Source organism: Pelophylax lessonae, assembly GCF_965119305.1.
Source record: "Pelophylax lessonae genome assembly, chromosome: 4".
NCBI lineage: Eukaryota > Metazoa > Chordata > Amphibia > Anura > Ranidae > Pelophylax > Pelophylax lessonae.
Window position 1 is genome coordinate 609,233,670 of NC_138771.1, and position 144,179 is coordinate 609,377,848.

General features: G+C 45.2%; 1 protein-coding gene across 1 annotated transcript; it reads right to left on the minus strand.

The window, feature by feature from the left end:
* Positions 1-53,040: 53,040 nt before the first annotated feature.
* Positions 53,041-93,629, minus strand: ZSWIM4 (zinc finger SWIM-type containing 4). The gene is made up of 14 exons (XM_082256209.1): positions 93,297-93,629; positions 78,805-79,006; positions 68,953-69,300; positions 65,516-65,664; positions 63,953-64,103; positions 62,282-62,458; positions 60,399-60,722; positions 58,588-58,725; positions 58,169-58,429; positions 56,708-56,843; positions 56,308-56,462; positions 55,905-56,068; positions 54,689-54,770; positions 53,041-54,592 (listed from the first exon to the last, which is right to left on the minus strand). Exons 1-14 carry the CDS (start codon positions 93,408-93,410, stop codon positions 53,715-53,717), a joined length of 3,279 nt encoding a protein of 1,092 aa, XP_082112335.1. The 5' UTR covers positions 93,411-93,629; the 3' UTR covers positions 53,041-53,714.
* Between the last annotated feature and the right edge of the window lie 50,550 nt (positions 93,630-144,179).

The following is a 144,179-nucleotide window of genomic DNA, read 5'->3' on the forward strand; positions in this document are numbered from 1 at the left end:
GGCATTTTTGGGGAGTTTTTCTGCTCTAGGATCAGCTCTCAAAACGCCCAACAAGACAAATCCTATTCATTTCAATGGCCCCTGTTCACATCTGAGTGTTTTGACGCTGTTTACAAAACGCCCAACGCTCAAAAAAGTACATGAGCTTCTTTTTGGGCAGATTACAGGCGTTTTCCATTGGTATCTATTCAATCAAAAAACGCCTGCACAAAAAACGCCTGTAAATCGCGGTAAAAATCGCGGTAAAATCGCGGTTTAAAAACGCGCAAAAACGCTACGCTCAGGTGTGAATGTAGTCTAAATGAATTGCTGATCCCCTCTCCCCTAAATGAATGGTTGATCTCAGGGCTGGCCTAAGACAATGTGCTGCTTGGGTCCAAGAACAAAATGCTGCCCCCCCCCCCAAAAAAAAAATAAAAAAATAAAAAAAAGCACGCCCACCAAAAGGCTACCCCCATCCATTATTTTATATTAATATAAAATGTAGAAAATATTATATATACTGTTATCTTCTTCCAAAACTCACCAGGGGACCGGTCCATCAAACACCCACTGTCTGTCCTCAGTCCTCCTCAATCCTGTGTCTGCCGCAGACACCGCCCTAGAAGATCCAACCTGCCCTGCGTGAGATGGGGTGCGCTGATGTCTGACGTCATTGCGCACATCACAATCACGCGAGGGACGTTCCCCGGAGGAGACGCTCATACTCATCAGTTTGCACTACGGGCCGCAGTATGAGATGGGGAAATGCCGCTCATAACGCGCTGCAAACTGACACACAGAACTGCTGAAAAAATCTCTTGGGAGTCAATTTGCCGCCTCTCTCCAAGTTGGACCCAGCGGGACCCATGATAGGGCCGCCCCCTGATTGATCCCTCTCCCCCACAATTGATCAGCCAGGTGTTATCTACACTTATACACCCCACACTACAATGCTTATATATATATAATTCTACAATAGAGATACAGATAAATCTCTGGCCCCCATAGACACATCATGTAATGTGCAGAGCTCAGTGAGTGCAGGTGATCCCTGCCTGCCCAAAAATAGCCTCCCCCCTCCTTCTCCTCCTGCCCTGTCTGAGCGGAGGGCGGCGTCTAGTCCAGTATATACGGTAGAGGTTCCCTCCCTGTGCTGCATTACGGGAGTAGTGATGACGCAGATGTCAGCTTATAAAGGGGTTTCCCCATGTCTGGGAGTACAGGGAGAGGAGCCGAGCACCGGGGAGGACACGGCTGGCTGTACGGAGGGTGAGCGCCCATCATTGCCGGTCAGTGTCCTGATAAGTATACATTGTATTCTGTGTGATCTCTACAGGATGTCCTGATGGATACATTGTAACCAGTCATCCTTCCAGCGCTGAGCCTTCCCTCCACCAATCACAGCTCTCCTTCCATCAGTGATCAGCAGGGTGAGTGGTGAAAGGTGACTGCTGATTGGATGCTTTGCTGTAGAAAGCTGGTGTCGTTGCTGTATTTCTATATTTTTACTGCACCTCAAGACTTGTGAAATAAGGACTGTCTGTGTTGCTTTTCTAGCCAATCAGATGTTGGTGTTGGAGGAAAATGATGGGCAGAGACTTGACAGTTTGGTGAAAGGTGGCTGTAGGTGTATTCGCTCATGGAAGATGAGGGTAATAGGTCCCAATTGCACTGTAGCATGGACAGTAGTTAATTTTCACTACAGACAGTTCTTATTTCAGACAAGCTATAAGGTAGGTATACTGGATCTTTGGAGGAGGAGGGGGGTTTAGACATTGAACTGGATCTTGTAACTACAGAGAGTTCTTATTTAAGATGTGACAGATGCTGTAATCGTGTTCTCTGCTCAGCCAGGGGTGGGTATACCATGCAGCTGCACAGGGGCCCTGTGGGACTTGTTGGGGGCCCATTTATACTTGTGGGTCTGGGAGGGGTTCTGTAGATCTGTCAGTCATTTATAGAGTGAACATGTGCTTTTTACTTGGCTGGTGGTTGATTGGGTCAGAGGCAACAATTGGCCTTACACAGGGGCATCTTGGTCACTTTGGTTGCCTCTGTATAAAATTATAATTAATAATAATAATAATATTATTAGCTGGTAATGGATTGGGTCAGGGGCAACAATTGGCCTTACACAAGGGCCTCTTGGTGACTTTGGTCGCCTATGTATAAATTCTTTAATAATAATACATAGGCAACCAAGACCCAATCAACTACCAGATAATATTATTATTATCATCATTATCTGGTAGTTGATTGGGTCTTGGTTGCCTATTTATTATTATTATTATTATTATTATTATTATTATAATATTTATACATAGGCAACCAAGACCCAATCAACTACCAGATAATGATGATAATAATAATGTCTTGGTTGCCTATTTATTATTATTATTATTATTATTATTATTATTATTATTATTATTATTACTATTTATTATTATTATTATTAATACATTTATACATAGGCAACCAAGACCCAATCAACTACATGATGATGATGATGATGATGATGATGATGATGATATTATTTATTATTATTATCTTATCATCATCATCATCATCATCATCTGGTAGTTGATTGGGTCTTGGTTGCCTATGTATAAATTCTATAATAATAATATTATTATTATTATAGAATTTATACATAGGCAACCAAGACCCAATCAACTACCAGATGATGATGATGATGATAAGATAATAATAATAATAAATAATATCATCATCATCATCATCATGTAGTTGATTGGGTCTTGGTTGCCTATGTATAAATTTATTATTAATAATAATAATAATAATAATAATAATAATAATATCTGGTAGTTGATTGGGTTTTGGTTGCCTATGTATAAATTTATTATTATTATTATTATTATTATTATTATTATTATTATTATTATTAATAAATTTATACATAGGCAACCAAAACCCAATCAACTACCAGATATTATAATAATTATTATTATTATTATTATTATTATTATTATTATTATTATTAAAGAATTTATACATAGGCGACCAAAGTCACCAAGAGGCCCTTGTGTAAGGCCAATTGTTGCCCCCGACCCAATCCATTACCAGCTATTATTATTATTATTATTATTCTTCCTATTCAGGATTTATGTTGCCAACAGTTTACGCAGTGCTTTACAATATAAAAGGGTTACAATACAAGAGTTAAGAGGGCCCTGCTCAGAAGAGCTTACAATCTAATAGATCATGGCTCTAGCTGGGTGTGCTGAGACTTGTGGTTCTGCACCAGCATGCTTAGTGTGAGTAAAATGCGCTCCTTGTGTTCCACATTGCCGGTGTTGTAAAGCGTCAGCTCTGGCTGGGTTTGAAGTTCTGCACCAATGCGGTCTGGTTTTGAAATCTGATCCTTCCTCCCATTGGCAGATGCAGACTTCCATGTAAAGATTATTTTTTTTTATTTTTTTGGATGGTTTGGCGGCTGGATTGCGTGGGCACACCCGGGCGACTGAGGTCTATAGGTAGCACTGATTTTTGTGTCTCTTGCTGGCTGCTGGTGAGTCAGTTTTTCCAATGAGCCCCAGTATTCGTCTGTTCGCCAACTCCGACCGCATGGTGATGGCGGTGCATGCTGTCTGATTTATTTCTGGAATTGAAATACTTCACGACTAGTTAAGATTATGTAGACCAAGTCGTGTGTGTCTTGCAAAAATACTGAGATTTGCTTAACATAAGGAAACTATTTTAATGTTTATAAATAACTAGAACTATAAAATAACTTCTAAAAGTTTATAAATTAATGAATTAAAAAAAAAAAAAAAAAAAAAGTGAAATGTTTTTTTGTTGTTTTAATTTACAAATTTAAAAAAAAAAAAAAATTCAGCGTGGGTGTTTTGTTTTTTATAAAAAAAAAAAAAAAAAAAACTTTAATTTGCCTGCACTAAATGATGCAATAAATCAGTTGCACAATATGACCTATATCCACATAAATAATGAAACTTGTGTCTAGAGTCTACAGTATGGTTTCAGTAATCTTCTGTACATGCAAATTTTCCACTGGTGAAGGATTATTTTATTTGTTTTTAGAGTCCCTCCCAACACATTTTTTTAACGGCACTGAAAATCTTGGTGTTTAATCATCCATTGACTGTAGAGGGACAGGTGTGCGCTCGGCTCGGGTCCTTGGCAGTGTTTCATGCGACACTGAACATTGTTTGGACAGTATGTTGCATGGACGCATTTTTCTTATCTGACAAGCTTTGTCCTTCCTTGCACTTTTCTCTTCCTGTTCAGATAGTCAATGAATGAATCCGCCCCTCCATTCACACTGCCAGAGGTGTGGGCAGATTCCAGCCATGTGTACGTGGGTGTGCCCAATTGTGAGATCAGGTGTCTGCAATGTGGAACAGAGGTATCGCTCGGATTGCAGCTTATACAACATGCTGTGTTAGTCAATGAACTTGGTGCATACTCTGTATTTTCTCAATTGGGGGACACGCAGGGCTGGACTGGGGATAAAAAATCAGCCCTGGAAATAATTTCATATCGGCCCAACAGCATAACGTCATTATTTTCGTGTTCATTTTAAAGCACGTTAGCAGAGTGTATGCTATATATTGATAAGACCGATATGAAAGCATTTAGGGCTTTAGAAGAGCAAATGCTGGTTAAAAGTGTGGACATGGTACAGGTGATGATCAGAGGCACTGCGGACACGGTACAGGAAGAGGCAGGGGCTGCGGACACGGTGCAGGAGGAGATGGGTCTGAGGCACTGCGGACACGGTACAGGAGGAGATGGGTCAGAGGCACTGCGGACACGGTACAGGAGGAGATGGGTCAGAGGCACTGCGGACACGGTACAGGAGGAGATGGGTCGGAGGCACTGCGGACACGGTACAGGAGGAGATGGGTCGGAGGCACTGCGGACACGGTACAGGAGGAGATGGGTCAGTGGCACTGCGGACACGGTACAGGAGCAGATGGGTCAGTGGCACTGCGGACACGGTACAGGAGCAGATGGGTCAGTGGCACTGTGGACACGGTACAGGAAGAGGCAGGGGCTGCGGACGTGGTACAGGAGGAGATGGGTCAGAGGGGCTGCGGACACAGTACAGAAGGAGATGGGTCCGAGGGGCTGCGGACACGGTACAGGAGGAGATGGGTCCGAGGGGCTGCGGACACGGTACAGGAGGAGATGGGTCCGAGGGGCTGCGGACACGGTACAGGAGGAGATGGGTCCGAGGGGCTGCGGACACGGTACAGGAGGAGATGGGTCCGAGGGGCTGCGGACACGGTACAGGAGGAGATGGGTCCGAGGGGCTGCGGACACGGTACAGGAGGAGATGGGTCCGAGGGGCTGCGGACACGGTACAGGAGGAGATGGGTCCGAGGGGCTGCGGACACGGTACAGGAGGAGATGGGTCCGAGGGGCTGCGGACACGGTACAGGAGGAGATGGGTCCGAGGGGCTGCGGACACGGTACAGGAGGAGATGGGTCCGAGGGGCTGCGGACACGGTACAGGAGGAGATGGGTCCGAGGGGCTGCGGACACGGTACAGGAGGAGATGGGTCAGAGGGGCTGCGGACACGGTACAGGAGGAGATGGGTCAGAAGGGCTGCGGACGCGGTACAGGAGGAGATGGGTCAGAAGGGCTGCGGACGCGGTACAGGAGGAGATGGGTCAGAGGGGCTGCGGACGCGGTACAGGAGGAGATGGGTCAGAGGGGCTGCGGACACGGTACAGGAGGAGATGGGTCAGAGGGGCTGCGGACACGGTACAGGAGATGTCAGAGGCTGCAGGGGTCTAACCGGGCTGTAATGAGCTGTGTGCCACCACTGGATGGAACTCTGCTGCTTCCTTACATTTAAAAATGGCACCGTTCTGCGCCATTGCGTCACTGCACAAGCGCCCGCATGCCCAAAAATAGTCGAGCGTGTACAGGTTTTCCCGAGCAGCAGCGGCATATGTGCAGTTGACATGTTGGCCTGGTCACAGCCTCTGGCCGTGCCGTCCAATCGGGAAATTTCCCGGTAGGCCAGTCTGGCCTTGGTGACCCAACTTTTTTATTTTCTTTAAATACGACACTTTGACTGCTTGTGTCCTGTAAATACTGAGCCTGTTCCACTACTCATGCTGAATGTGAGAGTTAAGTGGGAGGGTCTAACTCCAAATTGCGTAACCGGTGTTTGTAATAACATGGCAACACCCCAACGTCCGTTGGTTTTTTTTTTTCCTTGCAGCACCAGTGGTGAGAATTTGAAATATTAAACGCGCTTTCACGTTTCTCTTGCTTACTATGCATGGCCAATCATAACCTATTACATTTAATTTGTTTTTTTTATGTGGTTGGGATGAAGCCAGCGAGAACAGATGACCAACATTGTCCCCTATATCTAGAACTGAGGTTCTGGGTGGGTGGAGGGAGATTGGCGGGAAAATAACATTTTTATTGTATTCAAAAAACAATTAACTGCTAGATGGGAGGGAATGAATGCGCAATCTATTCCTCTTTGGTCTGCCCCCCCCCCCATAGCAAGTGCTTGCTATTGGAGCAGACATGCAGGCCCCACCCTGACCCGGCTCGGATTTGACTCATCGCAGCAGGAGTCAGTGGCTCTCAGCCAGGTCTGTGAGCAATGAGAACTGAAGCTGGGCACATCGTTGGATCGATACAGGACAAGGGTAAGTGTTTCAGGGGGGCTGCAGGGGTGCTGTTTAGGTGTTTTTTACCTTTAATGTAGCTGGTCTGGATCTACCCAATAGTGACCTTTTTTAGTAGTTCTCTATCATTTCTGGGTCACGTCCGATCCTAAATCGCTGTTTGGAACTGAAGGGCCTGTTCGCATGTGCACATTTTTACATTTTTTGAATGGGCCACAACACAAAGATGCTGCAGTGCGCAGATTGTTCACATCGGTGTGGTGCAAAGCAAGTGCTCTTTTCAAGAATATCATTCCGATCAGAATTTCAATTGGGGTAACACTTTGGGTCTGAATGGCCTAATGCTGGGTCAGACTAAGCACCTTGAGAAGGGGGGGTGTGGCGGTGAACAGGGACCCTACCAATCCTTAATCACATGTGCTAAAGGGTCCTACTGTTCCCTCTAGCTGCCTGTGGCTATACATATCAGCATTTTGTTTTCTAAATTGTTTGTCTGCTTTTACTGCCAAGAAACTAAATTCCAATCTATTGGAAATGGTACGGAACCGCAAGTCTTGTCCTGGTCCCACCCAACCTACCGCAGGTCTTGTCCTGGTCCCACCCAACCTACCGCAGGTCTTGTCCTGGTCCCACCCAACCTACCGCAGGTCTTGTCCTGGTCCCACCCAACCTACCGCAGGTCTTGTCCTAGTCCCAACCAACCTACCGCAGGTCTTGTCCTAGTCCCAACCAACCAACCTACCGCAGGTCTTGTCCTAGTCCCAACCAACCAACCTACCGCAGGTCTTGTCCTAGTCCCAACCAACCAACCTACCGCAGGTCTTGTCCTAGTCCCAACCAACCAACCTACCGCAGGTCTTGTCCTAGTCCCAACCAACCAACCTACCGCAGGTCTTGTCCTAGTCCCAACCAACCAACCTACCGCAGGTCTTGTCCTAGTCCCAACCAACCAACCTACCGCAGGTCTTGTCCTGGTCCCACCCAACCTACCGCAGGTCTTGTCCTAGTCCCACCCAACCTACCGCAGGTCTTGTCCTGGTCCCACCCTACCTTGCAGAAGTTTAGGTTGTAGGTCTTCCATTGTTGCGCTGCACCCCTCAATATGCTATACCTTGACTATAGTGGCTCAAAAATTCGACACACTAAATAGAATATTTCAGTTTTAACCCTCATTTAACTTGCAAATTCACCATTCCTAAGAATTTTCATCCTAGTCCCATCCGTTCCCTCGGAGTCGGAGATGTTGTTTATTGAAGGAGCTCCACATCTCGGCATGCTATAACAAGACCGTGATGTCTTGGCAACCAAATGGAATGCTGGGACTTGTAGTCCGTCTAATTAGCCTTGTTATGGGACCGTGCTCCACATTCTGTAATGACTCATGAGTCCTCTGCAGACACATCCTGTGATCTGGCTGGGTGTTTTGGCTCTGGTTGCATTTCCAGTATTTGGGCTCCAAATTCAAACCACTTCAAATTTTAATAGCGGTGACGTGTGCCCTGTAACTGCTCCCGCGCCACTCTGTCTGCCAGCAGGAAAGTTTTATAAGCCACAAAGCCTCCCCTGTTTTGTACGGGAAGTTTACTACTCCTAGATTGGTGGATTCTATATCATTTTTTTTTTTTTCCCTCCTTGTGCAAGCCTTGTTATACTGGAAAGTTCTAGTAAGAGGAGAAACCGGCACAAGTCTTTTTATTCTGTAAAAAGGCAACTGTCTGCAATTCAAAAAATAAAAAAAATTCTAATTCTTCTTTTGAATGATGGCTTGGGGGCCCAGCCAAAGAATTTTAGGTGGGGCACCAGACTAATCCCCTTTGCACTGCTCACTCCTTTCATCGACCTTTTCTTTTTTTTTTTTTTTTTTTGCCTACAGCAAGCGGAGTGCTTCTTTTATGAGCTTAGATGGTGGTTCCCAAATGTGGTGCTGAAGTCTTTCACGTTCCCTGCATTCAGCGTCTCTATAAAACTACAAGTTCTTATTCAAAGAATGTTTGCTTGTGTGCAACCTTAGAAATGATCGTCTATACCAGTGTGTTGAATGTCCACTTGTGGAATCTGTTGACCATTGGTCTTTTGCTAAAGGTGTAGTACAGGGGTCTTCAAACTACGGCCCTCCAGTTGTTCAGCAACTACAATTCCCATCATGCCTAGTCATGTCTGTGAATGTCAATTCCCATCATGTCTGTGAATGTCAGTTTTACAATGCCTCATGGGATGTGTAGTTCCGCATCGGCTGGAAGGACCGTAGTTTGAGGATCCCAGGTGGAGGACTTGTGACCATGAGATCTGCTCTGGCACAACCTGCAAGCAAGCCTCCATGATGCCTAAATATAAGGGGGCAGTGTGCCACTGGAGCACCCCCTTCCCTGGAGCACCCCCTGCACCGCAGAGTGGTAGGCAAACTTTCTCCCAGAGTTTGGTATCAGGGCAGGTTAAACATGGGCAGGGGTAAGCTGTCCACATTGAGACAGAATTGGAGGCAATCTCTAAAGTGGTTAGAACTCAAGGCAGCTGAAACGTCTCTAGGTTTGCTGTAATCCTGAAACAACTAATTGATTATGAAAATAGTCAACTATTAGAGCCCATTCACATTAGCGTGACTGACAGCCTGACAAGTCGCGGTCCATTGAGTAGTACAGGACCGGTTCTAATAGGAGCAACACAAGTCGCTCCGACTTAGAAAAAGGGTCCTGTACTACTTTGGGGCGACCTCGGAGCGACTTGCATAGACTTCCATTATGTGAAGTCCCTGCAAGTCGCGGTGCACGCTACTTCACAGGTCGCCCCCCGAAGTCGTGTCGCCTCGATGTGAATGGGCTCTTATACTAATTGATTAGTGGGCCTGCATACAGAATGCATTATTTGTTTACCTATCAGGAAATACAGTGCAACACATAGTACACCCTCCATACATGTCAGTAAGTGCCTGAGAACTTGTGAATGTGTGAGGAGCAATGCCCCATGGGACATTTAGTCCTGGGCAAGAAGTGAATGGTTCTAAAGGCAGAAATTATTTATTTTTTACCTTGCTATAGGGGCTCTCTATACTATACTTTGCAGCTCGCTAGAGAGGCTCTCTGAAGGCGGCAGGAGGAGCCAGAAGCATCGGTGGGGGACCCCAGAAGAGGAGAATCAGGACTGCTCTGTGCTCTGGTCATATTCCATGGGGGGGTGGGGGGGAGAATCCACGCTTTTTAGTACTACTTTAATATAGGATTTAGATCTCCCTTTCACCCTTCATATACCTTCATGTCTGACTCCTAGTTAAAATGCCCGTATGTAAAAAATATATATAAATATACATTTTGACTGTTTCAGTGCCGCTTCACACATATGCGATGTTTATGCAATGCCAATTCAGCCATACAGATTGTGTGGCTGAATTTGCATTGCATTCGGACCAAGTCACGTAGGACTTTTTTTTTTATTTTATTTTTTTTTTTTTATTTTTTTTTCGATTGCTTGCGATCTGATTCCTGTCGCACTGCATTATGCGAACTAATTTGGGGGTGTTAACTTTGTATTGTCCGCAGTGGATTCACAGGGTTCCAGCATCACACCAATGTGAACCAGCACTTACAGTGTAAAAAAAATGAACCCCTTATAGTAGCAATTATCTGCTTTTATGTACTATAAGGGTCCATGTACACGGGACGTTGTTAAAAGTCCCTTTGAATGCTGGAATTTTTAGGACGTTTGAAGCGTCCGTTCGGTCGCGTTTGTACCCGCGTTTAGCGGGCGTTTGCATTTAGAACCGTTCCTAGAGGTCTAAAAAATTATTCCCCTTTAAAATGGAAAAACGCGAACGCCAAACGCGGGTTATCACGTTCGGATGCGTTTGAAACGCCGGGAAACACACGTTAGAACGCAAATAATTGCGTTCTAAAAAAAGTCCCTGAACACAACTGCCCGCAAACGACCTGGTGTACATGGACAGATAAGATAAAATGTAAATGGGTTCAGGGGCTTCTAAAAAAAAAACGCCCAACTGCTCCTAAACGGCCATTTCCAGCGTCCCGTGTACATGGAGCCTAAGGGTCCATTCACAGTAGCGCGACTTGGTCGCCTGACAAGTCGCGGTTGGACGCTCGCCATTGAATAGTACAGGACCCGTTCTAATAGGAGCGACACAAGTCGCTCCCACTTAGAAAAAGGGTCCTGTACTACTTTGGGGCGACCTGGAGGCGACTTGCATTGACTTCATTTCTAAAGTCTGTGCAAGTCTCGCCAAGGTCACGGTGCACAGCGTGCACCGCGACTTCACAGGTCGCCCCACAAAGTCGTGTCGCGCCAGTCTGAATGGGCGCTAAAGGGCTAAGTTTATTTTATTTTTTTTTTTTTTTTTACCCCATTACAGGCGATCTAAAAAAAGCCAGCTGCTGCTACTAAATGTCTCAGGCCTGGTTCACGCCTATGCGTGGTTTTTTTTTATTTATTTATTTTTTTTTTTTTTTTGGTGCTTTTTGCAGAAATGCACTACAGTTCATTTATCATGGTGTCCTATGGGACACATGTGTTGGTTTTTATCTGCCCAACAACAAACAGACAAAAAAAGCATAAATGCACTGCAGAAATGGATCAAAACCAAACGCAGCTATTTTTTGGATGAGAATATTTATATGAAAAAATCTTTGTACATTCGCTGAATGAAAGCATGTCATTTGAAAATGTTGCTTGCTTTTAACACGTTTTTAAATGACTGTAATTTCTGAATGAAAACCACATATGCTGTCTGAAAATTCCTTTGACCAAGATGTTTTCTATTCTTCTCCTTCTAATTTTGCCATCACTGGTCAAACGAACGTTGATTTGACCCCACTGATTAAAATGAACATTGTTTTTGTACAGCCAGCAAAAGTGTGAGCAGGCGCAGGTAGCTTTTATCAAACCACCTGCCTATGGACAAGGGAGTCTGTTATAAATAAAAGATTACAGTTCTGTCTGAAAATCGTCAAAACAATTAAATTTTTTCTTTACATATTAACCAGCTCAGGCCCCGTTCACACTGGGGCGATCTGACTTCCCGGGGCGACCTCCAAGGTCGCGGTGCGAGCAGCGCGCCGCGACCGCGGAGCGGCCGGCATGGACTTCATAACATTGAAGTCTGACGGTCGCTCCGGGTCGCCCCAAAGAAGCTCCGGACCCTTTTTCTAAGTCGGAGCGACTTGTGTCGCTCCTGTTAGAACGTTCCGCAGCTTCTCTATGGAAGGCGACCTGTGAGGCGACCTGTGTGAACGGGGACTCATACACCACATTTGTGTGTGTTTTTAAAAAAAAAACCTTTTTATTGCTTTTCTAAGTGTAAATGTGAGACCTGAGGTCTTTGTGACCCTCAGATCTCACATTTACAAAGGACCTGTCATGCTTTTCTATTACAAGGGACATTTACATTTGTAATGGGAATGAAAGTGATCAAAATTTTTTTTTTTTTTTTTTTTTTTTTTTAGGGGACCGTGTAAAATAAGAAAATTTAGCTTGCAGAAGAAAACGCATATGCAAGTTGCGCCCACATATGTAAACAGTGTTCAAACCACACGCGGGGTATCGCTGCGATTGTTAGAGCGAGAGCTATAATTCTAGCTCTAGACCTCTAACTCTAAACTGGTAATGTAGAAATTTTTAAAGCGTCGCCTATGGAGATTTAAGTACCAATGTTTGTCGCCATTCTATGAGTGCAGAATTTTAATGTTGGGTATCCATTTACTCAGCCTAACATTATCTTTCACATTAAAGAAGGGAAATTGGGCAACTTAAGGTTTTCTCTTAATTCAAAATGTATTTTTTCTAAAATTGCGTTTGTAAAGACCGCTGCTCAAATACGGTAGTGACAAAGTATTGCAACAATCTCCATTTTTTATTCTCTAGGGTCTCTGCTAAAAAATGTTTGGGGGGGTGCTAAGTAATTTTCTATCAAACCTTCTTCTTTTTTTTTTTTTTTCTTGAAAATGTCAGAAATGGGCCTGGTCCTTAAGAGCCGGTTCACACTGAGGTGACACGACTCCTTACTACTTCGGGGGCGACTTGTGCAGTCCTGTGCACCACGACTTCACATAATGGAAGTCTATGCTAGTCGCTCCGAGGTCGCCCTGAAGTAGTACAGGACCCTTTCTCTAAGTCGGAGCAACTTGTGTCGCTCCTATTAGAACGGATCCTGTAGCGGTCAATGGACCGCAAGGGAGCGTGACTTGTCAGGCTGACAAGTCGCGCTAGTGTGAACCAACTCTTAGTGGTTAAGGTTGTTATCCAATTAATCAATTATGAAAATAATGGTTAGTTGCAGCCCTAGATTGCTGACCACCTTTATTGGGGAGAATAAGAGGGGCACCAACTTGCATGGAGGATATTGGGTCTGCAGAAAATATTTCTTCACTAGGTTTCTTGGCTTGTAAATTAAACCTGCACTTTGCCCATACTGCCAATTACAGGTTCCCTTCATCCTACACCACCTCAAACATGTTTGTTTGCATCACTTGTTGCGTATCTGCACCAGTGGGTCACACCTTGCAACTTTAGAATCAATAGAACTATTGCAGCAATCTGTCCATAACGATGGAAGGAATGACTGGTTCTATCAGAATTCAAACCTGGCTTTCAGCCTAAACCTAGAAGTGAAAAAGCAGGTGTTCAATGCATGTACTGTATGTTGGCCGTAAACTGGTGCAAAACCAAGAAGAGCTTCATGTGGTGGCTTCTGTGGTTCCTTCATGTCATGTTGCTATGACCGGTTTGGTTTACTTCTGGCCGTACAGAATTTGCTAAAGGCAAGGAGAATCTAGCTGATGGGAGTGCTCCTATTAGTGCCTGCCTGAACCAGTCCTGTTCTGTGGTCATAAATCTGGTTTGGAATCTGGTTTGGAAAGCTGAGTGTGGTTGAACTCAGCAGCTCATGGTAGACATGGCCACTCTTCATGTTTTGCTTTCCTGTAGAGTTTGGGACCCAGTGTGCAGAACTAAAGAGGAACTGAAATTCTCCATAAAACCCCCCCCCCTTTTTTTTTTTTTTTTTTTTTTTTTTTTTTTTTCTTTTCTTTCTTTCCCCTTTCGGTTGAGTGATCTACAGGCAATCTCTTTGGATGTGGTTGTGCATACCCACTATGGTGATATCATTGATTAGTGACAGTTCCTTGAATATTTGCTTGCTTCCTCCTCTAAAAAAGGACCTGCTCTGAGCAGTCATATTGCACAGAGCAGTCTCTTGCTGGTGTTCTCTGCTCCTTCTTACTAATGCCCCCATAGCAGTCAGTGCCCCTCAGCCAGGCAGTTGCTGGTGTAGAATGCAAGGATGGGCTTTTTAAAATAAGGCCTGAAGAATTGTATTGCTGATGAATGGTGTGACATGGTCGGGAATTCATGTAGAGTTTGGGCCTGTTCACAGCATTGGGTGCTTGTCATAACTCCGGTGTAGCTTAGTCCCAAAGCAAGACGAGACCATTTTTGTCTTGTTCACAATGTTTAGTACTTATTTTTTCTCTCACCGAGACGGTTTTGTGAGGACATGGATAATATGACCCGAAATTTAGGTCCGACTATTACCCTTTGCCAGTGAGAAAACTGATGATCAGCAAAGATTAGGTCCTAGCGGTGATTAATAAAAGGAAAATCATGAGTACATTGGCTAGCTGGCTCCTGGGATTGGTCCAGACATGGCATAGATAAAGCTTTGTGTTTTCTCAGAATATTCTTCCCATGAATGTTTTATGCTGATCGCATTGGGTTTTTTTTTTTTTCCGTGAACAAGGTTCAAGTGATTTGTTGCCTAATGAGCAGGCCTTTCTGAACAAAAGCTGTAGCAATACTGTAACAATAGCTAGGCGTCTACCCACTGTCACTGGATTTGGCCAGTTACTTAGCAGCATTGCACAACTTCTGCTTATCGTGTATCTTCTAATGTTTTTTATATATATATATATATATATATATATATATATATATATATATATATATATATATATATATATATATATATATATATATATATATATATATATATATATATATATATATATATATATATATATATATATATATATATATATATATATATATATATATATATATATACATACATATACATATACATCTTTTTTTTTCTTCTAGGTAAGGCTTAACTCAGTCTAATGGCTAATCACTCTGAAGTGTATGTAAAGGCTTTATGTGCCAACAGACTTGAATTTGTCCTTCCAGGCTAAAACTTCCAATGCAGGGGGGGGGGGGGGGCGGGTGGGCACGACACTGCTTTCTGTTCCAGACCTAGATGTGGAAGGGATACAGGGGTTTTCTCTCTCCCCCTCGAGCATGCTGATTGGACAGTAAGCGGCAGCAGCCTGAGGGGGTCCTTTGTGCCCACCTCCTGTCAATATGTTCATTGTTGGGAGTGAGCTCTGCTGTACATTGTAAAAACTACAATCAAATTTGGGTCCATGCAGTGATTGCATTAAAACAAACAAAAAAAGAGGTGAAGGCGCACACGACCTTCTTTCCTTAATGGGATTATTGCATTAGCAAACCTAGCCTATGGAGTGTCCAGGGATAAGTTGGGGCTTCTCTGAGCCTCCAGATGTTGTACGGCGCTGGGGAAGTCTCTGCACTTGGGGGCTCTCGGGTGGCTAGGAGGTTTCTTGCTGAAATTCCCCAGACTACTATGATCTGGTTGTCTACCTCTGTGTCCAAAGCCCATTTGGTTTTTGTTTGCCTTAGGGTAGCACCTGGGCAGTGTGAGCCGTCGCCTCCAAAAGTACAGAACTAAAACCGTGGACGTCGGCCTGCTCCAATTTGGTGCAGGATATCCTTTAATCCATTTTTCCATCAGAGCTTGTTTCTGACTTGCTACCCAAAGACAGTGGTCTCTGGTGATGAGGTATTTTAACGTGTGTGTGTGTGTCTCAAGGTTTAAATGCTTCTACTTAGTGTAGCCAGGAGCGGACTACAGTTACGACCCTACAGACTTATTCTCTGCTCTCTGACTGTCTCTGTGCTCCCCTAGTGTTGGTCTCGGGATTTTCATGCGTCCTACTCCTGAGACTGGAAGAGCATTGTGGGAACTCTAGTCTTCAGGATATTACTGAGCTGCTTATGGACTACACCTCCCAGTAGGCCATTCGTTCCAGGGGAGAATTGTGGTGGAGACTATAAGGGATCTGCTGACCAGGCCCACTCTTGCTTCCCAGGATCCACAGTGTGTGCATCAGTCTGCCGCAGAGAGGACTGCGGCCTACTGGACACCACCCAGTTGTCTGCAGACTCCGCCCAGGCGGGACAACTATTCTCTCTACGATGTGGACATCCCTGCAGCATCGCTGATCTTATCGGAGTCAGTGGAACTCACAATCAGCGGAACACAGCCATCTCAGTGTCTCAGCGTGGAGAGTTGCCTTTGCTTGTTTGAGGTTAGAAGAGGGACATCAGGATTGGTGAGAGCATCTGCTCAAAGTCCTGTTATCAATTGCTACAGCATCTATTGAACTCTGTATACAGACACACCCTACACTTTGATCAGTTTTATCATTAATCAGAGATCAGTTTTATCATTAATCAGAACCAGCTATCTAGCATTGCCGGTCTCACTGTGCTACAATTGGGCATCATTTTGGTCTTGGAGCTCCAACTCCCAGTGAAGATAATAGCAAGGCCTTGCATGCTGAACATTGCTATTATAGGGGATATACTACTGGTATCTAGATTACCTCTACCTCATCTCTCATTAGGATACAGGTAATATAGGCTGGCCTGGGGTTCCCCTTTTTAGTAGGAGTATTTCATATAGCATTTCATAGTGTTCTGAGAGATTCAGTCGCTCACTGTCTGGTGCTGTATATATTGGTGTTATTTGCTTGTTACCATAACTGGTTATTTACCTGTTCATAGTATTTCAAATGAGTCCTGTTGGTTTACCTAGGGCATTGTTGATTAATACCTCCTTTAAGCCTTCCTTTTGAGTAAAGTAAAACTAAAGCCCCGTACACACGTACCGATTGTCGGCCGCCGACCAATCGGCCGATTGTAGGCTTGTTAGTATGATGCTTCCGACAGCGCATTTTCGGCCGAACAGAATCTGTTGTGCAGACTTTAAAATATTTGTTGGCCGTCACCAGAATGGCCGACTGGGCATGCTCGGAAAAGAAAAAACACATGGAAAGTTAACCATCACATGACATCACTTCTGCAGTCGGCTGTTGTTGGCCGACAAAATTCGTGTGCAGTCTTTTGCAGTTTTCAACAGACACGACGGCCGATCGTTCGGCCGACGATCAGTACGTGTGTACGGGGCTTTAGAGTGTAATTTAAAGGTATACAAAACATGGGTTTTTTTTTTTTTTTGCTAATGGGGTGATCAGGGACCAATTGGCTTTCCATGTGTCCTGCTGGTCAGGACACATCCAGAGGCAAGTACAGTTTGGCCTGCTAAGGCTGTTATCGCCTCTTGGTGTTCTCAGACGGCAAACATCCTCCATGCAGATAAATGTTCATTTAGCTGTACTAAACAGTTTTGTGTAGGTGTATAATCTTAAAATGGACAATCTTATTGTGCTATGGTGATGGTATGTGAAGCAGCAGTTGTAGCTAGTACTTGTATTGCTTTAGGTCAGTTGATTCCCTGCATACTAGATAATACTTGGTAAACTGTACTGTTGCTATGAATATAGTTGTATATGTTTGACCTTGAAACTGGTCTTGTCCCACCTATGGCATTTCAACCAGGCTCCTGTGTGGTAATCTCTCCATGTTGCGCATGTTTGGTGATGAGTCTAACAAACCCTGGCCAGCCCAACCGAGAAGTACACCTTGACCTACACCATACATATTGTTGTATAAATTGGTACCAAACCACATGTCTGCATCCATTCCAATAAAATATCTTCAAAGCCCCCTTTGCTGAAAAGCCAAAGATCCTTCTTTTAGTCCCGGTTCACATTGGTGTGATGCTGCGTGTTCCCGCTTTGCATCCACAGCACAGGCAGTTCACACTGCCATGTGCGATACGCTGGGGGTGTCAATTCAAAGTTAACGACACCCCTAGATCATATCGCAGTGCAATCTAACAGTTCGCACAGCAATTGGATCTCACTAGTGTGAACCACCATGCGATCCGATTGTGCTGCAGACCAAAAAAAGTCCTGTGCATGTTTACTGCGATTGCGGTGCAAATTCAGCCATACAAACTGTATGGCTGAACTCACACCACTCAGACATTGCATGTGATTTTTAGGAGCAGTGCGCTGTGAATCGTTATATGCGATGTCCGAATGCATACGTGTGAACCGACACTTACTCATAAATTATTTATGCTTTTGAAGATTAGTAGGATTAGCCTGCAGGCATAATCTGTACATATTAAATTATTAATGGCTGTTATAGACCAGCATGAAAACTACATGACTCAGATCCTTCACAGGTTTAGGTGTAGTACACGTGGGGACATGGGTCAGCATGGTAATACTTCAACTGCAGCTATAAAAACATGGGGAGATATGTAAAGAATATGGAATGCAGCGAAAGGTAGAGTAACAACCTTTGTTTTATGCTGAAGACTCTTCTGCCTTGGTTTGGAAGGGTTCCTGTGAAGAGAGATCATGGAGCAGGCATTCTGGAAGCACTTGGTGCCACCCAAGTTGGCCTAAATCTCCTAATGGCATTCTTGTTTCTACCTGCGCTAGTTCTTGAGCATAGATGGCTCCTACACTTTCTCAAGTGATCCTGTCGGTTGTCTATTGCCAAAACGAGGCAATAGCCTTTCTATTTTGTTGGTCCATGTCTTGGAAGTATTCAAGTCAGCTGGGTCCAATGGACAGTGCATTGGGGCAGTCTAATGAAAACCTGGCCTGCCATCACACAAACATCCCAAGAATCAGGCTTGGTCAATTCTTGGTGCTATGCATGCACTTTGGGGTACCATTAAATTCTACAACAGCTGCTGTAAACTGGTTGCAGGCTTTTTCTGAAGTTCTTGTGAATTAATTTATGTTCATTCTTTCTCATTGGGTTTTAAAGGACAGAAATCTCCCTACCGGAGGATCTTTCCATAAAAGGGGTAACTCATTCTCTCTGGATGAAGTGTCCCCATGGGAAGACTTCCAAGCCTTTTCCTGTTCTGATGACAAATTTAAACTTTTGGATTTACCCTTTCCTTTACCCTTTCCTTTACCCTTTCCTTTACCCTTTCCTTTACCCTTTCCTTTACCCTTTCCTTTACCCTTTCCTTTACCCTTTCCTTTACCCTTTCCTTTACCCTTTCCTTTACCCTTTCCTTTACCCTTTCCTTTACCCTTTCCTTTACCCTTTCCTTTACCCTTTCCTTTACCCTTTCCTTTACCCTTTCCTTTACCCTTTCCTTTACCCTTTCCTTTACCCTTTTCTTTACCCTTTTCTTTACCCTTTTCTTTACCCTTTTCTTTACCCTTTTCTTTACCCTTTCCTTTACCCTTTTCTTTACCCTTTTCTTTACCCTTTCCTTTACCCTTTTCTTTACCCTTTTCTTTACCCTTTCCTTTACCCTTTCCTTTACCCCTGGTGACCTTTTTGGTTCTCAGGACAATTACATGTTACCTGAATAACCACCACCTTGAGCTGTGATAGATATTGCTCAACACATAAAGGCAATTTGCCCTATTTTGTTTTGCACCAAAGGTGCTGGGAAATGCATTGTTACAGTGTGTCGTGTCAAGTATATTCAAATAAAGTGCATCAGCTGGTATGAATGGGCCCCTTGAATTCACCTCCCTAATAGGGACATGGAAAAAATCCTGACAAAATGTGACGTGAGACTGTAGCACTACCTAGTTAAAAAAAATTAAAAAAAAACCTAATGAACCTTTTAATGCCTCTTCAAAGCTGCACACTTGTCCACCGCTCCCCTTTATTCAGCTGCAAGATACTCCATTACACTTGATGCAATTTTGGGTCCGGAGTTCCTGTCCCAACTCTTACATCAGACCTTGTCTGTAGCACTCTCCTCATTCTTTCATTCATTGTGTTGAGCTTACATTTATTGAATCATGAAAGGCGGCAATGAATCCATTTATTGTACAGTATAACATCTCTTCCACAGTTCAATGGTTTCTAATTCTTGCACAGAATGGGAGTTTTGATTTCTTTGTTCTATATTCTGTTTGAACCCATTCAAGATGCAAAGACTTTACATAATGCCTCCCATTATTGCATGGTTGTTGCAGATTTCTACCACAATGGATGACATGCCTGTGTGTATTTGTGATTTTTGTGCAAACTTTTATATGGCTGGTTAGTAATCTGTTCTTTCTCCCCCCACAGGTCTGCAGCTCTTCCCTCTCACTCTTCCTGAAGTATGGACTCTCTGTTGCCGACAGCTGGGGATTCCTGGAGATGGGATTTTATTGATAAGGCTATAAATCACATTGCCAGGGATTTCCAACTGCAAGCATCGCTATCTACAGATCAGAACTATGCCTAACCATGGAAACAGCTTCTCTTCTCACTTTGGACTTTTGGGCCGCTGACCCGGAACTGGTTTGCAAGTCAGAATTCCTGTGTTTCTAGGTTAATGTTCCAAAAAGTTATTCAGCCCGCAAGCTCTGAATGTCACAGGCAACTAGCATTTTCGGAGACTTGGCCGAGGTCAACAATGGTAGTCCCAATTTTTTTCCCTCTCTCAGAACAAGTCTGTTTGGCTAAACTTTGTAAGTATGTCTCGGTACTGAATGCATTTTTTATTTTTTAGCCATTTATCATTCTACAAAACCTTGTGGTATAATGTTGTCCCCTGCCAGATGAAAGCACAGCTGCAGAATGGTGGTGAAGTGTTGGAGGTGTAGGGCTTAGCTGCCTTGTGAACATTTAATATATAGGCATGTTCACAGTGGCTAAGTTCCGCATCTTTGCACGGTTTTCATGTTGGACCTGCTGGCTGCTGGTGCTGACTCCCGTGCCTACTGAGCTGATTTAGTGGTGCCTAATTCTTCACCTGGCTCAGTTCAGCAGGACAGGAGTTGGCGCCAAGATACGTCGCCAAGACACTTCATCAAAACTGCTATCTTAATTTGCACCTGACCACAAACTTTATAGATCCACCAACAAATATAATTATAATATGAGAGCCTGTCTGTTCAAATAGAAATTAAAAAAAAAAAGTTTTGGCAGCCACCTGGTTAGTACAATTTCTACACTTGCCAACCGACAAGTAATTCAAGAACTTGCCTAAACAATACATTCAATTATATCCACCAGGCAAACCCTCACACAAATAGTGATTGCGGCAGTAAAGTCCAATAGCAAGGGGTGTGGTCAGTGTGGCTTGGTGGATGTTCTATGAGACTATCTTATAGAAATGTTATGTTCACACCCATTTCTAATCCCAAACCTTGAATGTTGGGCTCATAATGTACAACGGAATGAGCTATGACCATAGTCACAACCTGTGCCCTTTAAATACAGCTGACAACTGATGTGTAGCAGATGCAGACAGAGCTCTGGGGAGGGGGGGGGGGGGGGGGGGAAGGAAGAGATGGATGGTGCATGCCATTAAAATGCACTAGGATGGTGAGAGCGTTTTTATATAGCATGTTTTATATTGTGTGCACCTAAATCGCACAACACATTTAAATAAAAGTCTTTGTGCAAACAAGTGTGACTGTATGTGTTTAATAAAATTGACTATACTCGAGGTGATCACGTGGGGATCTGATGAGGGATCATGCACAATGTTAGAAATGGAAATGAACCAGCCTGCAGCAACATTTATTATATAGTAGCAAGGGTAACTCCCTGACCCATTCCTGTAATTTTCTGCAGTCCAGGGATTTGGTTATTTTTAATCTCTTCCTAGAGTAAAATGAGCCAGACCAGCACTCGGAACTTGTGATGAGCCACTTGCCTTGAGTGGTTTACATAGCTTTGGTATTAAACCAAAGATGTAATATTGCTGCTTACCAGTCCTTAGATGTGGTGGCTGCATTCCTTTTTAAAAAAATTTGGCTTTTACATCCCCCCCCCCCGGTTTTACTTGATGTGTCCAGTAACACACCACCTACGGTGGTGTGCCCCTATTCTGGATGAAGGAACACAGGGGGGCACCTTTTGGACAGCAAAATTGGTGTAGCCAACACTCCCCTCTCCCTAGACCAGTGGTCTCCAAACTGTGCTCCTCTGCTTGCTTATATTTGGGCCCCCCACACCACCACTGCCAGCAACAGTGGGGGCATAGTTCTCACTGACACCAGCAAAGGGGTACTAGTCCTCTCACTGTCTCCAATGGTGGGGGGCACTAATTCTCTCTGGCTGACTCCAACAATGATGAGGCACTATTACAACCCCCCCCCCCCCCGAAATAGCAATGACAGGACATTGTTTATGCCCACTGGAAGCCAGGACATTTTCTACTCCCACTGGTCAGTCTGGCCCCATTTAAGTCTGAAGGACAGTAAATGGGACCCTGCCATAGACAGACCTTTTTAAATTCACTAAATGAAGCTGAAGTCCTGCTAACCCTTTAGGTTTTACCTTTTTGAAACCAAGGTTTTACAGAAAAAAAGCTGATCAGGTTAAACACCAGTTTGTTAACCTAAAACTGTCACATCTGCACTGGACAGCTACTTTCCTGTTGAGAAATAGACTTACTGGCAGGATCTCCAGGTGAAAAATAAAGCTGCCTAAACTAATGCAGTCTCCACATCGAAGAATTGGTAAGCAACAAGATAATGTTTGCTTTAGGGTTTAAATACCACTTTAAAAGATATGAACCAAATTTTTGCCATTCCTTAGATGTACAGTGATACCTCGGTTCACGAACAGAAAAGTTGATAAAAAAAATATGCTCTGGTTCACGAACTCCGCTTCGGTTCACGAACAGGAGCCATGGCCATTTTAATGCTATTTCCAGGCTGTCACATGGTCGTGACTTCCTGTAGGAAGATCATGGAGAGAAGAGACACAGAAAGAAGTATTGTGAAGACAGTTTGTTTGCTTTTTGGTGTGCTTTTTAGCACATACAGTACTGTATTGTACAGTTCACCCGTTTGAGTGCTTACTGGACTTTACTGTACTTTATACATTACAATACACATTAGTACAGTATAGTAATTTGTTTCATATTTTTGTGCTTCAAAAACCAAAAAAAAAAAGGTCAGAACCGATTAACTGGATTTACATTGAACCCTAAGGGGAAAATGTGCCTCGGTTCACGACCAATTCGGTTTGCGACCACAGTCAGTTCACGCATTAAGTTTGTGAACCGAGGTATCACTGTAGTTGCCACTTGCTTATGTGGTCTTCTCTCTGGCCAGCAGGTGGCGATCTGATCTTGCACATGAAAAGCATTACTACTTTCAAATGTTCATTAAGCCTGCAGCAATTGGGCTCATTCATACCAGCCCCGTTGGGCAGCCTTGCCCACTGTGATGACCTAAGCAAATTTTCAATTCATTCCCCATAGTTCTAGTTAACAGCAATGGGCTGTGCGGCATGGGGGATGTGTAGTGAGTTTTCACTGCCACGCATACATTTTAAAAGTCATCAAGATTTGATCATGTCAAACCATTAGTTAACATACGTCTGTCAACATTATGAGAAGGCTTGGATTGAAGCTACTATTCCCTGATTTCTGGACTGGAGTGATTTTTTTTTTTGGTAGTGACCGCCTCTGGCTTTACTGTCATGGGAGCTGTGCATAGCCTGGAATGGGGGGGGGGGGGGGGGGCAAAAGTGAGTACACCTCTTAGTGAAAATGTTTTAAAATTGGGCCCAATTTAGCCATTTTCAATCCCTGGTGTCATGTGACTCATTAGTGTTACAAGGTATCAGATGTGAATGGGGAGCAGGTGTGTTGAATTTGGTGTTATCGCTCTCTATCTCTCGCTCATACTGGTCACTGGAAGTTCAACATGGCAAAGAACTCTGAGGATCTGAAAAAAAGAATTGTTGCTCTACATAAAGATGGCCTGGGCTATAAGAAGATTGCCAAAACCCTGAAACTGAGCTGCAGCATGGTGGCCAAGACCATACAGAGGTTTAACAGGACAGGTTCCACTCAGAGCAGGCCGCACCATGATCAACCAAAGAAGTTGAGTGCATGTGCTCTGCATTATTTCCAGAGGTTGCCTTTGGAAAATAGAATTATGAATGCTGCCAGCATTGCTTCAGCGGTTGAAGGGGTGGGGGGGTCAGCCTGTCAGTGCTCAGACCATAGGCCACACACTGCATCAAATTGGTCTGCATGGCTGTCACTGGAAGGAAGCCTCTTAAGGTGATGCACAAGAGAGCCCACAAACAGTTTGCTGAAGAGAAGCAGACTAAGGATATGGATTACTGGAACCATGTCCTGTGCTCTGATGAGACCAAGGTAAACTTATTTGGTTCAGATGGTGTCAAGCATGGGTGGTGGCAACCAGGTGGGGAGTACAAAGACAAGTGTGTCTTGCCTACAGTCAAGCATGGTGGTGGGAGTATCATGGTCTGGGGCTGCATGAGTGCTTATGGCATTGGGGAGCTACAGTTCCTTGAGGGAACCATGAATGCCAACATGTACTGTGACATACTGAAGCAGAGCATGATCTTCCCCCTTCTGAGACTGGGCCGCAGGGCATTATTCCAACATAACTACCCCAAACACACCTCCAAGACGACCACTGGAAGAGCACAAGGTCTCTAACATCCTCCAGCTCTGTGATGTCATCATGGAGGAGTGGAAGAGGGCTCCAGTGGCAACCTGTGAAGCTCTGGTGAACTCCATGCCCAAGAGGGTTAAGGAAGCATTGGAAAATAATTGTGGCCACACAAAATATTGACACTTTAGACCCAATTTGGAAATTTTCACTTAGGGATGTACTCACTTTTGTAGCCAACTGTTCAGATGTTAATGGCTGTGTGTTGTTATTTTGAGGGGACAGCAAATTTACACTGTTATACAAGCTGTACACTCACTACTTTACATTGTAGCAAAGTGTCATTTCTTCAGTGTTGTCACATGAAAATATATAATAAAATATATACAAAAATGTGAGGGGTGTATTCACTATTGTGAGATGCTGTATATATACACTGCTCAAAAACATTGAAGGAACGCTTTTAAAAAACATCTCAATGGGGAAAGATATTATATGCTTGGATATCTATACGGATATGGACTGGGTAATGTGTTAGGAAACAAAGGATGCCACCTTTTGATGGAAATGAAAATTAAATGATCAACCTACAGAGGCCTGAATTCAAAGACACCCCCAAAATCAAAGTGAAAAAAATGATGCAGCAGGCTAGTCCGTTTGATAAAATTTAATTGCAGCAACCCAAAATGGTTCTTAGTAGTTTGTATGGCCCCCCACGTGCTTGTATGCATACATGACAATGTCGGGGCATGCTCCCAATGAGACGACAGATGGGGTCCTAGGGTTTTTCCTTCCAAATGTGGACCAGGGCCCCACTGAGCTCCTGAACAGACTGAGGTACAACCTGGCGGCATTGGATGGCCCCAAAACACAATGTCCCAGATGTGTTCTGTTGGATTTAGGTTGTGCGAATGTGGGGAGCCATTCAATGGTATCAATTCCTTCGTCCTCCAGGAACTGGCTGCATACTCTTGCCACATGAGGCCTGGCAATGTCGTGCACCAGGAGGAACCCAGGACCCCCTGCCAGAGCTGGTACAAGGATTTTTGACAACCTAGGCGAAACCCAATTTCGCCATCCCCCGTGACTCCACCCCCTTTGCCCTGCCCATGTATATGGTGGAGGTGGCGGGGTGGATATTTTCATTGCGCCTCTCTACCTAATTCTTCAGCCATGGTCTGCAGGCTTGCACCTGCACCTCTGGACCTGATCTGAAGACAAATAGTGGCGGCACCGGCCGTGGTCTGCAGGTATACGGACAGGCTAGGTTACTATAGGGGCGGGGCTAGAGTAGTAGATGGACAGGATAGAGCAGTATAGAGGCAGGCTAGGGTAGTAAATAGACAGGACTTAATCCCAGGCGAGAGGCTGCAATGCAGGCAAAGGCCTACTACCCACGTGTGTCAGTCATGGGGCAGTGAGGAGAGGGGAGGTCTCATGAAGCACACACTCCCAGCTATGAAGTGCCCACTGCAGGCGGTGCGGGGTTGGGGCTCGCAGGTGTGTGTTTAGGGGTAGGGGAGGCTGGTACCTGTACATGCGTCACTGGGGATCCTCTGCGGCAGGTCATCAGCTGTCACCGACACCACTCTTTCAGCTGCCATTACCTGGGATGCTGGGAATCTACATAGGCAGAGCTCTGTTCTGTCTTTCTCCTCGCTGATCAGTGGTTGCCAGCGGACATCCATTGGCTGGCACCCACTGATTGGCTTGTGCTGTGACTAATCACAGAACAAGCAGCGGCGCTCCCTACCCAGAAGAGCAGCCACAAACCTAGGCACCTTCCTGTTGAGACGAGAAACCAACAGGACCACCTCAGGAGTTCCCTACCAGAGACACAACTGATGAAGCACCTCCGGAGGAAATGTCCAGTAAATCGATCGGTAGTCTGGATTCTTCCAGAGTCCAGACCCCCTGAGCACAATCCGTGCCACCCCTCTTGGACAGGGTGGCATCTGTAGTGACCACCCTCCAGTACAGGGGAAGGAGGATCTTTTAACCACTTGCCGACCGCCGCACGACTATCTACGTCGGCGGTCAGCCCCTCACAGGCAAAGTGACGTAGGGCTACGTCACTAGCTTGTGAGGGTCTAGGGAGCGAGCGCGCGCCCCCGGAGGCGCGCTCCCGCTCCCGAGTGGTCACGGACCCCCCCGCGCGTGTGACCGGCGGACCCGATCGCCGCCGGCCACTCTGCGATCGGCGGGGGAGAGGGAGAAAGTCAGGCAGCTTGTGTAAACAAGCTGCCTGTCATTCTCCTCGCTGTATGAGAGCTGATCACATGGATCTACTATGTAGATCCGTTGATCACTCTGCATACAGCTGAAGCCCCAGCCAATCACAGTTAGAATCACGCCCCTAGGGACACACACAGCCCCTCCCTCTCAAATAAAGTTAACCCCTTCACTACCAGTGTATTTTTACAGTAACAGTGCATATGTATAGCACTGATTACTGTAGAAATGTCACTGGTAACCCCAAAAGTGTCAGAAATGTCAGTCAAGGGTCCGATCTGTCCGCCGCAATGTCGCAGTACCGCAAAAAAAATCGCAGATCGCCGCCATTACGCGTTAAAAAAAAAAACAACAAAAATGACAAAAATATTTCCCTTTGTTAGTAAACGCAATAACTTTTGCGCAAACCAATCAAAATACGCTTTTTGCGATTTTTTTTACCAAACATAGGTAGCATAAAACAAATTGGCCGAAAATTTTAAAAAATTTTGATTTTTACATTTTTTTTTGGGGGAATTTCATATAAAAAAAAGGGAAAAATATTGCTATTTTTGCAAAATGGACGCTCTTTTTTTGTTTATAGCGCGTGATCAAAAAATCGCACAGGTGATCAAATACCGCCAAAAGAAAGCTCTGTTTGTGGGAAAAAAAGGACGCCAAATTCGTTTAGGTACAGCGTCGCACGACCGCGCAATTCTCCGTTAAAGTCACGCAGTGCCGAATCGCAAAATACCCCCTGGTCGGAATGGGGGTAAAATCTTCCGGGGCTTAAGTGGTTAAAAAACCAGAGACTCCTCCACCAGAAATAGGGTGGATTTATAGGGTGGTAGACCTGAGAGTCCACCACAGGTGGAACTGCCCAATTATTCAACAGAGACTCCTCCCAGGATACCGTCTATCGAAACGCTTAGGCATCGCCATATAGCATTTAGGACAACTCCAGACTCGTGACAATTTTGTCACAGTAGGTGGGAAAATCATTTCCACTTTAGAGGATCAATGGGACCGGCGCCTCTGACGCAGCAGCAGCTGCATCCCCCATGTTTAAAATGTTCCACTCCGATACAATCAGTGCATCCACCAGCGCCTTTCATGCGCATATGCGGTAAAAGAGGAATCAGAATCCTATCAGAGCACTCGAAGTGTGTGGACACAGACACAGTAGGGTCGCTATATACTACGTTTACCCTGAAAACATAACAAGCAGGGGAGGCCACAGACCGCAGTCCCGCAAGGAGACGCCAGCCAAAGTTCCACAAAAAGACCACCTATTAGACCCCACAAAAAGACCCAGCGTGACTGTTTAAAGGGGCTGAGGGTTGGAGGGGAACCCAGAGGGAGGGGCCCACATCCACCCCCAAAAGACCACCAAGGGAGAGGGGGGACACTACTTACTACACCTTGGAACAAGGCAGGCACCACTCCAGGCAGACCACTGCAACATCTTGGAATGGGGGTGCTGCGGGCCAGAGGCACGCTGTGACTCAAGTTGTGAGCAGGGCTATGCATCCTTGCGAGGTGTTTACTTGCCAGCCCCCCGTCCAGTGGGGCTGTGTCGCAGGCCGACCTAGCGTGGAGCTGAGGTCATATCGCACTCGCTGGCCGGGCTGGGGATACCCATAAAGATCTAGAATATCCAGTCGGTCGCCCAGTCCTGCAGTTGATTGTAGTTCGCACAGGAACAGAAAATAATAAAAGAAGCAAAAACTTCCATTTAAAAAGGAAAAAAATGCTAGGACCAGAGATCCCAGCAAGGAACTAGGTCCTTACTCCTGACTAGGCAGAAAAAAAACTGAAGACCTATAGCAGGAAATGGAAGTATACCCCCTGGGACTGCCCCTATGTCTTACTCTTGTAGGGGGCAGCATAAATCCAAGGGTCAAGAAGATATGGCGCTGTGTCCATCAATGAACAAAAGAGAATATAAGAATTTTGAAATTGATGGCAGCAGTATGTCTCCAAAAAAGTTGGGACAGAGCCATGTTTACCCTGGTGTAGCATCTCTTCTCCTTTTAACAACACTCTGTAGACGTCTGGAAACTGAGGAGACCAGTTAATGGATTTTTGGGAGAGGAATGTTGTCCCATTCTTGCCTGATCTAGGATTCTACCTTCTATAGGAGGCTACATCGAAACTCCAGCTGTGTGGGAACTACAAATCCCATCATGCCTAAGGTGGCCCTTTTTATGAATGCCTTTCCTATGCACCACATTGGATAAAAAAAGTGCATGATTTTTTTTATATGCATGCATTGTGGTGTGTTATGGGTACACTCTACAGTGCATGGGGGTGATCCATCCACATTGAATGGCACTGCACCACCCAGTTGCCATAGGTTGTTGCAATGTGTGTTTTATCAAATGTGAATAGGCCTCTAATGTTAACTTTCAGCAGAGGGAATGAAAAAAAAAAATCTGCTCTTTTGTCCAGCTAGATAGCGCTGTGAATAGCTCAGGATTGAATAGGAAGATATACAAAGGCTTTGGAAAGCAACTCCTGTATATTCTCCATCTGTACAGCTTTAACAATTCTTCCTTCTAAGGCAAGCCTTGGGCATCCTACACATGAAAGCTGCATGTAGAATTACCGTGCACACCCCAATGAGAAGATTATGTGTAATATAAGAGGATGTAGACTACATTGTGAGGTCCTATAGAGGACACAGTCCATGTTCTTTTTAATGCAAACAAACCCATTCACTATACTGAGCCCTCTGGCAATACTCACCTGTGGCCTCAGTTTTATTAGTCACACATACAAAGCCTTATGTTACCCATTGATACTAGATCACCAATAGAAGACAAAGACAAATGCTCATGTGTATGGCCACAGCTGCCTGAAGGTGATTAGATGCTTACGCCTCCAATGGATACCTACTGTATATATTAAAGGTCCTTTAAAAATCACAATAACAGTTTCTGAGTTAGGCTGGCCATACATTATTAGAAGTTTATTCAAAATGTTTAATTTATAAGAAGGTTTGTTCCATTTTCTAATGGTAGCGGGTCAAATCGATGTTTCTGCGCCTACAGATTTGTAAGGTCATCATCAATCCAGACAAAAAATGATAATGTCAGGGATTCTGCTCACAATGCAAGATGAACAGTTGTCACATTGGATCATAGACAAAAGCTCTGTGCCATGGCATGGACTGCTCTGCCATCTGCTGGTGCTTTGTGGAACTTTAATATCCCCTTTCATATTTGCAGCCATAGCTCCTACATTGTACTACAGTTTGAAATAAATCAATGCCTCTATTGTTGAACTGTATCTGTACGCTAAAGCAGCAGTTCTGGGAAAGGAGTGATATGCGGATATGAGTGTACAAGTTGTTTTTGACTTCAGCTACATGTCTTAGACATTATTGGAGCCGCTGTACACTATGCGCTGTTTGCAGTGTACATGCATTGTGGTGCACCATGTTAACTGGTTGCGTCTACTTGTGTTAAAGCCTAACCCCGCCATGAGACCAGGAAGGTTCCATCCATATTTAGCATATAACATGGTTGCAAGCAGGCCCCCACCTTCCAACAGCATGTAGAGGGTTATTCTCGATAGTGGGAGTCTGACTACCTTGAGACAGACAGATTTGTAGTTCTCAGAGGAACACGTGCAATTATTGAAGTTGCAATACTTTAGACTTCTTTCCAAACATCCCCACCCCACCAAAAGAAAAAGCCATGATCCTAACCCCTACCTTATGTATCTATATGGCCAAATGTATGTAGACACCCCTCTGAATGACTGAGATCAGGAGTAGGTGTTTCCGGTGAACGGTACCCATAATGCTGCAGCACACAGACTTTTTAGACAATTGGGCACTGCCAACTTTGCAAGTATGGGTTCTCTTCTGTTCCTGCATGACTGTGCCCAAAGCCAGCTCCATAGAGTCACAATTTGATGGGTTTGGTGTGGAGAACTTGAGAGGCCTACAGACCTCAACTGTGCTGAACACCTTTGGATGAATTGTATTGCGATGCAGGTCTTCTCATCCAACACCAATACCTCACAAAATATTATTTTGCCTTAATGGGCACAAATTCTTACAGCAAGTCAAGTCTTGTATGAAACCTTCCCAGAAGAGTGGAGACTCTTATATCTGCAGACGGGGTAGGCTATTAAAGCCAATGCTTTTGGATGAGAATGTCCAACAAGCCCAAAGGGGTGTTGGTGTACACCTGACCATCCCATTTGATAATTTGCCTCATTGGTTCATTTTAATGCAGTAAAATGAAGGGCCACTAAATACCTCGCACACATGATGAGAATATCAGATATATATATATTTTTTTTTTTTTCTCACATGCTATTCTCATACTGAAAATGAGGAGGTTACTCAATTTACAAAAATTCTCGTACGACAGAATACAACTTTGGAAGTAAAGTAATCTTTCGTTTTTCGGAACACGTGTGGTCTTGCTCTTCAAATTTTTTTTTCTCCAGACGAATACTTAACAGATTGAATTAAAATGGTACGATCTGGCATTGTACAGGAAAAATGTTCATGTATGTCCCTTTGGATAATTTCAGATGACCAGCCGTGATTGGCTCTCAAAAGCTGTGTACCAACAATCAGATTATTGTATGATCGCTTTGAAAGCGGTATTTTTTTTTTTGTCAGAGTTTCTGATCGTGTGTACTAGGCTTCGGGCTTCATTCACATGGCCATTGTGCCTGCTCACAGAAGAATAACAGATCCTTTTACATCTGTTGCGTTTAGATCTTTTTTGTGGCTGTATACATTCTGCTGGACTGTACACACAGCCAGACACGGGATGCAATTCTGCTCTTTTTTCAGATCAAATTGCATTAGCCACAAATACACAGGTCTGAATGGCCATATTCATTTGCATGGGTGTTGCAGACAGAGAAGTGTAGAATACACATCTGAACACTTTGTTTTTTTAAGGGCCACGTGAATAGAGCCTAGGTTCACACTGGTGCGTGTAAAACACTGCCTGTGATTTTCACCACATTCCTGTGCATGTCACATGCAATGTCTGCACGGTGCAATTTGAGCCACACTGTGTATGGCTCAAAGCGCAAATGCACCAAAATGGCACAGGACCCTTTTTTTCCCACACCTAAATTGCACTGCGTGTTGCAATCTGTTTCGGGGTGAAGTTAATCTAACAGTGACACCCACAGCAGATCACATGGACACCATACATTTCCCATATCGCATCAGTGTGAACTGGGGCCGACGCTGCCCAAGCCCCTCCCCAAACCTGATTTTTTTTTTTAAGTCCATGGTGGTGCAAAACCTACAATGAAAAAAACCCGTAAGTGAACAAAAAACGTGCATGTAGAACACACACACACACACACACACACACAAATAGTGCACTTAAGGGTGTGCTTTAGTCCACCCCCCTGAAGGGGTAGGACTTCTACCCTGATCCCCCGTGGTGCAAGGCTTCTGACAGGGATTAGGGTTTCCATGGTCTGCCTAGCCAGAAGGCCTGGCAGACCCCGTTCTTTAGGCCAGCCAAAGCCGACACCGAATACTAGGTCAGGGGCTCTCCTGAAAGAGAGACCCCCAGAGGCAGGGGAGGAAGGAACATGAGGGCCACGTATCCTCCCCCTAGACTTCAGGGTAAACCCAAGGACTTGCACCCTACAATCCACAAAAAACACACACAAAAGCGAAAGTGACACACAGTGAGGGAAATAAATAAGAAAAGTGGCCATGCCAAATGTGCACTGGCCAGGTCCTAGGGCCTGGTAAGCAAAAATTGCCCCGGACTTTAGCCAAAAGGCCCAGCCCATGAGGGACATGGTGCTTGTTCACACTGTGGGGTCCTCCACCCATGTGTTACTAAGAGCACCCCCTGGGGTGACCACTCTTAGGGGGCACAGTCACTGCAGACCTTCTGCCCTCCTAGCCCCTGGCCAGACAAGGTAATCCATTCAAACCAGGAGGTAATGGACCCTTCCAGCTTTCTCAGAGAGAACTTACAGCCCCCAATTACGCTCAGGTTTCAGTTTCTGCCGATACTAACTTTTCAGGTCCCTATCATTCCAGCAGGTTTGCATAGCTGCCACCCAACCTTGGTCAGGCCAGATGACAGCACAGTGCCCCCAGTGGATCACTGATAAGAACAGATACTAAAAGCTTGGTCTTAGCGAAAAGGCAGAGAAGCGCAAAACCAGATTAGTAGGTGTAAAATGTACCAGTAAAAATAAAAAGTTCTGGGTTTTTACTTGCCTTGTACTATAAAATCAAAAAAGGTGCTTAAGCTTTAACAGCCCAACCTTGGTTTTTGGTCCGGGGGAGGAGCCTGGTCACGGCACATGTGGGGAGTAGCTGCTAGGAACGTTGAGTACTCTTGTCATGTAAAGAGCTTGTGTGGCATGCGCCCAGACCTGAAACACTGTAATGGATAGCCGACGCTCCACTATTCGACACGGCGAAGAGAGGACCTGCGCGGCCAGGGTTATCCGGAGCTCCCACCTGACGGGAAACCAGTGGCATGTCAGGTTGGCTTGGGAGGCTGATCACCAGAAGCTGAAAGTGGCTACGGAAGAAGAGAGAGGGAGTGTGAAAGAAATGCTGTGCGACACAGCTGGCAGGAGAAAAACGCTCCTGGGAAGGGAGAGACAGCCAGCACGGCCGCTGTGCCCCAGACTCCCCGAATACCCCAGGGAACATACAGGGATAGCAGCGCCTTACAAAAGTGGAGACCAACTGTCAAAGAGAATCTAAGAGAAGGGGGTCACGGAGGAAAAGAGAGGCAGGTGGAAGAGGGTGAGTCTTAAAGTTTGTGGCACTGTGTGAAGCATATTGTACTAGAACAAACATCTAAAAAGTTCCAATCGGTAGGAGAGGAAGACAAGGTTGGGTAAAATATAGAGGGAGACTCTGCTCACAGAAGGAGATCATCCAAGTAGCCCAGTACCACAATCCCCTGTTGGCATAGAAAGGCTAGCACCGGGGCTAAAACTTTTGTGAGGAGCAGAGGGGAGATCAAAGGGTAATGCCACAAACTGATAATGCTCCTCTCCCACAGCAAAGCAGGGAAAATGCTGGTGATGTGCACATATTGGAATGTGATGGTAGGCATCCTTGATATCAATAGAGGCAAGAAAATCCCCCTGATGCAGGGATGCCACCAATGTTCGAATGGACTCCATTCTGAACTTCTGTATCCGCACAAAGCAGTTGAGCGCCTTGAGGTCCAGGATTGGATGCACTTTGCCTTCCTTCCTGGGAACTGAATAGGTTTGAGGAAAAACTCTGAAAACGTTCCAAAGTCAGAACCAGGACAATCATTCCCTGAAGGAACAGGTCTTGTACCACCCCAAACAGGCCCTGTAAAAGGTCTGGGGACAGTTGCAAGTTGGAAGGAAAAAACCTTGCCGGGGGGACAAGAGAGAAACTATCTTGTAGCCGGACCAAATGACTTTGTGGACCCACTTGTCTTGCACTAGGGAAGTCCACAGGTCCGGAAACCAGTGAAGACATCTCCCCACCCCTTGTCCACGGGTCTGGAAAAGCCCAAACTTGGCTTGCCAGACCAGGTTCATTTGGATCCTCCTGAAGAGGCCCTGAAAGGCTTCGAGCCCTTGTCAGTCGACCTTGAGGGACGAAAAAAAAAAAAAAGTATGAGCAGAGAAGGAAGGCCCATGTCTATGCCGAGGTGCCTTGCCATTAAGTAGGCTGCAGAAGAAAAAGTACTCTTTCCCCGTGAGACCTTTAATTATGTCATCCAGGCAAGCACCAAACAGGCAATCTCCTTGGAAAGGAAGAGCAGTCAAGGCCTTTTTTAAAGTCTGATCTACAGACCAGCACTTGAGCCATAAGCCAAGCCGAAGGACCACTGCCAAAATAGACAGGTAAGCCACTCGAAGTGCCGCATCAAAAGAGGCATCACAGATAAACTGCAGCCCTGGATCAGCTGGTCCGCCAGCTCGGCAAAGGCAGGGGGGAGATGTTCCCCCTCCAGCTCGCGTCGTAAGAGCATAGCACACACAGTCAGAGTTTGTGACATTAGGGCAATGGTGAATAACGGCCTCAGTGCTGAACCAGCCAAAGCGTACATATGGCGGGTCACAGCCTCTGCCTTCCGGGCAGCCAGATCCTGAAAGGCCAGGGACTCTTCAACCGGAATCATGGTTGCCTTGTTTAATCTGGAAACCAGAGGGCCCACCACCAGCGGCACAGTCCACTCCTTAAGGAGGGACTCCTCATAGGGGGTAACGCCTAGTAAAGCGCTTAGGGACCCCACGGGGACACTTTGGTCGCCCCCACTCTTTAGCAACAATTCTGTCAAAATATGCAGGGAAAAGGAAACACCTTTGCCGCTCTGGATGGCTTATGAGTGCCAAAGGGTACCTGCGCCTCCGTCGCAGCTTCAGTTGCATCCATCTTTAGAGTCTCACACACGGATACAATCACTGCATGCACCAGCGCCTTTTCATACACAGTCACAGACGTGGAGGAATCATCCTCACTCTTAGAGGATTCCAAGCGTGTGGTTGGGTGACCCACATCCACAGCGGCCGAATCAGATTCTGGATCCGATGAGATAAATGGGGCAGGGGAATTAGTGATTGCGGTCCGCACGGCTATACCGCGCCACCGCTGGAGTCCCCTTTTAATCTAGCAGAATCCTGATATGAGCGAAGTGTGTCTGAGGAAATGGCCAAAAGGACTAAAAACCCCCTTACTGTGCCAGAACCTGGAGCAGCTACCGCTCTGCACGCTGTCTGCGGCAAGTGAAACTTCTGGGAGGAAGTGACTAAATATCACTAGAGGCCAAACCCCCTGAGCCACAATAACATGGTGCCATAGGAAAGCACAGGGAAAATGGCCACCCCCCTTACAGCGTGGCCTGACCACACTTAAGATGGTGCCTGAAAACGGCGCCAAGCACTCAGGACGACAAGAAAAGGGCTGCTGCCCTTACACTGATGCAGCCTGATGCCCACACCTAAAATGGTGGCCGAAAACAGCATCAAGCATTCAGGAGCCCAGCAAATGAGGCCACCACAAGAATCCAATGTAGGGGACCCCCCAGGACAAGGTACCAACAGCATCCCCCAGGCGTTAGACGCTGCTACAGAGCCCCCAGCATGAGCAGGGAGGGTAGGACCTGTCCTGACCGGCCAGGGGGGGGATCTTTCAGAGGACACAGCCTTGTCATCCCCAGGAGTGGGCCCAAATCTACCCCACAGATCACTGTCCCAGGGACACAGGGGGGTTGCATCACTCACCATACCATGGACTGAGGGGCTCCACCCTGAGACAGCTCGCCTCCCACCCTGAGTGGGGGTGCTGTCAGCCAAGAGGGGTACGCTGCAACTCAGGGCGTCCCAGGTTGATGTGTCCCGGCAAAAGCATCTGTTAGCAGGCTCATCCCTATCCGGCAGGGCTCTGTCGTGGCAAGGCCTGGGCAGACCATTGGCAAGGCTGGCAGACCATAAGGATCTAGATTATCCAGTGGGAAAGCCCAGCTGTCGATTGTAGTTCACCAGAAGGATGCCCCTGACACTAGCTAGCGATAGTGAGTAAAGAGAAAAACAAATATTTTCAAAAGAAAATAAAAACTGAGACCGGAGTCCCAGCAGGGAACCTAGGTCCTACTCCTAAACTAGGCAGCAAGAAACTAATCAGTGAGCACGGTGCGGCTGGGGTAGTGTCATGAGGGACAGCCCCTATAGGCGTGTCAGGTGAAAAGTTTCTAAAATGTTTTACTGCCTAGTCTACTCCTGTAGGTGGCGCATTACCCATTGATGAGGAAACTATGGAGAGCTGCGTCTGTCAGAGGACGTAGGAGAAAAAAGGATGGTCAGGTGCAGACATCTGGCCCTTGATGGTACTCAGGGCCAACTTCTAAACAATGCCCTGTTAAAGAAAGGTTGAGATTCAAGCCACAGAAAAGGATCGAGGATGAGCGCCAATCGTCTCACACCAAGAAATGTACGCTTTCCACGCACAATGGGATATCTTGCTGGAAGACGACTTCCTCGCTTTCACCATAGTAGGGATCACTGATCCAGACAGACCTCTATCCCTCAGGAACTGGCTTTCAAAAGCCAAGCCAACAAACCAGCGACTAAAGCAGGATGATAGATCAGCCCTTGGGACAACTGCTCTTCTCTGAGAGGAAGCCCCCAAGGGACGTTTACAGCCACCAGGATGATTGGAAGATCCTTGCTCTTGATTCCTCACAGGAACTGCAGAGGAAGCCTTAGCCGAGGAGGATACTGGCATCTGCCAGGGGAACCCGTGATCTCGCCACGAACTTCTGTATCCTCCTGTGGAGCCAAACCTGCTAAAACGAGCTGCATGTAGGACTGTGCAAACAGAACTGTCTTGAAGGTGGATACCACCAGACTCAGAACCTGTATGGAAATCGGGAGAGAAAACCATTTGACAGCAGCTGTAGAATCATGGCCTGGGGGTTCCTGAAGTTTGTCCAGAGAAGGACCACCCTTAGAATCAGACCAAGGTAATTCAATTCCATGGACAGGGGACAGGGGATAGGGGGGAACCTGAGGTAGTTCAGACATCACCTAAACCTTTGCAGGAATTAAATCCACACAAAGACTCAGGACCTCAAAAACCTGAAAAGAACAGACTTTGTCCCCCTTTCTGGGTATCCCCAAAAGAAACATCTTGCTGGGGGGGTGGCGCCGGGCTCTGTAATGGACACTAAGTCACAGAGCTCCGCCGGACTGCCGAGATTAAGTGCTGCACAGAGGGCACCCCAACTCTTCCCGGAATGCCGCAGAGACGAAAAGGGGGACAAACTCAGCCCCACAAGCTGCCTACATTCTCAAAAGCGGCCCCTCAGCACAGGCCTCAAAATGGCGGTGGGGATATGGAGAGGCCTACGCACCAATAGCTCTTCCTGGGGCTAATAGATCTCCTGAACCTCACAGGGACGATAGTCCATCTTCAGGAACACATACCCCATCCACAAGGAGCCCCACAAGATCCCGCAAACGCACAGACTCAATTGGGGGCGGTACATGGAATCCTGACATGGAGGTTAGTGAGGCATTACCTCAGCAACAACAGGCAGCCATTACTATTGACCCAATAGCTGGTTTACCTACCACAGGCCAACCTGTCTCAGATATAGTCCTAAAAGACATGCCCCTCAGGTACTCAATTCATAATGACCTTATGGCCTCAGTCGCACACTGCCGCAGGGAAGTTCATTAGTTGGGAGACAGGGTGGACCAGGTTGAACAAACTATGGGCGAATAGTCCACCTCTTATAATACCTTAGTTGATGCCCACAGTGCCCAGACAGAGGATATATTGTGGATCAAAGATAAGTTGGTGGATCTTGAAGATCACTCACGAAGAAACAATTTAAAACTCAGGAGTCCCTGAGATGGTCCTGCAATCTCAACTTCCCCAATATGTGCATGACATGTTCCGTCCGGTTGTGCCCTCACTAGCCGAGCAAGACCTCACTGTGGATAGGGTACATAGGATTCCTAAACCCTCTTTTCTGGCCCAAGATATTGCCAGAGACATTCTGTTGCGGATTCATTACTATAAGACTAAAGGAGGAATTTCGCAAAATTGACCAGAGACCTTCAGCGTATGCCTCTATTCAGATCCTACCAGACCTATCCCACCATACCCTCCAACGTAGAAGAAATTTGGCCAATATTACTAAGGCTTTGAGGAACCATCAAATTCCCCTAAGTGGAAATACCCGGCAACCCTGTCCATCACCCACAATGGTACGACAGTATCCATCTCCACACTTGCGGAAGGAATTTCCCTCTTGCGCCAATGGGAAATACCCGATTCCTCTTCATCTCCAAACCATCAACCCCATCACTCTAGAAATTCATCACAGTATGACTGGCAAGTAGTGACCCGCAGACGTCCTCCACATAGAATGAGACATGAAGCTGGTCCCTCAACTGCTTCTCGATCTTCAATATGATCTCGGCGGTCCTTAGTGATTCCCCCACTATACCCACATATTTAAGGACATTCCTTCTTAATGTGCCCGGTACTGTTTCTAGTTCCTCTTTTTACCTTTTTCTTTTTTTTGCTATAGGATACCCTACAAAGAAGTCTTTGGAAACTTTCTAAGCAACATCCAGTTACCGCAGTCCACTCCCCGAAGACCAGCCAGCTGTATCTCCAACACAAGAAATGGAGCCCCTCCACACTTCTATTCATTGGGCCATGCAAGTCTTTTTCAACTACTGCACAACTTTATTACCCACTCATCCCATGACTATGTCATGCTTCTCAATGAACGTTAAGGGATTAAACCACCCCACCAAGCGCCGCTCAATGTGGCAAGAAGCCCTCACACATCAAGTGGACATCTTGTGTGTCCAAGAAACACACTTCTAAATCTCTAAAGCCCCGTACACACGTACCGATCGTCGGCCGAACGATCGGCCGTCTTTTGTCCGAGGGCTGTCGTGTCTGTTGAAAAGTGCAAAAGACTGCACATGAATTTTGTTGGCCAACAACAGCCGACTGCAGAAGTGATGTCATGCGATGGTTAACTTTCCTTGTCTTTTTTCTTTTCTGAGCATGCCCAGTCTTGCTAATCTGCTGTCTGTCGGCCGAAATCTGTACTGACTGGTGAACAATCGGCCGTTCTGGTGTTGGCCAACAAAAATTTTAATGCTTGCACGACAGATTCTGTTCGGCCGAAAATGCGCTGTCGGCTGTCGGAAGCATCATACTAACAAGCCTACAATCGGCCGATCGGTCGACGGCCGAATATTTACGGCCGACAATCGGTACGTGTGTACGGGGCTTAAAAGCCTTAAATGTTCCAATTCTCACTACCCCAACGTCTTCCTCTCTTTCGCAAATAAAAACTAAAGAGAGTCCTGATTGCAGTGAGAGATACCATTAATTTTCATCTTGAGCTCTATTGTAGACGACAATGGAAAATTTATCATACTAACGTGTGACATTGATTCCAATCCCTATAGTATTGTGTTCTTATATGCTCCCAACATGCACCAGCTTCGATTCTTAAACAAGCTTTTCAAAAAAGCTCAACGAGTCAAATATGGCAGAGTCCTTGTCTGCGGAGACTTTAATGCAGGTTTCTGACTCTTTTTGGATGCGTCTAGGAGGTCCCGACAAGGAACGTCAAGAACTCAGCGGTTTACTTCATAGAGAAGATTTATTTGATGTTTGGTGCTGCCAACATTCCAACGAAAGGGACTACACATACTATTCCCCTAGACACAATTCATAGTCCCGAATTGACCTATTCCTCACAGACAAATGGTTACTCCAGAAAGTGTCAAAAGTCACACATATTTTGATATTTCATGGTCCGACCATGCACCTATCTTGATTACAATTTATGATAAGTCTAGGGCTGAAAAATTCTAACTCAGTATGGCGTTGTAATCTCAAATTGTTACAAGACCCGGATTGTGTCAAGGCCATATCTGCTAACCTTTCAGAATTTTTTTCATTTTAATACCTCCTCCACTTCCGATGCCATTATGTTGTGGAATGCCCATAAGGCGTATATCAGGGGAATGTTGTTACAACAAGGGGCCAGACTGAAGAGACACTGACTCTCGCCTTAACTCACTCTTAGACGACATTCATACTCTAGAACAGAACAAGCCATCGCCGTCTAGCGAGCGTTCACATGCTCTGCAGAAAATTAGGGAGGAACTCCGACTCCATTTAATGCAGAAATATGATTTGCACCTTAGACGGCAGAAACTTTTAACATATGCTAAAGCCAATAGAGCAGGCAAATATTTGGCCAATCGTCTAAAATCTGCTAGAACAAAAAATAAATTGTATACCTGATCCACCCTTCCTCCAAACACAAAATCCATAATCCCCAGGATATTGCAGATCATTTCGCTGATTATTACGGTGCCTTCTAGAACTTAAAAGATGACAATACTATAACCCATCCTACTAAATCTCAAATATCTGATTTCCGGACTAATCTTAATTTCCCATCCCTGACAGACTCCCAATTACAGTCTCTGAATGACCCCATTTGTGAGCAGGAAATATGCAGTCATAGCGTCTCTTCCACAGGGCAAATCTCCCGGTCCCGATGGACTACCCAACGAGTATTAAGTCTTTTTCTATGCTCCTTACTTGTCTTCCATGTTTGCCCGGGCGGTTGCCTCCTCTATATTCCCCAAGGAAATGTTGCAAGCTTACGTGGTCACTCTTCCCAAACCAGGGAAAGATCCAACCACACCGGTCAATTTTCGACCCATATCCCTTCTCAGTTCTTGTATCAAAATTTCCGCAAAAATACTAGCTCTTAGACGGTCATTTTTGATTAGAAGCGGCATAATATCTGACAAACAGGGATTTGTTAAGGGGAGGCAGCCCTCGGATGCAACTCGTCGAATCCTGAATGTGATTCATTGTGCAGAAACCTGCCAAACGCCTTCTCTGGTGTTATCTCTTGACGCAGAGAAGGCGTTCGATAGAGTGGAATGGCGATATATGGACATGGTCTTGTCCCGTTTTGGGTTTCGTGGGGGGGATTAAATCTGCTATAATGGCCCTCTATTCATGCCCATCTGCCAGAGTGTACACATCGGGTCTCCCGTGTAAGCACTTTCAGATCTCCAATGGAACCCATCAAGGATGCCCGCTCTCGCCAGCTATCTTTAATCTCATGATTGAGCCACTTGCCGAATCTATACGCCGAATCCCCTTAATATCTTGGTTTCAGGTCGAGGATGAGAGCCATGTGGTCAGCCTCTTCGCTGACGACGTGATCCTCCTCCTGACCGAACCAACAAAGTCCTTGCCTGCGGTGTCCAACATATTGAATGCTTTCAGTTCTACATCTAATTATTAAATTAATCATTCTAAATCTCTTATCCTTGACCTGGGAATAGATCCTCGAAAAAGGTCTAAACTCCAGACATCTTATCCATTTACGTGTGCGAAGGATGGAATCCCATACTTGGGGATTACTTTGACCCCAAAACTGCGCCTTATGGCCCGCACTAACTATGAGTCCCTTATAGACAACATTCAAACGCAACTAAACAACTTGACAAAAACTACTATTTCTTGGGTGGGTAGAATAGCTGCTTATAAGAAGTCTATTCTCCCACAAATCCTGTATTTCTTTAGGGTTCTTCCCCTTCCTATCACAAAAAAGTACATTACAGCCCTAATAAAATCATTAACTCAGTTTATCTGGCTACATAAAAAAACCTAGATGCGCGAGGAAAAATCTTATAGCTCATAAAAAAAAGTAGGGGGCATGGGGCTTCCAGACCTTAATGACTACAGGCTAGCGGCTATTTTAGATTAATTAAGTCACTGGTTCCATACCGTTGACAGACCTCGCTGGGTGGACATGAAAATGACACTGTCCGGGGCTCTGGATCTAGTGTCTGTCCTTTATATGGATCATTTGAGTCCTAGAGGCTGTTCTGCTCTTTCTCCACCCATAGAAGCATCTATGTTAGCCTGGCGCCATCTTATGGTTAATGCAAATAAAGAATCTCCCATCGCTATTCCACCCATCCCGATACAGTCTTTGGAGACTAGAATACCCTTTTTATACACTAAACCCCTACTTAGCTACAACATTACACATGTGCAAGACTTTTTGGAAAGGGCTCCTTGCAGATGGTCAGATATGCAAAAACTTTTTTCCCCTCCCTCCCAAGCTTCACTTCCTTTGTTATCATATTTCCCAATACTTATCAAAGCACCCTCTACCTTCTTTATAAGTCTTCCCTTCTGTTTGGGCTTTAACGGCACTAACACACAGAAAAGGAGGAATCTCCCCAATTTATAATGCTTTCCAACGAAAATCTGAATTTCAGCAATCTTTGGCTATCCAGAAATGGAACAGACTTAGATACTTCATACTCAATAGCAGATTGGCAACAGGCTATCCAATCAAATTCTCGCTTCTCCAAATGCATCAGGCATTGGGAAACAATGCTTAAAGCGGAGTTCCGGCCTCAGGGGTGAAATTTAGATAAAAATACCCCCGGGACAGTCAGGGCTAGTACATTCCACAATGGATAGCCTCTGAACTGTCCCGGGTCGCACTTACCTTTTAGAAGAAATACTTACCTTGAAAATTTCTTCTCCAGCGCTGCCATCTCGCATGTGGGCAGCTGAAGCCAGCGTGTCCTCTTCTCCCAAAATGCGCCTGCACTGGCCTCGCTCGTCACTTCCGGTGTGGGCGCGTCATCCCTCCACAGCTTCTGGGCATACCCAGAAGCGGTTTAGCAGGGAATGACACGGCTGCACCGGAACTGACTAGCGGGGCCGGTGCATTGATTCCTGGGAGCAATGACGTTCAGCTCCCAGGAATCAATGCAAGGAGGAAGTGACGGCGCGGGCCATGGCCGCAGAGGGAGGAAGGGGAAGAAAGGTGATTAGAATTTTCTTCAATAACAAGGTAAGTTAACAAAAAAAAAAATCTTAATTATCCATTTGTTTTTCAGGTGACCTAGAGCAAGCGGATGGCCCAAAATCGATTTTGAGGCCGGGAACTCCGCTTTAAATGGTTTCATAGATGGGATTATACGCCATACAAACTCTCTCGATTTTCACCCCACCATTCTGATCAATGCTGCGGACAAGTAGGCAATCTGCCTCAGATTATGTGGGAATGCCCCTGCTTAACGGGCTACTGGAAGTTGATCTTTCAATTGCTTTCCTCAGTAACGGGAATTATACAAAAGCCTTCTATGGGTCTTGCTCTTCTTAACCTTGGGATTGACAAATTTCCACTACATATGAGACAAATAGTATGTCATATATTGTTAGCAGCACGCCACAATATACTTATCCACTGGGGTACTCAAGATTCACTCAATGTATCCGGTGTCAAGATAGCGGTTAATCACAACCACATGTTTGAGCGCTTGTTAGCAATCAATCAAGGCTCATGCAAGGCTTTTGATGACCGATGGAAAATGTGGACCAATTTTAGTGGGAAAACTAATTGAATGCACTGTTTGACACCTTATGGGTGTTTCTTGTGACTTGATGGTACTCGGGTGGGGGGCCATCGCTCTTCCTCCTCCTGCACAGGTAGTACCCATTTGGGGTGCGGGGGGGGGGGGGGGGGAGCGGCGGTGGACCGGCCAGGGTCTAGCCAATTCTACACTACTACTTTATCTGCTCTTCATATGGTAGTATGTTATATCCCCCTGTCTATGCTCAATAGTAAAGCGGTAATGTACAAAACTGTCCTGCTGCAATTGCAATTTATATCCTGTGTACTTTTGTTAATTTTGTGCCTATTGCACTGTAATGGAGTTATTTTACTTGTTTGTATTTGTAAACTTAATAAAAATCTATTGCACTGTAAAAAAAACATCTTGCAAACCTACATGACGCTCACAAAAGAGAACCACAGGGCCAGAAACCAGCAAAGATGTCTCCCCACCCCAATAATGGATGGCAAACCTTCATGCTGAAGGGGTCTTGTCTGCAGGTCCATAGAAGCTTGGAAGGTTGCATGAAACCTACCGGGGAAGATTTGAAAGAGCCATTTCCCTTATTCTCCAGGAGCACAAAATTTTCTATGAGCTGAGAAGGGGAGCCCCCGTCTGCGACAAGGCTCCTTCCCTTTCCTTGACTGTGGCAGGATGGTACTCTTCTCCTCCTCCCCCCACATGGTCTGAGACACCAGGGCTGGGGCAGAGTAGCCACAATGCCAAACCAGCCAAAGTAAACATGCTGCTTGCCACAGCCTCCGCATTTCTGTCAGCCTGGGCCTTTAAAGGATGGGGATTCCTCTACTAGGATCATGGTTGCTTTATTCAACCTGGAAACCGGATGGTCCACCACTGGTGGAAAAGTCTACTTTTTTCAAAGTGACTCCTCAAAAGGGAAACTTACAGCAAAACGTTTAGGGACCACAAAGGGTAATTTTGGTTGTTCCCATTCCTTACAGGAAAACCTGTAAAAAAAATGGGGCAACACCTTTGGAGTGCGAGGTGATTTATGCATACCAAACGACATCAGCCGCATCCTCCATTTTTAAAGTCTCACGCACTGCAGTGATAAGTGCATCTACCAGCTGCTGCAACCATGGAGGAATCATCTGCACTCTCGGATGGATCTGGGGTGTGATATTAAGCTCCTCTGGACAGGCCACGTCCACAGTGGCATCAGGCTCAGAATCAGACTGAGAAGGGGACGCTTCCTCCTGAGCCTTTTCCCACATGCCACTTCCACCCGGGAAACCAAAGACTGCAGGTCCGCCGTCAGTGCAACCATGGGAAGCTGGGGTTCCAAGGGACCTGCCACCTCCGGAGGAGCGTCGAGAATTCAAGCCCAGCATCATCATGTCCCGGGCACAGGAAGAGGAAACTGAGAAGGAGCTTCAGCATCCCCAGTGTCTCCTGTACTAAGGGAAAATGGCCCCAGTGACAGGCTACACAAACATGTCTGCCAACCGGAGACCACCTAGAATAAGGGAAAATGGCCACCATCAGCTACAAACGCTGAAGCATGCTGCCAGGATCGTCCCTTCGTCCTCTGCAACGTTGCACACTCTGAAGGCCACCACCCGGCGAAGGTAGGACACACTTTGAGGCATCAATATCATTTTGATAAGGTTTACTCGTCCCGCCAGGGAGAGCCAGAGCTTAGTCCAGATCCTAATTTTATCCCGGAAGCACGTAAGAGGGCTAATGTTGAGCACACTATATTGATTTGGGTCCGCCGACACCACCACCCCCAGATACTTAAACTTATCAACCACCGGGACCGGGCAGTGAGAGCCCACCGGCTGAGCAGCGTCCGCATCCAGGTGCAGCAACGCTGATTTGGACCAATTTATGGTGAGACCCAAAAACCTCCCGAACTCTGATCTCAGACATAACCGCCCGTAGGGATCCACCCGTGTCCCCCAAAGTCAGTAGCATGTTGTCCGCATATAAAAGTATTTTGTCCTGGAGAGGACCGTACTTGAAACCCACTATGGAGTCCCTGTGTCTGATACGCGTCGCAAGGGGCTCAATTGCAAGTGCAAATAACAAAGGGGAAAGCGGGCAGCCCTGCCTCGTTCCCCTACCGAGGCTGAAGCCCTCAGATGTCCTACCTCCCTCTCGTATCGATGCCCGAGGTTGATGGTATAGCAGTCGCACCCATGATAGAAACACCGGGCCAAACCCAAACGCCTCCATCACCGTCCACAGATATCCCCATTCCACGCTGTCAAACGCCTTGTTGGCGTCCAAAGACAACAGCGCTCTTTCTCCCATATTATCCGCCGGTGTTTGGATCGCAACGAACCGTCGTCTAAGATTAAGGGCCGTGGACCTATTGGGCATGAAGCCCGCCTGATCCTCATGAATAATATGAGTGATCACTGAATTCACCCGCCTTGCTAAAACCTTGGCCAACAATTTGACGTCTGCCTGGAGCAATGAAATGGGTCTGTATGATCCCGGGTCCGTGGGCGACTTCCCAGGCTTAAGCAGAAGCACAATGCTCGCCCTAGACATGGACTCCGGAAGCGCCCCAGCCTCTCTAGCCGTCTGGAACACCTCCAACAACTTCGGCATCAGCAGCCCCGAGAAGGTTTGATAAACCTCCACGGGGAGGCCATCATCCCCAGGCGCCTTGGCTCCCGGGAAGAGGGCCAATGCCTCCACCAACTCCTCCTCCGTAATGGGTGCCTCTAGCCCCTCCCGTTGTTCTGCAGCGAGTCTCGGAAGTGGCATGGTGCCTAAATACTCCCGCAACTCCTCCGAACTGTACGTTGCCCTTGTAGAATAAATGTCAGTGTAGAATCTAGTAAGTTGCGCCATAATTTCCCCCTGCCTATTCACCAGTCGTCCTGTTGGCAACCTAAGTGCTCCTATGGGGGGAACCGAGGGGCGCGCTCCCACCAAACGAGACAGCAAGCGGCCCGTCCGCTCCCCCTCTTCGTAAAACGTGGTCTTGGTGAAAAAACGCTTCTTATCAACCTTAGATCAGACTAAGGTACCAGCTAACTGTTCCTCAAAGAGCTTAGACCCTGTCTGAACCTTCCGGATATGGGTAATCAACACCCCTCGGAGGAAGCATTTGAAGGCATCCCATCTCGCCAGCACATCCCCGTGCTGACCATGGATCTCAAAAAACTCTGATGGCAGCAGCAATGCCGTTATCCTGTGGGAACAGCTTCAGCCAAAACGCGTTGAACCTCCAGGGGGCCCTAGTTAAAGCCACCCGGGGGCGCACCGCCAGCCGAACCACCAGCGGAGAGTGATCGGAGATACCCCTAAGGGCATATTCCGCTTCCTCCACAACAGGGAGGGCGGTCCTATTACATACACAAAGATCAATCCTAGACAGGGAGGAGTGCGTTTTAGAAAAACACGAAAATTGAACTACTCCAGGATGCTTCAAACGCCAGGCCTCCGACCATTCCACCTCCTCCAGGAAGCGCGAAAGGGCAGTGCCCCTGTCAACCACCGGAGAGGGGGATGGCGGATGCCTATCCCGGACGGGATCCAAGATACCGTTAAAATCCCCCCACAACAATCAGCGGGGTGCCCACTTTGTCTAGCGTGAAGTTAAGCAATTCCCTAAGAACTAAAGAGGAGAACGGGGGCGGAATGTAAACCACCGCCAACACACACGTAAACTGAAACAGTACACAATGCAAAAAAACAAACCTTCCCTCAGGGTCCACCTGCACCCCCAGTTCCCTGAAAGCCAGCGCCCTGTGAACCAGAACACTGACTCCCCTGGAATATGTGGAGTGGGTGGAGTGATACCCCCACCCAAGAATATCGCAAACAGTTCACAGTGTCCCCCTGCAGAGGTGTCTCTTGGAGGCCTATGATGGCAGGGTGGTGTTTCTTCAACTGTGTAGCAATCATAGCCCGTTTTACTGGGCACCCAAGGCCACGGACATTCCATGAGATTACAGGTACTCCAGCCATGGCAAAAGAGAAAGATGAGGTGGGGCCTCTGCCCCCCTGTACCTCCGTCGTGCAACAAAGTAGGGTGCGACATCCAGGAACAAAAGTAAAAGAGGCAAGGTGTGCAGAAACAGAGTCCAAAAAGTCCGGTATGGGTGAAGTTCTCTCAAAAACAAAAATGGAAAGCAAAATGAAAAGTCTCAGTCCAGCAAGGCACAACGGTGCCTTGTCATAAAACTGAAAACGGGCGGGTAGCCCATAAGCGGTGAACCCGACAGTGGACGGACAGTCCAGTGGAATCCACCCGCCCAAAAACGCACAACCGTGCGAAAAAATCACAACATGCCACACCAGCAGTGTGGGTAGATACAGCAAAATCCAGATATTCATACCTTGCGTAGAGCTTCATCATCCAAACAGGTAACCGTAAACGTCCCCGGCCGGGTCAATTTGTAATCCAAACATGTAGTCACTTGTAGAGGGGAGCAAACCCCAGAACACATCAGGAACCCATCACGCCACCTCTTCAACTCAGTCTCCCGGATCTTCAGGGCGTCGACGGCGGAGAGCGGGCTCGTGCACGTCCAGCCAATTCACCGCGTCCGCATCAAAAAAGTGTGCCCTTCCCTCAGCCGTGACACGGAGGCGAGCAGGGTACAACATGGCATACACTAGACCCAGGCGGCGAAGTCGCTGCTTCACTTCAATAAATTTTGCTCTCTGTTTCTGCACCTCGGCAGAAAAATCAGGATAGAATGACACTCTGACCCCATTGAAGCGTATTTCCGCCTTCTCCCTGGCCAGCCGTAGGATCTTCTCTCTGTCCCGGTAATGAAGTATTTTCGCAAGCATTGGCCTAGGGGCATTGCCAGGCAGGGCTCTAGTGGGGACCCGGTGCGCCCTCTCCACTGCGAACAGGGGAGAGAAGGAAGCCCGGTCAAAAGTATCGCACAGCCAGGTCTCAACAAAGTCAGTGGGGTCCAGTCCCTCCACCTTCTCCGGGAGCCCCACTATGCGGACATTATTCCTGCGCAGGCGGTTTTCAATATCGTCCGTCTTATTCCTATTAGCCTGAGCCAGCCTAGCCGTCTCCCTGGTGTCCGAGAGTAATGTGGGCGTCTGATCCTCTAGGTCACAGATGCGACTTTCAGCAGCAGTGGTGCGTTCCCGCATTTTTTGTAGATCTTGACGCAGAAGGGCCACCTCCTCCGTGAGACCCCCCAGCCTGTCTTTGACAACATTCACGGACGCTGTGCATTTCTGTACAGCCATCAAGATTTGACCCAGGGTGGGCTGAGTCCCCTCCAGCACATCTCCCTCTAGCTCAGTCCCAAAGTCAAGCTGCTCAGGTGGGTCCAGAGCCCCCGGTTCCTGATGCGCGTCCCCCATTGCCTGTGCACCCAGGCAGGGGTGCAGCCTCCACAGCGCTGGTTCCCGGGAGGTCGCAAAGCTTCTTTGCGTACAGGAGAATAATCGCCAGCACTGTCCTTTCCCCCCGGGCGCCCCGCCTTGGGCTTAGTGCCAGTGTCTGTTTGTCAGGGCCTCTTGAGGCAGACTGCGGCGTCCCCCCTGCACCATCCTGGCCGGCCGAGCCAGGGACAGTGCCATCCTTTAATTTACTCCCCCGGGTCATTGCAGCACCCGCGCGGGACATGGAGGGTGTAGGGAGGTAGCAGCCCAAGCAGTGAAGTAGTCCCTGGTGGTCAGTGGGTCAGCAGATAGAGGCCGCCGCTTACCGGATCCACGCCGCCACGAGCGGGCGCCCGCCGTAGGAAAGGCCGCGGCTTCGGCCCTCGACTAGGCCGCAACCCGGAACTCGGCTGGAAACGCTCCGCGGCCAAAACTAGTGGCAGGCCCGCACTGCAGGAGGTGTCCCAGTCCAAGGGGAGGCAGTCTGGGTCCCAGGTCCGCAAGGATGAAGGAGGATGGCCCGGGATGCAGATCCGGCGGCGCGGCGCTCTCTCCACGGTCCAGAGCAGCCGCACACCAGGCACCGATCCGGGGGCAAGTCGTGCAGCACCAGACTCAGGGGGCCCCCCCGAGAAGGATTGGGGTGCAGTAGTAAGTATCCCGGCCGGGGGAAAAAGGGTATTTTGAGCGGATTACTGGAGGAGCCCTGTGAGCTGCTTCCACTCACATGCCCAGTCGGCCACGCCCCCCTAGGACACACTTTAGGGGAGACTCCACTGGGACCCCCTGCACTATACCCACACTGCAAGCAGTAGGGCATGTGCCTAGGGAGTCTCCTACACCGGGACCCCTTTAGACTACCAGGGCAGGACACATTATCACGGACCCTTAGAGTGGGGATAGCGGAAGGAGATCCCTGGGGTCTCTGCTGCATTCTCTGCCCTGGTACCAGGGCCCAGGATCCCCACCTTACAGGATTGAACCCCTCTACTACAACATGCTGGTCACCCCTGTAGGGGTACATAGCTCCGGTGAGTGCGGGCATAATTGAAAGGGGAACACTAGATCCCTCACCTGCACATCCAGATCAGATCACCTCAAGAATCACCCAATCAATTTTTGGACTTTTGCACTAAATCACTATATGGACTTTTATTTATTAATACCCCAGCCACCTACTAATTCAAGAATTTTTACCACCAACCATTTTTGGCTGCACAATCGGACGGCTGGCCAAGTGGGGTAGATTTGCACCAAGTCACTTTAGCATTAATTCCGTTATTTATTCACTTGTCAGATATCCTATGTGAGAGATACTTATCAATTGTCTGCCACTCCATGTCACGTGCAGAGCACTTCGTTATTTCTGACGATTTATTTACTGTTACCTTTACATATCAGCAAGCACTTTTTTTGCTGCACCACTATTTAGCACTTTGCTGCACTAGGGACACCTTTATACCTATTAATTAATCTCTGCAATACCAGAAAGCACTTTATTGTATTGTCACCTGACACTTTGTGGCGCTATTGGCACCTTTTATATTAATGTGTATGCATTTTATGCTATGGTATGATGTTCTTATGAGTCAACACCATATGAAAATGTACACATTTAAACACCTTGTTGTAAGACCCTGAGGGGATACACTAATATAGGCAGCGCCATTTAACTCACCCCATTTCTTATATACTATATATCCCTTGTTAGGGCTATATCTGAGGTGGGCTGCAGCCTGATCTCCTCTCTGTAGGGCAGATCTTTTTACTTTATAATGAAGGGATATGTTCCCCAATTGGGTGAAATAATTATTATTTTTTTTTTAATTTAACCATTCCTTACTCCGTCCACAATAAAAAAAAATTAATTCTATTTAAAAGCTGGCCATACACTTTAGAACAGATACTCTTCCATTGCTTTTGGCGATAGAAGAGCCACTAGTTGACATAGGGGGAGATTTACTAAAACTGGTAGCTCACAGAATCTGGCACAGCTGTGCAAAATAACCATAACCAATCAGCTTTTCATTTCAGCTAGTTTAATTAAGCTTTGACAATAATCCATGGTTCACACCAGTGCGGCTTTGAAATTGTGCTACTTTAGAGCAGCTTCAAAGCCTCAGATCGGTGCGATTTGCACCTCCGATGTCATTGCGGCTTTAACATAAAAGTTTATGCAAGTAGCAATTCAAATATGCAATTATGCAAGTAGAAATTCATAAATACATTTGAAAAAAAGTAGTGCAGGAACCCTTCAAAGTCGTTGCGATTTGCGCGGTCTCACTGCCAGCAATAGGCTGCTACTTGTCATGTGATATGGAAGGGACAAATCGCACCAGTGTGAACCAGGGCTTAAACCTACATGCTGGGTATTATGCTGAGCTGCACCAAATTCTGTGTGCTACAGTTTTAGTAACTCTCACCATAGACAGTTCTACCAATGCTAGGAAACCAAGATTTTTGACAGATTCAGCAGCTCTATATGTGAAGATCATCGCAGAGCTCTGCTTCAGCAGAAACAAAAAATCCACAGAAATCACAAGTCAGCAGAACACAAGTTTTCTTTAAAATGTATTTGTCATTAAAGTATTACAGAGCAGTCAATAAATAAAACAGCAATAAAGTCATCATTTTTAATAGATCAGCTCCCTCCCCGACAAAATTATATTAATCAGCGAGTCGCTTTCATATATTAGGGGATTTAAACCTTCATTTGGGGGAAACTTGGGGGGAGGGCAGAAAAGTGTAGAGGCCCTCCCCCGAGGAATGGAAAAAAGCAGAGTGCAGCGCTGTGGAGATATCAAATGGACAGCTTGTATTTTCCTGAGTTATATCATCAGCGACATATTATATCCAAGCGATTTGGAAATGAGAGGAGGATTTTGAGGTATTAAGCAAGGTCACCCCTCCAAAATCAGTTCTTTCAGTGCTACCGAGACCAAATTAGCTAGTCTCCTGTGATTTCTCCCTACCCTGAACAGTCTAATAACATGGGGTAGTTCCGTCAGTGTTAATACATATACATACACACAGAGTAATATACACAAAGTATACACGGCAAGCTGACCACCAGAAATACCTTCACAGCAAATTTTGGTCAACCGTCAATCTCCGATCTACTGCCACTCCACGGAAAACACAGGCTGATCAAATACAAACGGGAAGGACAGGAATTAGGAGATAGTCTTAGGCCTACTGTCAATGGATGGCAGCCATTTTGTCTTAAAACAATACGTACAAGGATGCAGCCTTTCAAATGCAGACTTAACCGAGCCACAAAATGGCCTCTTACTGACGTATGCACCCAAGATTTCTTGGAATACCAAGTTTACCTTATTACAAGGTATATTATACTTTTTGGTCATTTGTCTTAGTTTTTCTTCAAGTCTAAATCGAACATAAGTGGTCATTAAAGAAGAAGTCTCAAACACTGCTCCTGTCTCCAGGGTGGCAAGGTGCACTTAGGATTTTGTCCTATCTTTCCAGGCATGTTAGTCGTGAGATAGCATGATCAACAGTGCGCTACCCTCAATCCCCCATGTCAAATATTATTTGAAGGACGCTTGTCTCGGCACCAGGCGTTGTTCAGGAACGCGTGCCTTTACTAGGAATGCAGGGAAGGAAGGTTGACCATATCCCTGTTCCACCCCTATGCCTTTTAAAGCAGTGGTAGGCTCAAGCTGATCCACCACCTGATAATCCATCTTCAGTGGTTGCTAGGATGCAGGCGGCAAGGCCTAACAGGGTCGTTAGTTGCCAGGACGCAGGCACAGTGTTCTCTATGGTGTGGGAGGCCTGTCTTCCTGCATCATAGCAACCAATGACACTGTGTAGACAAGCAGCCTGCATCTTAGCAACCAATAACGCTGGATCGCCAGGTGGCAAATCCAGTCAAGCCTGCTTGAAAAGATAGGGAAGGTGGAACAGTGCTCCTGCCAGGTGCACCCACAGAATAAGGGCAATGGCAACCGAGCCCTGCCTCAACTTTAGTAACAACCCCAAATGAAGCTTCCATCAGAGGAGCAGAGAAGTTGTAAAGCAAGAGATTTTCTTCACATTTCAATAGTGGTTCAATAGGGAAGCCAATACTGAGGTTTAGATATGAATCTATTTAATCGTTTAATGCTCATGAGAGTTCTTCTTTAAAAACTGGCCTCTTGTCTACACCCAAGCATCAGTGACCATTTTGTGGGCTCAGGCTATATCAAACCCATCTGTGAAGGGATAACTAAATATGACTCAACAGCCAAGCTACTTCATGTTTCAGTGACAAAAATAAATGGGAAATGACCAGTGCCCATACCCCTCTGGTTATGAACTCTTCCATCCTGCTGTTTTTAGGTGTAAAATCAAAGCCAGCGTCATACAAAACGGCTGCCTTTGGCTTAATACTTGGTTAAAGCCTGTTAAAGCTTAGCTACGCTATAGATCAGCAGCAGCGTTTTGGAGTTAAGCGGCGGAGATGTTTCGCATCCAACAAGTAAAAAAAAAAAAAAAAAAAAAAAAAGGATGCTCAATTAGATTACAAGTCAGACTTAATCATACAAAAAAAAAATAATATTAATAAGTTAATACAGAGATTCCTTCAGAAATAAATATATAAATTCTGCTCTTTGCAGATCGCTCCGCTGTCCTGCACACTGATGCGCCCACCTCCTGTGCTGTAGGGTACACAGGATTTATATGTTAAATACATAAATGTCACAGTGGGCCATTGACTGGATTAAGTTCCTGCGGTGGGGAATAGGAGAGGTTTCACCAATATTATAAATAAATATAAGTTATTAACCAAAAAATATGCACAATTTCACCCGGAATTCCCAGGCGATTTTCTTCAAAATTAAGTTTCCTTCAATAACAAAAAAAAAGTATTGTCTCCACCTGCAGGAAGAGCTGTCCAATGTAGAGATACGAGGTATGGGGAACCTCTCCCCTACTCGTTTATCTGGACCCTTGATGGGGGAGCAGCAAGTCTTTATTATTTATTATTATTAATTTTTCTTTTTTAAAACGGTGGAAGTCGCCTTCATTGTTTGCTCAGCCAAATCTTTCTCTTACCAAAAGCATTAATTTTTTTTTCCCCTTGTAAGTCTGCTTAAGATTATCCAGAAACTGGGAAAACTGCCGGTGCCCGTCTGGTGCCAACAGGAAAGTGTCTCGTGCCTTGGCCAGGAACTCTATAAATTCGCCATAATGACGCGGACTGATATGTGTAAGACGGGAGTGTGTGGTGCTGATGTACGCTCCAACGGCAGCTTCCAGAAGCTGGCAGAGGGGTGGCTTATCAGCTCTGGGTCCTGTTCCTCTGCCCCGTGGGGCATTAGCAGCAGAGAGAGACTGGGCTAAGCCAGGAGGGGCCAGGCTACAGCGCCGTAGTATGTCAGAGAGGACCGGGGCGCACTGTACACTTTTGATCACTAGGGGCACCACGGTGCTCAACTCCACTTTACCCAAAGAATGCGCCAAGGAACAAGCCCACAGGACGTCGCTGACTGCCGGATGGGAGTCCTGGCTGAAGCCGATGTTTAGGTTGGATAGGGCCAGAGTTGCAAGGGTAAATGCTCTCATGGGCAGACCACGGTGCTCCATGTAACGGGCAACAGTGAACAGGTGAGAGTGGGCACCAGGGCCAGAGCTGGCACTGTCCAATACGATTTGGTAGGCTGCCTCAAATGATGTGTGATCCTTTTCGCACAGAGTCAAAGCAGGCAGTGCGCAGCTCTGCGGGTCCTTCATGGCACACTGTAAGGCAAGCGCCCGGGCACACGAACATAGTTCTTCTCGTTGTCTGGGGTCCGTGCTGAAACGGAGGAGGGTGGCAGGGGATGTGCAGGATACGGCGACGATACTTGTGGCTTCTATGGGAGTGAAGAGGGTATACCAGTTCTGCATGATGCTGATCAGAGCCTGTGCCCCTGGAGAGGAGACATGAAGAATAAGGGGTCAGTTATGATCATGCCAATAAACATAAAAAGGTAAAGTCATACACCACAACCATTGTAGCCGCTTACCAATTTCTGTGGCACAGGAAACCAGCCAACGCACCATTTCCCTTCGCCTCCATGTCAAAGTGGTCAACGTCATCCTCATAACCTGAATAACAGGGACAAATCTTGTTAGCATGCAGTCTATTTAGCTTAAAGAGATATCTACAAACAGCATTCCTAGAACAGAAATACTGCCCGATAGGACAGCACTGCTCACACTTTAGGATCCTGAATTATACAAGTGGAATTTTTTTTCCAGGTTCAGATATTAAAAGGAGACGACTTAGTTAAGTCAAGACCTCAGTCTCAAATCTACCCCAAGCACTCCACTGATCCCCAGATGTGTTAGGCTGTGTTTGCACTGCGGTTTGTCTGCAGCATAGGCGTATCCGTGATTTGTGGGTTTTAGTGATGGTCTCATACTTTCAATCAGGTCATGCATTTGTGTCACGTTTTCTGAAAGTGCACCAAAAGATGCAGCAGGCAGAACTTATTGGTGTACTTTCAGAAAACAGGTCACATAATAGAAAGTCTATGGGACTGTGGCTAAAATGTACAGAAATTCCAAACCACAGTGTACCTGGCCCTACACTTTACTAATGGATACCACTACCCCAAAATTTGAGCATTTAAGCCCCTTTCACACGGACGGACCGATAAGAGTCCCTTTCAGTTTTTCAGACTGAACCAATTTAACCATCCATTGCCTTCTATGGAGCAGCGGATGTCAGACAGGTGTCCTTTGACACCCGGCGACATCCAATCAGATAGGCTCTTTGGTTCCACCTGACAACCCACATAGGACAAAGGGTTGTGTCCCGTGTCCACTCATCAGCAGGGAGATTTCCTGCTAAGAAGGCTGATGCACCAGTGTGAAAGGGACCCTATGTGTTGCCTTCTACAGCTGCTAAACTGATAGCTGAAAAAAAAAAAAGTTGCCTGGCCGTTTCTGAAATAGCAAGTCACTAGTCGGCAATTCTGAAAGCATTAAAGCCTTTGAAACAGCATAACCGCCAAGCAACTGCCATTTTCAAAAAGGAGTTCAACAATGGCAGCCTACTGACTTCTCTCAACAAGTGTCTTTTGAGGCCTTTTGCTTTGATACCTTCATTTTGAGTCAATATACATTTCCGGATCCACCATCATTTTAGGACTATTCTAGCTACTATAGTTCTAGTATTTTTACACAATTGACATCCTGATAATTTGCTCGCCTCATTCAGAGGTTTTAGCCTCTCACCTGTAATCCCAGCTCCAGAGAAATGTTCAGCAGGGTGGTGTCAGGAGGAGAATTGGGTGGCGTTGCAGTCTTACAAGCATCCTGGGCCAGCTTGAAGAGCAGAGCTGGGGAGTGGATGTGCTGCTGGATGGAGGCCAGGACTGTGTGAAGCCACTTCGGATCTCCTGTGGAGCAGAAAAGAGAATCAACTACTGATCGACCGTAAATAAAAGCACTAAAATATAATGACCAGCAGCGTGCATCAGTTTAGTCCATCAGAATACACTTCTAGTTAAATAATGAAAATAGTACTGTGGTCATCTCCTGAGCAGTTGAACCAACCATCTCATTAGATTTTAGGACACCAGCCACTAAATAAACCAAGATTTTTAGCCCATGTGTGGATATCTGTCAGAACATTTACCTTTTGCGGTCGTCAACATGGCCGACGCCAGCTCACACTGGCGCGTCTCCAAATGGCCCAAAATAAACCAGCGGGGAAAGCGACTGGTCAGCATGGAGTCCAATGGTATGATGTCTGAACCATGAGGAGGAAGGACCGACTCCAGCACAGGCAGCCTTGAACAGAGAAGAGAAGAGAAGAGACCGTTAAGATAGGAACAATCCAATAAGAACAATCAAATAAGAACAATCAAATAAGAACAATCAAATAAGAACAATCAAATAAGAACAATCAAATAAGAACAATCAAATAAGAACAATCAAATAAGAACAATCAAATAAGAACAATCAAATAAGAACAATCAGATGACAGGACCAGCAGTGGAAGATAGATTAGAGTCACTGTTCGCAAATCAACTCACCTCATAGCCCGTAAAGCAACGCGATAGGCCAAGTCAGAGTCATGTGGAAGTAAAGCAGTAAATAGGAAGCGAGCAAATGTATGCATGGGAACGCTCTCTCTATAGATCACTTCACCAAAACCACTGAATGGACCACCTTGGGACAAAAAAAGTGCACATTAGTAGGTTGTAAATGCATATAAATAAAAAATAAAATAAACCCCCCCCCCCCACACCAAATTTTTACACCTGATCTTCTTAACCATTGAGTTATGCTGCCCCTTACAGGAGTAGGACACTAGGCAGAGAAAAAAAAAAAAAAGTCTGGCTACACCCATGGATAGTCTCTGGTATAGGTACTCAGTTTTGCTACAAGCCGTGTCAGAAGAAAGACTCTACAGAGGGAGGTGGGTACTGTGTCCTTCAATGATCAGAGAAATGGATTTTATGGCAAGTCAAAGATCCCATTTTCTTTCATTCATTGACGGACACAACTCCTGATCTTCTTGACCATTGGGACGTGTTAACATGAGGGGTGGGAACAGCGAAAAATAAATTCCCAAGGCTAACTATAGCCGACCAGGTAAACAGGAGCTCAACCAAAACTGGACAGCTACTCACCATACCAGGAACCAGGCAGGGACTGCTCCAGACAGAGCCCCTCGCCATCAAAAATGGGGGGTCTGTCGGCCAGGAGAAACGCTGCGACTCAGGCCGAGACCCATTCTTATGCGACCTCACGAGGCGTTTAACTCACAGGCTAGCCCCCGTCTGGTGTTGTCATGTCACGGCCGACCTAACGCAGAGCTGAGGTCTGCGTGCACTTGCTGGCAAGACTGGGACCACCACTGGATCTAGATTATCCAGCCCGTCGCTCAGTCCGGCAGTTGATTGTGGATCTCTCACAGGAAGAAACAGGAGAAAAACTTCTATGTAAAAAAGAGAAAATTGCCAAGACCAGAGATGCCAGCAAGGAACTAGGTTCTTACTCCTGACTAGGCAGAAAAAACCTGGGTACCTATAGCAGAGAGAGGGAGTATACAGTACCCCCTGGTACATAGACTTTTTCTGCCTAGTGTCCTACTCCTGTAGGGGGCAATATAATTCAATGGTTAAGAAGATCAGGAGCTGTGCCCGTTAATGAAGAAAAAGGGTACACAACAGGGGTTGATTTACTAACACGAGAGTGCCGAATCTGGTGCAGCTGTGCAAAAAAAAAAAAAAAAAAAAAAACAATCGGCTTTTAAACGTCAGCTCATTCAATCAGGCTTTAACCCAAAAAAAAAAAAAAAAAAAAAAAAAAAAAAAATACACATACACACACCTGAACGCTGTTTGGTTTCTATCCAGAGCTGCACCAGATTTGGCACTCTCCAGCTTTAGTAAATCAACCACATAATGTTAAAGAGTGCATATGAGAACACCTAAAACAAAGTCTTATCCCTCTTCAGGACAGACTTTTTATCACGGTTTTAAGCATACCTTCTAAAAGCAGCATTGCCTGCTTCCGTAAAACTTGCACCAGACGCTCCCCCATTTCTAATGTTCCCAGCAGGCCAATGATCTGTTCTTCACTTCGCACCAGCTTGTCCTGTGCGTATAATCCCTCCGGCATTGCTCGTTGCTGCCCCAAGCCCATGAGGGCCACTTCCAGCGCCAGGCATAGCAGAGACTCTCCAGACTGGGATCCTCCAAGAACTGGGACATGTTGGTACATAACCTTTCTTTGCTCCCCGCCTATTTCTGCAAAACAAACAATGTCAGCATGCCCTAAAGAATGAAGACGCATGAAAGATCTCCGATTCCAGCCAACTAAATTCTATTTATCTGGAGGTCACAACTCTACATCAAAGGATTTTCAAATCCTATCATCTCATGGAAATATTCCAAAAACAACCTACCTGGGAATGGCGCTGGTCCTTCATCTTCAGGCAAACTGGCTTCTAAGAAGGTCCTGCAGAGACAGCCAATTGGATCCAGTGGGTGGCCAATCCACCCCTCCAAATTGGTAAGAGTGGTGCTACCTTTCATCTGCAGTTCTAAAAGCAAAAAGAAAGTGATCAGAGGTGGATCTGTGAAAAGTATGCTGTGATTTTCAGAAACTGCACAAAGCTACAGTATAGGCTTGAAATCCAAGTTAATTCAACCCCCTTCTCCAAATCAGAATACTCACGAGAAATCCATCACTACACATCATGTATAGCCATTTTTAATTTTTTTATTGTATTAGGAACTTTATTATTAATGTTCCTACACCTAGCTCAAAAAAAAACAAAAAATAAGAACCGAAAAAAAAAAAAAAAAAAAAAAAAAAAAAACAGGAAAACCTTGAAAGCTGCACATATTACTACTTTTTGATCAGCAACCTCCCCCATCATTGTATTCTGACAGCAGGACTGTCAAAATACACTGATTAGTGGCTGCAACCACTGATCGACTAAAGCATTTCCAACATTCTGGTTTGACCAACATTCCGGTTTGACAGAAGTCAATTGTTAGAGCGACTTGCCTCAAGCAGGAATGGCCATACATGGATCAAAATCCATCTGGCCCTTGCTGAACCAGCAGAATTTTGATGCAACTAGTGCCAGCCTAAAAGGAATGCACTGTAGACAGAACCCACAACTTCAGTTTTCCGAAACCTCCCACAATTTGCCTTCTGTGCAAATGTGACACTGCGAAGACAAAATCATTAGTAGGTGGAGGTTTGACCAATCCCTGTCAGAGGAGTTGTGACAAAGTGATGTATACTGAAGGCCTTTTTCACAAGATGGCGTGATCTGCTTGTGCACTGCATTATGGGAAGACTCGGAGGCCACTGAAAAGCTAAAATCACTTCACAAGTCTACCTTCCATACAGCATGTGCCCCGTGTTTAGGACAGAGAATACATTTTAAATAGAGATGTGTGAAAGCACCTTTAACAGAAGCTTCTAATACCAGAACTATATGGATCTCCAAATAGAACCTATTTACGTGATCTCAAGATTCCAGTGCTAGAAAAGCTAATGGGAAGGAATGTGTATTTGTACTCATGCTGGTTTTAAGAAATCAGTGGGAGTCCTGCTGTACCTCTCCATCCCTGCCCCTGACGATGGAAGCCATGCTGTACCTCTCCATCCCTGCCCCTGACGATGGAAGCCATGCTGTACCTCTCCATCCCTGCCCCTGACAATGGGAGCCATGCTGTACCTCTCCATCCCTGCCCCTGACAATGGGAGCCATGCTGTACCTCTCCATCCCTGCCCCTGACAATGGGAGCCATGCTGTACCTCTCCATCCCTGCCCCTGACAATGGGAGCCATGCTGTACCTCTCCATCCCTGCCCCTGACAATGGGAGCCATGCTGTACCTCTCCATCCCTGCCCCTGACAATGGGAGCCATGCTGTACCTCTCCATCCCTGCCCCTGACAATGGGAGCCATGCTGTACCTCTCCATCCCTGCCCCTGACAATGGGAGCCATGCTGTACCTCTCCATCCCTGCCCCTGACAATCCTAAGAGGAGCCATATGAGACAGCTATTTTTCTCTCTATTTGAAGGATTCCATTTTTGAAATCGGTGGAGTTATGCTACCATTTTGGATGTCCGGTACATTCTCTTCAATATTTACCCCAATGCCACCCAATCAAATAAAACCAACCAACCATGAAAAAGCATTTATCTGGGTCAACTCAACATGTCAGGATTATCATTCATTTGCCACTCCTCACCTTTCCTCTGCTGTTTCAGCCCCTCCATCTGATGCTGCCGTTGAAGCCTCATGGTGTTCACTACAGAGACAGCCAGCCTCAGAGCCTGCTGCGGATACCCGTGGGACCGAAGTGCGTCGACGCGAGCACAGGCCACAGGGAAATGGTCCCCAAGCCATAACGGACGCCCTTGCGGGTCATAGGACAGCTTGTCAGTGTTGTTCTTTACTCCGGCTCCTGGAGCGGCAGTCTCTCCATTCAGCACTTTCTGTAGGTGAGGATCATTCCAGCGCAGCTCTCCAGCCTTGAGAGCCCGGGCAAAAACCGTCTGGCGGGGTCCAGGAGCTGCAGGCATAGACACATGGGGTAAAATGAACTGCAAATAGTCACATTAAGGCTTTACCTAATATATAACCTTCAAACTTAAGATTAACAGTTCTGTGAAAATGTAACTGCCTCTATCTCCTCATCCCAATCCTAACACTGAAGGTTTTCATATCCTCAAACCAAAAAAGGTGAGGAAAGACTTTTGAAACCCATACTGATAAAATCAGGTAGCATCAATGTGGTTTTGATGGGGGGGGGGGGGGGGGGTGTATCCTTAAAGTATAACTAAAGGCAAAACTTAATTTTTAGTTTTAGATAGAATGCAGAAAGAATTAGAACACCTGCCAGTTTTTATTGCTGTCTGTGCCCCCATTAGGGAGATTCACCCTCTCTATTTGTCCTATTAGTCAGGATTTATATAGCGCCAAAAGTTTGTGCAGCGCTTTACAATGAGGGAAGACAATACAATTCAATACAGGAGGAATTAAAGGGCCCTGCCTGTACAATCTAGAAGGGGCCATTATCATTAAAAAGTGAAAGTAAAAAGAAAAATTACTCAAATTCTGGGTTGTTCCCGGAAAAGTGATAGAGGGGAAATCTTCCAAAGGGTAGACTAGTTCTAATGGCCTGGGGGTCCCCAGGGAAATTCCATTGATTTGGTCCCCAAGGAAAATTCCATTGATTTACAGAGATTTCCTCACTTAATGTTTGACTATGGGACAAGAAGTGAAGGAAAATCTCCGCAAAAGGGCATTTAAAAAAAAAAAAAAAAAACGGATAGGAGTTCTAACCCTCCCTTGCTCTATCCACCTCATCCCTTTAACCCAAGACACGCATTACACAAGTTCTGTGGCTGATTAAGGTGGCAATTAAACTCAGTGCCTTATGTGCATTATATCAGTCTCAGAACCTGTGTAATCAATGTGTGTCCTGGATTAAAGGGATGAGGTGGCAACCCTACCTGGCATCCCTTTAGTAGGATTGAATGCCAGTGGGGGTTGCGAAGGATTGGCGATCATGTGACCACTGATTGGCTGTCATAGTGGTCACCTGAATGGAAGCCAGTTTGCTGCCCCCCCCCCCACCGATTGTTAATTGGGGGGGGGGGGGGATGTGAGCTGTCTGGACGGGCTTGCCCTCTCAGCACGAACAATGGCTGCCCAGTAAAACAGATGAGCGGCGCATGGGCATATGGGTTGTGTGGGGAGCAACAGAACGATGGCTGCCCAGTAAAACAGATAAGCGGCGCTTGGGCATACGGGTTGTGTGGGGAGCAACGGATTAAAAATCCCTTAGGTAATAAGCAAATATTATACAATCTATTGCAGTCTTCTACACATCCAGCGGTTGGTGCTCTAGTCTTTTAAATCAAGCTGTTGCTTGTTTTCAGATTTCTTTATCAGAAAACGGCTTGAGGTTTCAATCCAACAAGGCTAGCTGCAAATGCCCCTTACATCCTTAAATAAGCCTGAACCAAAACCATTTTTGGTATAAAAGGAACTCTAAGCTGTTGGTGTGACTGGCCTCTAAGAGGACAATTTTTTTTATTACTGCACACATCTTCCAGATATATTTACCTTGTCCTGCACTTAAACTCGGAGTCATGGTTTGCGTTCCTGGCCCATCCAGGGAATAGTTCCCCTCTTCCAGAGGACAAATATCAAGCGCATTCCATCGTCGGAGCAACTGCAACCAAGATTCCCTCTCCTCTGGGCGGCAGTGTGGGCTGAGAACCACACATACCCACAATGCACCTGTTACAAAGTAAAAAAATAAATATGAGCGGACGTGCACATTAAAGCCCACTCACCCACCAAAAATCTACAATCAATATCCCCAGATACATAAATGTGTAAGGGCATAGGAGGTATGACAAACCAGGAATGCAGATCTTGTTAACTAAAGCTTTAAGCTAGCAGAAGATTGATCAAATATCAGCCTGTTCAACAGGGACTGTCCCAATTTTGATCCATGTGTGGCCCCCCGTTCAACAGAAGTCAAATGGGAATGTTGGAAAACAATGCTCAATGAGAGGCTGCTGATCAGTGTATTCTGACAGTGGAGAGGCCCGCTGTGACAATGCAATGTTTTAGCAGGGCAGGTACCGTGTTTTTTTTTTTTTTCAGGCAGTAAAAAAAAAAAAAAAAAATACAAAATACAAAAAACCCTGCACATCTAAGGGTCCTTTCACACGGTCTGTATGTCCGTTTTTCATCCCATTTTTTTGCGGATGAAAAACGGACATAATGCATGTCAATGGGATTGCGGATGTCAGCGGATGACCATCCGCTGACATCCGATTTGAGTCCTTTCCCATCAGTTCCGTTTCTTGGAACGGAAGAGATTTTTCTTCTGTTTAAAAAAAACTTAACGGACTCAAAAGCGGATGTCAGCAGTGTCATCCGCTGACATCCACAATCCCATTGACATCCATTATCTCCTTTTATCATCCGCAAACGGATGGGATGATAAACGGATATATGGACCGGATGACACAAGTGTCATCCATCCGTGTCCGTTTAAAAAAAAAAAAAAAAAGTGCCGGAGCGGATCAAAAACGGTCCGCCCCATGTGAAAGGACCCTGAAGCTGGCCATATATGGGTCTTTGTGAACAATTCTAAAGCTATAGAACACAGACCTACATTAAAAGTGCTTCTATACATGAAGATAAAAAAAAAAAAAAAAACACACCTTGTATGCAGCAGCCTCCCCTCATACTTACCTGAGCCCATCTCGATCCAGTGAAGTTGCACGAGAGACTCCGCAGTCCAGGACTCTCACCCCTGATTGGCTGACACACAAAGATGGGGGTGGGGCACAAGTCTCAGTTCCTGAAAGGACACAGAGCCGAGGATCGGCTAAGGTGCCCCCATAGCAGGCTGCTAGGGGCCAGGAGCACTGGCAAGGGACCCGAGAAGAGGAGGATCCGGGCTGCTCTGTGCAAAACCAACTGTACAGAGCAGGAAAGTATAGCAGGTTTATTTAAAAAAAAAAAAAACACTTGGGCATCACTTTAATTGGATTTATTGCTAAATTATTTATTGGATAAAATATTTAAGGAGGCATTTCTGATAAGCTAAGACTTGAGCTGCGTGTCCACGCACATGCAGAAGAGGGGGTGGGAATGAGGCTGGGTGCATTGGGTGAAATGCATGAAAAGGTGTCAAAGTAAATATCAGGTCCAGGAAAACCTGGGTCAGTGTCTATTCCTATCCAATTAGAGCCATGTAGATGTTACACAACTCACCTAGCTCATCCCATAGCTGCCGACATTTATCAGTCATGCCAGCTCCCTGCTGCCTCCACAGTGCAAGGCGAGGGTCCTCCAAAAACTGTTCAGTCATCAAGATGAGCATGCGTGCGCCATTGGAATCTCGCATCCTTAACATCTCCCTTACCTGTCAGAAAAGGAATAAAAAGGGAGGTTATAAAACTGAAGACAGGTGAAAGCTCCACATCAATGCAGACCTATCAGTACAAGTATGCATGAATAAATGCCTGACATGTCACATTATACAGCAATAAAAACAGACAGTCCACCAACACAAGTTATCCCTCTTCCTGCCCACCCCAGTGTCCCTTTAAACAGTTCAGAATTTAAAACCACCATAGCCTATAAGACAACTGTGATTACATAGGAACCACAGAATAATGCTGCAGATGTTGGAAAATTTGAATCCAATACAGCCTATCCTTTGTGAACTGATGGGTTTTTAATAAGTAATGGACTTTACCCGAGTGTAGAAATAGGGGCTATACCGGATCCACCACCTATGGCCAGCACTTTAATTTTTAAATTTTTTTTTTCTTTTTTTCTTTATGGAAATGTTTGTACTAAATGGAATATAATTAATGTTCCCTTCTTGGCTGCTGAAGACGTTGGATAACGAAACGCGTACAGCACCGTCGCATCACTTCCGATTCCAGCATTGCGTTCCAAAGACCTGTACCATGCTCATTTTACATTGGAATATTGTGAGTACCCATTTACATACAAATAAAGAGTTTAAGCAATATTACACTATTGGCCTTTTTTCTTGCCCTACATGATCCACCTGCCCACAACTTGTCCCGCTGTGCCTGGCTGATACTGGAGCACATACCAAATATGAGAGCGGACCCCCTTGAGACCTGGGCATCCCTATAGGAACCATTCCGGAGCCCTACTGGGCATTCCAGATATACCCTTATCCCAGGACCCCTGGAGAGGAACAGGACCCAATAGAGGGATTACCTCCTATATCCACATACTCGCTCTTTACCCCTGTGCAGGGTGGGATCAGCAATCCATTAATTGGAAGCCAGTCCTGCGAGTTACTGATCTGTAGCCCAATCTTCTAGATTGTAAGCTCTAACAAGCAGGGCCCTCCAATTCCTCCTGTATTGTAACTGTATTGTCTTCCCTCATATTGTAAAGTGCTGCGCAAACTGTTGGCGCTACATAAATCCTGTATATTAATAATAAATAATTGAAAGCGGTTTGTGATGGCTCAGTCTTTGATGGAAGCGCACAGTGAGCATACTCCACACAAATCATGGCCGCCCATAGATGTGCAGCAAGCTGGCGTTAAAGCCCACCATTTTGCAGCCACACATGTGTTAGGTCGTCATAAAGGTGTTACAGTTGTACTACAGGTAAAACAGCTACATACTCAATTGAAACACAAATAGGAGCAGTTTTTGCTGCCAAATGACACGCATTTGTCCATCCAGTCCCTGGATTTACAGAGCCATGCCACACAATTGAGCTGGGGAGGGGGTTTGGGTTGGGATACTCAACGCCCTCTGGACCACCAATGGTAATGCTCACCTTATTGAACATAGATTGCAGCTGCTTGCTGGCTCCATAATACCCTCCATTGGACAGAAGCTGCTTCACTTGCTCCTGAATTTGTTCCTCATCTAAATGCCAGCAGTTATCATCCTCTCGACCTGCACCAGCAGTTGGGTCTGGGGCTCCTAAAAAGTAGAAAATGAGGATTATTAGAGAAGTATGAAATGTGTTTTCCTGGATTATAGTAATTGCTCACATAAGAGAAAGCCAGTACCAAGGTGGTTTGCATATACACTCACTGGCCACTTTAGGTACACCTTGCTAGTACCGGGTTGGAGCCCCTTTTGCATTCAGAACTGCCCTACTTCTTCCTGACAAATTCAACAAGGTGTTGGAAAAATTCCTCAGAAATTATGGTCCATAGTGACATGATAGCATCACGCAGCTGCTGCAGATTTGTCAGCTGCACTTCCATGATGGGACTCTCACATTTCACCACATCCCAAAGGTGCTCTATTGGATGAGATGAGGTGAGTGTGGAGGCCATTGGAGAAAAGTGACCTCATTATGTTGAAGAAACCAGTGGTGAGATTATGTGAGCTTTGTGACATGGTGTATTATTCTACTGGAAGGAGCCATTAGAAGATGGGGACACTGTAGTCCTAAAGGGATGGACATGGTCAGCAACAATACTCAGGTAGGTCGTGGTGTTTAAACAATGCGCAATTGGTACCAAGAGGCCCAAAGTGTGCCAAGAAAATATCCCCCACACCATTACATCACCACCAGCCTGGGCTGCTGATACAAGGTAGGATGGATCCATGCTTTCATGTTTACACCAAATTCTGACCCCACCATCTGAATGTCACAGCTGAAATCCAGACTAGGCAACGTTTTTTCCAATCTTCTATTGTCCAATTTTGGGGAGCCTGTGCAAATTGTAGCCTCAGTTCCCCATTAGCCGACAGGAACGGCACCCGGTGTGGTCTTCTGCTGCTGTAGCACCTCTGCTTTTAGAGATGGTATTCTGCATACCTTGGTTGTAACCAGTGGTTATTTCAGTTATTGTTGCCCTTCTATCCTCTCCTACCAGTCTGCCCATTCTCCTCTGACATCAAGGCATTTTCCTCCACACAACTGCCGCTCACTGGATATTTTCTCTTTTTCGAATCATACTCTAAACCCTAGAGATAGTGGTGTGTAAAAAAAAAAATCCCACTTGATCAGCAGTTTTTGAACTAACTCAGACCAGCCCTTCTGGCGCAAACAACCATGCCACTTTCAAAGTCACTTAAATCCTCTTTCTTCCCCATTCTGATGCTCGGTTTGAACTTCAGCAAGTCATCTTCACCACGTCTAGATGCTTAAATGCATTGAGTTGCTGACATGTGATTGGCTGAATAGCAGTGTGTGTTACCAGGCACTAGAACAGGTGTACATAATAAAGTGGCCAGTGAGTGTATATTCAAAAACACGTGTCAGATAATTTTTTCCTTTCTGCTCAGTGGGGACATATGGCAAAACACACCATACAGGGTCCTAAACCTTTCCCTATGCATGACAATGTCGGGGAATGCTCCTAATGAGACGATGGATGGTGTCCTGGGGTATTTCCTCCCAGACCTGGACCAGGGCATCACTGAGCTCCTGAACAGACTGAGGTGCAACCTGGCGCATCAGAAGGACTGAAATATAATGACCCAGAGGTTTTCTATTGGATTTAGGTAAGCGAGCCTGGGGGCCCATTCAATAGTATAAATTCCTTCATCCTCCAGGAGCAGTCTGCATACTCTCGCTACATGAAGCCTAGGCATTGTCGTGCACCAGGAGGAAACCAGGGCCCACTGCACCAGCGTATGGTCTGACAATGGGTCCATGGATTTCATCCGGATATCTAATAGCAGTCAGGGTGCCATTGTCTAGCCTGTAGGAGGTCTGTGCCTCCCTCCATGGATATGCTTTCCCAGACCATCACTGACCCACCAAACAGGTCATACTAAACAATGTTACAGGCAGCATAATGTTCTCCATGGCTTCTCCAGACCCTTTCACTGCTGTCACATGCGCTTAGGGTGAACCTGCTCTCATCTGTGAAAAGCACAGGGCACCATTGGCAGACCTGACAATTCTGGTGTTCAATGGCAAATCGCCAATCGAACTCCATAATGCCGGGTAGTGAACACAGGCCCCACTAGGATGACGTCGAGCCCTCAGGCCATCCTCATAGTCTGTTTCTGATTGTTTGGTCAGAGACATTCACACCAGTGGCCTGCTGGAGGTCATTTTGTAGGGCTCTGGCAGTGCTCATCCTGTTCTTCCTTCCACAAAGGAGCAGATACCGGTCCTGCTGATGGGTTAAGGACCTTCTACAGCCCTGTCCAGCTCTCAGAGTAACTGTCTCCTGGAATCTCCTCCATGCTCTTGAGACTGTGCTGGGAGACACAGCCAACCTTCTGGCAATGGCACATATTGATGTGCCATCCTGGAGGAGTTGGATTGTCTGTGCAAACTCTATAGGGTCCAGGTATCGCCTCGTACTATCAGTAGCGACGCTGACCCTAGCCAAATGCAAAACTAGTGAAAAACAGAAAAGAGTAGGGGGGGGGGGGGGGGGGAAATCATTCAGTGGCCTCCACATGTAAAACCATTCCCATTGTGGGGGTTGTCTCATTGATGCCCCTCTAGTGCACTTGCTAATTTCATTAACACCAAAGCAACTGATTAACAACCCCCTCTGCTACTTACTGACCAAATCAATATCCAAAGAGATGAATTGACTTGATGCTACACTCTTGATTAAAAAGTGTTCCTTTAATTTTTTTGAGCAGTGTATATATAGCCGATTCAAAATTAATAGAATCACATAGGCAGTGTAAAGAATTATTATAATACAGCAACAAACTGAGGAATCAATTTATGCTCAAATGTCCATGCTCCCAAAAGAGGTAAAATTAAAATCGGTCAAGGTTTCTTAAAAATTAGGAATACAAAAATGTTACCCAAACTCAACTGTGTTGTCATTTGTTACAAATATACTGAGCATCGCAATCACTGTGGCAAAGATGACCCACGAGGGTATGCTGCTGACAGTTGTAGTCATAAGGCTTTATAGGCAATTTAAAAATGGAACTGCTTGGAGTGGTCATTGCTTGGCTTTGAAGATGTAGGCTCCAAGGTTGCGTTCATGACTTCTACTTCTTCACCTACTGGGAACAAATAGATGGCCAGGCTAGGTCACCTGGATGCACCATTGCTTTTCCAGGACAGGCACTCGCTAACCAATGAAGTCAGAATTGAGGCGACGGCCCCAGAACCCAGGCCTTTAAAAACAAACCAGTAATGGCAGTTGCCATATGTCAAGCTCTTTTCAAAAAAGAGCCCAAGAGTATGTCCCATTCAGAATAAAACGAGACCGGCTGGAGATTTTGACTTTCTGAAACCCCCCTTTCCTTGCCAGGACCTCCCAATCTTACCATGCACTCTGTTTATCTCAGATCCCAGCTGAAGGATCTCATCTGCTAATCGCTGGGCGGTCGGCAGCACTTCTGTATGATGTTCACTGATCAGGTACTGCACAAACTTTTGAAGCTGGTCCCGGTTCATCTGGGACAGAGTCTCTGAGATAGGAAGTCTCAGTTCCACCCCTCGCGCCCGCCGGATGCGGTGAAGGGACAGCGCCACCACGTGTGCGCAGTAGAAAATGTCTCTGTTCTCGCAGCCACAGCTGACCGATGTGATCTTGCATCTGTCAAAACTAATGGATACTTGGTAGGTGCGCTCTGGTTCCCCTGCTTCTGTGACTGATCCGCTGAGGTGAAACCCTGCGAGAAGAGAGAGGTGGTTAGAAGATGACATCATATTAGCATTAAAAGGGAGAATCCTGTTATTTTCACTAAATTTTTTAAACTTCTTATTTTAGATTGGCTGCATGTGGTGGTGATCAAACACAGTTTTCCAATAGTCCCTAGTCAGTTAATCACTAGGCCGACTCCTCTCAAAAGGGGAACGGCCAAAGATGGCTCAAAATTCAGCCAGTTCCTACAGAATTCTGATCCATCTATAGCCAGATTAATGCAGTAGTAAAGCCTACTTTGTGATTTTTACCTACAGGTAAGCCTACAAGGTGGCTTACCCATAGGTACAAATTTATATCTCCTAAACGGGCACAGTTGTCACACTGGTGATGTACCTTCAGAGCACCATGCCGTAACAGAGTGCTCCCATGCGCATTCACAGAAGTGACTTCATCGCGGCTCCGGCCAAACAGCTGGAGGAGTACGCAAACCTGGAAAGACGACTGGGTGAAGATGGAAGCCCCGTCAGCGTGCCACTGGAGCACTTCGTTCTAAGGCAGTGGTAACCTGGGTTTGATCGAACCCCAGGGGTTCGGTGAGTCAGTCTTGCGGGTTCGGCGGGGGGGCAACGGGGCAATGCCCCCTGGTGTGTGCCCTCCTGATACCCCATGGTATGCCCTCCCAACACCTCCCCCCAGTGTGTGCCCTCCTGACACCCCAAGGTATGCCCTCCCAACCCCCCCCCCAGTGTGTGCCCTCCTGACACCCCATGATATACCCTCCCAACACCTCCCCCCCAGTGTGTGCCCTCCTGACACCCCATGGTATGCCCTCCCAACCCCCCACCCCAGTGTGTGCCCTCCTGACACCCCATGCTTTAATGGTTTTGTTCTTTGTTCTTAATGGTTTTTTCTTCATTTTGTGCACCTATGTATAAATATATACCTAAATATATACCTATGTTTTGAATTTGAAAAAAATCATATTTTATTTTTCCAATTAAGAAGGGTTTGGTGAATGCGCATATGAAACTGGTGGGGTTCAGTACCTCCAACAAGGTTAAGAACCACTGTTCTAAGGCAAGGATATCATAATGTGTTTGTATGCGATGCTATGGTATTCCAGGGGATTTTTTTTACCTGCAGCGGTTCACAACCGCTTTAAGGCTGGCCACAAATTTTACATGAAATTTTCCAAAACCATACAATAAGAGGTAAATCCAAACACTCAATTTGTATGCAACCAAGCAGGCCCTACAGGAACTACATAGTGTAAAGGGAACACTAAAGGAAATTGAATAAGAAAATTGTATATTGTAAGGCCAGCTTAAGTTTCCCTAAAGTTTCAAACCCAAAGTCAATTCTAAACCCTACTACAAATCCTTTATATTAGGGGAATACAATAGGAGAGCTGAGATAAAAGACCATTTGTTTGCTGGTTATCGGTCCCCTCCCCAATCTTCTGTCTCATTGACCTCCCATTGAGCAGTGTTGAGCTTCCCACTAGCATAATCTAATTACTGGTTGGTAAGAATACACATAAGAAAAAAAGTCTAAGCCCAGCCTTTTTAATCCTAAATTAGACAAATATCCCTTCACTGTAGAACAAACGCAGACTTAGGCACTGCATACAAATGCAGGTATGACCCAAAATTCATAGGCCCATACAATTCCCAGGCTTGCCATGGACATACAATTATAGAATAGGCAGACACATTGGGCTGTGGATACACAGATGGACTCCTGATTATGATCAGCAGAGGGAGGAGTCATGACACCATTTTATAATCTCCGCTACAATCACAGCAATGGGGTCAGTACGGTGCAACCAACCTTCCGCTTTCCATCTGTTCACAAGCTCCCCCTAACCTAATTCTCATGCACATGGAGAGGGGAGGGGCCAAGTAATCAGGACCCCTCTATACAGAATACAACAGGCTCTGGTTGCATGGGATTTTAGCAAGCCATGTGAGAACCAGCCAGTTGATGCATAAAAGGGACACAAGTAAAAACTAACTGCTGCAGATTAAAAAAAAACTGAGAATTGTTCGAATAAATGCAGCAAGAGCAGACATTTACCCCAAGCGGTCAAAAGATCTGCCTGGGCAGGGCTAAGCAGGGGCAGATTTTCTTCTAGAGGAGCTTTAGATAACTGGGCAGTTTTCATATGATCATAGAGAATACATGGTGGAGCCTGGTGGACCAAGTCAACCCTTAGCTTCTTCCATGTATTGTAAACAGGAAGATCCCCAATGGTGTGGGACTGTGAACGCCACTAGACACCAACACCAGAGTAAAATATAGTAAATTATACAAAGAAGCAAAAAGACATACAAAAAACTATATGTTACAATTATATATGAACGAAGAGGCTGGTTAAAAATGCATGCAATGACAGATCATATACCAATCAACATTGAAGACAGACACTCCGGTACATATGGTGGAGTGAACTGGAAAATGACCCTACGTGTTTTGGGTATCATACCCTTCTTCAGGGGTCAACCAAAGTTCCAAACAATGTGCCCTCGAAGTCTTCATAGGAGAGTGGAATGATCTGTCATTAAAAACGGTAAAAGTTACCGATGAGAGAGCAATGCCCAGTTCCAATAGAACCCGTCAAGGGCAAATATAGAGGAAAATAAGGGATAGTAGCTGCATTAAAGGCCCCAGGGGTGCCACGATGATCCAAGATTGCTCAACAAGGACCACTCCAGAGGAAGCCTTGCTGGTTTGTGTGAGCAAGTACTGTCAGCCTGTAGAGCAGGGATCCTCAAACTATGGCCCTCCAGCTGTTGTGGAACTACAAATCCCATGAGGCATTGTGAACCTCTGACATTCACAGGCATGACTAGGCATGATGGGAATTGTAGTTTCTGAAAAACTGGAGGGCCATGGTTTGAAGACCCTTGCTGTAGAGGGTAAGTAGTTCTAATGACAGAGGGTCATATGAGGTGAAGTACAAGTATCAGACCAGTATCTGAAGTATGGGTGTCTATCATCTCGTACTGGGATGATGACCACTAGCACTAGGTGCTGGGATTACATTTCTCTCTTCCATGTATTGGACTCTTTCACACAATTCCCGACACGGTTTCGGTCAACCATGCAATTTGAGAGGTTGTTACTGTCCATCTTCATGTATTTCGGATACGCCTATAGGACCCCCCCCCCCCCACCCCTTTCATTTTTATATTCTGGAGAAAGCAAAAATGGGAACAAGGCCAACATAGTGTGGGGCATTACGATTAGGCCAGTACTAATAAGCCATGTTGGGTTGGTGGCCCTAGCGGGCCTACTTCACCATTCAGACCTTCAAAGCAATAGGATCCGGAGTCAATGACACATCGATGGGCATTCTATAGCTACCGACTTCCAGCACCTACATCTTCTGCAGCTCTGAAAGGTCATGTGATTAAATGCATAAATCTACAGAAGGAAGCCGGTTCTGGAATGTGATAAAACGGCATCACAGTAAACCACGTTCTTTAGAACACCCACAAGGAATGCAGCACTATAGCACACACATTCAGCCGACAGAAATATGTCCTTACTAGAAAGGACTAGTTGGCTTGTATTGCCTCCCAGGCCCAAAGTTCCTTGTTCTACCCTGGTGGGAACCCTACATAATGGGCAAAGAGCCAGGAACTCTGCACAGAGATCTTGGTTAAAGAGACCCCAATTATTAGACAGAAGAAACATTATAAAAGTCCATTAGAAACAAAATAGTAAAAAATCTAAGAGATCTAGATATACGCACACATGAGGTCAAACACAATAACTTGATCTGTTTATATGCAAGGTCAGCGCATACAACTTTCCCCTCTCTCTAGAGTGCCCAACCAGCCACCGCTCATTCCAGGGTAATACAACCCAGGCAGCGATGGGCCCTCAATAAAGCCATTGAGGGCTCTCAGTCTGTCTCAGGTCTCCACGGTCAGGACATGTGTGGGATCCGTGACGCATGACGGACTGGGTATCAGCCTGGTATTGTCCTCCGTCACACGCCTCGGGCCCCTCTCTGTCAATGAGACTTTTATCTGCTGTATACAAAACACAATCACCAACGAGGGAGGGGCTCCCCGGGGGGGTCCATGCAGAGAAGAACAGGGAAACAAAAAAAGAAGGATTAGCCTTTCAGGTTTGATATCCTAATAAAGAGATTTTCACCCAAATAGGCAGGGGATAGGGGGGGTCTGGCATCTTCATAGATTTGCTGACAAAGGGGAAATAACTGCCTTATACAAAAATGCTCCAGGCCGGTCTCATACAAGCAAATCTCTCATCTGTCCTTCGTTCTTCTCACCCGTCTACCTGCCACCTTTTGTCACTCCCAAACTGTAAAATAAAGACTGAGACTGATGCAGGCTGCAGAACCGGAACCGAGGACAAGTAGGAGACAACATGGCCACCAGAAAAGGCTAGTAAAACTTAGAATTCGGTTTTTATTTAAAAATGTATTTTTTTTTTTTTGTCAGAGATTTTGTTGATTGTGAACACAAAATATAAAAACAGGCAACAGCCAGCAGGTTTAATATAAAGGTGGTAAGAAAAAATCCAGTCATAATTCTTGAGAAATTGTGAGCAAGAATCAAAGATGGATGCCTAGGAGTACAAATCGGCTTGCTAGTACTTGAGGCCTGATGCTCCAGAGAAGCTGGTGTGGGTTATTGTATACGGAACAAAGATCTGTAGAAATACTGGGGATGGTAAAAATATGGAAGCAAAAAGGATAAAAGGGTGAGAAAGAGGAGAAAATAGAAAAAAAAAAAAAAAGTAGAGGACGTGGATATAGGGTGGAAGGGTAACTTACAGAAAAACCCGAAGAGAACCTTGCCTGAGGAAGGGCAAGGAATCAAGTGAAAAATAGTGGAAGAGAACTCCTGAGGTGGTAGAATTCTAGTTTTCGAAATACCAAAGTGTAAGGAAGTTTTAGTGAGGTTGGAGGAGAAAAAAAAAAAAACAGCCTAGCCTATGATGTGTGTGCGTTTGCTGTTAACCCTACATTGTATACCCCTGCATGTTGTGGTCTTTAGGGCACCCATCCAATTCGTTTTTTGTAACGAAATCGATCCTCCCTGCCGACACCACTGCTTGTGGAAGAGAATTCCACATCCCCAACGCCCTGACAGTAAAGAACCCCTTATGCATTTTAAGGTTAAACCGCTTTTCTTCTAGTTTTACTAAGTGGCCCTGTGTCTTATTGAATTCCCTTTCTCTGAAAAGTTTGTTCCCTATGCTAGGGTCACCAGTACAGTATTTGTATACCGATATATCTCCTCTCAAGTGTCTCCGCGCCACAAAGAATAAGTTCAGTGCTTGTAGTCTTTCCTCATAGCTGATGTCCTCCATTCCCCTAATTATTTTTGTTGCCCTTCTCTGGACTTTCTCCAGTTCCAGCACATCCTTCCTGAGGACCGGTGCCCAGAACTGGACAGCATACTCCAGATGTGACCGGACCAGAGTCTGTAGAGTGGGAGAATAATCGCTTTATCTCTGGAGTGAATCCCCTTTTTTATACATTACCAAGGCATTAAAACATCAAAATCCGGAGTGATTTATTTCCTTTAAACTTAACAGGGGCACTTTAAGGCTGGGTTCACACTTGTGTAATTTCAGACGGACCACACCATACACTATTCCCCCCCCCCCTCACCACCCCGCACTGTCCCCGGTCCCCCACCAGCTCGCACTGTCCCCGCCTCACTCACCCTGGGCAGGCAGCAGCGGCGGCTTCCCCCTCAGTCTCCTCTGCTCCTTGGCCAACAGCATGGCTTTTCCTTTCGGCCAATGGGGAAACGGGTCTCAGGACCCACTTCCTGATTAGCCAGGAGGAGAATCAACGTGGCAATAGCGAATATTCATTCGCTATCGTCCCACAACTGGGTGGGCTCATGGCGCATGGCCCACCCTTTTTTGAAGCCTATTCGAGCCTCTGGCTCCAATCACATGCTTCTAAAAAATAAAAAACAAAACTCCATGGAGGGCAGAGACAGATCTAACTGTACAATATATGGTGCTGCATAAATTGACGGCGCTATATAAATACCAGTAAGTTGTAAATCCAGAAGCAAGTGATGTGCAGGTCTGTAAAGCTTTTTTTGTATTATATTATATGCATCATACATGAAGCCCCAAGTCAAACAGAACCTCAATAGGTTGGGTGCATCATTTACACCAACCACCATACAGACTATACAGAGGACTCTGGGTTTTCAAACCACACTTTTGGGATTTTTTGGTGTGTGTTCAGAATTATCTCAGGCATGTGAAAGAATAGCACAGAATTCATATTAATACTTAAAACAAATACGGATGTTCCATTTTCTGTTGGGGATTCAGAAACTGCCACAACCTGTGTGACCGGGCTCTCCAACACACATGTCTAATCTAGGCAGATTGTATTTTGGGTTCCTGCGGAGCTCTGGCACATGCACAGGCGTGCCCACTGACTAAATACAGGGCAACAGGCCTGGGCAAGCCAGAGCTCTCTCAGGCCACTGAGTCAGACGGACAAAAGGGAAAAAAAACAAACTGGTGTGATGCGATAATTGTCACCAACTGTCACCTGCATGACAAGTCACTGCCTGCAACGTCAGGTGTGGACAGTTACAGGTGAAACCGTCCCGATTCCTCCTAAAATTACTATAAATAAATCTATGAATGTGCACTGCATCGAGTTTCGTGTGTTATGCTAACTGGACCATACAGAGCATCCATTCTCAACCAGAGTTCTATAGAACCCCCATCTAGATCAGTCTCTCAACCTTTTCAACACCGAGGAACCCTTGAAATAACTTTCCGATATCAGGGAACACGTTAAAAAAAAAAAAAAGCCCATGTTAAAAAAAGTTATTAGATCTACTTTTCATACATTAGCATGACGGTCAGCGGGACGAATGCTTACACTTGTGATCACTGGGAAGAATTGCCCTCTTAAAGATAGCTAAAAAAATCAATTGTGTTAGTGGGAACTTCTCTGATGGGCAGGAATTGCTTATTTTGTCAAGAAACCCCTAACAACCTCTGGAGGAACCTTAGTTGAGAAACCCTGCTCTAGGAAGATAGTCCTTTAGAGCAGTGGTCCTCAACTCCGGTCCTCAGGGCCCACTAACAGGCCAGATTTTAAGTATTACCTTGGGGAGATGCAGACTAGAGTACTGCAATCACTGAACAGCAAATTATATCACCTGGGATGTATTTCAGTTATCTTGAAAACCTGGCCTGTTAGTGGGCCCTGTATGCCAGGGTTGAGGACCACTGCTTTAGCGGAACCACAGAGTACCAAGGAATTCTTGTTGGGTTTCCTCAACCTCCTATCTGATGGTGCCTTCAGAGTTCCTGGTCCAAAGCCACTTGGCAGAACTTGTGGCATGACACCAATTAACCTGTTAGCCATTTTGTAGGAGTGGCATGCTGGCCACCAACATAGGTGGGGGGCAATCTTCCCCAATGGCCACCAACATAAAGGTGGGGGGAGCACAATCTTCCCCACCAGTCACCAACAAATTACCTTTAAACAGGATTTCCCCAAGACTTGAAAAGGTCAACAGTTCCTCTGGGGTAGCAAGGCTCAAATGGAGCATTAAAGGCTTGCTCACACCATGTCTCTTGAGCTGCATTGATAGATCAACACAAGACTACAATTGAAAAACAAAAATTGCTTTACTAATCATACAGTACAGGACACAGGGTGGATATTCAGAGATGTAGTGCCGGTTCACACTGAAGCGGCACGACTTCGGGGGGCGACCTGTGAAGTCACGTGCACCGCGACTTGCAGGGACTTCACATAATTGAAGTCTATGCAAGTCGCTCCAAGGTCACCCCATAGTGCAGGACCATTTTTCTAAGTCGGAGCGACTTGTGTCGCTCCTATTAGAACGGGTCCTGTACTAAATGGACCGCGACAGACCACGACTTGTCAGGCTGACAAGTCGCGGCAGTGTGAATGGGCTCTTAGGGTTATGCAAGCCACATCCATAAGACTGCCAATTTTTGATATGCCCGGTTCACAGCATACTTGTGCACTGTGTAAAATGCAGAATGTCTGCATTTTTACACATCACACCTATAATGGATAGAGTCGAATGAAGTGCCATTCTTCAATAAAGAAAAAAAAAAAAAAAAAAAAAGGAAAAGTTGTGTCGTAACAATGCATTGCACCACCCCTACACAACACACCAACATGCAAGCTAGAGTTAAAAAATTTGAAGTGTTTCTATTGCTCTAGAACAGTGATGGCAAACCTCGGCACCCCAGATGTTTTGGTACTACATTTCCCATGTTGCTCATGCACTATGCGGTGTAGCTGAGCATCATGGGAAATGTAGTTCCAAAACATCTGGGGTGCCAAGGTTCGCCATCACTGCTCTAGAACATGAACCGGTACATTGCCAATACTGATTATTTCAAGAAAATTCAAGAGGACATTTCCTGTCACTTCCTGTCCTGTAGACACAACAACGGGAAGAGACCAACTCTCCAAAAGTAAGGTAAAGGCCCTCATAGATGTAGTTACTGGGGCAAGTGTCACCAATAGAAGAATTCTCCTCCGTTCCCTTTCTGGTGACAACTCAACGGTTTAGAATTTCTCTAACTAGGACAAAGTGTGACACCCCTAACCCCATGGCCTCACTCAGGGGCACAGACAGCAACAAAAGCCTGATTGGGGTTTTAACCCTTCTTATACATCATCCAAAAACCTCAAATGAATGCATGACTTTAAAAAAAGGAGCCATCATCCAGGCAGTACTACAGATTGACTGGTTCTGAACGAACCCATATGCAGGGAAACCTGGAAAATCCGAATACATGTCTGCAAAGGAAGCAAAGTTCTTTTTTTTTTTTTTTTACCTGTTTGAAACCAAGCGTCCCTGTCGGCTGTTTTGTTTCAGAACAGACAGGGATAGTAGGAAGCAATTTATTATTTGCAGGGGGAACGACAGAACAGCACTTCACAGCTATACTGTAACTTAACCTGCGTTTTTTTTTTCAAGCAAAGTTCTTGATGGCTACAGAAACCCGATTATCCCAATAAATACTGGCTGTGCAGTGTGCCAAACCAAAACCAACACCAAAAAACAAACAGAATGCTATAGGTAACAGCAACTGTTCATCCTTCAGACACTTGTGGTTCCGGCCTATTGCTCTTGGCTGCCAGGGTGTGAGGCTGAACCAAAGTGGGGCCCTAAGATCCGACAATGCAGTTCATTCATAGAAGCGTCAAGCATCTCAGCGTTCTGCATGTGAATAAAAGCTGCCTTCGTGTACACGCACACAGACAAAACTTGGCACCTGCTTTACAGAGGCCAATGTTTGTGTTCAAAATAATTCTGTTAAACCTGATCGGCAAGCATGGCTGGGCCCCTGAGGGACATGAAGGCACGGTGAATGCTATCTAAAGCCCGCACAATAATAACAGATTGTACTCATTGTACACCAGATAAAAGCCTCGTCACTGAGGCAGAGGCCAGCGAACACAGAATCAGGCAAGAGCAGGACTTTCTCGCAGGCTTGTGTCAACACTTACCGACTTGTAGCACTCGCTGCACCGCTCCGGACTGGAAGAGCTGCAGGCCACGGTTAAAGGGCACCCGAGAGTCACGTTCGCCGTCCGGAGGATGGTACCCCAGCGATGAGTACATGCAGATCTCCTTCTCGCTGCGTGGGAACGACCAGAAGACGATCCGTTTCTGGACGGGTTCTGGGACTCTGGAAAACCGTTCTTCCACCTGGAGAGAGGCAATCTTTATTAGTAAATGATAATTGCTATATACACACATACATAAAAAAATAAATCACCACGTAAGCCACCATATGTCAGTTCTGATTGCAGTGACCTTCCCTGCAAAAACAGTATGCGGTACCCAGGACACGGCCAGTAGGTGGTCCCCAGGGTTTTGGGACATGATCAGTATGGCTCCAGAGACAAAACCAGTATGCAGCCCCACTATGAAGTCCCAGAACTTCTGAGACATGTATTGCTCTAAAATTGTGCCTTTAAGTAAACCCTTCATTAAGAAAAAGACAGAGGCTTCCACTGTTACCTTGAAAATGCTAGCCGACTGGCTGCTATTCTTACCCACCAACTTCAGTTCTTTTACTAGTTCACTGGCTGTACATAGAAATTCTAATCCAATATGTAATTTTTTGGTTTTGGACAACAAGGGGAATGGTTCTGATCTCTGATGAGTTTTATGGCACTTTTCCACTGCAAGTACCGGCTCGGCTCTACTCAGCCCGGTTTGCTTTTCCACTGCTGGTACGGTATGGTTTGCTTTTCCACTAAAGTTAAGTGGGTGGGATAACAACGGGGTGGGTGGGATTCTCTGACCAATCAGTGGCTAGTAGTGACTGCATGCAAAGGATTGTGGGATATGGTACCTGTTGGAACCACAATCGAGTAGGTACTGTTTTTGAGAGCCGTACCGTTCGGTTCCATGCAATGGAAAAGCGCCGCCGTACCGAACCGTTGCTACACTATACCATGCGGTACCAGCAGTGGAAAAGCAAAAAAGAGAGCTGAACGTTCGGTTCCATGCAGTGGAAAAGCACCAGTGGAATTAGCTCTGTGTGTCCTTGCTGGGTAGACTAAATCTCACTTCCTTTCCTGCTGACCAAACAGGACAGTGAACTCCCCTGTATAGACACAGGCAACAATAAGCAGCGCTCACGCTTCCCCACCATCAAAAAAAATAAAATTTTACAGCTGAAGTCTAGGTACGCCCTTTATTGCAGTCACGTAGGTCCATCATATTCCATTCCTAAAAGAGACCATTGGGGAAGTGGATAATCACTGTAGTTAGCGCAACTATAGTGATAGTTTAGAAACACTGGACACCGGAGGTCACTCGCCTGGCACTGCCATCATTTAGAGTTCACCTTGTATTTTAAATTTTCAATGAATACAAAGTGCTCTCCGATTGGAAGAGTTGGAAACAACAAAATATACCTGGAGTTAAAGTGGTTGTAAAGCCTAAACATTTTTTACCCCAATTCATTCCTTGCATTAAAGGTAAAAAATGTTTAGGTATCAGCACCCCCCCCCTTTAACTTACCCGAGCCCTCATTTGATCGAGCGCAGTGCACATCTGCAGCTCTTCTCTTCACACACTTCTGGGTCTCACTGGCTTTGCTAGGGCACCAGGAGCCATTGGCTCCCAGTGCTGTCAATCAAAGCCAGCGACGAGGGATGGGGGCCAAGTCTTGCTGTCTGTCAATCAATGGATGCAGCAGCAGGGTTCGGGGGCACACACGAGTGCCCCCATGGGAAGCAGCTTCCCATGGGGCACTGACAGAAAGAGCCAAGAGCGCCGGTGAGGGACCTGAAAAAGAGCAAGTTGGGGGCTGCTCTGTACAATTCTATTGCACAGAGCAGTAAGTATGGAGATTTTTTATTTTTTAATTTACCTTTACAACCGCTAAGCTTTAAAGAAGATGTATGGCTAAGTTTTTTCCCCCCAATCATACTTAACTAGGTGGATGAAGTATCGGTCCGATGCTGCATCTGTCCCCCCATGCCTCTGCACTGAGAACTGAACAATCAAACACCGCCGATCGCTCGGTCTTGACCGCTCTGAGCAGAGAAGCTGCTGACTGTCAGTCACAGCTCTCTGCTCTGCCCCCTCCTCGCTCATTGGAGCGCTGGGCTGTGGAGGAGCGAGGAGCAGCCGGCTCAGGCTCTATGCTGGTGTTGTTCCAGGCACCTGGTGGATCCCGACTGGTCCTGATGATGCGGTGCCTGGAACGACTTCTGTGACATCAGCAGAGAGCGGACTTCAGAGGGTCACAGGAGTGCAAAACTAACTGCACTGCTGTGATCCATAGAAGTACAGCCAAACGAGCTTTGCCTGTACATCTCCTTTAATGCCTGCATCCACTCCTAATGGAGAAATGTTGCTCAATATCCTGTATTCTGACCACAAGCAATGGAAGGGTTAGAAGCCCCTTCTGCAGCGATTCACACTCACTGTCCTGCTGAATATAATGGGCACAGGAAATTGGGGGGTGTTACTATCATGAGATTGGCTGTCAGTTCCTGTTGTGTTTCCTGGGACAGGAAATGAGGAGTAACACTGATAATTGGGCACAGCAGGCACAATAATAAAAACCTGACACTTGTTTAACCATTGGTTAACTTTGGATACACATTGGGCAAGGCCTTTGATCAATGCATCTCTTAATCTGAAAGTCAAGCATTGCGTCCTGTGATTGCAGATTTTCCTCAGCCAATGCTAGTTTTCCAAAACAACCTAATCCTGTAGAACTCCGTTCTATACCTCAAATTTATTGAAGTCCAACAGAAATGGCACAGAAAAAACATTGTTGCACTGATAGGGCCCCACTGGACCCCTTTCTCGAAAGGATAGCCTGTCACCGGAGCCTTATACTGTATTTTGTGGTGGTGGTGAGGGTAAGGGAAACTCAGCCTTGGGAGTACTACAGTGACTTTCATGAGGGCAGCCAGAAAGCCCCTGACTGCTCCACTAAATTCTACCATTGCAGCCTTACAGAGCTGCACACATGCCAGGAATGCATTGCTTTGCTTCACGGCAATTTTAAATTGGCTTGCAGAGTACCACAAGCATCACCACCTGTCAGATGGACCAATCGGGAGCAAAACGCAACCACAAGCTAAACTATTGACTCACACTTAGAACAGGTATTTCAATATATATATATATATATATATATATATATATATATATATATATATATATATATATATATATAATATTGAAATACCTGATCAAAGTGTGAGTCAAGCGTGTATGTGTATATTTTACACACACACACACACATATTTATTTTTACCCTCTCAATAGGGTAGGGGGATATACACAAGACAAAAATTGGGATTCTTTTCGTCTGTGTGCCCGTTGGGGAGATTTATAGTCTCTGCTTGTCTTAGTGACAGGAAGAGAACGGGACAGGAAATCCAATAGCAAATGGAACATTTTTGGAATAGGAAGTGGCGGGCCGGGTCCCATTAGAGACACCTGTTGAAGAAAGGATTTCCCCCTCACTTTGGAGAGATTTTCTCACTTCCTGTTGTGTGTCCAGGGCAGAAAATGGAGAGCAAGCCTACAAATGAGGCACTGACTGGAGAAAAAAAAAAACAAACCGTCAGGGTTCATAACCATTCCATAGCCAAAACAAATCTAAACAAGCTTGGCCTTGACTATACTTTATGTTACGTTTGTTAAACTGGTATGGCCAAAAAACTGGGCAATTGTCTTCACAGCAGTTTGAAATGTTTACCTCATAAAACAAAGAACAGGTCATAGGTGTACTTTATTCTGCAAGTCCTTAACATTTCTGCAAGTGTCCTACTCAGAACCCTCTAAAGTTTTCCGTGAAGGAGTCCTCGTCCTAAAGGATCACTTCAGCACAACATTTGGCACAGACATGGCAGCCGTTGCTGTGGTCGGGTAAAGGACATGCAAATCAGCACTGCATGAACCAACACTAAGCAGGCAATATATCCCTCACCAGTATTACATCAACATTTCAGTCTCAATCGTACGAACACCGCTTTCATCTGAAATTTTTCGAAAATGGAAAAGAAAAAAAAAGAAAAAAAAAAAAAAAAAAAAAAAAAAAAAACACGAAAATTTCTCTCGTACAACACCAGATCATACGATTTTCTTTTAAGCCTGGGTTCACCACTATTGCGATGCGAGAACCAGCGCGATTCCAGCAGGTTCCCGCATCGCAAGTCTCTCGCAGGTAGTTCACACTGCTCTTTGTGAACCTCTGTGCCAACTGTCCAATGGTGCAGGAAAAGGATTGCGCAAGTGTGAACACCCATGCGATCCGATTCCAGTGGGGACAAAAAAAAAAAAAAAACCCTTGATCATTTAGCTGAAAATCTTGTGCACTAGGCTTAAATTTTCTAGGAGTCACAGCAGTATCAATCTCAATAATCTGATCTGACCTGGCATGGTAAAGCCCCCCCCCCCCCCCCGGCCTAAAATGGCAGCCGCATACATCGAAAATAAGGCTATAAAAAAAAAAAAAAAAAAAAGTAGGACTAGGCAGAACAAAAAAACACTTGGCTATGCCCATGGGCCATCCTCAGCTGGCATATAACTCCTCTCTGCTCTAGCTAATCAATTTAGTAGCAAGCAGTATCAGAACTCCATAGAGGGGTGGGTGCGGTTGTCTGTCAAACTCGATTTTACGGTTAATTACAAAAATCCCAATTTCGCTTTTGTTAATCGACGGACACAGCAATCCATAGATCATAACTACTGGGATGTCCAAAAGCAGTGCCAAAAAGGAAAATGAGGGGGTGGGGAAAATAACCCAAGGCTAAACATAAGAGCCCTTAACCAGGACACCAGAGCCTCACCTGAAAAAATAAAAGTTTAAAGAAAAAAAAAAAAATCACCCCTCAAGAGGGAACAGCCCCTCTTAAAAAGCATCCTGGAAAACTTTGTGGCCAAAAGAAGCATCCGCAAATTCCAAAGTATCTACCTTATAGAATTTTGTGAAGGTATGCACTGACGACCAAGTGGACGCCTTGCAAACTTGCGATATTAATGCCCGATGACGAAAGGCCCAAGAAGCACTCAGCGCTCGAGTAGAATGCGCTGTAACAGGGAAAGGTGGAACCTGACCTTTAATGGAATAGGCCTGAGTCATCGTCTGTCTGATCCCTCTGGAGATGGTAACTGAAATGGCCAGCCCTTTTCTTGGTCTGTCCGCAACCACAAAAAGCGAGTCTGACCTCCGAAAGGACTCAGTAGCTGCCAGATACACCGCAAACTCACAACCACATCCAAGGTAAGCAAAGCGAATTCCTTGGGATGAGCCGGCTTGGGACACAAGGAACGCAACACAATGTCCTCATTCAAGTGGAATTTAGACAACTTTGGGCAGGATTGGTAGACAGGGATGAAGAACCACTTTATCCCTATGGAGCACTAAATAGGGACTGCGACAGAATGCCGCCAAATGAGTTAATAGCCACCAAGAATGTCACCTTCTGGGATAACTTAGGCAAGGGAATGTCCTGAATATCCCCAAATGCAGGTTTCTGGAGAACCGAGAGTACTAAATTTAAATCTCTTGGTGGCAAAAAAGAGACCGTACAGGTGGAGCCACATGTCGAACCCCCTGAACGAAGGTACGAACTAAAGAAGCGGTGGCTGGGGGGGGGGGGGGGGTCGCTGAAAGAAGTTTGCCAGGGCAGACACCTGGCCCTTGATGGTACTCAAGGCCAACTTCAGATCCAACACCTCTGTTGAAGAAAGGTTAGGATCCGAGCCACAGAAAAGGATCGAGGATGAGCGCCAAATTGACTCACACCAAGAAATGTACACTTTCCATGTACAATGGTAGACCTTGCTGGAAGAGGACTTCCTCACCTTCACCATAGCAGGAATCACTGATCTAGACAGACCTCTCTATCCCTCAGTACCTGACTTTCGATAGATAAGCCATTAACACTAGTGACTGTAGCGCAGGATGGACAGACAACTGGTCTTCTCTGAGAGGAAGCCCCCAAGGGACCTTTATGGCCACCAGACTGATTGGAAGATCCTCGCCCTTAGTTCCTCACAGGAAATGGGGAAGAAGCCTGAGGCGAGGAGGATACTGGCCTTACCGTGACCCTCGGATGCCTGCTGCGTCTGCCAGAGGAACCCGTAATCTCATCATGAACCTCGGTATCCTCCTGTGGAGCCAAACCTGCTAAAGGAGCTGCATGCAAGACCGTGAAAACAGAAGGGTCTTGAACGTGGATACCACCAGACTCAGAACCTGTATGCAAAATGGGAGAGAGAACTAACTGCTGGTGAATCACAGCCTGTGGTTCCTGAAGTTCATCAAGTGGAAGGACCACCCTGGTCAGAATTAGACCTAGGTAAATAGATTCCCTGGACAGGGATAGGGGGGACCTTAGGTAGTTCGGCCATCACCTGTACCTTTTCAATAATTAAATATGCACAAAGACTCAGGACCTAAAAAAAAAAAAAAAAAAAACACCTGAAAAGGACAAGCTTTGTCCCCCTTTCTGGGTATCCCCAAAATAATCATTTCCTGGATCCCCTTATCACTCATGAAGGAGGTCCATGAGGCTGGAAACCAGCAAAGATGTCCCCCACCCCAATAATGGGTGAGGGCAAACCTTCAAGCTGAAGGGGTCTTGTCTGTGGGTTCGGAGAAGCTAGCTCTAGGCTTACCAGACCAAGGATGCTTAGAACCTCCCGGGGAAGAGTTGAAAGCTCCATTTCCCCTATTCTCCAACTCAGAAGCACGAAATAATTTTCTATGTGCTTAGAAGGAGGGCCCCAGTCTGCGACGAGGCTCCTTTCCTAGGCTATGGCAGGAAGGTACCCTTCCCCCCGTAATACCCTTAATGTCATCCAGGGTAGCCCCAAACAGGCGATCGCCTTAAAAGGGCACATCAATGAGAGCTTTGGTCTGCTGACCAAGTCTTAAGCCACGGCACACACCTAATCACCACAGCTGAAAACAAAGTTTGGACAGCACAGGAGCTGCATCACAAATAAACTGCAGCCCATGAACCAACTGGTCTGCTAAATCAACAAACAGAAGGGACCTGCTCACCCCCCAGGCCCTGGCACAAAAGCTTGGCCCATTCAGTTAGGGCCCTAGACACCAGGGGCTGAGGCAAAGACTGGCCACAATGTTGAACCAGCCATAGTAAACATGCTGCGTGCCACAGCGTCCCCTTTCCCGTCAGCTGGGTCCTTAAAGGATGGGGATTCCTCTACTGGGATCATGGTAGCCTTGTTAAACCGGGGGGTCCACCACTGGTGGACTAGTCCACTTTTAAAAAAGGGACTCCTCAAAGGGTAACATACAGCAAATAGTTTAGGGAACACAAACGGAAATTTTGGTTGTTCCCATGCCTTACAGGAAAACCTGTCAAAATAAGGCACATAGGGAAACCCCTTGAGTGTGAGGTGACTTATGCGTACCAAACAACACTGCCACGTCCGCGGCTACATCAGTCGAAGCCTCCATTTTTAATCTTACACACTGCAGTGATAAGTGTGTCTACCAGCGCTTAATTCACTGCTGCCGCCATGGAGGAATCATCCTCACTATCGGACAGATCTGCGGGTGTGATATTAAGCCCCTGTGGACGGGCCCTTGTCCATGGCGGCATCAGGATCAGAATCAGATGAAACAGACTAAGCAGGGAAAGGCTGGGGGTGCTTCTTCCTGGACCTTCGCCCACATGCCACTTCCACCTGGAACACTAAGGACTGCAGGACCACCTCAAGTGGAACCATGGGAAGCTGGGGTTTCCGAGCAACCTGCCACCTCCATGAGGGGGGGGGTCAGTGAGGGAGATGGGACCCTGAGGCTCCCTAAGGAAAGGAAGACCTTGCAGTACAAAACACTCTTCTGGCACCACTAAAGGATCCCCCCACAGCCCTATGGGTACCCATCAGCAGAGAGAAAGATAACAGGGACCCCCAAAGACTCACCCTTCTGATCAGAGGAGCGCCGAGAATTTGGACCCAGCATCACCATGGACACCATCCCCATTCATATTCTCCGGGCACAGGAAGAGGAGGGGCTTCAGCATCCCCACGAGGCTTCAAGGGTCTCCTGGACTAAGGGAAAATGGCCCCCGTGACATTGGGCTACACAAACATGACTAATGGCCGGCATGGCTAATGAGGACCACCCAGACTAAGGGAAAATGGCCGCCATCAGCTAACAGCATGCTGCCAGGTTCTTCCCTGTGCCCTCTGCAACTCTGCACCCTCTGCAAGGGGACCCCCTCCTGAAGGCAGGACACACTAGGGGAGACTCCGCTGCGCACTTACTGGTCTCTGCACTGCGACCCCCTGCACTATACCCACACAGCAAACAGTGAGGCATGCACCTAGGGGTCTCCTACACTGGAACCACTTCAGACTACCAGGGCAGGACACACTATTCCAGGACCCTTACAGAGTGGGGATAGCAGAGGAGACCCCAGGGGTCAGCGCTGCATCCTCTGCCCTGGGACCCTCACCAGACTCCAGGTCTAGACAGGGGGGAAAGGGAGTGGGGGGGGGGGGGGCCCAACTCACTGAGGGATTTTTAAGTATGGGAGGAGGGAACCCAGGTCCGACCGTCCCTGGAGGTTACCTGCGTCCACCAAAAAAAAAAAAAAAAAGGGGTAAAAAGGGGTGACTGTGCTTACCCTTCCATGGTGCGGGTAAGGCTCCAGACAGAATGGATCTAGATTACCCAGCCCATCACCAAGCCGGACAGTTGATTGTGAATATTTCTTTTTTGTTCATTGTTTTTTCTCTCGGAAGATCAACAATTTTACTTTGCGCTCATCTCCTAGGGCTGGTTCAAATGAACTTTAGTCTCCACCTTCAGAGAGCATGCGACAGGCGATGTGGAGGCATTTTATCGCCCACTTTAACCCCCTTGAGCACCACAGCTGCTGGCATTGCATGATGTTCCCAGTGCGGCCCCATTCACTTGAACAGGTCGCATTTGGTTGGCGCTACGCCTGTTGAAAGCGATGGTATGATTTCTGCTGCATCTACGAAGCAAAGATCTGCAGCAGTGGCATGCGTACGGCCATGGCGGCTGCCTCTACAATTAAAGGGGGTAGCAGTTGGGTGGAGCAGTAAAAGCAGGGCTCAATTACAGAGTATTTAATACACTCATACACATCTAACCCCGGTAGTATAATTGCTCTATGCAAAAGCAAGGTGTTACCTGTAGCAACCAGATTTCAGTTTATCACGAGCATTTTGTAAATTCGCTAGGATTGGTTGCTATAAGTTCCTTAACTTAGCATACTCAATGTTGGTGTCACATCTGTATATTAAGAGAAATTGCTTATTGATAGAACCGCACGTGGTTACCCATAGCAACAAGAATTTCAGCTTACTCTGCCCCTTTTGTAAACCAGCTAGGACTGGTTGCTAAGGGTTACTGGACTTGGAATACTCAGCATTGGTGATTAAGGTCTTGGTTGACAGGTGCGTGTGACCACCACTGAGTACGTATGCCAAATCCAGTAACCCCTAGCAACCAGTCCTAACTGGTGTACAAAAAGGGAAGAGTACATTGAAATCCGGTTGCTATGGATAACCATGTGGGGGCTGTACAAAAATTATTTCTGTTGATTGACCGGTGCAAGACCAACGTTGAGTAAGCCAAATCAGTAACCTCTAGCAACCAATCATAACTGGTTTATAAAATAGGAAGTAAATTGAAATCCGGTTGCTATAGTTTCAAACAAACCCCATGCGGTTACCCATAGCAACAGGATTTTAGTTTATTCTTCCCAAACCAGATCATTGGTTGCTGAATATGACCCAATCACCACTGGTCACACAATTCCGTCAATCAACAAACTAATCATTGTTTCCTAAAAGCTCATTCATTTGTGGCTGCATTGGTGTTGAGACATCTGAACAAGTCAGCCATGGGACCGAAAATAGAAATCCTATCGCCAGTCGCCAAATTTAGCGCAGGCGAATTTAGAATCTGAAATCTCCCGAATGTGGGGAAATCGCCCTGCAGCGTCCTTACAGGTGTAGAGGAAGGCGACAGGTGACACTGACACTCCCGAGGTGATGGCATGCCGGGAGAGTCCGGGGAGGGTGGAGCGTTATGAGGAATGATGAGGTCATGACGATACTATGATCCCCGCAATGACATGAATAAACACATCAATTCACTAAGAAGTTTCAGCGTGTGGAAACACACATTACTCCCTGCCGAGTGTCACATCCCAATCTACACCATTGTATAGAGAGCCCCCCCCAGCAACCTGTGAGACTGGGCTCCCAGGAAAGCAGCCATCAACAGATTGCATACTAGAAAAGCCGAACCGAACCCCTAGACACCAGTGTGCAGCATGTCAGTAAGTGGGATGGCTGCTTCCGTCAGACTTTGCTCACACAGGTGTTGTGACTCATCAGAACCCTACGTTCGAGTGGGCTGCAACAATATAGGTTTCTCTTACCATCACTTTTTAAGTAGACCAAACAACGGGCAGATGCTACCCCTAAGGGCTCTTTCACTCTTGCGATGGAGTGCAGTGCCCTCTGAGGAGCGATCTGCATTCACATTGCTCTTCAGGGGCCATTTGAGAGGTGGTGAGGAGGCATTATATTGCCTCTTCACCACCCGATTTAACCCTAGGATGCCACACTATCCCGCAATCGCATGCATTGCACACCATTGAGCCATAGCCCTAACAGGCAAGTTTGACAGCCGGAGACATCTGTCAAACTCTGTATTCTCAGGGTAAAAGTGTCAAGGCCGTGGAATGTGTACAGCCTGTCCATCTTTTATTTTACATTTTGGGAGGAGGGGTAAAAAAAAAAAAAAAATCGCATCTGAAGATGACCCAATAGAGGCCACAAGGCTTTGATTATATTATGATGGATGTGCGATTTGATAAGGATAGTCAGATCAGGCAAACAGTTAATTAGCCATAAACGTTCCTTCCCTTTAGGCTGGATTCGATCAAATTGAGTCGATTGATGGAAAATGATCAATGGCTTTGCATCAATTGACAGCGCCAAGATACTTTTTTCATGAACACCATCATTGGCAGCACCAAGATATGATGGTGTTCATAGACAAAGTATTTTATTGGTCAGGTGAAATCACATGGTGAAGACAGATGTGATCAATAACTTACAATAGCCGCTTCTAGATCAATTATTCCTAATGGGAGATTGATCATAAAAGTAATCCAGTTTTTCTAAAAGTGTGTACAGCCACTATAAGATTGGTCAACGTGCGTCATGATGCACTGCATTACGATTAATGCTGACGTTACGCGTATCAATATAAAACGCGCAACACACATTAATACGCGCCCCCATCGATTTCAACAGCTAAAGCACCAGAGAGGGAAACACTACGCCCAGCCCCGATCAGAGGAGGTACGGATTCAATTATCAAATGGAACAAAAAAAATAAAAAAATACATATTAAAAAAGGGAAAACCAAATTGTTACCCAGCTCTACTACAAATGTGAAAGTCCATGAACTGTAATCCAGGTGCTGTAACCAGGGCGTTCAGGTACCATAGGTAAGATTCTTGAATCAGGAAGGCTGGCGACTGATGCTCTTGAATAAAAGTACTTTAATTGTTACATGGGTACACAGGCTATATGCTGATGCGTTTTGGCTATGGAGCCTTCATCAAAGCCGAAACGCGTCAGCATATAGCCTATGTACCCATGTAAAAATTAAAGTACTTTTATTCAAGAGCATCTGAGTTGCCAGCCTTCCTGATTCAATAAAAAAAAGAACAAAAACACACATTACAAAAAGGAGTCCGAAATACAAAAATTATAACAGCCAACCAGGTGAAAGCTTCTAAATCCCTATGAAAGAACAGCTGGGAAAATTTTCGACTCTGCATGAACACTACTGATTTTTAGACCGTTCCCCCCCCCCCCCCCCCCACCAATTTTCCCAATAGTAATATAATAAATAAAAAATTGATTAGCATAGAATACAACAAAGATATGATAATACGCAACAAAGATAAGATACAAAACGCACACACGCGCAACTCCTGATACTTTGAGCATACAGATACATGGGGGTACAAGGATTCCCTTCCACTGACAAAGCTCACACATCAGGAGACAGTGACAGTTATTTTCAGTAGACTCCAATGAGATGTGAAATGACACTCACACATCCCAAAATAAAGATACTTCACCTTTTGTGGAAGGTTTGGGAACTGAGCCAATTATCTACAATGTAACAAATGCAGCCAACCCATCTCTGTGTGTATATTTATTGTTACACTCACTGTCCCTGGCTAGATAGAAGTCATAAAACTGACACTATACAATGATGTATCTATATCCGTTCATTCATCACATGATCAATGTGTCCAGGATAGATACACATACTATTTATATACCTCCCTTGTCTTCCGCTTACTAGTAAATAGCTTTGACTCCATGTAGAGTACAGGATTATTGTAACAATTCATTTATATTATAAAAGGAAAGGAGGGTACATACATAATAATAAAACCTATATTATATGTAGAGTAACACCAAAATAAGATTTTTTTTTAGATTTATAGAGATTGAAGTAGTCCATCGATCACATGATAAAATAAAAGATATTACAGTCATCTGGTATCTGGAGTAGTTATTCACATAATAAACTCATCTCTATATAATCATTTTTTTTTTTTTTTAAATGTTACAATACACATAGGCAGCAGTATTTAACGCATAAGGTGTATGAAACAAACTTTTTTATTGTTACAATTATGTACACTACATACAGGTATAAAATACTACTAATACTACCAATATAACAATAATAGCACCTATACCATTACTACCAATAGTATTACTACTGGCAATAATAGTACCTATATCACTACTACCAATAGGAATATTATGGTTAGTAGTAGTGGAGGTATTGGCAGGAGTAGTATTGTTAGTAATTGAAGTAGTGGTGGCATTGGTATTGGTAGTAGTAGTGGTATTGGCAGAGTAATATTGTTAGTAGTAGTTGTGGTATTGACAGAAATATTAGTGGTATGGTTAGTAGTATTGACAGGAATAATATTAGTGGTATCGTTAGTAGTAGTGGTGGTATTGGTAGGAGTAATAGTGTTAGTAGTGGTGGTGGTATTAGTAGTAGTGGTGGTGGTGGTATTAGCGGTAGTATTAGTAGTAGTGGTGATGGTGGTATAAGTAGTGGTATTAGCAGTAGTAGTGGCATTAGTAGTAGGGGTGGCATTAGCAGTAGGGGTGGCATTAGCAGTAGGGGTGGCATTAGCAGTAGGGGTGGCATTAGCAGTAGGGGTGGTAGTAGTAATAGTGTTAGAAGTAGTGGAGGTGGTATTGACAGAAGTAATATTGTTAATAGTAGTGGTAGTATGGGCAGGACGATTATTATTGGCAGTAGTAATGGTATGGTTAGGAATAGTGGTGGTAGTATTGGCAGTAGTAGTGGTATTTGTAGCAGCAGAGGTTGTACTGGTGATGGTGGTATTAGTAGTGGTATTAGTAGTCCCTGCTCACACTTGGGCAATTAGGAATCACGGGTAGAAGCACGAGATTCCAAATAGCGGCAAAACACACTCTGGGCTTTTGGGTGCCATTCATTCTATACAGTACAAACATGGGGCGATTTTTACCACAATCGTCCTGTGATGAAAGGCATGAGAATCACAGCAAAATGCGTGTAAAAATCACACCTGACTCAGGACTAAAATGTGGTCCCCAAGTTTCTTTTTGGGGAACAAACGTGAATAGAGCAACCCATTCATGTAGCTGGAACACCCTATGAGCTACAAGCGGTATCGTGTGAAAAATCGCACTCACACACGCAGGAACACTTCTTACCAACCATGGGATAGGAGAACGGAGTAATAATACCACCGCCTCCTATAGGACTACTAATACCAATCATATAATCATCACATTACTGTAATATTCAAAAATAATTTAAGCCATGCACTGTATGTAATGTACACAATACTACTGGAAGGTTACAAATTCATTCTATACAAAAAAAAATATATATATAATTTTTTTTTTGTTATATTACACACATCCTGTGAAATATACACACACACACACACACACACACACACACACACATATATATATATTTTTTTTTTTTTGTTTTTTTGTTATATTACACACATCCTGTGATGTGATATTTTATATATATATATATATATATATATATATATATATATATATATATATATATATATATATATATATATATATATAAACACACACACATATATATACACACACACACACACATCTCATGTGTATTTGTTATCGGTCACATGACCCCCTCGGTGAATGCCCCCCCCCCCGCCCCCCACCAATCAATCTCCGATGTCGGACGTGACATGTACAGATCGGGGTTATGAGTGGGAAGTGTCGGCACACAGTACAGACGATGATTGATCGGTCGGTGTTATATCCGATCCGTACATCGGCCGATCTGTGATGTCCGGACACCCTCATCACTCCTCGCACAGCCGATCGCCGTCCCCGGGCGTCTTACCTGCTCGAAGGCCCAGGTCTCGGCCACTTTCTTGGCACTGAGGTCCAGTAGGGAGTCCGGCTTGTAGCGGGGGCTCAGGCCGGAACACCTCCTCTTAGCGGCCGGCGGCTCCATAGTCCGGGATGTGCGGGCTCTCCGTCACCTCCAACTAACGTCGATGTTTAACCCAATGACAATCCACTCGGACGAGGCCTACTCCCAGTGTGCGATCCCCGGCCTTTCCCACGGGGCGCGGCCGCCTCCTGTGTCCCTCCGCCCGGCCTCTCTCTCGCGCTGGCCTCGCTCTCACGGCCCCTTTAAATCTCCTTAACAATGGGGAACGCGAGCTTTATCCCAGGAGCCGCGGACACGCCTCCGCCCGCTGGCACCCGGTCGTCTATTGGGCGGCGGAGGCTTGGCTTTTGCATACGCCCCGCCCCTTTCTTTGATGTTGGCCTGGAACGAGGAAGTTAGCGGCATGTCAATCAGAGGCGGCCGGGCCAATGGGGTGGCGAGCTGAGGCTCTTTAACTGAGCGGATGCTCCATAGAAGGGAAGGGTGAGTGGGCGGGGCCGGTGGCTGGGAAGTTATTCATTCATGTGGTTGCCCAGAGGTCAAACTGTCACATGTGTGTGTGTGTGTCTGCAGGGGCAGATTCCTGAATACACTGCATGAACTGCTATAGCATGGCATACAGGAGGAAGCATGGCCCAGGCCGCATGCACACCACTTGCGCTATGCTTTGTGCATGAACGCGCTTGCGCTGACATGCGTTTCTTTAATGGATTATATTGCATTGATGTGCAATTTTTCCCCACAGACCCAAAATACTTTATTTTAAAATTATATATATATATATATAATTTTAATGCAGATCGCCCCCCGATATATCGGCTTTGCCGATAATCGGTCGATCCCTAATATATATATATATATTAGGGATCGACCAATTATCGGCAAAGCCGATATATCGGGGTCCGATCTGTACTTTCCCCGATATATATCGGAATCGGCACCTGAGGTTACTAATATTGCCGATATTTCGGGAAAGTGCTGTACCGGAGTGATGCTTCCGGCTGTCTTGTAATGACAACCGATGCGGCTGAGAAGCTGCTCGGCTGTCATTACAAGGAGCGGCAGGGACCCCCCCCCCCCCCCCCGCCGCCTTCTGTGGCTCGCCTGCATCCCCCATTCCACCAGGAGACCCAAGCAACCAGCCTGCACAGCCGCCGAAGAGAAGACCCAATCAAAGCTGCATTCAGCTTTGATCGGGTCTCCATGTAAAAACCCGGAAGTGATGTCATGACATCACTTCCGGGTACTGGTGCCAAATTCAAAAAAATTACAGCATTAAAAACAGCCAAACTTGGCGTTTTGAATGCTTTTAAGTGCAGAGGAGGGGTTTGGGGACTTTTAGACCCCCAGATCCCTCCACAAGAGTACCTGTCAAAAAAAAAAAAAAAAAATACATTTTTTTTAATATACGAAAATGTTGGCCGATACCGATATGCGATGACCAAAATATCGGTATCGGCAATAAAAAAACGATATCGGTCGATCGATAATATATATATAATTATTATAATATAGGATTTATATAGCGCTGACAGTTTACACAGCGCTTTTCAACTTGGCGGTAGACAGTACAAATACAATACACCTTAACCACTTAAGCCCCGGAGGATTTGGCTGCTAAAGGACCAGGGGTTTTTTTGCGATTTTTTACTGCGTGACTTTAACGGACAATTGCGCGGTCGTGCGACGCTGTACCTAAACGAATTTGACGTCCTTTTTTTCCCACAAACAGAGCTTTCTTTTGGTGGTATTTGATCACCTGTGCGATTTTTTGATCAAGCGCTATAAACAAAAAAAGAGCGTAAATTTTGCAAAAATAACAATATTTTTCACATTTTTTTATATGAAATTCCCCAAAAAAAAAAGTAAAAATCAAAATTTTTTAAAATTTTTCGGCCAATTTCTTTTATGCTACCTATGTTTGGTAAAAAAAATCGCAAAAAGCGTATTTTGATTGGTTTGCGCAAAAGTTATCGCGTTTACTAACAAAGAGAAAGATTTTTGTCATTTTTGGTGTTTTTTTTTTTAACGCGTAATGGCGGCGATCTGCGATTTTTTTTTCGGTACTGCGACATTGCGGCGGACAGATCGGACCCTTGACTGACATTTTTGACACTTTTGGGGTTACCAGTGACATTACTGCAGTAATCAGTGCTATACATATGCACTGTTACTGCAAAAATGACACTGGCAGGGAAGGGGTTAACTTTATTGGACAGGGAGGGGTTAAGTGTGTCCTAGGGGCGTGCTTTCTACTGTGTAGGGACATTCCTATTGGTGTAAAAGCAAAGATCCACCGTTCTACATAGTAGAACGGTCAGATCTTTACTTTTACACAGGGAGAACTGACAGGCAGCTTGTTTACACAAGCCGCTCTGTCTTTCTCCCTTCACAGGAGCGATCGTAGTGTGGCCGGCGGACATCGAGTCCGCCGGTCACACGCACTGACTTGCCTGTTAACGAGCCGCGGCGGGCGCGCGCCTCGGCGGGCGCGCGCCCGCCCGCGATAGGCTCGCAAGTCAGTGACAGGCGAGTGACGTACCGATACGTCACTCTGCCTGACCGGGGCTGACCGCCGCAGTATATAGTCGTGCGGCGGTCGGCAACCGGTTAATATATAGTTGCCAACATTTGAAAAAGATTTCCAAGGACAATTTGTAGCACAGTTATCAATTACTTACCACACCCACTTTCATGAAGCTCCACCCACTCTGCATAATCTCCACCTACTTATCCGATTATAGGGTCTATTCAATAAAGAGAGAATTACAGGAATATTGCTATTGTCACACAGATTCTCCTCCTGGTCAATCAGGAAGTGGGTCCTGAGACCCTTTTCCCGATTGGCCGAAAGGAGAAGCCATCCTATTGGCGAAGGAGGAGACGCAGGGGAAGCACGACCAACGAAGGGGGAAACGGAGGAGACTGGGGGGGGGGGCCGCCTCCACTAGTCAGTCCAAGGGCAGCACAGGGTGAGTAAGCTGGCAACCGGGGGGGGTGATGTGGGCTGGGGCTGGTGTGGTCCGTGGTCAGGTCCGTCTACCCCCACCGACCCATGGAGCACCAGTCAGCACTGTTGGGAACAGAGAAAAAGGGGGAACAAGGAGTTCGGGAGAGGGCAAGAAAAGAATAGAAAGTTACAGAGGAAGGGAGCAGAGTCAGTGCTGTTTATTAGAGAAGAGTGGGGAACAAAAGAGAGATATTGGAGAAAATGAGGGGGTGCCTGGGATGCTAGAGAGGGAGCATAGTCTCTGCAGCGCCATAAAACTAAAATTCTGTCTGGAAGAGAAAGATAGAAACAGGGAGAGAATACAGAGACAGCAAAAAAACGGGACAAAAAGAGAATAGAGGCTGTCCAATAATAGGTGAGAAAGAGGATGTGAAATGAATTCAGTTCAGGTGACAATCCCTTCACCTATAAGTAATCCTATGCGCTCACCTTACTGTAAGACCCCTCTATCACCAGCAGCTCAGCACACACTTTTATTGTAGCAGAAGAGGATGTCTAGGATAAGTGTGGAAGAAGATCATCAGCGCTCCACCAACCTCATGAATGGCAATCCCCTGTATATAAAAACCAATGGTGCCTCTCATTTCCCAGCAGAATATTGGATCAACCAGCCATCAAATATGGATGAATGAGAATAAAAGCATCTAAGTGCGTACTGTATAGAAAACTCTATTTTTTATTAATAAAATCGCACTTACAAGTTTCTTGTTAACTAGCAATAGATTACAATCATGAGGCTCCGATACACTGTCAGCTCCATGAGAAAGCAGCGGGTGACGTCATCAATGTGAGGAGCCTCATGATTGTAATTTATTTCACCCCTCATATTTTTGTAAATATTTTATTCTATCTTTTCATGTGACAACACTGAAGAAATGACACTTTGCTATAATGTAAAGGAGTGAGTGTACAGCTTGTATAAAAGTGTAAACTTGCTGTCCCCTCAAAATAACTCAACACACAGCCATTAATGTCTAAACCGCTGGCAACAAAAGTGAGTACACCCCTAAGTGAAAATGTCCAAATTGGGCCCAAAGTGTCAATATTTTGTGTGGCCACCATTATTTTCCAGCACTGCCTTAACCCTCCTGGGCATGGAGTTCACCAGAGCTTCACAGGTTGCCACTGGAGTCCTCTTCAACTCCTCCATGACGACATCACGGAGCTGGTGGATGTTAGAGACTTTGCGCTCCTCCGCCTTCTGTTTGAGGATGCACCACAGATGCTCAATAGGGTTTAGGTCTGGAGAAATGCTTGGCCAGTCCATCCCCTTTACCCTCAGCTTCTTTAGCAAGGCAGTGGTCGTCTTGGAGGTGTGTTTGGGGTCCTTATCATATTGTAATACTGCCCTGCGGCCCAGTCTCCGAAGGTAGGGGATCATGCTCTGCTTCAGTATGTCACAGTACATGTTGGCATTCATGGTTCCCCCAATGAACTGTAGCTCCCCAGTGGCGGCAGCACTCATGCAGCCCCAGACCATGACACTCCCACCACTATGCTTGACTGTAGGCAAGACACACTTGTCTTTGTACTCCCCACCTGGTTGCCGCCACACACGCTTGACACCATCTGAACCAAATACACTTATCTTGGTCTCATCAGACCACAGGACATGGTTCCAGTAATCCATGTCCTTAGTCTGCTTGTCTTCAGCAAACTGTTTGCGGGCTTTCTTGTTCATCATCTTTAGAAGAGGTTTCCTTCTTGGAATGACAGCCATGCAGACCAATTTGATGCAGTGTGCGGCGTATGGTCTGAGCACTGACAGGCTGACCCCCCCCCCCCCCACCCCTTCAACCTCTGCAGCAATGCTGGCAGCACTCATATGTCTAATTCCCAAAGACAACCTCTGGATATGACGCTGAGCACGTGCACTCAACTTCTCTGGCCAACCGTGGCAAGGCCTGTTCTGAGTGGAGCCTGTCCTGTTAAACCGCTGTATGGTCTTGGCCACCATGCTGCAGCTCAGTTTAAGGGTATTGGCAATCATCTTATAGCACCAGAGAGTTCTTTCCCATGAGGTGCCATGTTGAACTTCCAGTAACCAGTATGAGAGAGTGAGAGCGATAACACCAAATTTAACACTCCTGTTTCCCATTCACACCTGAGGCCTTGTAACACGAATGAGTCACATGACACCGGGGAGGGAAAATGGCTAATTGTGCCCATTTTGGACATTTTCACTTAGGGGTGTACTCACTTTTGTTGCCAGCGGCTTAGACATTAATGGCTGTGTGTTGAGTTATTTTGAGGGGACAGCAAATGTACACTGTTATACAAGCTGTACACTCACTACTTTACATTATAGCAAAGTGTAATTTCTTCAGTGTTGTCACATGAAAAGATATAATAAAATATTTACAAAAATTTGAGGGGTGTACTCACTTTTGTGAGATACTCTGTATGTATATATATATATATATATATATATATATATATATATATACACACATACACATACATACATACATACACTTTTTACATTTTTTTTATATACATTCTTTATTTACATTTTTTGTAATACTTTTTAAAAATATTTTTTCTTTTATTCCAGCCAATTGCAATGCATTTAATTACAGCACATTCCATTTGCACCCAGCGCACGCAAACACATTGCATTGTCATGGACCAAGCCTATTGTAGACAATGGAATTAGGCTCCTTTTTGCATTGCGTGTAGTGTAAATGAGCCCATCAAATCCTGCCCACCCCGGTGATCACACTTCTGGGCCCATTGAAATACATTGCATTAAAGTAGTATTAAACCCTCAGAGTGTTTTTGCTTAAAGTGTTGCTAAACCCACAACAGTAAAATCAGTGTGTATATGCAGTAAAGCATGCTTGTTATACTCACTGTGGAATCTAAAGGGTTAATCCGCTGCATTGTGTAAAAAGGCATTTTGATCCGGTATGTACAGATCCTTCCCATCTTGCATTGTCCCCATAACATTTCTGGATAAGACAGAGCCTTTGGAGTCAGGCTGCACATGCTCAGTTTGGTGTGTATTGCTAGAGAGTTTTTTTTGTTTCTTGGGAGAGTGCATGTGATCAGCACAGGGCCAATCAGCACTGTCCAGACAGAGGGTCAGGGGTCATGCAGCCTCATAGGACAGCCAGTGCAGTATGAAAACTCTTTCTACAAGCTTTAACCAGACACTGATAGAAGTCACAAGACTGCTATATACTGCTGATGAGAAAAGGTATTTAGCATTTTATATTTAGTAAAATAATTACATTTCCATGTTCTGTGTACTGTGGGAGACCAGATATAGTGAATGCGGGGTCCTGGGTTTAGTAACACTTTAACGCATCAAGAACAATAAAATAAACAATCCCTCATAAACTATTTGGTAAAATTTCTACCCCCACACTTGCATTTTACAATGTTCAATGCTGCTTGCTCCTGCTCTTTCAGTGCTGCTTCCCTGAACGTCCTGCCTTCATAGGAAAGTGATAACAGTGGACAGTGCAGTCTTCAGCCACTCTGTTAGCTTGGAGAAGGGTGGGGTGAGGAGGAGGGACAAGAAGGGAGTGCCTTGCCATCCTGGGGTATGGGGCTGTGGGTTTAAATGGATTCACACAGTTTAGGGCAGGGGTTGTCACCTTATGAACTTAAGGGGCCTCAAATGCGCCCCTGACATCACCAAAGGGCTGCACATAATGTTCAGTATATATAATGCTTAAAAACAGGGAAGAAAAAGGATTGGACTTTATAGGCCAAAAAGTAGAGGGTTGTCAAAAATAAGTAAAATACATATTTTATTTTAACAAAAAGTCATTTAAAACCAGAACATAATATCAATCAATGTAATTGCAAACATTAACATTCAAGATTGGAAATAGTGTGTGGGGCAGTAAAAAACTGTATATAGCGCGGGTCTTTGATGCCGACGCGTTTCGTCAAATACTTCTTCAGGGCTACAAAGACTATACAGTATTTGTCTACAAGAGAACAAAATATAATTTATGCATCAACAAAACACCAATATAATTGTATAGGTTTCAAATTTAAATATATCACTGGAACAAAACATGCATGGGACAACAAACCTGAGATACTGCACATGCGAAGGATATTCCCTGGGCAGGTGTTGGGACCATATAGGAGACAACTACCCCGTGTTGATCAATAGGCAGCATTATTATTAAAATAAAACCTTAAAAGAGGCTATAAAATCTAGCCAAGTCCCAAGGACTTAGTGATATTGATGATCTATTATGTCCTCCCACTGTGTATCCAGGTTTGTTTATGTCCTCCCACATATCTCAGTATCTCAGGTTTGTTGTCCCATGCGTGTTTTGTTCCAGTGATGATATATTTAAATTTGAAACATATACAATTATATTGGTGTTTTGTTGATGTATAAATTATATTTTGTTCTCTTGCAGACAAATACTGTATAGTCTTTGAATCCCTGAAGAAGTATTTGGTGAAACGCGTCGGCATCCACAGACCCGCGCTACATACAGTTATTATTGCACCACACACTATTTCCAATCTGGAATTTTAATGTTTGCAATTACATTGATTGATATTATGTACTGGACAACGAAAATATATGTAAAAATCACACTGTAAGAATTGATATAGGACCAAGAGGTTACAGTGGATTGAATACCATAGGACTTTAATGGATAGGGTCTAACAGTCAGGGAGCACACATAGAATGTAAAACATTCAAAAAACTTTATTAAATTGATAAAAACATGAATAGTGCATAAGTTTAATACATTACAACTGAGACAGGGGGACAATCATAAATTTTATAAGTTTCGACGTGTTTCGCCAAAAAGGTGAAAGTAGGCTTCATCAGGAACCATTATGGTTGATTGATGTCCCTTATAACGTATAAAGGAGAATATATAAGTAAATATAAATATAAGGAACACTTATTTATAACATTCGCTTAGTATCATTCAGAACATATACACTCCATGATGTTTTCGTGCTCACCTCTCAGCAAGAAACAATCAACTTTAACATTCATGATATCAAGCCGGCTATATTGTATGATATTATGTACTGGTTTTAAATTATTTTTTGTTACAATAATAATATAATAATATTTTTTGGACAACCCCCGGTTGTCCCCATTGGAAGGTTTCCCTCTATTTCTGTTCTGGGGACAACCCAAAATTTGGGATTTTTCTTCACTTTCAATGAGAATGGTAAAAAGGAGAAATAGAGAGGATGAATCTTCGTACTGGGGGGCACAGACAGCAATAAAAACTGACAGGGGTTCAATTTTCTTCTCCACTTTTTCCAAAAATCAAAAAAAAAATGTCTTTAGTTGTACTTTATTGTGGAATCCTGACATCAGCCCGAGAACTAATACTAAGCCAAATAATCCCGCCGTCCTATGATGTGTATGACAGCGGCCTCCATGTACAATGCTTTCTATAGAAGGTCTCAGTAAGACGCAGTGGGAGGCACAGGCATGCCTCTATTACAGAGGGAGCTTACAGTGTAATTGGGTAATGGCTGACTTATACAGAAAAATGGGAGTGTAATTAGTCCTGTAAGTAGCAGGGCTGGACTGACTGACAAGTGGATGCAGGCTCAGCGGAGTCATCTACCAGGTTCCTAATCTTTGATCAGACAGCTTGGATCTTACATGAACATCATGATCAGCCACACTGCACCTGCCAACTACCCCAACCCAGTGCTATGAGCATCCATACTGATCACATCACTGCACCTGCCAACTACCCCAGCCCAGTGCTATGAGCATCCATACTGGTCCCATCACTGCACCTGCCAACTACCCCAACCCACTACTATGAGCATCCATACTGATCAGCCACACTGCACCTGCCAACTACCCCAACCCAGTGCTATGAGCATCCATACTGGTCACATCACTGCACCTGCCAACTACCCCAACCCAGTGCTATGAGCATCCATACTGGTCACATCACTGCACCTGCCAACTACCCCAACCCAGTGCTATGAGCATCCATACTGATCACATCACTGCACCTGCCAACTACCCCAGCCCAGTGCTATGAGCATCCATACTGATCACATCACTGCACCTGCCAACTACCCCAACCCAGTGCTATGAGCATCCATACTGATCACATCACTGCACCTGCCAACTACCCCAGCCCAGTGCTATGAGCATCCATACTGGTCCCATCACTGCACCTGCCAACTACCCCAACCCAGTACTATGAGCATCCATACTGGTCCCATCACTGCACCTGCCAACTACCCCAACCCACTACTATGAGCATCCATACTGATCAGCCACACTGCACCTGCCAACTACCCCAACCCAGTGCTATGAGCATCCATACTGGTCACATCACTGCACCTGCCAACTACCCCAACCCAGTGCTATGAGCATCCATGCTGGTCCCATCACTGCACCTGCCAACTACCCCAACCCAGTGCTATGAGCATCCATACTGGTCACATCACTGCACCTGCCAACTACCCCAACCCAGTGCTATGAGCATCCATACTGGTCCCATCACTGCACCTGCCAACTACCCCAACCCAGTGCTATGAGCATCCATACTGGTCACATCACTGCACCTGCCAACTACCCCAACTCAGTGCTATGAGCATCCATACTGGTCACATCACTGCACCTGCCAACGACCCCAACACAGTGCTATGAGCATCCATACTGGTCACATCACTGCACCTGCCAACTACCCCAACCCAATGCTATGAGCATCCATACTGGTCACATCACTGCACCTGCCAACTACCCCAACCCACTGCTATGAGCATCCATTCTGATCAGCCACACTGCACCTGCCAACTACCCCAACCCACTGCTATGAGCATCCATACTGGTCACATCACTGCACCTGCCAACTACCCCAACCCACTGCTATGAGCATCCATACTGGTCACATTACTGCACCTGTCAACTACCCCAACCAGTGCTATGAGCATCCATACTGGTCACATCACTGCACCTACCAACTACCCCAACCCAGTGCTATGAGCATCCGGACCATACTGGTCACATCACTGCACCTGCCAACTACCCCAACCCACTGCTATATGCATCCATTCCATACTGATCACATCACTGCACCTGCCAACTACCCCAAACCACTGCTATGAGCATCCATACTGATCACATCACATTATTCCAAATGTAATTTCAGGAAAAAAAAACAACATCCCTTTCTGCGAGCGCTTTAGGCTTGGTTCGCACCTTTGCTATTTGTAGCACGCTTGCTGAAGCTCAACAACGCACAACAATCATGATTTTCTATGGGGCCTGCTCACATCTATGCATTTTCCTGCAGAGTGTTTAAGGAAGAGGAAGATGCAGGAAGGGGTGATTCTCTCTTAGTGCAGGAAGGTGCGATTCTCTCTTAGTACAGGAAGGTGCGATCCACTCTTAGTGCAGGAAGGCACGATTCTCTCTTAGTACAGGAAGGCGCAATTCTCTCTTAGTACAGGGAGGTGCGCTTCTCTCTTAGTACAGGAAGGTACGCTTCTCTCTTAGTACAGGAAGGTGCGATCCACTCTTAGTGCAGGAAGGCACGATTCTCTCTTAGTACAGGAAGGCGCAATTCTCTCTTAGTACAGGGAGGTGCGCTTCTCTCTTAGTACAGGAAGGTACGCTTCTCTCTTAGTGCAGGAAGGTGCAATTCTCTCTTAGTGCAGGAGGGTGCAGTCCTCTCTTAGTGCAGGAAGGTGCGCTTATCTCTTAGTACAGGAAGGTGTACTTAGTACTTAAACTTGCTCGCGGCCGTAATGTATTGTCGGCTCCTGGCAATAAAAATAAAAAAAAAAACACGTAGGTCCCCTTGCACCCCCCCCCCCTCCCAGTCTATACCAGGCTCTTCTTGCCTGGTATGGATTTTAATGGGAACCCCACGCCAAAATGTAAAAAAAAAAAAACACGGCGTAGGGTACCCCCCAAAATCCATACCAGACCCTGGCAGGTCAGGAAAGGGGAGGGGACGAGTGAGCGTGGGTGCTTTGGGGCAGGGGGGGCTCTGCCCATGTTGATGGGGACAAGGGCCTCTTCCCAACAACCCTGGGCTGTGGTTGTGGGGGTCTGCAGGTGGGGGGTTATCGGATTCTGGAAGCCCTGTTTAATAAGGAGGCCCCCAGATCCTGCCCCCCCATGTGAATGGGTATCGGGTACATCGTACCCCTACCCATTCACCCAAAAAGTGTACATAAGACAGTCCTTTATTCAAAAATAAAACTCAAAAAATAGTGTTCCCCGATGTAAATCCATCGTCAATCATGCCGCCCGCAGCACCCGCCGACCCGAAAAAAGAAAAAAAAAAAGTCCCACCCCTCGTGATGTCACAGACTGCTGCATGTTGGGTTGGTGATGTCGCCAGGGGCGGGGCTGTCCGGGAACGTAACTGGTGTGGTCCCGCCCCTTCCCTAAATAAGAACTGTCAAACCACGAATAGGCAATCTGCGGGAAGCGTTCACTGAGAGCGGAGCTTTTCTTTAAAATGTTTTTCCTTTTTTCGGGTTGTGGTTGTGGCGGGCAGCGTAATTGACGATGGATTGGATTTACATGTTAAAGGGGGCTTCCAGATTCTGATAAGTCCCCCCACCCGCAGACCCCCAAAACCACCACCAATTATTTTTTAAATTCAGCTTTCAGTAGGGAAGCCTTAGCAATCTATTGACTGTGCGCTCAGCGAGCAAACTTCCCGCTAAGGGCAGAGAAAGTTCATGTGTTAGGTGAGTACCTAAATGGGCGATGTTTAGGCCAAGCCTATGCTAGGCCCAAACCGTCCACCCATCCCTAGTGGTGCCTGAACACTGTAACCCCTCACAGTTACTCTTGCTGGGCGCGGTAACGGGCCCTGCTGTTAAAAAAATTAGAAACAAAAATTGAAGTTGCATGTACTTGTCGGACATTCAGTGCTGCTGAAGGTTTTTTTGACAGTAATAAAAACTGCACAGACTCTGTTGACTGGCTGACAAGACAAATTGTGCCTTGGGTGTTGGTGGTACCTGAACACTGTAACCCCTCACAGTTACTCTTGCTGGGCGCAGGCACAGGCCCTGCTGTTAAAAATTAGAAACCAAAATTGAAATTACATGCACCTGTGATACAGGTGCACAAAAATTGGGCCTTGGGTGTTGGTGGCAAATTCAAACAGTTGCATCAGCATCCAGGACTGATTCATTTTGATACATGTCAGCCGGTCAACAGAGTCTGTAGACAGATGCAGTTTTTATTACTGTCAAAAAACCTTCAGCAGCACTGAATGTCCGTTTGCAAAGCACGCTGAAAGCAGTACAGGCCAGCAGCTCCATTGCATATTGAGCAAGTTCTGGCCATTGGTCCATCCTCAAGACTCAGTAACCCAGTGGATGCTCAGTTGGAAAGGTCTCCAAGCCTGCTCTTGCCCCTAGATAATCCTGCACCATATGCTGCCGATGCATGCCTAAACCTAATATCCCTGAGCGCTGAGGACTAAAGAATTGTTTAAAGGCATTGGTTAGCCAGCCGCCTTCTCCACCGCTCCTTCTTTGACCGAACTAAGCCTCAGAAACAGAAAATGGTAACCTCCCAGTGTCTGGAAAGATATTGCACAGATTTTTCTTCAAGGCATCCTCAAGGTGTTTTATCCTCTTCAAGAAGGGTTGCCAACTAGTAATGATTCCTCTCCTTGATACCATGAATCCTTGGGTCTTTTCGCAGGCTTTGCAGCATCAGGGAGCCCATGCAGCATAAGTTTGAGGAGGCATGAGATTCTGAGTCCTCTGGGTCACTAAGGAGGACATTGTCAGGAGCAACCTCTCCCCAGCCACGTACAACTCCTGAGGAATGAAAACAATCCCTTGAAGACTGCTGTATGTTATCCTCTACATTCATGCTGCCACAATCCTCCTCCTCTTCCTCCTGTGTATTTTGTGGCCCTGCAGGAATGGTATCTGCATAAAGGGGGCCTTGTGAGGAAAGGAAGTCCTCCTCTTCCTACCACTGTTCTGCCTCAAATGCCCTGTCTACGATTCCAGCAGGGAGACTACAGGGATAGTGTCAATGATGCATGCATGGTCGTGGCTCACCATCCTTGTGGCCTCCTCAAATGGTGACAGGACAGTGCATGCATCCTTTATCAGCAGCCACTGGCGTGGTGAAAAGAAGCCAAGCTCCCCTGAGCCTGTCCTTGTGCAATACTACGCATACTATACTTACACAGGTACTCATTGATGGCCCTCTGCTGCATGTTAAGCTGCTGCAGCATTGCCAGTGTTGAGTTCCACCTGGTGGGCATTTCACAAATGAGGCAGTTGGAGGGCAGGTTGAATTTCCATTAAATGTCAGCAAATCGAGCACTGGCATTGTATGGCAGACTTTTCTGGCCTGCCTCAGAAGATCTTGTACGCTTGGGTGCCTGTTCTAGAAACGCTGCACCACCAAATTCAGGACATGTGCCAAGTATTGAACATGAGTCAAGTGTCTCTGTTGGGGGACGGAGAGAAGGTTGGTGCCATTGTCGCATACAACCATTCCTGGCTCAAGCTGCCGTGGCGTCAACCACCTCTGAGCCTGCAAGGCTGACAGAATCTCTGCCTGGGTGTGGCTCCTGTCCCCTAGACAGACCAACTGAAGCATTGCTTGACATCTTTTAGCCTGACTGCTTGCATAGCCCCTTGAATGCTTAGGGGCTGGTTCAGAGGACAATTCAGCAGAAGATGCCATAGAGGAAGAAGAAGGGGAGGGGGTGGAGCAGACAGATTTGGCAGAATCACCACCAGCTTTTTGGAGGCGTGGTGGCTGAACAAGCTCCAGAACTGAACCCTGTCCTGCATCCTTCCCAGCTGCCAGCAGAGTTACCCAGTGCACCGTGAAGGAAATATAACGTCCCTGACCATGCCTGCTGGACCATGAGTCAGCAGTAATGTGAACCTTCCTGCTGACCGCTCTGTCCAACGAGGCCAAAACATTGCCTTCCACATGATGGTACAGAGCTGGAATGGCCTTAAGTGAAAAGAAATGTCTTTTTGGGACCTGTCACTGGGGTACAACACATTCCACTAATTCATGAAAGGTGGCAAAGTCTACCAGATGAAAAGGCAGCAGTTGTAGTGCTAGCAATTTGGCCAAGCTAGCATTTAGACACTGAGCATGTGGATGGCTGGGACAATATTTGTTTTTACAGTTTAGCAACTGGGGTAGAGAAATTTGCCTGCTGGTCAAATCAACAGGTGGTGTACTGCTAGTAGATTGGGTGCATGTACCTGTGGCACTCATTGCTACACCATCATCCCCCTCAGTGCAAGTTTTTGAGAAGACGAGCTATAGTACGGGTAGAGATTCCAGATGAGGAGCAAGAAGTCTGCATTTATTATGATGTGGGTCTTTTAGGTGCTGTTGCCAATGGACTGCATGGCAGGTCATCAAAAGTCTTGTTAAGCATGTGGTGCCCAAGCAGCTGCTGTTCTGGTCACGCTTGATCCGCTTCAGACAGAGATGGCAAACAGCAAAGCTGTGGTCTGCTGCGCATGTGTTGTAAAAAGCCCACACCAATGAACTTTTTGAAGTCAGCGGGGATGTAATAGCTCACTGCACCTGTGGAGCTCTGTGGTGTGATGCAATAGGGTGGCTGCCCTTAAGCCTGCCCCTGGAGAACATCCTGCCTCGCTGGAGTTGTGCCGCCTCCTCCTCCTCACTTTCCTCCTTTTTTCTCTAAGGCACCCAAGTACAGTCAGTGACCTCATCATCCCCTTCCCCCTAGTCACTGGTGCAAACTTAGCAGTATGCTGCAGCTTTTGGAACATGACTGCTAGTTTCTTGTCCGTCACTGTCACCGCCTCTCTCTAGGCTCACTTTATTCCCTTCCTCAACCTGGGAACCAACATCTGAGCATTCAAATTGCTGTGCATCCTCCAGCATCATGTAACCAACACTATGATCAAATAATTCAAGTGACTCCTCCGTGCATGATGGTGAGGCTACGGAAGGAGGAGCTGTGGACAAGGAGCTTGTGGAATAGGCCGCTTTGGCAGCTGCAGTGGAAGGCAAATTAGTATGAGCCTGGGTGACAGAGGATGAGGACAGCTTGGTTATCCACTCCACCAACTCTTCTGCATGTTGTGGCTCAATAACATGGCCACTGGCCAGCACTTGAAAAAAAAAAAAGGACAAGCACGCCTGCAGAGAATGCACCAAGTTCGCGACCACCACTTTTCACTGTGGACACAGAGGCTGCTTGCCCTCTTTCAGTGGCCTGTGAGCATCTGCCTCTCTTTGTTTGCCTTTCAGACATGATGGGGATTTTTCTTTGGGGGGGGGGTTATAACTTTTTATTATAGAATGTAGAATGGAAATATGATGCTTGGGTGCAATACTTTTGTGCTTGGTGCACTATAAACATTATTTATTGTTTTTTATTTTTTGGGAGGGAATTTTATAACTTTTTATTATAGAGTTTGGGAAGGGATTATGGTGCTTGGGTGCAATACTTTCGTACATGATGCACTAGTTTTTTTTTTTTTATAAAGAAAATCTTAATAAAGCCAAAAAAAAAAGAAAAAACCCTACTGATGCAGAAGGAATAGCACCTACAATGCAAAAGGGGGGACAGCAATTATGCCCTAAATATTATTAGTGCTGCTGTGCCATGGAAAAAAAAAAAAGAAAAACACTGCTGACACAGAAGGAATACAACCTGAGATGCAGAAGGATGAACAGCAATTATGCCCTAAATATTATTAGGGCTGCTGAGCCACGAAAAATAAAAACCCCCACTGCTGACACAGAACGAATAGCACTTGCGATGCAGAAGGGGGACAGTAATTATGCCCTAAATATTATTGGTCCTGCTGTGCCACCCAAAAAATTCAAATAAAAAACCCACTGCTGAAGCAGAAGGAATAGCACCTGCGATGCAGGAGGGGGGACAGCAATTATGCCCTAAATATGATTAGTGCTGCTGTGCCATGAAAAAAAACACACACTGCTGACGCAGAAGAAATAGCACCTGCGATGCAGAAAGGGGGGGCAGCAATTATGCTGTAAATAATATTAGTCCTGCTGTGCCACAAAAAAATTCTAAATAAAAAAACCCACAGCTGACACAGAAGGAATAACACCTGCGATGCAGGAGGGAGACAGCAATTATGCCCTAAATATGATTAGTCCTGCTGTGCCACAAAAAAAACAAAAACCCACTGCTGATGCAGAAGAAATAGCACCTACGACACAAAAGGGGGGACAGCAAATATGCCCTAAATAAAATTAGTGCTGCTGCGCCACAAAAAAAAAGTATTATCACCTATGACACATAAGGGGGGAGTACCAATATTGCAGCAACAAAACCTGATGTCGTAAAAGAAAAAAAAATTTGAAAAGAAAATGTAAAAAAAAAATCACTAATGATAATACAATGCTTGTCTTTCAGAGATGGTGTTAACATTTTTAGCTTTATTAGGTAGGCAACTTTACCATAAAAGAAGTGCTAAACGATGCTTCATGCAGATCAGGGATTGATTCATCATTTGTGCTGGCTCAAGAGCCCTCTGTGAGGTTTAGAAGCCCATTTATATTAGGGGTGAGTCGGACAGGTGCCGGTGTTCTGACAAAAACTCCAACTTGCTGAGAACTGCAATCACGTCACTTCCGGTGAGTGTACGCGAAGAATACCGTAATTGGAGATTTTGAACACTTGGTGTTTTCACAGAACAGGCGGCAGCATATACACTCTGGTAAATGCTATAATGAGTGGACATTTTTAGTCCGCCCGCTTCTAACCAAAAACATGGCCGCCTCCATGGTGGCGACAACTACATAGTTACATAGTTACATAGTTACATAGTTAGTGAGGTTGAAAAAAGACATCAGTCCATCCAGTTCAACCTATGATGTGTGTGTGTTTGCTTTTAACCGTACATTGTATACCCCTGTATGTTGTGGTCTTTAAGGTGTCCATCTAATAGTTTTTTGAATCTATCAATGCTCCCTGCTGATACGACTGCTTGTGGAAGAGAATTCCACATCCTTACCGCTCTTACAGTGAAGAACCTCTTACGCATTTTAAGGTTAAACCGCCTTTCCTCTAGTTTTAGTGAGTGGCCACGTGTCTTGTTGTATTTCCTTACTCTAAATAGTTTGTTCCTTATGCTAGGGTCGCCAGTACAGTATTTGTACATTGATATCATATCCCCCCTCAAACGTCTCTTCTCTAGAGAGAATAGGTTCAGTGCTTGTAGTCTTTCCTCATAGCCGGTGAACTAACAATGTCCCCTCATTATAGCGTGTACCGGAGTCTAAAGGCTGATGGTATTCTGTGGAAACACCAAGTGGTTGAAATCTCCAATTATTCCTGGTGTACACTCACCGGAAGTGACGTGATTGGAGTTCTCGGCAAGTTGGAGTTTTCGGCAGAACACCGGGGCTACCTCTCATAGATCTGGACATTGCTCCTTGTATGGTAGAAGGCATTAGTCCTGATTCCCTGTCCTTTCAACTAGAGTGATGAAGGCCAAAGAGCATTTCTTTTATGGCCATCCTCCTAGGCATAGAAGAGGTGTGTATACTAGGGCAGTAGTTGAATGGGGGAGACACATGCAAATCTACAATGAATGGGTTTGGGTTGTGGAGCTCCTCATCAAGCAGAGGACATGGTGCCTGGAGTAGACTGTACAGAAAGTGCCATTGTAGAAATGTGTATTTATCAATCAATACACGCAACAACAAGGATACACACCCAGCAGGGGGGATCTCAAGGACGCATGCTGCAGATTATGTGCACAGACCTGGCAAGACATCGTACAGACCTTGAACTTACTGTTTTGGCCGGTAGGCGTTGGCTCAGTACATGGCGTGAATATCTCTAATTTTACCATATAAAAAGAAATAAATGTAGTCTGTGTGTGATAATAAACAAAACGAAGGAAAAGGTTTTGACCGGAGTTGGTCTTTTATTGTTGTCTGTGTCCACCATTGAAGAGGTTAACCCTTCTCAATGTGTCCTCTGAACAGGAATAGGGGGGAAGGGCACCTCACTTTGGGAGATTTTTCACTAACTTCCTGTTCCTTACTCTATCTGAAACTTTAAAATAGTTTTGGTTATACTTAGACCAGGGCTGCTTAACCTTTTGAAAAGCGAGAGCCACTTGAGCGATTTGTTAACCAGTCGCGGGCCACAATAAACTATGGGGTTTTACTGCTCCCCAAACTGCAAATGTAAACAAGCCCTAAGGCTGGGTTCACATGTTATGCGAATTGGATGCGTTTTTAACTGCATCCAGATTTGCATAGCATGAGTTTGACCGGCTTTCAATGGAGCTGGTTCACACATGTCCGGGTTGGCTATAGTGCAAATTTGAAAAGGGTCCTGTTCATTTTGGGGTCCGGTTCAGGTGCAAATACAGGGAAAAATTTGCACCTGAATCACACCTAAACCGCTGAACAGAAACGCGCAGGACACCGGACTGCAAACCGCAACCAGACCTGTGTGAACCCAGCCTTACTGTCCCGAACCCCCCCTATAAAGCTGCTTTCACACTGATGCGCTGCGGTTTACCAGCGCAGTGCACATTCGGCTTTCCTGCGGGTTAGCTGCGATTTGCCATAGACTTCTATTTTATCTTGCAAGTATGGTGCACTTTCAGAAAGTGGAGCTTAATTGGCATTTGCCATTGAACACTAGAATTGGTGCCCTGTGCTTTTCACAGATGAGAGCAGATTCACCCTGAGCATGTGACAGAGGTGAAAGGGTCTGGAGAAGCCATGCAGAACGTTATGCTGCCTGTAACATCGTTCAGAATGACTGGCTTGGTGGTGGGTCAGTGATGGTCTGGAGAGGCATTTCTATGGAGGGGCGTACAGACCTCTACAGGCTAGACAATGGCACCCTGACTGCCGATAAGTATTGGGATGAAATCCTTGGACCCATTGTCAGACCCTACACTGGTGCAATGGGTCCTGGGTTCCTCCTGGTGCACGACAATGCCTGGCCCTATGTGGCGAGAGTATGCAGCCAGTTTGTGGAAGAAGGAACAGATACCATTGAATGGCCCGCCAGGCTTGCCTGACCTAAATCCAATAGAACACCTCTGGGACATTATGTTTCAGTCCATCCGATGACACCAGGTTGCACCTCAGTCTGTTCAGGAGCTCAGTGATGCCCTGGTCCACATCTGGGAGGAAACAACCCAGGACACCATCCGTTGTCTCATTAGGAGGATGTCCCGACATTGTCCCAACACATTACCCATCCATATCAGTATATAGATGGGTTTTCAAAGTGTTCCTATCATTTTTTTGAGCAGTGTATTTTAATTCCATTGGGAAGGGTTTCTCTGCATTATGTACAGTAAACTTTGTGTTTGTGGTCAGGTCATGTTGAATGCAGTCTAATCAGATATGTCTTAAATCTGAACTCCAGGCCTAAGCAGCCCATAGATGATTTGATTTTTTTTTTCTTTACACCATGGTTGGACAGAAACAAAATCACTTGATTCCCCCATCAACAGTCAGTGTTGATGAGAGAATGCTGCCCGCAGTGCTAATGTATTCTGCCAGTGGAGGGAGCCTTCCCGACCAGCAGAACACAATGATTACCATTGGCGGCTTTAGTCGCCAGCAGTAATCTCATGCAAAAAAAAACCAAAAATCTGATTCGCCTGGTTCAGCAGGGACTGGCTAAGATTCAATGCATGTATGGGCAGGTTAACTGTACCCAAGTCAATCCATCAATTGACTTGGGTACAATCAGCCTACCCACACATGGATTGAATATTGGCTGGTCCCTGCTGAACCAGGCAAATTTTGATCCATGTATGGATTTTTATGGCTTTACCCTCAGTCCCGCACAGGTGTACAGGGTCTTCTTTACTGAAATCGCTTACTCTGATTTCAATGCACACCAGATTTTGTTTGGCCGAAAAGTCGCAGTCGGTTGTCGGAAGTATCATACTAACAAGCCGACAATCGGCCGATCGGACGTTGGCCGAACATTCACGGCCAACAATCGTTGCGCGTGTACGAGGCTTTGCTCTGATTTCAATGCACACTTGGAGCTTCTCACAGAGTGCATTAGAAGCGGCAGCATTTCAAATACAGTCTGCCTCATTTCCAGGCTGGTGGACTTCTGCCATCATCTAGTACCTTCCTCTTTACTTAGGCTGGCCATACACTATACAATTTTCTTGTTCAACTTTCCTTTAGATTTACCAAAACCATATAATATAAGTTCAAACCTGAACACTTTCAATTTGTATGCAATCAGGCAGGCCCTTGCACTACATAGTTGAAGGTAAATCTAAAGGAAATTGAATAAGAAAATTGTATTGTGTATGGCCAGCCTTAGCCTGATTGTTCCTGGCCTATCCATTGTAATTTGGTTTCAGTGCTTTCAATTATAGAGGCTCAGCATCACATGTGGGTGTTAACTAGGTGAGTCTGCATGTAAATGAAGTCCTCCTAGAAACAGCCATTCCTCCAGACTGACACCAGCCTGTCAAGCTATTTGCATACAGGACCCATCCCACTGCTTGCTTCAGGACTGAGGGTTCTTGAGAAGAATTCTGAGGAACGGCGCTGTGATATTTTCAGGAAGGTATGTACAGCATCGTGCCGTCACCTCCCACCATCCATGACCTGCCTGCATTCCATAGAGAAGCACTGAGCCCCGGCAATAACATCACTGGGCCTAACATAAGACATGTAATAAAAGTAGAAAGGATTTTGCAATAAATGAATTCATCATTTGATAAAAAAGGGGGAGGGGGTGGAAACAAGGGAAGAAAAAACATAAGCAGATTAAACTTCAGCTTTAAAATGTTGGTAATGATGGCTTCATTGAACGCATCACTTTTACAAAAGCCCTATCAGATATGCTTTAAATGCTGTTGAAAAGTGCAGCCGGGATGATTATCGGGAATGATCAAAGCCGGCCTTGCATTGGGGGGCACAATGAGTGCAATCCTCCTCCGAGCAGAGGTGCGTCTGCAGCCTTATTTGTAAGAGTAACTTCATTTGAAACTTTGCATATTAATGCAGCTGTCGGCACCCCGCACAAAGGCTCATCCCCTTGAGAAAGCTGCAGGCCTCACAGAAGATAATATCGGCCAATGTACTTTAGGATTTTGAAGCTTTGAACTTCATGGTCACCAGCATGGATCCCATTTAAAGATTAGCGCTGTGCATAATTCTCTTTGTCACCCTGAAAATCTTCTGTTTTATCTGCTTATCACGTGCTCTGGTGGTGCATGTGTAAGCTGTAACACCTGGTTGGGTCTAAGCGAACTCATTCACTGGCCATATCTTTAGAGTAAATATGTTTTCGCTTAATTTGATTAGCATGGAGACTCAACACTCATGATTCCTCGTCTGACCAGCAAACAATGTTAGTGTGATATAGGAGTAAAGGTGTCTGTGGGTCCTGTAAGACCTGGCCATACAAACCCTAACACACCAGTCTTGAAGGCAGAAGGCGTCATCCAAATTAGATTGGCCAACCATTTCAGTTCTTCTAAGATTAGGCCAAGGACAGGGGATCTGCACAATCTTCTCTACCATTACAAGCCTAATGGGCCATACACACTATAAGATTTTCTGAAGACTTTTTCCTTTAGACTTACCAAAACCATATAATATGAGGTCAAACCTAAACACTTTCAATTTGTATGCAATCTGGCAGGCCCTGGCACTACATAGAAAAGGTAAATCTGAAGGAAATCTAACCACAAAAGTTGGATAGTGTGTATCCAGGTTAACCGTTTGCCGACCGCCGCACGACGATTTACGTCGGCAGTCAGCCCCTCACAGGCAAAGCGACGTAGGGCTACATCGCTAGCCTGTGAGGGTCTAGGGAGCGAGCACGCGCCGCCGGAGGCGCGCTCCCGCGCTGTCATGGACCCTTCCCCTGCACTCGCGATCTTCAGTTACACCGGAAGAAAGGCAGGCGGCTAATGTAAAAAAAGCCACCTGTCATTCTTACCTGTGTAACAATGGAGATCAAACAGTTCTGCTATGTAGGACCGTTGATCTCTGTTCTTACACTAGTAGCCACAGCCAATCACAGTTAGAAACACACTTAACCCCTCCCTCTCCATTAAAGTTAACTCCTTCACTCCCAGTGTCATTTTTACAGTAACAGTGCATATGTATGATTACTAATTACTGTAGTAATGTCACTGGTAACCCCAAAAGTGTCAAAAATGTCAGTCAAGGGTCCGATCTGTCCGCCGCAATGTCGCAGTCCCGCAAAAAAAAAAATCGCAGATCGCCGCCATTACTCATTAAAAAAAAAAAACAACAAAAATGACAAAAATCTTTCCCTTTGTTAGTAAACGCAATAACTTTTGCGCAAACCAATCAAAATACGCTTTTTGCGATTTTTTTTTTACCAAACATATGTAGCATAAAACAAATTGGCCGAAAATGTTAAAAAATTTTGATTTTTACATTTTTTTGGGGAATTTCATATAAAAAAATGTGAAAAATATTGTTATTTTTGCAAAATTGACGCTCTTTTTTTTGTTTATAGCGCATGATCAAAAAATCGCACAGGTGATCAAATACCACCAAAAGAAATCTCTGTTTGTGGGAAAAAAAGGAAATTTGTTTAGGTACAGCGTCGCACGATCGTGCAATTGTCTGTTAAAGTCACGCAGTGCCAAATTGCAAAATAGGCCTTGGTCAGGAAGGGGGTAAAATCTTCCGGGGCTTAAGTGGTTAAAGCCTGGTACACACTATAGGTTTTTCTTCTGGTTCAACCCACTGGGTTGAACCAAAAAAAAAAAAAAACGACAGCTCCGGTTACTTACTATTCAAAGTAAGTACAGCAAGCTCCCCGCCATTAACACAGAAGCCGAATGCCGGTAGTTTTTTTATTTTCTATCTATCGGTGTTCTATCAGATCTCCCTACCCCATCAGAAATCCATACCCTCGTCATTTCCGGTTCAGATCAGCTGTGGATTCGTCATGCATCAGCTGTAGCCACGTCACACGTCCTAGTGCGCATGCGGGTCGGGCAGTGGGCAGGGAGATCTCTTATAACAAATATCCATCCGGTCTCCATGCCCCACACTGCACCGACCGGACAATGGGGCAATATGCCCACTGTCCATTTGATGGCTTTGTCCCTTTGTCGGATCGGTGCAGTGTGGGGCATGGAGATCGGATAGATATTTGTTATAAGAGATCTCCCTGCCCACTGCCCGACCCATTGCCGCACATGCGCACTAGGACGTGTGCCCGACCGTTGGGATATTATCAAATTTCCCTACCTATTGCGCGCATGCACACTAGGACGTGTGACGAGGCTACAGCTGATGCATGACGTTCCACAGCTGTTCTGAACCGGAAATGACGAGGGTATGGATTTCTGATGGGGTAGGGAGATCTGATAGAACACCGGGTGCCACTAGAACCACCAGGGATGCCCACCCATGACCCCAGGGACGCCCACCTATGACCCCAGGGATTCCCACTATGGCCACCAGGGATGGCAATCAGGGCTCAGGGAGCCCCCCATTGCCCTCCCCATCAGTGCTTCCCGCCAGTGCCCTCCCTATCAGTGCTGCCCACCAGTGCCCATCATTGCCATCTATCAGTGTCGCCCACCAGTGCCCATTATTGCCCACCAGTGCCGCCTATCAGTGCCCATTAGTGCCGCCCGTCAGTGCCGATCAGTGCCGCCTATCAGTGCCCATCAGTGCCGCCTATCAGTGCCCATCAGTGCCGCCTATCAGTGCCCATCAGTGCCGCCTATCAGTGCCCATCAGTGCCACCTATCAGTGCCCATCAGTGCCCAGCAGTGCCGCCTATCAGTGCCCACCAATGCTGCATATCAGTGCTACCTATCAGTACCACCCCATCAGTGCCTCCTCATCAGTGCCTGTCAGTGCAGTCTCATCAGTGCTCATCAGTGCAGGAAAAAACTTATTTATTTACAAAATTGTATAACATAAACAAAAAACTTTTTTTTTTTTTTTCAAACTTTTCGGTCTTTTTTTATTTGTTTAGCAAAAAGGAAAAAACCCAGAGGTGATCAAATACCACCAAAAGAATGCTCTATTTGTGGGGGGAAAAAATGACAAATTTGGTTTTGGTACAGTGTTGCATGACCGCGCAATTGTCATTCAAAATGCAACAGCGCTAAAAGGGGAAAATTGGCCTGGGCAGGAAGGGGGTGAAAGTGCCCGGTATTGAAGTGGTTAAAGAGGAAGTAAACCCTCCTCTGACACTTGTACCTATAGGTAAGCCTATGATAAGGCTTACCTATAGGTGCTGTAAAAATCTCCTAAACATGTACCGTTTAGGAGATATTTACCTTACATGCAGCCAGTGACGTCACTGGCGCATGCACTCTGAAGGAACGGCCGCTGGTGCCGTTCCTTCAGAGTCCTGTGTCGTGACCGTCGGCTCCCGCACGCGTGCGTGGGAGTGACGTCACCGCGGCTCCGGCCAATCAGATGGCCGGATGCCGCGATCCCGGAAGACGGGCGACTGGACATGTCGCCCGTCATACAGGTAAGCGGGCGGCACGGCAGGAGCTCGTTCTAAGGTAAGTATTTCATAATGAGCTAGTATGCGATGCATACTAGCTCATTATGTGTTTCTCTTTCAGGTTACAAAAAAAATATATATATATATGGGTTTACAACCTCTTTAAAGTGGTTGTAAACCCTTACATATACCCAGTGAAGCGACTGGCCTCAGATGATAAACAGAGATGAAACAAATCCTCCTACATAAGTTGTACCCATTAGTCTGCAGTCTTTTCTTTTATACAGCTGCTCAAAGTCCAGAATTGATAAAGCTTGTCTGAGCTTTCAGAAAGCAGGGGGTGACCAGTTACACACTGCAGAGCCCAGTGAGAGCTGATTGGAGGGGAGGGACACACCCCCTTCACACAGCACACAGAAACAGAGCTGAGGATGTCAATCTAAGGCTGTGTGCTGGAGCTCCCTCCCCTGTCACCTTTTTTCTCTTGTCAGAAGTGATTAATGGTGATAAAGGAACACTATAGGCTCTTAATCGAGACAAGTACACACTATAGAGGGATATGTTTTGCTCGTAAATGAGAATTATTGACTTGAAAAAACATACATACTCCCAAAGTTGTCTCTAGGGCTGAAAAAGGATCACTGATTGCGAAGTTCTCGGTCTGCTTAGAGTGGAGTGAAGAATGCCCTGATACTCTGGTGGTCAGCAGGCAGAAGAATGCCCGGATACTCTGGTGGTCAGCAGGCAGAAGAATGCCCGGATACTCTGGTGGTCAGCAGGCAGAAGAATGCCCTGATACTCTGGTGGTCAGCAGGCAGAAGAATGCCCTGATACTCTGGTGGTCAGCAGGCAGAAGAATGCCCGGATACTCCGGTGGTCAGCAGGCAGAAGAATGCCCTGATACTCTGGTGGACAGCAGGCAGAAGAATGCCCGGATACTCCGGTGGTCAGCAGGCAGATGAATACCCTGATACTCTGGTGGTCAGCAGGCAGAAGAATGTCCTTATATTCCGGTGGTCAGTAGGCAGAAGAATGCCCTATTACTCTGGTGGCTGGCTGGTAGAAGAATGCCCTGATACTCTGGTGGTCAGCAGGCAGAAGAATGCCCGGATACTCTGGTGGTCAGCAGGCAGAAGAATGCCCGGATACTCTGGTGGTCAGCAGGCAGAAGAATGCCCGGATACTCCGGTGGTCAGCAGGCAGAAGAATGCCCGGATACTCTGGTGGTCAGCAGGCAGAAGAATGCCCGGATACTCCGGTGGTCAGCAGGCAGAAGAATGCCCGGATACTCCGGTGGTCAGCAGGCAGAAGAATGTCCTTATATTCCGGTGGTCAGTAGGCAGAAGAATGCCCTATTACTCTGGTGGCTGGCAGGTAGAAGAATGCCCTGATACTCCGGTGGTCAGCAGGCAGAAGAATACCCTGATACTCTGGTGGTCAGCAGGCAGAAGAATGCCCTTATATTCCGGTGGTCAGTAGGCAGAAGAATGCCCTATTACTCTGGTGGCTGGCAGGTAGAAGAATGCCCTGATACTCTGGCTGCCAGCAGGCAGAAGAATGCCCTGTTACATTGGTGGTCAGAGGGCAGAAGAATGGTTCTGTTACATTGGTAGGGTGAAGAATAGCTCCTTACACTGGTGGTCATTGGAAGGTAGAATGTCTGCTTACATTGGTGGTCAGAAGAAGAAATAATACCCACTTAGCTAGGCATACCTTCCCCCTACTAATTACAACTGTGTGGGCTGCAAGGGTGTTAGTAGTAAACCGACATTTACCTTTATAGTAACACAGGGTGGAAGGCAGACTTGTGTAGGTAAGCTTTTTAGTACATTTGTCAAAAATTCTCCTCTGTCAATGCTGCCAGATGTTTCGGAGTTCCATGGCTGATCCCATTTATTAAACATTTGTACCTGGGAATATGATAGACTACAGAACTCCTATCATACAATACCTCTATTTGTTGTTTAAGTGTTGGGGTAAGGGCCAGGGGTCAAGTGTTATTGTAGAGGTCAGAGGTCAAGTGTTACACTAAGAGTTAGAGCTCAACAGTTTAGTGTTAGGATAAGAGTCAGGGATCAAGTGTTATGGTAAAGGGTTCGGTGTCAGAAGTCAAGTGTTGTGGTGAAGGTTAGGTATAAAGGTCCAAATATTAGGGTAAGGTTACATGTCGGGGATGTAATATTAGGGTGAGGGTTATCTGACAGGGGTAAAGTGTTAAGGTGTAGGTTAGGTATCAGGAGTCAAGTGTTATGGTAAGGGCTATGTGTCAGGGTTCAAGAGTTAGGCTGGATACACACTATACAACTTTTGTTGGTAGATTTCCTTTAGATTTACCTTCAACTATATAGTGCAAGGGCCTGCCTGACTGCATACTAATTGAAAGCGTTTAGGTTTGACCTCATATTATATGGTTTTGGTAAATCTAAAGGAAAAAATCTAAAGACAATAGTATAGTGTGTATCCAGCTTTATGGCCCGTACGCACGATCCGAAAATCGGACGAAAAATAACGCTTGTGAAAAGATCGGACGATAATCTGATCGTTAGTACACAGCTTATGAGAGGCGATCACGACAGTTCGCCCGATATTATTCGGTCGTGCAAGCATAAAAATTTTGATCGTATTATAACACATCGTACGATAATCGTATTAGCAGTATGTTGTTCGTCTGAAAAATATGGTGAGCAGTAGACAAAATTTCCCCTCACATGCTACAGCGTGGTTACGCATACCGGAAGCTTTTGAATCATCGTCCGAGAAAATTCGTATCGTAAGTATCCTCTCCCATTTGCGAATATAATTGAGAGTTCCTAGCAACCAAACAAAAACGGACGGAACGTCGTCCGATTTTCGGATCGTATGTACTGCGCATTAGGGTGGGAGTTAGGTGTCAGGAGTCAAGTGTTAGGGTGGGTTAGATGTCAGGGTCAAGTGTTAGGGTAAAGGTTACCAGTTAGAGGTCAAGTGTTGGCGTGAGGGTTTTGTGTGAGGGGTCATGTGTTAGGGTGAGGGATTTGTGTGAGGGATCATGAGTTAGGGTGAGGGGTATGTGTTGGGGTCAAGTGTTAGGGTAAGGGTTATGTGTGGGGTCAAGTGTTAGGGTGAGGGGTATGTGTTGGGGTCAAGTGTTAGGGTAAGGGTTACGTGTTGGGGTCAAGTGTTAGGGTGAGTGGTATATGTTGGGGTCAAGTGTTAGGGTGAGGGGAATATGTTGGGGTCAAGTGTTAGGGTGAGGGGTATATGTTGGGGTCAAGTGTTAGGGTGAGGGGTATATGTTGGGGTCAAGTGTTAGGGTGAGGGGTATATGTTGGGGTCAAGTGTTAGGGTGAGGGGTATATGTTGGGTTCAAGTGTTAGGGTGAGGGGTATATGTTGGGTTCAAGTGTTAGGGTGAGGGGTATATGTTGGGGTCAAGTGTTAGGGTGAGGGGTATATGATGGGGTCAAGTGTTAGGGTGAGGGTTTTTCATCAGGGATTGAGTGTTAGGGTGATGGTTATATGTTGGGGTCAATTGTTAGGGTGAGAGGGTATATATTGAGGTCAAGTGTCAGGGTGAGGGTTTTGTGTCAGGAATCAAGTGTTTGGGTGAGGGTTATATGTTGGGATTAAGTGTTAGGGCGAGGGTTTTGCATCAAGAATCAAATGTTAGGGTGGGGGTTATATGTTGGGGTCAAGCATTAGGGTGAGGGGTATATGTTGGCGTCAAGTGTTAAGGTGAGGGTTTTGTATCAGGGATCAAATGTTAGAGTAAGGGTTATATGTTGGGGGTCAAGCATTACGGTGAGGGATATATGTTGGGGTCAAGCATTAGGGTGGGGATATATGTTGGTGTCAAGTGTTAAGGTGAGGGTTTTGCATCAAGGATCAAATGTTAGGGTCATGTGTTTGGATGAGGGTTTTGTGTGAGGGGCCAAGTGTTAGGTTGTGGGTTTTGTGTGAGAAGCCAAGTGTTAGGTTGTGGGTTTTGTGTGAGGGGTCAAGTGTTAGGTTGTGGGTTTTGTGTGAGGAGCCAAGTGTTAGGTTGTGGGTTTTGTGTGAGGGGCCAAGTGTTAGGTTTTGGGTTTTGTGTGAGGGGCCAAGTGTTAGGTTGTGGGTTTTGTGTGAGGGGCCAAGTGTTAGGTTGTGGGTTTTGTGTGAGGGGCCAAGTGTTAGGTTGTGGGTTTTGTGTGAGGGGCCAAGTGTTAGGTTGTGGGTTTTGTGTGAGGGGTCAAGTGTTAGGGTGAGTGGTATATGTTGGGGTCAAGTGTTAGGCTGAGGGGTATATGTTGGGGTCAAGTGTTAGGGTGAGGGGTATATGTTGGGGTCAAGTGTTAGGGTAAGGGTTACGTGTTGGGGTCAAGTGTTAGGGTGAGTGGTATATGTTGGGGTCAAGTGTTAGGGTGAGGGGAATATGTTGGGGTCAAGTGTTAGGGTGAGGGGTATATGTTGGGGTCAAGTGTTAGGGTGAGGGGTATATGTTGGGGTCAAGTGTTAGGGTGAGGGGTATATGTTGGGGTCAAGTGTTAGGGTGAGGGGTATATGTTGGGTTCAAGTGTTAGGGTGAGGGGTATATGTTGGGTTCAAGTGTTAGGGTGAGGGGTATATGTTGGGGTCAAGTGTTAGGGTGAGGGGTATATGATGGGGTCAAGTGTTAGGGTGAGGGTTTTTCATCAGGGATTGAGTGTTAGGGTGATGGTTATATGTTGGGGTCAATTGTTAGGGTGAGAGGGTATATATTGAGGTCAAGTGTCAGGGTGAGGGTTTTGTGTCAGGAATCAAGTGTTTGGGTGAGGGTTATATGTTGGGATTAAGTGTTAGGGCGAGGGTTTTGCATCAAGAATCAAATGTTAGGGTGGGGGTTATATGTTGGGGTCAAGCATTAGGGTGAGGGGTATATGTTGGCGTCAAGTGTTAAGGTGAGGGTTTTGTATCAGGGATCAAATGTTAGAGTAAGGGTTATATGTTGGGGGTCAAGCATTACGGTGAGGGATATATGTTGGGGTCAAGCATTAGGGTGGGGATATATGTTGGTGTCAAGTGTTAAGGTGAGGGTTTTGCATCAAGGATCAAATGTTAGGGTCATGTGTTTGGATGAGGGTTTTGTGTGAGGGGCCAAGTGTTAGGTTGTGGGTTTTGTGTGAGAAGCCAAGTGTTAGGTTGTGGGTTTTGTGTGAGGGGTCAAGTGTTAGGTTGTGGGTTTTGTGTGAGGAGCCAAGTGTTAGGTTGTGGGTTTTGTGTGAGGGGCCAAGTGTTAGGTTTTGGGTTTTGTGTGAGGGGCCAAGTGTTAGGTTGTGGGTTTTGTGTGAGGGGCCAAGTGTTAGGTTGTGGGTTTTGTGTGAGGGGCCAAGTGTTAGGTTGTGGGTTTTGTGTGAGGGGCCAAGTGTTAGGTTGTGGGTTTTGTGTGAGGGGTCAAGTGTTAGGGTGAGTGGTATATGTTGGGGTCAAGTGTTAGGCTGAGGGGTATATGTTGGGGTCAAGTGTTAGGGTGAGGGGTATATGTTGGGGTCAAGTGTTAGGGTAAGGGTTACGTGTTGGGGTCAAGTGTTAGGGTGAGTGGTATATGTTGGGGTCAAGTGTTAGGGTGAGGGGAATATGTTGGGGTCAAGTGTTAGGGTGAGGGGTATATGTTGGGGTCAAGTGTTAGGGTGAGGGGTATATGTTGGGGTCAAGTGTTAGGGTGAGGGGTATATGTTGGGGTCAAGTGTTAGGGTGAGGGGTATATGTTGGGTTCAAGTGTTAGGGTGAGGGGTATATGTTGGGTTCAAGTGTTAGGGTGAGGGGTATATGTTGGGGTCAAGTGTTAGGGTGAGGGGTATATGATGGGGTCAAGTGTTAGGGTGAGGGTTTTTCATCAGGGATTGAGTGTTAGGGTGATGGTTATATGTTGGGGTCAATTGTTAGGGTGAGAGGGTATATATTGAGGTCAAGTGTCAGGGTGAGGGTTTTGTGTCAGGAATCAAGTGTTTGGGTGAGGGTTATATGTTGGGATTAAGTGTTAGGGCGAGGGTTTTGCATCAAGAATCAAATGTTAGGGTGGGGGTTATATGTTGGGGTCAAGCATTAGGGTGAGGGGTATATGTTGGCGTCAAGTGTTAAGGTGAGGGTTTTGTATCAGGGATCAAATGTTAGAGTAAGGGTTATATGTTGGGGGTCAAGCATTACGGTGAGGGATATATGTTGGGGTCAAGCATTAGGGTGGGGATATATGTTGGTGTCAAGTGTTAAGGTGAGGGTTTTGCATCAAGGATCAAATGTTAGGGTCATGTGTTTGGATGAGGGTTTTGTGTGAGGGGCCAAGTGTTAGGTTGTGGGTTTTGTGTGAGAAGCCAAGTGTTAGGTTGTGGGTTTTGTGTGAGGGGTCAAGTGTTAGGTTGTGGGTTTTGTGTGAGGAGCCAAGTGTTAGGTTGTGGGTTTTGTGTGAGGGGCCAAGTGTTAGGTTTTGGGTTTTGTGTGAGGGGCCAAGTGTTAGGTTGTGGGTTTTGTGTGAGGGGCCAAGTGTTAGGTTGTGGGTTTTGTGTGAGGGGCCAAGTGTTAGGTTGTGGGTTTTGTGTGAGGGGCCAAGTGTTAGGTTGTGGGTTTTGTGTGAGGGGTCAAGTGTTAGGGTGAGTGGTATATGTTGGGGTCAAGTGTTAGGCTGAGGGGTATATGTTGGGGTCAAGTGTTAGGGTGAGGGGTATATGTTGGGGTCAAGTGTTAGGGTGAGGGGTATATGTTGGGTTCAAGTGTTAGGGTGAGGGGTATATGTTGGGGTCAAGTGTTAGGGTGAGGGGTATATGTTGGGGTCAAGTGTTAGGGTGAGGGGTATATGTTGGGTTCAAGTGTTAGGGTGAGGGGTATATGTTGGGGTCAAGTGTTAGGGTGAGGGGTATATGTTGGGGTCAAGTGTTAGGCTGAGGGGTATATGTTGGGTTCAAGTGTTAGGGTGAGGGTTTTGCATCAGGGATTGAGTGTTAGGGTAATGGTTATATGTTGGGGTCAATTGTTAGGGTGAGAGGGTATATATTGAGGTCAAGTGTCAGGGTGAGGGTTTTGTGTCAGGAATCAAGTGTTTGGGTGAGGGTTATATGTTGGGATTAAGTGTTAGGGCGAGGGTTTTACATCAAGAATCAAATGTTAGGGTGAGGGTTATATGTTGGGGTCAAGCATTAGGGTGAGGGGTATATGTTGGTGTCAAGTGTTAAGGTGAGGGTTTTGCATCAGGGATCAAATGTTAGAGTAAGGGTTATATGTTGGGGGTCAAGCATTACGGTGAGGGATATATGTTGGGGTCAAGCATTAGGGTGAGGGTTATATGTTGGGGTCAAGCATTAGGGTGGGGATATATGTTGGTGTCAAGTGTTAAGGTGAGGGTTTTGCATCAAGGATCAAATGTTAGGTTGAGGGTTAAATGTTGGGGTCATGTGTTTGGATGAGGGTTTTGTGTGAGGGGCCAAGTGTTAGGTTGTGGGTTTTGTGTGAGGGGCCAAGTGTTAGGTTGTGTGTTTTGTGTGAGGAGCCAAGTGTTAGGTTGTGGGTTTTGTGTGAGGAGCCAAGTGTTAGGTTGTGGCTTTTGTGTGAGGAGCCAAGTGTTAGGTTGTGGGTTTTGTGTGAGGGGTCAAGTGTTAGGTTGTGGGTTTTGTGAGGTGGGCGGAGTATCGGAGGTGCAGGCATCAGAGCAGAGTAGATGGGTGACAGTTAGGAGGGGTAGAAGGGAACAAGGCAAGGAGGCTGATCCTGGGCTGGAGCACCCCAACAGATTCGCCCCGTTGAGTGATGTTGGGGAAACCAGTCAGGGACCAGCATTGCTGGAGCAGAGTGACGCCCCTAGCTGCCAGGGGAAGAACTCCTCCAGTGAGGCCGGGAGAAAGGGAAAGGAAAGACAGGTGCTGGTGGTAGGGGACTCAATTATTAGAAGGGCAGACAGTGTAATCTGTGACATAGACCGTGTGCGCCGAACAGTCTGTTGTTTGCCGGGCGCTCGGGTTCGGCACATCGCGGATCGGGTGGACAGATTACTGGGTGGGGCTGGGGAAGACCCAGCTGTCATGGTACACGTGGGTACCAATGACATAGGCAGAGGAAGACGGAGAGTCCTAAACGATTTCAGGGACTTAGGCGCTAAGTTGAGGACTAGGACCTCCAAGGTAGTATTTTCCGAAATACTACCTGTACCTCGAGCCACACCAGAGAGGCAGCGGGAGATTAGGGAAGTTAACGAGTGGCTGAGGAGCTGGTGTAGTAAGGAGGGTTTCGGGTTCCTGGAGAACTGGGCCGACTTCTCAGTCGGTCACCGGCTCTTTGGTAGGGACGGATTGCACCTAAATGGGGTGGGTGCAGCCGTACTGGGTGCGAGGATGGCCGAAAAGTTAGAGGGGCTTTTAAACTAGGGAATGGGGGGGAGGGTACAGATGTAGAATTAGCCAGTGGAAAGCAAGATTCAGAGGGCAGAAATGGGGGCATTAGCGGTAGGGTGTTCGGAGCTCCTAAACCCAGGGTGGGTACGGGGAAAAATCAAGAGAGCAGCCTAAAAACATCAAATGAGGATAAATGTAACCGATCTAAATTACGAGGCTTGTATACCAATGCCAGAAGCCTGGCCAACAAGATGGGAGAGCTGGAGCTGCTGATGTTTGAGGAGGACTTAGATTTTGTGGGGATAACTGAGACTTGGTTCGACAGCTCTCATGATTGGATGGCGACCATTCAGGGGTATTCCCTTTATCGCAGGGATAGAGAGGGTAAAAAAGGGGGAGGGGTATGTCTGTATATTAAGAACAGTATACAGGTAAATATGAGGGATGATATTAATAATGGAGCTATGGACGAGGCAGAATCCCTATGGGTAGAGCTTCAAAGGGAAGGCACGGTGGGGAAGGTAATATTGGGCGTATGCTATAGGCCCCCCAACCAGAGTGAGGAGGGGGAGGCGGACCTCATGTTACAGATAGGATTGGCAGCAAGGATGGGAAATGTCATTATAATGGGGGACTTTAATTATCCGGATATAGACTGGGCAGAAGGAACCGCGCACTCAGCCAAGGCTAGGCAGTTCCTAAATATTTTGCAGGACAATTTCATGGGTCAGATGGTGAATGCACCGACAAGAAACAATGCGGTACTTGACCTACTGATTACCAACAATGCAGACCTGCTCACGGATATAGAAATACGGGAAAACTTAGGGAGCAGTGACCATAGGTCAATTGGTTTCAGTATTAATTACAATAATAGGAAACACAAGGGTAATATTAAGACGCTGAATTTCAAAAGAGCCAATTTCCCTAAACTGCGCTCGCTGCTAGAAAATATCAAATGGGATAGAACCCTGGGAACAAAGAACACGGAGGAAAAATGGGAGTGCTTCAAGAGCATACTTAACAAGGGGGTGGGCCAGTGCATTCCACTGGGAAATAAATTTAAAAGAACAAAACTAAACCCTGGGTGGCTAAACTCCAACATAAAAATGTATATTAGAGCTAAAGAAAAGGCCTTCAAAAAATACAAGACTGAGGGGTCAGTGGCAGCATTTAAGCATTATAAAGAGTGTAATAAGAAATGTAAAGATGAAATCAGGGCGGCTAAAATAGAACACGAGAGACATATAGCAGAGGAGAGTAAAAAGAACCCCAAGAAGTTCTTTAAGTATATAAACAGTAAGAAAGCGAGGCCAGAACACATTGGCCCCATAAAAGATGATAAAGGAAAAATGGCCACTGAGGACAGAGAAAAGGCGGAAGAGTTAAATAATTTCTTTTCTTCAGTCTTCACAAAGGAATCGGGGGTCTACACGAACCCAGCTTGTAAGGCCGAACTAAATAATACACCTCAGGAAGTGCCGCCATGGCTAACAGAAGATAGACTTAGAGCTAAACTAGAGAAGCTTAACATAAATAAATCCCCGGGACCGGATGGCTTGCACCCGAGGGTTCTTAAAGAGCTCAGCCAGGTGATTGCCAGACCATTATTCTTGATCTTTAAGGATAGTTTACAGACGGGTATGGTGCCAGTTGATTGGAAAAAAGCCAACGTGGTACCAATATTTAAAAAGGGGCCAAGATATATCCCGGGTAACTATAGGCCGATCAGCCTAACATCTGTAGTCTGCAAAATATTGGAGGGGATGTTAAGGGACCACATACAAGACTTTAGTAATGAAAACGGTATTATAAGTATTAATCAGCACGGATTCATGAAAAATCGTTCGTGCCAAACCAATCTATTAACCTTCTATGATGAAGTGAGCTGCCACCTAGATAAAGGTAAGCCTGTGGATGTGGTGTATCTGGACTTTGCAAAGGCCTTCGACACCGTTCCCCACAAACGATTACTGTACAAACTAAGGAAGATAGGTATGGACCATAAGGTGAGTACCTGGATAGAGAACTGGCTCCAGGGGAGAGTACAGAGGGTGGTGATTAATGGGGAGTACTCGGATTGGGCGGGTGTGGAAAGTGGGGTCCCCCAGGGTTCTGTCCTGGGACCAATCCTGTTTAATTTATTCATAAATGATCTAGAGGAGGGGATATCTAGTACAATCTCAGTATTTGCGGATGATACTAAATTAGGCATGCCAATATCTTCTATGCAGGATGTGGAAACCTTGCAAGCGGACCTGAACAAAATAACGGAGTGGGCAACTACATGGCAGATGAGATTTAATGTTGAAAAATGTAAAGTAATGCACTTGGGGGCCAGAAACCAGAAAGAAAGCTACTCGCTAGGGGGGGAACCTCTGGGTGAGTCTAGGATGGAAAAGGACTTAGGGGTACTGGTAGACAACAGGCTTGGCAGTGGCATGCAATGCCAGGCCGCAGCAAGCAAAGCCAACAGAATACTGGGATGTATAAAAAAGGGGATTCACTCCAGAAATAAAGAGATTATTCTCCCGCTCTACAAGACTCTGGTCCGGCCACATCTGGAGTATGCTGTCCAGTTCTGGGCACCGGTCCTCAGAAAGGATGTGCTGGAACTGGAGAAAGTCCAGAGAAGGGCAACAAAAATAATTAGGGGGATGGAGGACATCAGCTATGAGGAAAGACTACAAGCCCTGAACTTATTCTCTCTGGAGAAGAGACGATTGAGGGGGGATATGATATCAATGTACAAATACTGTACTGGCGACCCGAGCATAAGGAACAAACTATTCAGAGAAAGGAGATACAATAAGACACGTGGCCACTCACTAAAACTAGAGGAAAGGCGGTTTAACCTTAAAGTGCGTAAGGGGTTCTTCACTGTAAGAGCGGTAAGGATGTGGAATTCTCTTCCACAAGCAGTCGTATCAGCAGGGAGCATTGATAGTTTAAAAAAACTATTAGATGGGCACCTTAAAGACCACAACATACAGGGGTATACAATGTACGGCTAAAAGCAAACACACACACACATCATAGGTTGAACTGGATGGACTCATGTCTTTTTTCAACCTCACTAACTATGTAACTATGTAACTATGTAATTGTGTGAGGGGCCAAGTGTTAGGTTGTGGGTTTTGTGTGAGGGGCCAAGTGTTAGGTTGTGGGTTTTGTGTGAGGGGCCAAGTGTTAGGTTGTGGGTTTTGTGTGAGGGGCCAAGTGTTAGGTTGTGGGTTTTGTGTGAGGAGCCAAGTGTTAGGTTGTGGGTTTTGTGTGAGGGGCCAAGTGTTAGGTTTTGGGTTTTGTGTAAGGGGTCATGTGTTAGAATGAGGGCTTTGTGTGAGGGGTCATGTGTTAGAATGAGGGCTTTGTGTGAGGGGTCATGTGTTAGAATGAGGGCTTTGTGTGAGGGGTCAACTGTTAGGATGAGGGTCTTGTATGAGGGGTCGAGTCTTATGGTGAGGGTTATATGTTGAGGTCTGGTGTTAGGGTGAGGGTTTGGTGTTAAGGTATCAAGTGTCAGAGTAAGGGTTAGGTGTCAGGGGTCCAGTGTTTGGGTGTTAGCAATAGGTTAAAGTGTTAGCATGAAGATTAGATGTTAGGTGTAAAATATTAGGAAAATGGTTCCCTTTGTGTGTCTGGGGTGGTTTATATTTATGACCTTGGTTCAGGGTTCTGACAGGGGGATAGTTAAGAATTTTGGGGAATTACTGTTTGGGACACAACATAAGTAACATAGGAAGACTAGGGTGAGCTTCAGGATGCCCATATATTGTCCAAACCGAGAGCCTTGTGCCTAAACTAACAAGGTCAACCTGCCAACCCCACAAACAAATCTACTATTATTTTACAGCTCAGTAAGCATCCAATATTTGGGTATATAGTGATGTGGAGCCTTTCCAAATAAATGGGTGTATGATGAGCATACATTGGGGCTGGCTTTGTACAATATTACTCCACTTAGCTGTGTTCATTATCTAGCCACGGCCAAAGAAAATCCTTTTAAAATTCCTTTGCAGATGATTAGGCAATCGCAGTAAACACAGGTTGACATAGCTAAGTGAACAATGTACTGTTTTACAGCAGCCAAAGGAGCCCAGGATTTCATTTACACATCACCAGCTGGGCTTTATGTGGGATGCCTCGGGTGCCAGATACAGGCTACTATGTATGCTTTACTATGGGGTTCATTTACTAAAGAAAAATAGACTTTGCAAAGTGCAGTTGCACTAGGTAGGAGCAGTTGCTCCAGAGCTTAGTAAGTGAGCAGAAGCTCTGCGGACTTCAAATTATGGGCAAGTAAAATTGCTGTTTTTTTATTTTCCTTGCATGTGATTGGGTATTCTTTTCAAAGTGAAGCTTTACCTCATTTTCTAAATCCTGGAGCAACTGCACTTTGCAAAGTGAACAGTCTATTTGCCTTTAGTAAATCAACCCCTGAGTATCAGTACTGCAGACTTCGGTGCTCTGTAAGGGTTGGCTCACATCAAATGCAGTCCAGTGCTATTTTATTCTGCTTCAAAAATGCATGGACTAAGTTTACCATTGATTCCAATAGCCTTAGTTCACACCAGAGCAGTGCGCTCTAGTGCTGTGATGCATTTGGAAGGCAACTGAAACGTGGCAAAATCCAACACAAAAATGCATTGGAACGCGCTTTAAAACATAAAAACCGTATCAAGAATACATTAAAAAAAGCACTAGAGTACATGAAAAACGTGTCAAAAACACACATGCAGAAGCGCATCGGAAAGGAAGACATTGTGGTACCCTCAAAGAGCAAACATAACACCTGCAGAAACAACTCTAACATTAAAGTGATATTAACCACTTAAGGACCAGGCCTATTTCTGACACTTGTTGTTTACAAGTTAAAAATCAGTATTTTTTGCTAGAAAATGATTTAGAATCCCCAAACATTTTTAGATATATGTGTATATATATATATATATATATATTAGTGCTGTCAAAATTAGCGCGTTAATAACGCATTAACTCAGATTCATTTTAACGGCGATAATTTTTTTAACGCGCGATTAATGCAGCGCGCATCACCTGTTTGCTGTTTGACCCGTGGCCTACGACGTCCAGACGAAGCTACGCAAGTTAGCCTGGCGGCACACCCCCTCATCGCTCCAAGCAAGCATCGGACGCCAGGAACCACGAGGAAGAGCGGAGACTGATGACAGCACGAGAGCGGACAGCGGAAGCAGACGCACTGACCTACAGATCGGCAGAAAGGTACATAATAAAGCATTCACCACACAGGGGTGAAGAAATGGCTTTTAGCCATCGGAGCACTGTTTCCACTTATATGCGGTACTGAACCGACGTTTATATAATAACGGCAATACAGCCATATTCTGCTGTCCCAACCAAGGAATGTCCCATGTTGATTAATGTATTCAAAACTTGAAAAGTATTAATTTAAGGTACATTTAGAACTGATACAAATGTGCGATTAATCGCGAGTTAACTCATGACAATCATGCGATTAATCGCGATTAAATATTTTAATCGATTGACAGCCCTAATATATATATATATATATATATATAGATATATGTATATTTTTTTAACAGAGACCCTAGAGAATACAATGGAGATTGTTGCAATACTTTATGTCACACCATATTTGCGCAGCGGTCTAACAAACACAATTTTTTGGGAAAAAATACACTTTTTTTTTCATTAAAAAAAAGGGAAAAACAGTAAAGTTAGCCTAATTTTTTCTTATAATGTGAAAGATAATGTTACCCCGAGTAAATAGATACCCAACATGTCATGCTTCAAAACTGCGCACTCTCGTGGAATGGTGACAAACATTGGTACATAAAGCAGAGTTCCACCTAAAACCAAAAAAAATACATAAAAATACCCCCGGGACAGTCAGGGATAGTGCATTCCACAATGGATAGCCTCTGATCTGTCCCGGGTTGCACTTACCTGCAAGAAGAAATACTTACCTTGAAAATGTTTTGTCCAGCGCTGCCATCTCAGGTGTGGGCAGCTTGAAGCCAGCGCGATCCTCTTCTGCCTCCTCTTCCGTCTTCTTCGGTCCCACGATGCACTGCACCGGCCCCGCCGTCACTTCCGGGGCTGCAGCGTCATCCCTGCACAGCTTCTGGGCATGCCCAGAAGCTGTTTACCAAGGTATGACGGCGCCTGCTCTGGAGCTGACGAGCGGGGCCGGTGCAGGCGCATTGATTCCTGGGAGCGATGACGTTCAGCTCCCAGGAATCATTGCAAGTCAGGAAGTGACGACTCGCCGTGGCCGCCGAGGGGAGGAAGAGGAAGTAGGGTAAGTATGTTATCTTCTAAACAAGGTAAGTAAAAAAAAAAAGAAAGCTCTATTTGTGGGAAAAAAGGACATCAATTTTATTTTGATACAGTGTCGCACGACCACGCAATTTTCCATTAAAATAACGCAGTGCCAAATCGCAAAAAATGGTCTGGTCATTAGGGGGGCAAATCCTTCCAGTCCAGAAGTGGTTAAAAAGGTTCCTGTGCGTCTTTGGTTCTGATTCAGGTGCAAATTCAGGCAAGAATTCGGACCTGATTTGCACCTGAATCAGTGAACATGGAAGCACCAGACCCCATGCTGTGAACCGTGGCCACAGCATATGTGAACCCAGCTTTAAGTGAGGGGCTCTTCTGCCATAAAACCCTATCAGTGGTTTTTATTTTTATTTCAAAGTTTAATGCTACTTTAAATTACTCTTATAAAAATGGCTGCTCTGATACTGACAAGGGAGGTCCTCCAGAAAACACCAGAGGTCAATGACAGAGGATAGAGACACTGTCAGGTCTGAATTCACGCCGGAGCTATAATGTAAACAAGGTAAGCAGATACAAAATGGCTGCCCCTTCTAACCATTTGAGTGGAAATCTTTGCAGCTGTATATTACACAGGATATGGGTGTGCTTCACTAAGGACCACTCGTTAGTAAATAAAAGAATACCCCCCCCCTCCTCTTCACCGGCTCATTCACATGAGAAGCCCCCAAGGGTGAATAGAAGATTCACATACAAACTCATTGTCTGAGGCAGCCCTTTGTGCGGCCTAATTAATCACTTTATGTGAGTGGAGACATCACACACAATACACAAACACATGTGTACACAGATACACAAAACCCACAGACAACCCCGCGACCAGGAAAAGAGCAAGCGCACTGGTCGACGCTGCTGCTGCGGAGATGGGGAGTCATTGTAAAGCAAGGCGGAGAAGGACAGGGAACTTCCTGACAGAAATCCCAAAACAATGATGGATGACACAGGGGACAATCAAGGACAGCAGTCATCCTAGGGGGCAATGTCTATATAGGCTCAGGCCCCCGGTTCCAGCTGGTGAACTACAAGTCTCAGCGTTTTCTACTAGCTGGAGTATGTAGTATTGCCATGACAGGAGTTGATCTTAAGGGCCTGCTTACACTGGTGCTTTTAACGCATGCATTCCAACACGCTAAAACGCATGTGTGAGGGCTCCCCATAGGGCTCCATTCGCACATGCGGATTTTGCAGACACCTGGAAAATGTGTTTTTGCGCACGTTTACGAAACGCGCTATAAATACCTGCGACGTTTGCAGTACCATTCATTGTTAATGGTACCCCCAATGCGGCAAGCCGACAAATGCTGCAAAACGTGCGGTTAAAAACATGCAAGGCTCAACGTGGCAAAAAGCTACATGAGCTACTTTGCTGCGCTTATTAGCGTAGGGCAGCTCATTGCAAGGAATAGGCTGACCTTTGTGTGTCATGTGAAATGTGCAAAAAGTGCATTTGTAAAACGCTAGGTGTGAACAGGGCCCAGTAAAGATAGTGTCTGTTCTCATCTCAGCACTGCAGTGCATTGTGAATAAAGATGACATGTCTGTTTTCTCTGCGTTACACTGCGCTGGGAAGCCGGAAGAGTCAATGGCGACGGATTTAATTGTATATAACATTGCGCAGCGATCCATGATGTCTACCCATCGGATATTAACAAGCCTTAGTTAATGGCAGCTAATCCTATCCACTGAAAATTCTACGTTAAAAATGTGTGTCAAAATGCACATCAACGCACCTGTCTAACACACATATACAGGCATAGCTCTAGATCAGGGGTCTCCAAACTTTATAAACAAAGGGCCAGTCTACTGTCCTTTAGGATTGAGGGGGGCCGGACTGTGGCCAGTGGGAGTAGAAACTTCCCTGGCATCATTGTCAGTAAGTTTTGTCCCATGGGGGGGGGGGGGGGATAGTGCTCAATTATTGGTGTCAGTTGGAGGGATAGTGCCCCACCATTGGTGTCAGTTGGAGAAATATAGTGTCTCATCTATGGTGTCGGTGAGAGGAATGGTGCCTCATCACTGCTGTCAGTTGGAGGAATAGAGCCTTGATTTTGGTGTCAATGGGAGGAATGGTGCCCCTAGTCATTGGTGTCAGTTAGGGGAATAAAGCTCCATGAATAGGCGGCGCTGCCTGTCAAGCTCTCCCATTGAAGTTGATAAGACTGTGATGCAATTGTGTGTCAAACATGGGTAGATCCAGCAGTATTCCATGTTGCTCTGGAAAAGCTTCTCCTCCTTGTTCCTCCTGCTGCTATTGAGTGCCCATCTGAGAGTGATTCCCCACTCTGCAAGTGTCAAGAGGAATAAGTACACCGATGACCTCACAAATGCTAAAATTCTTTAATCCTGTAGCACAAGTTCACAGCATGGCTTCCTACTGGTCATGCCGAAACTCCAACGCATTTCATCCAAGAAAAGGCCTTAACTATGGAGAGATGGGTGAAAAGCATTTGAGTGGGTGCTTTACATGCTGCAAACTTGTGTTACCGAAGTACAGCTTTGGTATTTGTGATGTCATTGGAGTGCATCTTGCCTATTCCTATTGACTTGCAGAGTGGGGAAGCACTTGTTTTCCACCTTTCTCTCATGTATAGAAACTAGGGATAGACCGATTATCGGCAAGGCCGATATATCGAGGGCCGATATGCACTTTCCCCGGAATATCGGTATCGGCCCCGGAACTGGCCGATATTGCTGATATTTTTGTGACGTCATTCTGCCTTCTTAGGCCGCCTCCCTCACCTTGGACAGCCTCATCTGGAGTTGAGACTAGTCTCGCGGGAGTGTATCACAGCCATACACCCACCCACAGCAGCCGGTGCCAGCCAGTCACCCACATTCACAGGCCCTGTACCAGCCAGCCACCGACACTGTACCAGCAAGCCACCCACTGGCCCTGTACCAGCCAGCTAGCCAGCTACCCACAGGCCCTGTACCAGCCAGCCACAAGCACTGTACCAGCCAGCCACTCACAGGCCCTCTACCAGCCAGCCACCCACAGCCCCTGTGCCAGACAGCCAGCCACCCACCCACCACAGGGTGCCAGACACCCACCACAGGGTGCCAGACAGCCAGCCACCCATGGACAGGGTGCCAGACAGCCAGCCACACACAGGCAGGGTGCCAGACAGCCAGCCACAGGCCCTGTACCAGCCAGTCACAGGCACTGTACCAGCCAGCCGCCCACAGGCCCTGTACCAGCCAGCCCCCCACAGGCCCTGTACCAGCCAGCCACCCACAGGCCCTGTACCAGCCAGCCACCCACAGGCCCTGTACCAGCCAGCCACCCACAGCCCCTGTGCCAGCCACCCACCTACCAAAGGCTGCCAGCCAGCCACCCACCACAGGATGCCAGCCACCCACCACAGGGTGCCAGACAGCCAACCACCCACCACAGGGTGCCAGACAGCCAGCCACCCACCACAGGGTGCCAGCCACCCACCAAAGGGTGCCAGCCACCCACCCACCCACCACAGGGTGCCAGCCAGACAGCCACCCACCAAAGGGTGCCAGAAAGACATCCACCACAGGGTACCAGCCACCCACCAAAGGGTGCCAGACAGCCATCCACCACAGGGTACCAGCCACCCACCAAAGGGTGCCAGACAGCCATTCACCACAGGGTGCCAGCCACCCACCAAAGGGTGCCAGCCAGCCATTCAACACAGGGTGCCAGCCACCCACCAAAGGGTGCCAGACAGCCAGCAACCCACCACAGGGTGCCAGCAAGCCAGCCATTAAGCATTAACAAAAATGAACATGTTCAGTACCAGATTTGTGTCAAAAATTGTCTTTATTTTTCAAAACTTTAAATGTACAAAATATCGGCCGATACCGATACGTTGTGACCAAAATATTGGTATCGGCCCTGAAAAAAACATATTGGTGTATCCCTAATGGAAACCCACTGAAATGATTGGGCTGCCCTACACGTGACGTATGGGAATGGGCATGCACTGTTGCACCTGTTTTGTGTGAACCTATCTGAATATTTTTGATAGTACCGTGGATCTTGTAGAACAAGTCAGGAGGCTGATGAGTGAATGGGATTATGGAATATAAGGCGCCATGTGGGTAAAAAATGGAGACAGTTGCTTGTTTTCATCTACGGGAATACTGGACTGGAAATCAGATTTGGGGTTTAAATATATTTTTTTTATTTGGTAATCTCATTAAAATTTGTAACCTATTGTTTCATAAATGTTATGGAAACCTGTTTCTGAAGATATGTATTCCTTGTATGGTATAAATAGTTTGGTTGCTCGCTACTCATCATCAGACTTGTATAAAGTACTCGAAATTTCTACTTGAGTAAAAGTACAAGTGCTCGATCAAAAAATTACTTGAGTAGAAGTGGAAGTGCTCGCAGAAAAAGTTACTTAAGTAGAAGTACTAAAGTATTCAACATTTTTTTTACTTAAGTATTGCAAGTAGTTTTTTCAAAAAATTTGCTACTTAAGTACTAAAAGTAAAAAGTACCAGTAGTTTTGAAAAAAAATTTCTACTCAAGTACTGAAAGTAGAAGTACAAGTACTGTGTTATGTAGTTATTAAAGAAAGAAGTCAAAAGTATGAACATCATATTGTTTTTATTATTTCAAATGATTTATTCAAATGATTAACCTGTGTTTGTTAGTAGTTTCTTGATGCACTTTAAGCGCTGTAGCACCATTTATTTGTTTGTTTCATATTTTCTTTTTATTGGAAAGATTTGGTATAGCAGCTTTTATTATACACAGCCTTTATTTTCGTATGCGCTGATTTACAAATGACATTATACACATTTTTTTGAGCTTTATGCAACCTGCCATCTACTGTTCTGGCAGTGGTAATTTTTTTAAAAGTAACGAGTAACTATGCAGCACAAAAAAAAAATACTTGAGTAGAAGTATCGAAATCATCGAAAAAATGTAGTGAAGTAAAAGTAGAAGTAGGAGAAAAAAATTCTACTCTAGGAAAGTACAGATACCGCATTTCGGTACTTAAGTACAGTACTTAAGTAGTTCTACTTCGTTACTATACATCTCTGCTCATCATATGTACAAATAAATGTAAGAGAGATCTGTATTAGCACTGAAAAACCAGAACCTCTTCTGAACATCACTGGTGAAGAAGATTAATTAGAGGACAAGGAGATTAATATTTCACGGATGAAACAGGACAGCCTATCATCTAGGAAACTGGATAAGGGACATGCAATATGTTTGTGCGGAGCCCCCCCTCCAGCCATTCTTCCTTAACAAACCGTGATTGGAGCCCATCTGCTGTGTCAGAGGTTATCAGTGGGGAAATTGTAGGGAGGAATGCCTTAGAGGGCCACACAACACCACAGCTTCCATCTCAACTTCTCTGAAAAATCAAGAACAGATACATCTATGTCTCTATCTATTGATCTATCCTACAGGGATCACCAGCTGGAGGAAATGTTTCCCTGTATGGGTGCCATGCACATGGGCATTGCGGATAGATTTCTGTGCTGGGAGAACAGCTTCCCATTGTATTCACCGACTGTATACTGGTGTACTTGTCTACACCCTACTTGTGTCTCCATCTATCTATACAATGTATCTATATATTTCTCTATCGATCGCTTTCAATTTATCTGTCTACAATATATCTATGTCTTGTCCCATCCATCAATCTATCTATCTATCTATCTATCTATCTATCTATCTATCTATCTATCTATCTATCTATCTATCTATCTATCTATCTATAATGTATCTATATATTTCTCTATCTATGCCTTTATATCAAGCTATTTTGTATCTATTTATGTAGCTTTATATGTATGTATGTATCTATCTGGTATGCATGTCTTTATCTATCTATCTATCTATCTATCTATCTATCTATCTATCTATCTATCTATCTATCTATCTATCTATCTGGTATGCATGTCTTTATCTATCCCTTTATATCTATCTATCTATCTATCTATCTATCTATCTATCTATCTATCTATCTATCTATCTATCTATCTATCTATCTATCTATCTATCTATCTATCTATCTATCTATCTTTATCTATATATGTAGCTATATATATGTCTCTATCTATCTATTTATCTCTCTGGTATGCATGTCTTTATCTATATAAGTATCTATCTAAGTGTCTATCTGAGTATCTATCTATCTATCTATCTGAGTATCTATCTATCTATCTGAGTATCTATTTATCTGAGTATCTGAGAATCTATCTGAGTATCTGAGAATCTATCTGAGTATCTGAGAATCTATCTGAGTATCTGAGAATCTATCTGAGTATCTATCTATCTATCTATCTATCTATCTATCTATCTATCTATCTATCTATCTATCTATCTATCTATCTATCTATCTATCTATCTATCTATCTATCTATCTATCTATCTATCTATCTATCTATCTATCTATCTATCTATCTATCTATCTATCTATCTATCTATCTATCTATCTATCTATCTATCTATCTATCTATCTATCTATCTATCTATCTATCTATCTATCTATCTGAGTATCTATCTATCTATCTGAGTATCTGAGAATCTATCTGAGTATCTGAGAATCTATCTGAGTATCTATCTATCTATCTATCTATCTGAGTATCTGAGAATCTATCTGAGTATCTATCTATCTATCTGAGTATCTGAGAATCTATCTGAGTATCTGAGAATCTATCTATCTATCTACCTATCTATCTATCTATCTAAGTATCTATCTATCTATCTATCTATCTATCTATCTATCTATCTATCTATCTATCTATCTATCTATCTATCTATCTATCTATCTGAGTATCTATCTATCTATCTGAGTATCTATCTATCTATCTATCTATCTATCTATCTATCTATCTATCTATCTATCTATGAATCTATCTGAGTATCTATGAATCTATCTGAGTATCTATGAATCTATCTGAGTATCTGAGAATCTATCGGAGTATCTATCTATCTATCTATCTATCTATCTATCTATCTATGAATCTATCTGAGTATCTGAGAATCTATCGGAGTATCTATCTATCTATCTATCTATCTATCTATCTATCTATCTATCTATCTATCTATCTATCTATCTATCTATCTATCTATCTATCTATCTATCTATCTATCTATCTATCTATCTATCTATCTATCTATCTATCTATCTATCTATCTATCTATCTATCTATCTATCTATCTATCTATCTATCTATCTATCTATCTATCTATCTATCTATCTATCTATCTATCTATCTATCTATCTATCTATCTATCTATCTATCTATCTATCTATCTATCTATCTATCTATCTATCTATCTATCTATCTATCTATCTATCTATCAAAGTATCTATCTATCTATCTATCAAAGTATCTATCTATCTATCTATCAAAGTATCTATCTATCTATCTATCTATCTATCTATCTATCTATCTATCTATCTATCTATCTATCTATCTATCTATCTATCATGCATGTCTTTATCTATCTATCTATTCCTTTATATCTATCTATCTTTATCTATATATGTAGCTATATATGTCTCCATCTATCCATTTATCTCTCTGGTATGCATGTCTTTATCTATTTAAGTATCTATCTAAGTGTCTATCTATCTGAGTATCTATCTATCTATCTGAGTATCTATCTATCTATCTGAGTATCTATCTATCTATCTATCTGAGTATCTATCTATCTGAGTATCTATCTATCTGAGTATCTATCTATCTATCTATCTATCTATCTATCTATCTATCTATCTATCTATCTATCTATCTATCTATCTATCTATCTATAATGTATCTATATATTTCTCTATCTATGCCTTTATATCAAGCTATTTTGTATCTATTTATGTAGCTTTATATGTATGTATGTATCTATCTGGTATGCATGTCTTTATCTATCTATCTATCTATCTATCTATCTGGTATGCATGTCTTTATCTATCCCTTTATATCTATCTATCTATCTATCTATCTATCTATCTATCTATCTATCTATCTATCTATCTATCTATCTATCTATCTATCTATCTATCTATCTATCTATCTATCTATCTATCTATCTATCTTTATCTATATATGTAGCTATATATATGTCTCTATCTATCTATTTATCTCTCTGGTATGCATGTCTTTATCTATATAAGTATCTATCTAAGTGTCTATCTGAGTATCTATCTATCTATCTATCTGAGTATCTATCTATCTATCTGAGAATCTATTTATCTGAGTATCTGAGAATCTATCTGAGTATCTGAGAATCTATCTGAGTATCTGAGAATCTATCTGAGTATCTGAGAATCTATCTGAGTATCTGAGAATCTATCTGAGTATCTGAGAATCTATCTGAGTATCTGAGTATCTATCTATCTGAGTATCTATCTATCTATCTATCTATCTATCTATCTATCTATCTATCTATCTATCTATCTATCTATCTATCTATCTATCTATCTATCTATCTATCTGAGTATCTATCTATCTATCTGAGTATCTGAGAATCTATCTGAGTATCTGAGAATCTATCTGAGTATCTGAGAATCTATCTGAGTATCTGAGAATCTATCTGAGTATCTATCTATCTATCTATCTATCTATCTATCTGAGTATCTGAGAATCTATCTGAGTATCTATCTATCTATCTGAGTATCTGAGAATCTATCTGAGTATCTGAGAATCTATCTGAGTATCTGAGAATCTATCTATCTATCTATCTATCTATCTATCTATCTATCTATCTATCTATCTATCTATGAATCTATCTGAGTATCTGAGAATCTATCGGAGTATCTATCTATCTATCTATCTATCTATCTATCTATCTATCTATCTATCTATCTATCTATCTATCTATCTATCTATCTATCTATCTATCTATCTATCTATCTATCTATCTATCTATCTATCTATCTATCTATCTATCTATCTATCTATCTATCTATCTATCTATCTATCTATCTATCTATCTATCTATCTATCTATCTATCTATCTATCTATCTATCTATCTATCTATCTATCTATCTATCTATCTATCTATCTATCTATCTATCAAAGTATCTATCTATCTATCTATCAAAGTATCTATCTATCTATCTATCAAAGTATCTATCTATCTATCTATCTATCTATCTATCTATCTATCTATCTATCTATCTATCTATCTATCTATCTATCTATCTATCTATCTATCTATCTATCTATCATGCATGTCTTTATCTATCTATCTATTCCTTTATATCTATCTATCTTTATCTATATATGTAGCTATATATGTCTCTATCTATCCATTTATCTCTCTGGTATGCATGTCTTTATCTATTTAAGTATCTATCTAAGTGTCTATCTATCTGAGTATCTATCTATCTATCTGAGTATCTATCTATCTATCTGAGTATCTATCTATCTATCTGAGTATCTATCTATCTATCTGAGTATCTATCTATCTATCTGAGTATCTATCTATCTATCTGAGTATCTATCTATCTATCTGAGTATCTATCTATCTATCTGAGTATCTATCTATCTATCTGAGTATCTATCTATCTATCTATCTATCTATCTATCTATCTATCTATCTATCTATCTATCTATCTATCTATCCCTATCTATCTATCCCTATCTATCTATCCCTATCTATCTATCCCTATCTATCTATCCCTATCTATCTGTCTATCTGTGAGGAAATAAATATATTGCAGATATGTGTATTTCTTACTGGCTTTGGAAAGTTAAAAAAGAGGGATAAGAAGAACAAAGAATTCACAAGTAAACAAAAGGGAAAAGGCACAAAAGAGAGCTGTGAGAAATTCACACACCCGCTTTTGTTTCTGAGATTTAAGAATTAAAAAAACAAAGAAATGTGAATTGTACAATATACAGGGCCTATACAATGTCTACTCCTGGGAAGGATGAGTCATGATAGATCCTCCTGGGGAAGGAGCAAATATATTGGATAAATATAACCGATACACATAAGGGGAGATCAAATATACCATATACTCCGGGGCAGAAACAAAATATACCAAATACTCCTGGGGAGGGAGAAAATATAATGGATAGAGAAGAATAACATATAACAGATATTTCTGGGGAAGAATAACATATAACAGATATTCCCGGGGAAGAATAACATATAACAGATATTCCTGGGGAAGAATAACATATAACAGATATTCCTGGGGAAGAATAACATATAACAGATATTCCTGGGGAGGAATAACATATAACAGATATTCCTGGGGAAGAATAACATATAACAGATATTCCTGGGGAAGAATAACATATAACAGATATTCCTGGGGAAGAATAACATATAACAGATATTCCTGGGGAAGAATAACATATAACAGATATTCCTGGGGAGGAATAACATATAACAGATATTCCTGGGAAAGAATAACATATAACAGATAATCCAGGGGAAGAATAACATATAACAGATATTCCTGGGGAAGAATAACATATAACAGATATTCCGGGGAAGAATAACATATAACAGATATTCCTGGGGAGGAATAACACATAACAGATATTCCTGGGGAGGAATAACATATAACAGATATTCCTGGGGAAGAATAACATATAACAGATATTCCGGGGGAGGAATAACTTATAACAGATATTTTCTGGGCGAGGAATAACATATAACAGATATTCCGGGGGAGGAATAACATATAACAGATATTCTGGGGGAGGAATAACATATAACAGATATTCCCGGGGAGGAATAACATATAATAGATATTCCCGGGGAGGAATAACATATAACAGATATTGCAGAGAAGAATAACATATAACGGATATTCCTGGGGAAGAATAACATATAACAGATATTCCTGGGGAAGAATAACATATAACAGATATTCCGGGGGAGGAATAACATATAACAGATATTTTCCGGGCGAGGAATAACATATAACAGATATTCCGGGGGAGGAATAACATATAACAGATATTATGGGGGAGGAATAACATATAACAGATATTCCCGGGGAGGAATAACATATAATAGATATTCCAGAGAAGAATAACATATAACGGATATTCCCGGGGAGGAATAACATATAACAGATATTCCTGGGGAGGAATAACATAACAGATATTCCTGGGAAAGAATAACATATAACAGATATTCCCGGGGAGGAATAACATATAATAGATATTCCAGAGAAGAATAACATATAACGGATATTCCTGGGAAAGAATAACATATAACAGATATTCCGGGGGAGGAATAACATATAACAGATATTTTCTGGGCGAGGAATAACATATAACAGATATTCCGGGGGAGGAATAACATATAACAGATATTCTGGGGGAGGAATAACATATAACAGATATTCCCGGGGAGGAATAACATATAATAGATATTCCCGGGGAGGAATAACATATAACAGATATTGCAGAGAAGAATAACATATAACGGATATTCCTGGGGAAGAATAACATATAACAGATATTCCGGGGGAGGAATAACATATAACAGATATTTTCCGGGCGAGGAATAACATATAACAGATATTCCGGGGGAGGAATAACATATAATAGATATTCCAGAGAAGAATAACATATAACGGATATTCCCGGGGAGGAATAACATATAACAGATATTCCCGGGGAGGAATAACATATAACAGATATTCCCGGGGAGGAATAACATATAATAGATATTCCAGAGAAGGATAACATATAACGGATATTCCCGGGGAGGAATAACATATAACAGATATTCCAGAGAAGAATAACATATAACAGATATTCCTGGGAAAGAATAACATATAACAGA

Bases quoted from the DNA above. Each gene is read 5' to 3' on its own strand.
- ZSWIM4 (XM_082256209.1), bottom strand. From the start codon at position 93,410: ATGGAGCCGCCGGCCGCTAAGAGGAGGTGTTCCGGCCTGAGCCCCCGC. The intron at 62,459-63,952 runs GTGAGTTGTGTA...ACTTTGTAACAG, and splicing joins GCAGCTATGGGATGAGCTAG to GTGCATTGTGGGTATGTGTG. The intron at 58,430-58,587 runs GTAGGTTGTTTT...TTTGTTTTGCAG, and splicing joins AGGACCAGCGCCATTCCCAG to AAATAGGCGGGGAGCAAAGA.